Source organism: Maylandia zebra, linkage group LG17, assembly GCF_041146795.1.
Source record: "Maylandia zebra isolate NMK-2024a linkage group LG17, Mzebra_GT3a, whole genome shotgun sequence".
In the NCBI taxonomy this organism is placed as follows: domain Eukaryota; kingdom Metazoa; phylum Chordata; class Actinopteri; order Cichliformes; family Cichlidae; genus Maylandia; species Maylandia zebra.
Genome location: NC_135183.1, coordinates 19,863,906 through 19,973,140, shown reverse-complemented (window position 1 = coordinate 19,973,140; position 109,235 = coordinate 19,863,906). Strand labels below are relative to the sequence as shown.

General features: G+C 41.8%; 2 protein-coding genes, 1 long non-coding RNA gene and 1 other non-coding gene across 12 annotated transcripts; 1 reads left to right on the top strand and 3 right to left on the bottom strand.

Annotated features, from left to right (window-relative positions):
* Positions 1-6,537: 6,537 nt before the first annotated feature.
* On the bottom strand, positions 6,538-30,900 carry cand1 (cullin-associated and neddylation-dissociated 1). 2 transcript variants are annotated; one of them, XM_076875438.1, is made up of 26 exons: positions 30,570-30,900; positions 20,108-20,183; positions 19,938-20,005; positions 19,699-19,853; positions 19,391-19,514; positions 19,220-19,307; positions 18,966-19,134; positions 18,774-18,879; positions 18,557-18,702; positions 18,227-18,378; positions 18,000-18,140; positions 17,417-17,573; positions 15,608-15,816; positions 15,352-15,520; positions 15,181-15,270; positions 14,894-15,047; positions 14,570-14,807; positions 14,303-14,491; positions 14,031-14,174; positions 13,636-13,771; positions 13,381-13,557; positions 13,192-13,287; positions 11,837-12,006; positions 11,592-11,756; positions 11,241-11,348; positions 6,538-7,824 (listed from the first exon to the last, which is right to left on the bottom strand). In XM_076875438.1, exons 1-26 carry the CDS (start codon positions 30,635-30,637, stop codon positions 7,600-7,602), a joined length of 3,720 nt encoding a protein of 1,239 aa, XP_076731553.1. In that variant the 5' UTR covers positions 30,638-30,900; the 3' UTR covers positions 6,538-7,599. The 2 variants fall into 2 exon arrangements, with proteins under 2 accessions (XP_076731553.1, XP_004566518.1); XM_004566461.4 differs by having other exon boundaries at positions 17,432-17,573; positions 30,570-30,899.
* A 2,670-nt stretch (positions 30,901-33,570) lies between these two features.
* Positions 33,571-35,520, bottom strand: LOC143413152 (uncharacterized). The gene is made up of 4 exons (XR_013093744.1): positions 35,383-35,520; positions 34,570-34,690; positions 33,991-34,101; positions 33,571-33,846 (listed from the first exon to the last, which is right to left on the bottom strand). It is a non-coding gene; the product is annotated as an uncharacterized LOC143413152 (long non-coding RNA).
* trnav-uac (transfer RNA valine (anticodon UAC)) lies at positions 35,422-35,494 on the bottom strand. The gene has a single exon. It is a non-coding gene; the product is annotated as a tRNA-Val (tRNA).
* Positions 35,521-42,454: 6,934 nt separating the features above from the next.
* Positions 42,455-109,034, top strand: grip1 (glutamate receptor interacting protein 1). 8 transcript variants are annotated; one of them, XM_076876178.1, is made up of 26 exons: positions 42,456-42,996; positions 85,018-85,098; positions 87,851-87,986; positions 88,591-88,736; positions 88,826-88,909; positions 88,981-89,056; positions 89,147-89,292; positions 91,690-91,837; positions 92,194-92,363; positions 92,689-92,826; positions 92,910-93,059; positions 93,312-93,498; positions 93,809-93,954; positions 95,499-95,579; positions 96,027-96,096; positions 96,814-96,959; positions 98,207-98,351; positions 99,194-99,333; positions 100,559-100,762; positions 100,842-100,995; positions 101,562-101,600; positions 101,880-101,991; positions 105,804-105,914; positions 106,007-106,123; positions 106,213-106,359; positions 106,448-109,034. In XM_076876178.1, exons 1-26 carry the CDS (start codon positions 42,942-42,944, stop codon positions 106,754-106,756), a joined length of 3,438 nt encoding a protein of 1,145 aa, XP_076732293.1. In that variant the 5' UTR covers positions 42,456-42,941; the 3' UTR covers positions 106,757-109,034. The 8 variants fall into 8 exon arrangements, with proteins under 8 accessions (XP_076732295.1, XP_076732293.1, XP_014264783.1 ...); XM_014409297.4 differs by lacking the exon at positions 42,456-42,996 and adding an exon at positions 63,280-63,740; XM_076876181.1 differs by lacking the exon at positions 42,456-42,996 and adding an exon at positions 77,213-77,458.
* The last annotated feature ends 201 nt before the right edge of the window (positions 109,035-109,235 follow it).

Sequence of the window (109,235 nt, the reverse complement as noted above, 5' to 3'; positions counted from 1 at the left end):
ATATAAAGTGCCTTGAGGCGACTGCTGTTGTGATTTGGTGCTATATAAATAAAATTGAATTGAAATTAAATGATTATTGTTTTTTTTACCAAATATGTTGACATGCGTTTCATGGATGCTTTGTGTGCTTTCCAGCAGCACACTGAAAATGGTGCATGTTCGAAAGAACATATTTATTGACGTGAGTAGTAGAATTTGACAGGATCTATATCACTCTAAACATGGCATAAAACGATAGTTGAAACTACACTGATGTCACAGACTACAAATCTGTTCTCCACTCTTGAATTGGGGCTACATGCTGATGCTCTGTGCTGATTCTGCATAATAAAAGGAGGGTTTGTATGAATTTACAATCTTTAATGTAAAAGCAGCTGTCTTATCAGTTTACTTCATGTTGAGGTGTATGGAGTGGTAGTGTGATTTTCCACTTTCTTTGTTGAATTGTGCTGCTTTAAGTGCTTAATGATCTGGTCAGCTGCTTCTATGTGGTTAAGAGACTGAAAATACACAATGCATGTTTCTTCTTTCTCCTCACAAGTTGTTCTTTACTTTGGAAAATTCTGATCTATTGAGCCTTTGATTGAAGATTGATAACTAAAATTAAGTTGCTTTTAAATTTACTGCTTTTATTTATTGAAATAAGGTTTGCAAATGTGAAAAGAGCTGACTACATTTGAAAGTGGTATATTCCATTAATATTAACTGTAAGGTGCTATACGCATGACATTATGACTGGGGGCTGAGCCCCTCTAAAACTCTGAACCTACATTCACCTCTGTCCTTTACAATTCAAACGATATGGAAATAGCATCAAATCTGGAAACTAATATTAATAATACCCACCATAAATAACAATAGTAAAGTTTGTAGTTGGCATATTAAAAAGTTAAATTATTATTATGCCTCTATTAAACAATCTTCTTCCTGTTTAATCTATAAATTAATGATGAAAAAGGGACATTTAGATACCCTTAAGTCAAAATGGAGACTTTTATATGTCATCTTTTTCTAACCACGAATAACATTTTGTGTTTTTTTTTTTATGAGTATGTCTCTATAGAACAACCTGCTGATATTCCTGAGCACACTACTGATATTTCAAACAGTTTTTGGCTGTAATATGACAACATTAATCAAAATTTCCATCAATTTAAAACTAAAGAAATTCATTTGGACTTCCCTTTGCTTTGACACAACAATCACCCCAATACCAACACATTGCTCCTCCCCCCGTGCTGCATCATCGTTGATGACTGAGCCGGATTACATTTGTGTGTGAAGAACTCTACATATTGCACCAGAGCTTTCAGGCTACTAAACACACACACACACACACATTGAGGAAGTGTGTGTCAGTGAAAGGGAAGCTGTTTGGGTGGAGGGCAACTCTATTCTTGGTGACTCCTTCCTGTTTGGGTGTGGCTTCACAGTACTGTATCTATGATTGTAGTAAACACAGTGTGTGTGTGTGTGTGTGTGTGTGTGTGTGTGTGCGTGCCTGCGTGTGTTACTCATGTTGTGTGGCAATACAGCAAATCTGACTATGCATCATAAAAAGTCGCCTTAAGGTGAATCATTCAGGTGATGTTTTGGTCTAAGTCCTGGAATGAAATGATGGAAACATGAGTGTGTGTGTGTGTTGAGGCGTACTTCCAACACGCTCTGACACGTTTTGCTGTTCATGCCAGTAACACACACACACCCCCTAATACACAGTTTGCTCTGTAATTTGTTTGTTCTTTCACTGGTGACCTTTGACCTTTGATTTATTATTATTATTTTTATATAGGATTACTGTCACACCTGCTCCACTCAACACTACTGAGCCAGCAGAGCATTTTCTCCCTCAGACTGATTTAACCTCACTGCCGTTCCAAATGAAACTGTATGATAAAACATTGATATGTCATCCAATTAAGCCTGATACATAAATTTGTATTCTTCTAACTCTAAATTATGAAGAGCGTTTATTGTGAGTTCTTGTAGTTGAGCTTTGTGTGCAAATGTCAGGAGGAAATATCCACCCAGATTTGTGAAGCTGACAACAAGAGCCTTTAGGCTCATTTTTAATGACATTATCTGACCGATAATATGGCTGCTGTGTAGTTAATTGTACCACCAGGGTAACTCATCATGCAGACCTTAGCTGCTTCAAAGCAGGTGATGTTCAAGACAAGAGATCAACAGGTGTAAACACACCACCAACTGACCAATCAGATCTTTGGGAAACAGGCTCCTCATTCTTGGAAGATCCCTTGGACCTCAGGGAAAGGCTCAGGAATAGAAACTAATTTCTGATGAGCACCAATAATAATATTAATACATGTACGAATAATTATCCTGCTTTGTTGGTCAGTCATCAAACACACAAACGTGCTGCAGAACAACTTCATGCTAGCTAATATTCTTTTTGTCTCCAAATAAGCAAAGTTAAAGAAGCAAACTGAGGTTAAATTTTTATGTTTTTATGAAATATGCTGTTTTTAATTTTGTCATTTTGATTTGTGAGTCTGCTGTGCTGCTTTTGTATGCATTTCCTGTCTCCTCTGTTCCTATTAATAGTTTTCTTTTAGGAAGTTTTTTCTGACTTGGAGCTGTTTTACTTCTCGGCTCATTGGTGCTGAGGCGGGGGTCTGTCTGAGCAGAATAAATTACTAAACTTCAAAGGGTAAAAATCATCAGCATGTCAATGATCAGCCAGGCTAAAACACACACACACACACACACACACACACACACACACACGCACACACACACACATACAAATACAAACTCATCAATTCAGCTGCTGCTAGGAGACCAGCTGAACCAGCGTCATCCTGTTTGTTTGCCTGCTAATGAATTTCTGCCTCATTTCAGTAGCCAATCAGAGTGCGGCCCTCTGATTCTCACCTTTGGATCTGTGATGACATCAGCACGCCGGGTAAACAGGTGAGACCCAACAACCCTGCTGCTGACAATGAAGCTAAACTGACCCCAGCATGGACTCCTGTTTGTAATGGTTCATTCACTCGGGTCTTGGGGATTTTTTTTGCCTTTCCTGTCCGGGAGTGTACCAATCAGAGTTGTTGTCTGAAGGCCAAAAAAATGCCCAGCAGATTTATTTTCCCAAGTGGACCATTGCAGCTTTTGCTATGATAGTCCACTTCATTCATTCATATTTTATTAGATTTTTATTGGGATGATTTGGGAAGAAACGTTGCAGAGTAAGTTCAAAGGAGAGGGAGAGAAAAAGTGAGAAGAATAGGGATATATAGAGAGAAAAAACACTGAAAATCTGCTTAAACACCTGCTGAAAATCCTCCCAAAAACAACACAGGAGGGAAAACACAGCAACAACCAACATAAGTAGTAACAGTAAATAATAAATATTAAATGGAGCATACAGGACTAATAATACATGATATGTTTAGAGGCAGCAGCAGACAAGATAGTGTGCGTCTATGCTTACCCATTTGTACACCTGTGTGTGCAAGCACCTTATTCATAAGGTTTCTCCATTTAAGTATCTAACAGTGTTTATGGGGAGGTACAGCCCTGCCCCATGGGGCCATGGCGACAAGCCTGCTGCACCTAAGCAGCGGGCCGAGGGACCCAAGACCCATGAGCCCCCAACTGAGGCAAAGTACCCCTTTCATGTTGCAAGTTCCCCCACTGACCCCCATAGGCACCCCCATTCCTTGAAATTCACCAAGGTCAGGGGGCCCAGGCCGGGGCCCACAACAGCAGCATCACCAAGTCCCACAGAGCGCTGACCCCACCCCAGGGGAAAAACTACACCCACCCCAACATTGAGTCAACTCTCAGACTACATAAGACAATAGACACCAAGGTTGAGTTCATCCTCCACCTCTACTGGATCCCCCAATCTGCAGAGTGGACTCCACAAGAGCAGAGATCACATGCAAAAGATAATAACAACCTCGCCACCAGCTGAATAGGCCTCCAGTTCCACCGGTGCACCGAAGGCCCCCATGCCAGGGCCAGGGCCCCGTGCATGCACCAACCCACAACCCCAGTGACACACCAAACCAGGAACCAAGCCCCCCAGGGCCACCAAGAACGCCAGCCCAGAGGTGGTGCACCCCCAGGACGCCAAGTCCCCAAGCCCGGCCCCACCCAGGAGTAGCGTGGCCTTTAACCTACGTCCGCTAGCACAGACGCTCCTCCGGCCCTGCCATACGCAGTCGCCAGAGAATCACTACCCAAGAGCCACCAGAGCCTCATCCAGGTCAGGAACACAGCTCTCATGTCCAGCCCCCAAAGAAACCCACCCCTAGGGAACCCCCAGATGCAGTTCATGAGGATAGTCTTCTTAGCAAAGCATTAGGCAGTGAGAGCCATCTGGACTGTATTCATCTAAGTTGCCCAATAAGCAAACTGAAGGGGAGGGTGGAATGTTACATTTCAGACACTTTGAGAAGTCTCACATATCCAGCACCAAAACCTCTGAACTGGGGGACAGAACATGGGTGTAACTGTCAGGTGTATTCCCTTGACAATGTGAGCATTTCTAATCAATGTAAAGGTTTTTAAACATATGTGAGACCAGATGTTTTGGTCTGAGCTGGCTGATAGATCCCTCTCCCATTAGGTAGGAAGGGAGATTGATCCATCTACTTGGAGGGTGCCCCGCATATTTTAGTAATTTTGGGGTTTTCAGATTAAGGAATTGTACCACACTTGGTGGTGTTTGTCATTTGACTTGCGTAGGCTTAACTTTCTTTTTTACTATAGATTAAATTTGTTGATATTCTAACTATCTATTCTTAAGCCCATATCGTATAACTAATCTGTTAAACATAATAAAGTATGTTCCTTCAAATATATGTTTCAAGTATTTAATTCCTTTACAACTCCAATCTGGGAAGTTAATCATATTATTGTTCTGTAGTATGTCAGGATCTACGTTTCCACGGGAAGACTCAGTCATTTTTAGAAACTCCAACCATGCTGTCAGAGAAGAGCTGATGTTGATGCTTTTGAAGCATACATGTTTCATGTTTGTGCTAATGAATGGCAGGTCCAAAGTCTCTATATTATTGCATAGTGCCTGTTCTGTCTAGCCAGGGCTCGTCTAAGACAGTATTTTTTTTTTTTTAGGCAGATCTAGGCTGACCATAAAACTAAACTAAACAGAGCTAAGACTCCTGTTTGTAACTGTTCATTCAATTAGGTCTTGGGTTTATATTGTGACCTGAACTCTGGCTCCCTCTGCTGCTAAAAACTACACTAACTAAACTGAAAACACTCATGGCGGTCTTCTCATAACTTCAGTTATGTACAGATATTTTGATAAATCCCTACAAACAGTCCAAATCCAGGTCCGCATTTCTGAACATTTTACGATTCAAGCAGTTACAGTCAACCGCCACAAGTTTGAAAATAAAAAAAAAAACAACAAAAAAAACTCAGAGTGAACTGAAAGTTTTAAAGAGGTCATCATGTTTTTAGGGGGGTATACATCGAATACACACTGATTTTAATGTTATGTTGTGTGTCAATTGTTAATTTGACATTTTAATTTAAACTGCTGCAAATACACACTTTGGTTATATTTTTGACTTTAGTCAGTTTTCAGTCTTTTTTGTGGAGAGTGAAATATTCAAGGATTTGATGGCAGTGACAGAGATCACAGCATTGTAGCTTCCAAGATGGAAAAATTATGTCAATGTAGAAGTGCTGTAAACTGAAGACTACCAGATGGCGACAGCTGCAAAAAGTCTGGGAAAATGACTTTCTGGCTGGACCTCTTTGAACACTCAGTTTATGAGATGCTTGCTTTGGGTAAATTCTTGTCACATAGTACTCTACACCAGCCTTTTCTTATCACATCCAATTTCCTAGAACCAAGATGGTGATGGCAGAAATGCTTCAGAAGTTCAGAGATGAGCAGGTGATGTCACGATAGCTACAACCCCAGTGTACCGTTTGTACTCAGGACTGAAGCTGAGGGGGTATCTGTAACGAATGATTTCACAATAAAACTGTACCAAAGGTAGATTGTAATAGAGGGTCTGGGTAGATCAGCTTAAAGAGCCAGAAATAATTCACTTTATGCAAAGTCTGTTTGGAGACCCACACATGGATCCTAAGAAGCCGCTGATAATCTAATAGAACTCTTATCAAACCAGATCAGCTAGTGTTAATTTTCAGCATATTAGACATGCGTATTGTGTTGGGTTTCCAGATGAGCTGAAAGAAGGTGGAGTAAGACTTAACTTTACTGTTGTTGAGGGTTCATGTCATTTGGCACAGCTTGTAAGTTAACTGAATTTCTGGATGCAGTCTGGCTGTGGAGGTGTGGCCAGTCAATGTCTTTGCTGAGCTGTTTGTGGCCTGGAAACTAGAACTTTGTTATTGTTCTCTATTCATTTCATGAGCTGTGTGTTTAATAAGCATCTAATCAAACAAAATTTATTACAAAATACTGATTATTGCTTTTCAGAAATAATCGAACCATCAGGAAAATCAGCATCTCTAAAATGTAGCAACGCATAACACAGAAAAACAAAACCCAGTCAAAACGTGAAGGCAGGCAGAAATGGACCTTTTTATTTTTCCTCGGGCGATTAACAACAGTGGATTGTCCTGACCAGACCAGAATGAACCGGAATGAACTAGACTGGACCCAGTTTAACCGGATTAAACCAATGAAACCAGTAAGACAGTAAAAATCAACCCCATGCTGACTGGACTAAACCAGCAGAAATGAGTTTGAGGCAGCCAGACTGTGGACAACCAGCAGAACACTGTTACTTTGTTTTTTACACTGCAATACCACGGCAACAGCCACTATGGTCCAATCAGGTCTGGTCAGATGAGGCCTGATCCAATAATCCCTCCTCTTTCCACTCTCACTTCCTTCCTAAGAGGGGTCAATGGTGGATCTACTGAATCAGGAGGAAACAAAGATGCTGATTGGTCCACACACAGTAAAATCCCGCCCGCTGCTCATCTCCCCATAGCCTCCTATTGGTTGCCTACATCAATCAAAAAAGGAAGAAAGAAAAAAAAAAAAAACCCAGAGCGAGCCCTTCTCCCATTGGTCACCACAGCTTAGGCGGAAAAGGCTGTTTCCCCCCCGCCCTTCCATTGGTCAGTTTCGATAACATGCCAACTGTCAGTCACTCAGCAGCGGCGAATCAGGTTGCAGTACAGTACCTGTGGAACTTTCAGGAATTACAAAAAAGAAAAGAGAAAAAAAACAAGAGAAGAATGAGGATGAACAAGGAGATCAACCAGTTAGATGACCTCGCTAGAAAAACAAAGAGGAAGTGGGAGGAGCTTCCAAGCCTTGTATGTAATTTTTTGTTTTTGTCCTATTTCTCCGTGTGTGAGCCGTCCATCCGTCCGTCCACTTCCTTTCTCTTCCAACAGCTGATTCAGTGCAATGCATCATGGAACGATCGATCGCTAGGAGAGGGTGTGTCACTACAATTGTGTGTGTGTGTGTGTGTGTGTGTGTGTGTGTGTGTGTGTGTGTGTGTGTGTGTTTGCGTCCTGTTGTCATGGAAACATGCTGCAGGGTTAGCGCTCCAGCAGCGGGTGGTGCCGTGTTGCATCGTGGGAACTTCTTTTTGTCCATGGGGTTTTTTAACTGGTATCCATGGACTCCATGTTGGCAGAGCTGGAGTCTCTCTGGATGGAGTCGAAGATAGCCGCCAGCTCCTGGTTAGATGAGATCTGAGACTGAAACTCTGACATCAGCGGTGACTTCTCGGCCTCGGGGATGGTGAGCAGTGCGACAACGGCTCGCATCGCAGACCGCTTCAGCTCGTCCTGCTTCTCGAACTCCTGCTTCACTGAGTTCGCCTTTACCTACAGAGACAGTGGAGACCGTTAAAAAAAAAACAAAAAAACAACTAGGCAATCATAACTCCAGGGACATCAGTTAGTAAAATGCAACAGCACTCTGATGCCTCCTATAAATGAGTCGTCAAAACACAAAAGTCAGTCATGGTGTTCCTCAGGGTTCTGTGCTGGAGCTAATACTTTTTCCATTTTACAGTCATGGTCAGAGGTTTATACACACTCAACATGGGCATAAATCTCAGGGTAATTTTAGGCTTTTTGTTATTTTTTTTTAACTGTTCTTTTTGGGTGGAAGTATTGTATATCTTTGCATACACTTTTAATAAGTTTAAAAACAAGAATTGGGAGCACATGTTTGGATACATTTTGGATTTTTTTTCCTCATCCACACAGGGCCAAAACTAAATATACAAATACACCTCACTAACATTTGGTTAAATATACTTTAGCCAGATGCTTTTGGTAGACATCAACAAAGCATCTGGCATACTTCTGGATGGATATTTGACCACTCTTCTTGGTAGACTCAGTAGAGGTCATTTAAACTGGTTTTGACGACACAGACTAGACAAATTTTCAAAAGGTTTGAGAGATCAAGGTTTCGGTAAGGCCATTCCATAACCAGTTTTGAAGTGTTTGGGATCATTGCTGTGCTGAAACACCCAAGTATATCCAAGGTTCAACCATCTAGCTGTTGATCTGAGATAAATTTGAAAAATTTTAAAGCAGTTCTCCTCCATCATTACTCCATCCACTTTGTACAAAACAACAGCCAACTGCATGATGCTACCAATGTTCTATGTTTACTACAAACATACCTTGTTACTGAGGCCAAACAGCTCAATCTTTGTCTTCTCTAACCATAAAGCTTTTCTGCAGATGTCATTCTGTTCATACCAAGTTGACTGAATGTGTTGATTCTAGAGCAGGGAATTCTTTCTCAGTGTTCTAAAAGTGACCTCACTGTGGACAGCGATGGAGGTATTCCGGCAGTTTTTCCAATTCATGGCAGGCATGCCAGGCTCAAGCTTTGGTGGCTCGTGTCGTTCTTTGAACATCCAAACCAATTTCTTCTCATCTGAGGGTGATAGTGTGGGTCATCTTCCAGATGTTGGCAAAGTGGCAACAAATCTGAATAACTTGTAGTTACATACAGTTTTGTTAGAACTGATGAACTTAGAAATTGATGATGTTTAGAAATGGCCTCAGACCTTTCTGACTTTTCTAAATCTATAACTCTGCTTCATGGATCACAGAGTTACTTGGACTTTCCCACTGATCTGAGTATCATGAATCCAGTGCTGTCAAACAAATCATTTTTATGCTGGCAGTTATAGTCAATCATCATCACGCATGAGACGTGAAAACATCATAGAACCTTCAACACCATTTACAAAAAGATTTCAGTGAGATATATATATATATTTTTTTTTTTAGAGATGGACTAATCCGATATTACGTATCGGTCCGATACTGACATAAATTACTGGATCGGATATCGGAGAGAAATAAAAAAAAAAAAAAAAAAAAAAAAAATGTAATCCGATCCATTAAATATCAAAAAAGCACCTCACAAAACTTGCGACATGGCGTAACTCAGCTCATAACCTTAGCACTTTGGAGCAGTGTGCTCACGTGATAGAGTGGCTGTGTGTATTTGTAGCCTTGCTACCAAACCAGCATTTCATCTCCGAGGAAGTTATCCCAGAGAGAAGTAAAGCAAGTGTGTAAGTTCATCTCTGAATGTCTGTAAAGCATTCCCACGTTAAGCTTAACAACCGATATATGGAGCGAGTGCCTCTTCTTGTAGCCACTTTAATCATGAAACTGCTTAATGATCAGCTGATCGGCTTTTCTGTTGCGAGTCCGTCTCTCTTCTTTGTTTTTGGCCCACTTTGCACCAGAAAGAGGAAACCAGCGGCTGAACAACAGCAGCACGTTTAAGCTTGATCAGCTGTTGTTAGAATTTATTTAATATTACTTTCTACACCAGGATCTTCTTCTACGTAGCTGACAGCTGGTAACTGTGCAGGGGCGGATCTAGCAAAGTTTAGCCAGGGGGGCCGATAGGGCATGAACAGGGAAAGGAGGGCACAAAGACATACTTTTCTTTCTTATTCTCATTTAAAATGTCTACCTTTTAATAAATAATTGTCTGAATCTTACACCCAAAGTTTTAATCTTATGTAAAATATATAGAAGTCCATTACTGTATATAGTAACTATTAAGTCTAATATACCCTAGTAAGCTATAGTACTTTTTCCTTTGGGAAGGTACCATCTGTGCAGTCTGCAATTCTGTTGAAGAAAGATGTTGAATCTATTTAATTATTTTTGAAAATTGGTGAAAATTTAAATTAATTTCTGTGCATTTTTTTTTCCACACTGCATCAAATTAAAGTTGATTACGTCGATTCAGCATCATGAGGTGGAGGGTGGTTCCCTTTTTTTTTTTTTTTTTGCTGGAAGTTTGCAACCCTATTAGTTAGGTTGCTTAATATTTATGACGATGCTCAGTGGATCTGCGTTTGACTACTCCGCCCAGGCTGCACTGTCGAGCGCAGATCCACTGAGCGCAGCGCAAGCTAGTAAGACAGAAGCTAAGCTCGTTGCAACATGGGAAATTGAACCTCCCCCACCCTCATTCAGATCTGGCCTTTGGATCTATTTTGGTTTTCATGTGAAGCATAACCCTGAAGGTAAGCGCGTCATGGACAAAAGTAAACCAGTATGTTGCATGTGCCACGCAATGCTCAATTACATTGGTGGGAACTAGTGCGTTAGCGCAGTTAGCTCGTTAACGTGTTGGCCGTCCAGCCCCACGCACGGGGCGATCCGCGGTAACTCGTTAACGGAGATTTGCCGTGTTGTGGCGTTAACGTCATTTCAACGAGATTAACGCTGACAGCACTAGTGGGAACACAACGAATATGGCTGCACATTTACGCCGACATCATCCTAGTGCAAAGACAAGTGGAAGCAGACAAAAACAACAAGCATGCATGCTACAAACTTTACCAGTCATTTAGACAGCCGTTAGCACATGATTCTCCTTATGGGGACCTGATATGTTTAATATGCTGCTGAGAATATAGCCCAGAAGAAGCGTATAGTATAGCTTTTATTTTGGAAAGAGCCATTTCTCTGTAATAAACTCTCTTTTCCAAAGATGAGTGATTTCTCGATCAGATTTATTTTTTTTATTATTTTGTTTCAGCAACATTAAATTTAAAAACTGTACTTTTGAGTTAAAATATATATTTATAATTTTAATAAATGACAAATTAAAAAGCATGAACATTTTTGGCCTCCAGGAACACCATGAGGAATCTTGGGGGTTATTTTTAACCAGGAAAAATCCTTAAAAGTCCACAATAAACAAATATGTTGGACACATTGGATCGAAACTGGTTTAAAAATACCTTTGTGGTACAGGTGGCCCTCAGTGGCTCCACTAGTCTGTCCAGTCTTTGAAGAACAGCACTGGGACACAGAGATGACAGTCTAGCCAGCATCAGGAAGGTCAGCATCTGCAAACACAGCAGCAGCTTCAGTATCTATGATTCAAATACCTTATGGTGTTTAAACATCATGATCTCAGATATACACAAATGACTCCTGGTTTTTCACTGGACCATAAATGAAGCCAGCCACTCATATTTGAGTTTTAATGGAAGGATTAAACCTGAATTTAATGAAAATGCTAAAGGTTAAAATACACTTATGGTTTGTAACTCCGTCCTCAGGATCCAGGCCCTGGGGCTCAGACACACCTTGATGTCGTAGTGGTCCTTCAGACCGTCCTCCACGTGGTTGAGGAAGGTGAAGATGTCGAGTCGGTCCAGGCAGCTGTCCAGCAGAGTGTACATACACTCGAACGCAGCCTTCCTAAGGTCCAGCCCATCATCCACCGTGTGTTTGAAGGGTCCCATCTCCACCTGCAGAGTAGTAGGACAGTAGTCAGACGCATGAACTTGCCCACTCCCAGCAATCGATTCCCCGCTGCAGGTGTCCTCACCTCTCGGATCAGCTCCTTCCGGACTTTGGTCTCGTTGTACAGCTGCGGTAGAACCGAGTCTAGCAGCTCGCGGATCAGACTGGGTTTATTGTGGGCGGCGGAGTTGAACGTTACCAAGGCAACACGCCGCACATTCAAGTCTGGATCCTCCAGCGTCTTCAGGAAATCACCTGAGGACAAAAACAGCCAATCAGAGGACAGACAGAGGGGGAAACTTTCATTTCTCACCAGAGTGTGACAAACTCTGACTTTAATGATAAAAACATCAACTTCAGACATTTTATAGTGTTTAATTAAGAAAATAAGGTCTTCTTGTCACATTTAGAGTTTACATAAAGAAGGAGAAAAAGCCCTGCATCTATAGCCTTTCACAGCTGATCAAATTTTTCTATCATAACTTGTGTTTATTACAACTGAATGGGCGTTTTTACCACAATATTACTAAATATGTGTTAATCAGCAAATTAAAACAAGAACCAAAAGCTGCCACCCCGAGAATAAAACAAAGACGAGAAGTCTGATAGATCATTTTCTAGTTTCACACACTGCTGAAAATTGTGTCTCCTGATTCTGCTCGCATCATCAGAGCGCCACCTTCACCTCGTCCAGCTGTGAGTATAGTGACTGTGATGACAATCAGCGTCTCCAAGTCTGAGATTAAAGATGGGTGGGGCGATTTCCACCCAGAGCGTCAACCTGAAGTATCTCATGTTCACAAGTGATGGAAAGCCAGCAGTAATGCTAGCATTTGTGGTTTTTCGAGTTTTCATTTAATCACAGACCCTTGCCTGTCACCGAAACAATGAAAACATGGATATGAGCAGCAGAAAAAAAATTCATCCCCTGTTCTTGCCAACCAATGTTTTGACGACACAGACTAGACAAAAATATCTGCAACTGCCACAGCTACCCCTCAGCCTCCTAGTAAACAGACCTCTGGCATCAATTGCAAAATCACATTGTTCTGAAGTTATCGAATTCACAAGACTTTCAGAAAACGTGAGCCCTGACCTTGACCTTTAGGTCGAGGTCACCGGGATTCAAACTCGTCTGAGATTTTTAGCTGCTCCTGCTCACATTCACAAACTTCTATGTCCACACCGCCCAAACGAAACAACAACAACATGAAGCTTGTGGGTCCCGAGTTAAACGTTCCTGAATTTCAAGCAGACCAGAGACAGCAAATGACACCGCTGACTGTCATACGACAAGACAGTTGGTCAGGCAACACTAACCCATCACAGAGAAAAACAAGAAGAGGAGCTCTGGGACAACAGTGTAAACAAAAACCAAAACCAAAAGAACCCAAAAGGGACCAAAGAAAGATAAATCATTTGGATTTGTGTGTGGGTTACCTATGCAGTTCTTCAGCAGTGGGTCAATGGGCTGCGGCTGGTCAGAGATGGTAAACTTCACAGCCGTTACCACAGAACTCCTGGCGTAAGACGAACCTGGAAACGTGCAGAAATCAATAAATCAGTGTTGATATTGATCAGCCTCATCGCCAGCAACGACCCATCTGATTGGCTAACCATATGGGTCACCTGAGAGCAGGTATCCTTTGAGGCGGGGCAGCAACGTCTCGGGGTCGATCAGCGTCAGTTTGCCCAAACACTCGGCTACCACGTTCCTGGTTCCCTCCTCCTGACACTCGCAGTGTTTGAGCAGCAGTGACCAAACAGACTCCACGTAGGGCTTCAGCCCGGAGACGGATGCCGAGCCTGCAAACAAACAAACAATGTTAAAACCAAACACACGCACACACACACACACAGGAAATGTGATGTGTTTTTCCTCACTGATGATCTCTTTGAGCGAGTGAAGCAGCAGGTACTGCCTCTTGGAGGAGGAGATCTCCTGCAGGACGAAGGGCAGGTACTCTGGCAGGTTCCCCACTGCTATGCTGCCCAACGCGTACGAGGCCGCCGATTTCACCTGCGACACAGAGAGCAGGTGGCTTAATCTCCACCGAAACAACAGCACAGGTGAACAACCGCAGGAAAGCTCATTGCTTCCTTTGAACACATCACGTCAAAGATTAGCATCTTTTCCATCATCTTTATTTAGTCAGTAAAATCCTTCTTAAAATTTTTTTATGGAACTTTTTCATTTTATTCAGATAGAACAGTGCAGGAAGGGCAGCAGAGCTGGGGGATGTCACATCTGGATTCAGAGTGTAGACAGGTGTACTTACCTCTTCACTGGAGGAGGAGAAAGCATCCAGGATGACAGTCTTGAGCTCTGGTTGGCCGCTGAGGTCCACGTGGTGTCCAACCTCACCCAATGAGAGCAAAGCGAGGAGCCTGATGGAGTCTGTGGAACGGCTGTTCTTCACATCCTGTGAGGAACACAAGGTCTCTGAATCTCGTGGCTCTTACTGTTCGCTGTTCATCGGAAGGCAGTGAAAACCTTTAAAAACAGCTCAATTAACCTGCAGAGAGGTGAACGCTGCTCACTCTGACTCACCTGGATGAACTGTCCCACCACAGCGGGCCCCTCAGTGGGACAGGCTCTGGTCAGAGCAGCGACGCACTTGGCAATGGAGCAGTATGCTTGTTTGTGCGGCAGGGCGGCGCTCTGGGAGTAAACGGGGCCAGTGAGCATCCTAAGCAGGTCCATGTAGCCCAGGCCGGGAGTGTCGGTGGCCACGAGCGCCTAAGCGGGAAGTCACATGGTTAATATGCATATTCACGCCCACCATACACGCCGAAGGGTAAGCGGAGCTGGAAGTACCTGGTAGAAGTCGAGCATAGCAGAAAGCGCGCCTCCTTGCAGCAGCGGGGATCGAACCAGCGCAATAAGCTGCTGGAGGATGTTCCCTCCGCTCAGCTGACCCAGTGAGGATGGGTGAGTCACTGCCAACGTGGACAGGAAGCTCAGCGCCATCTGAGACACGTGCATGTCGCTCTCAGAGATCAGAGGAGGCAGCTCGGCCAGGACAGCATCTACCATGACCGGAGTCACCGCAGAGCTGAAGCACAGGATGAGAGGGTGAGGGTGGTGGACAGGGTGGAGCTGAGGTTTGGTGGGTGGGGCTTACTGGTGTGTGTGTGTTACCTGTAGTTTCTGAGCAGGATGTCCAGAGCGGCCAGCGTGCAGAGCTTCAGGGCACGCTGGTTCTTCCGGAGGAAGGAGGCGAGGATAGGAACGGCGTCGGGAAGAACGGGCCTCAGGTCGATTTTCAGTGGTGAGCCGGCAATCAGCGTCAGAGCTGTGTGCACACACACACATCAAACACTAACAGCTCCAGCCCGGTGAACAATATCCAACACTTCATTTTGATATGGAAGCAGAAAAGAGACAAGCTTCCTTTGAGACACAACTGGTGTGTGGGCGGGGCTTACCTTTCACCGTTGTCAGCCTTGTGATCTCATTCTTGAGGCGTTCTAAGAAGATCAGCAGCGTTCCCGGAAGCTCAGCAGGCAGATGGTCACCTGTACCAGAAAAAAGGAAGACATTAAACCGAGGAAAGCTCTGTGACATCACATCATGTGACTGGGAAGTGTGTGCATTACCTAGGTTACAGATGATCTGCCCCATACAGGAAATGGCTCGCTCTTTCACCTCCTGGTCAATGTCGGCGGCCTTCAGGCGCTTGATGGTGCAGGTGAACAGGTCGTTAATGTAAGGGGAGGGATCGAAGCTGTCGCTGGCTTCTGATTGGCTGTCCAGTGGTCGGATAACCTGGTGGAGACACAGAACAGGATGGAGGATAAAAATCAGCTATGACATTAGAAACAGAAAGGAGGAGGTTGTGAGTTTGACTCCCACCTTTACAAGCTGTTGAGTAACGAGCAGAGCCTCAGAGGTGATCTTGTAAAAGGGGTCTCCCACGCATGACACCACGGGCGGGACAAGGGCAGGGACATGGGCATGGAAGGCGTGAGCGGGGTGTGTGACCATGATGACGTGGAGGCAGGCTAGAGCGTCGATCTTCAGGTTTGAGCTGCTCGACTTGTCGTTCAGAGAGAAAATGATACCTGCAGCGCGCACACGTGCACACGCGCGCGCGCACACACACACACACACACACACACACACACACACACACACACACACACACACACAATTACCTCACTGCTATCAAGACACACAGCTCCAAAGCGCTCCAAAGAGTAATCCCAGCAAAAACAGAAACATCAAACATTCCAAGAGCCTATACAAAACGTTTTGGAGCCGTAACCTAACCCCAGCAGAAAAGCCAGCCATTCTGACATCTGACTAAGATGCTGTTTTGTGGGTGTGTTCCTGAGTCCTCCCTGAAATCTGCACGACTGGGCCACAGAATTATGTAAAGAACTACAAAAATACTGGTGAAAAATATTTGTATCTGTGTATAGTGACTGTATTGGAGTGGAGTGGACCATCACCTCACTACCTGGATTTTGGACTACCTCACCGACCGACCACAGTATGTGAGGACTCAGGGCTGTGTGTCGGACAGGGTCGTCTGCAGTACGGGGGCCCCACAGGGAACGGTTCTGGCTCCGTTCCTCTTCACCATCTACACTGCAGACTTCTCCCACAATTCCACCCAGTGCTTCCTGCAGAAGTTCTCTGATGACTCTGCAATAGTCGGCCTCATCACTGATGGGGACGACAAGGAGTACAGAGGACTGACTCAAGACTTTGTGGACTGGTGCCAGCTGAACTACCTCCAGATCAACGCCAGTAAAACCAAGGAGCTGGTGGTAGACTTCCGCAGGCACAAGCATTCTCCACTGCAACCACTGAACATCCAGGGTATGGACATTGAGGCTGTGGACAGCTACAGGTACCTTGGTGTTCATCTGAACAACAGACTGGACTGGACTCATAACTCAGACGCCCTCTACAGGAAAGGGCAGAGCAGGCTGTACCTGCTGCGGAGACTCAGGTCGTTTGGGGTGGAGGGCCCACTCCTGAAGACCTTCTATGACTCTGTGGTGGCTTCTGCTATCTTTTATGGTGTGGTCTGCTGGGGCGGCAGCATCTCTGCTGGGGACAGGAAGAGACTGAACAGGGTGATCCGAAGGGCCAGCTCTGTTCTAGGATGCCCTCTGGACCCAGTGGAGGTGGTGAGTGACAGGAGAATGGCGGCTAAGCTGTCATCCCTGTTGGACAACGTCTCCCACCCCATGCAGCAGACTGTGACAGCACTGAGCAGCTCCTTCAGTGGGAGACTGCGGCACCCACGGTGTGGGACGGAGAGATTTCGCAGGTCTTTCCTCCCCACTGCTGTCAGACTCCATAATAAAGACTTTAACTGAACAAACACACACATCCACACATGTGCAATAACACTAAGTGCAATAATCCTTTCTGGCATCGTTGTATTTTTACTCAGTTGTATATAGCATTCGTATTCTATTTTTATCTTATTGTATATTTTTATTCTATTTTATTCTACTGTATATAGTATATTATTTTATTCTATTCTGTACAGCTGTGTACTGTATTTATTCTTATTGTATTCTAATTTTTGCCTCATAACTTTTGCACTGTCCACTTCCTGCTGTGACAAAACAAATTTCCCACGTGTGGGACTAATAAAGGTTATCTTATCTTATCTTATTCTATCATATCTAGATTATTCTTGACCTGCGGCAGCGTCACCTGGTATGAGGACCGGGATGTGCTGAGTCAGGGCGCCCGGGAGGACATTCACCAGCTCGGTCAGCATGTTGAAGCAGCACTGACGGGTTTTCACGCTTTTCTCCTTTAGCTGTTTGTGCAGAGCTTTCACAATCATGGGGACCTGTGGAGGGCGACAGATGTTACCAGAGAATCACAGGAGACCACCGCAGGTACTTCCTGCTGCTTGCGGTCAGCCTTGCAGGATGCTGAGGGTTTCCTGTCGCCGTGAGAACCAAAGATATGCTCCTAAAAGCTGTGCAGCACTGACATCTACTGTAGGAAATCTGAACTACAGCCAGAGACCAGTGAGAAACTGTGCTGAGAGAAAACTTTACACCCATTTCTCATATAGAGTGAGCACTGATTGGTTGCAAGGAGGTGATAACTTTTATCTCCTGTATCTAAATAACCTACTCCTTAACTTAATCTAATATCTCATACTTTATACATCTCTAATATCTCTTTATTTCATTAATTAAAAAAAAAAATTCTGCTTCTGCGTGGCGAGCATAAAGAGAAAAGAGCTCTGTCCACAGCAGGAGCATACCTGGCTCTGCAGCATCGTCAGCGGCGTGTCTCCTTGCTCCATGGCGTCTGGATCAGCCAACCAGCTCTGAGCTGGTCTGGTCTGTTTGAGCAGCGACAAGTAGGCGTGGAAAACATCCGCCTTTACATTCTCCTCCCTCTCCTGCACGCGCATACACACAGAGGCAGGTCAGACATAAAGGTCATCGTTACACATCTCAGAGATAGAAGCCGATCGAACGACGCTACCTTGAAGCGACAGACGAGCGCAGGAGACACGGTGCGGTAGAATTCCGGGAGCATCTCATGACGAGTCGAGACGACAGCATCTAAACACTTCGCCGCCGCCCTTCGAACCTTCCAACTCATGTCGTCATCATCACTGTACTCATCGTCGCTGCCTGGAAAGGAAATGAAGAGATGGCGTCACCGATTAATGTTCAAACGCTTAATTTGGATGTAAATGAGTGGGCAGTGTCATGTGATTTCAAAGCACCAATCAGCTGAGCCTTTAACAGTTTAACATAAACTGGAGGTGTCTTACTTCAGCAGCGATAGCCAGAGACAGGGTTTCAGTACCTTGATAGTCTTCGTCGTTCTGCTCAGCATCCATGGCGTTGTCATCCTCATCTTCATCATCAAAGTTGTAGTTGGGGTCGTAGGTCAGGTAGCGCAGGCAGATGGAGATGACGGTGGGGACGTGTGGGTAAACTTCTTTGGGACACCTGGAAAGAATAAAAGCAGTGAGCACACGAGGCACCGCCGCCACAGATTCTTCGGTCTGAGACGGTTTTACCTCCTGACGAAGGACTCGAAGGCCTGGATGCAGTACTCTCTGAGCTCGTCATCGTCCACGTTACAGAACTTCACCACTAGAGGGATGATCTTCTCCAGGTACTCACCTGTTAAAGAGAGACCAGAGGTCAGAGGTCAGGGAGGATTCATCTCTAAATCAGAGACATGACTGTGTGGAGGCCGGGCGTCTCACCGATCCTGTGTCCAGCCTGTCTGCTGATGGCGGCCGTGCACTGGATGTATGTCCTGGTGGTCGACATGTTGTCATTCCTCCCCAGCTCGGCGAGGAGGTGCTCGATCAGGTCGATGAATACCAGATTTCCGCAGGACATAACCAGGTGGCCCAGAGCCATGATGGTCCTCTGAAACACCCAAAGCACAACAGGTAAGGACACAAACAGCTTCCTGAAAGCTCAAAAACACAAAAGTCAAAGCGGTTGGACAGACCTTTCTGACGGCCAGCCGGGGGGAGGTGAGCTGAGGCAGAAGGCAGCTGAGGATGGAGGGGTGGAAATTCACCAGCAGACCCCCCTGTCTGCAAACAAAGACACGGAGAAGAACTCAAAACTTCACCCATCCCCACCAGCGCCATCCATCGGCGACCGCCTAACTACGTACCTGCAGAGCATGTCGGCCATGATGTCAAGTGCCTCCAGCTGCACAGATACGTCTTCCTGTTTGGCGATAGCGCTCGTCAAACGACCCGTTATCTTCTTACAGACGCTGGCCGCTAAAGCCGAGCCTGAGATGGAGGCAGGAGGAGAAAAGATGAATCTTCACATTTTCACAGCAAAACCATCTGAAGATTCATGAAATCACTGGATGCTGAAAATTTTCACATTTTACAGATCAAAACTCGCTCGCTCAGAAGTGATACTGAATGAAATATGTGCTGTTATGAGATCAGTACTAGTCAAATATTTTACCACTGGAGGCCGGCGGTAGCTCTCCAATGACTGTTTTGAGTCCAATGGAGGAAATATCTCTGAGCTGCTCTTTGTCTGAAAGCATGTTGGTGCACAGAGTGTCCACGATCGTCTCCACCTGGTACTCCTTCACCTTACTGACCAGAGGGCCCAGGCTGAAACAAACACACCCACAGTCACACACATGGACACGATCAAACAGGAAATAGGAAATTAAAACTTAAAATCAAATAAATTACCATTTGACAGCCAAGTTCTGAACTTCTCCATTCTTGTCTTCCAACAGTTTGAGAATCATCCTCACCACCTGTTCATCAGTGTCAACCAAAAGTTCAATAAATTATCAATAAATTATAATCATTCATTAGACAGACACCAGGTGAAGCAGTGCGAGGTCATACACACGGACCTTCCTCTCGCTGTCGTCGTCCAGCTTGATCGAGTCTTTCTGAAGCTCCGTCATCAGGTCGTTAGTTGCCATAAATCTGGAAAATAGCAAACAAACAAATGAATAAAGCGAGTCGAAGTGTGCGGTGATTAAATGCACAGATGGGCGAGTCATTAGTACAACATCTGCTTCAGACAGAGCTGAAGTCTTAGCTTTCCTCCTGAAAATCTCAGAAAAAAGAATTGATTTTAATTTGAGTTTTTAAAGCTTGGAGTAAAACATCCAACAGGAGGCGCTGAAGAGACCAGGAAATGGAAAGTACTAAAAGGGAAAAGGACATGACAAAACGGGCAACAAAGAAGGACTTATTTGTTCTGCTAGAAGATCAGATCATGAACTCTGAAAAAAATTGCATATTTAAGACTCATCAGTCCATGTTCTTCCCAAAGTGTTTTCACGTCAGTTTATTCTCCAGCTGTCCTAATGAAACGGTTCATTTTTACACCAAAACCCCGTTAGGTCGAGCTCATTACAGCAGGATTTCAAACAAGCAAGTAGACGATATAAAATAAAAATAAAAAAAAACCTCGCTCCTCTCACACTGAGAGGATCAGTAGAGGATTCAGCAGCTGGTGTCTTTTTTTTTGTTTGTGTGTCAGAGCAGTGAAACGACCCCCTGCACGTTTCTCACCAAACTCTCGGACTTCCCGTCTGTGACGTCATCCAACACGACCGGTTTGGCAGTGGGTCACTGATGTCACACTGACCTCCACAACCTGAAGTCTGACTGCTGTTGGGTGTCAGGATGAAGCCCTCGGACCTGACGCTGGTGCAGGACAGTTGAGAGATCAACCTTCAGAGTATTTAAGTTTTAGTCTTTTAGCTCCTCAAATGTGCATCAGCCAAAGTCCTGAGTGCTTCATTCAGACATGCCGACCTCTGCTAAAAGAGCTTTTATAAAAACCAACGAAGCAAACTGAAAATAAATGAAATTATGTAAGACCCTCTCTTTTGTCTGAGCTGCGTCTCTCTAAAGCGAGCTTGGTAAAAATAATCTGGAGGATGACAAACGAGCCGTTTTAGGACACTTTTATTAACTTCTTTAAATGGATCGTTTTTGCTGCAGATCCAAATCCTTTAATGCAGAATCAAAGGTGCTGTCAGTCCACCGAGGTTCACATATATAGAGCCCAATACAGAGGATTGAAGCTGCCAACATCAGAGAGAAAGAAATGTATAAACTGCGTTTTTCTTTGTACTAATGCACATATTTAATACATGTTTTATTTTGTTTATTTTACCTAATAAGCCAAGTACTAAATTCTCAGAGAAAGTCAGATAATATGCAAAAATAAAGGCATAAAATGTAATGAATTAAAAGCATATATATAAAATTAAAGAAACCCTGAGATGTACAGGGCAAAATGTAAAAAAATATTCAAAATATGTACCATCAGTAAATAAATTTTAATAAAAGAGGCAATAAACCTATTATAAATATACACAGTGATGTCAAAAAATATATTATTGACAAAATAATGAATTCAAATTTCACAAATTACGCTGAATTTATTATTGGCATTAATAAAGAAAAATGTGACAAAGTATAATGAATAAAATCCACATTTAATTTACTCTCGGATTTCTTTACTTTGTCATTAATTTAAAAAAATAGAATTGCTTATTTAACTAACAATGAATAACTTAAGGAATTTTTAAAAATTGAGTAAATAAAGATCAATAAAACTATGGAATAGAATCTACCAACTGTGGGCATTCATTCATTTATAAATTGAAATCTTCGCCATTTCATTCATAACCAGTTAATTATAAATCTAATCATTGTCTGCTTTTTTGTGCATTTAATTCTGCATTCTTTCCCACCTTAAAAATGTTTCATTATATCTTTTTAATACATTTACTTTCTTTTTAATTATGAAAATAAGGAGTGGGTCATTCATAGAGTATCAGTGTGCAAACTTTAGCATTAAAACAGAAAAATAAGTCTAACAATTATTATATTAATGAATAAATCTGAGAAATAAACAATAAACACATTTTAAAATGTAATGAAAAATTAAATACCATTAAATGTTATATTTACATGAATGTATTTTATAGATTATGCCTATGTTTATCTTCCATATAACAGTACTGGGGCACTGAATATTAGTATATTCTTTTTGGCATTCTGTGAATTTTATTTCATTTTTGGGCAATTTCAGACATCTGCACCAAGCACCTCATGCTCCATACGTTTATAAAATAACTAATATGTAGTTCCTGTCTCACAGAAGCCGTGTGGAAACGCTCAGATCAGGCCTAAAAGTGGGTCAATTTTTACCCAACAGGAGGCAAAACTGACAGCTTTTCATGATATCGAGGATTCCTAGTTCTGAGAGGGCGGCCGAAGCTGATTATCTGTGCTGCCAGCTTGTGATCGTCCCCGAGCAGCTGACACAAAGAGGGCCAGGCTGCTCTGAATTTCAAGCTAAATATGAGCTTCTTTTTACTGGTCAAAGAGTCAAGCCACTCTGTACCTCTTTATGCAACATTCCTCACAAACACATCAACATGGCTCAAAGTACGACCACCACAAAAAACCAACACAATCAAGCAAAAACATACCGAGGGAAATAAAGACCGCACAGATAAAACTAAAGTAGTATTTATGTTTAAAATTATCTTAGTATTCTAATTTTGCTAGGATCCTTTTTTTTTTATTTTCTGCCACGTACTTCTTTCTCCAGTGGCAAAGTTTTACGTTAACAGGCATCAGACTGCTCTTGGAAGTGAAGCCCCGCCCAACTGATGCTTATGAATGTCGTTCAATGGTGGCTTAAAGGGCGAGGAGCTAAAACAGCTCATTTTAGACCAAGGATGGCTGAACATGAGTTAAATGTGGCTTATTTTGAACTATGAATCATGCAAAGCTGCGCTTGCACAGTCTAAGAACAAAAACGTGGAGACCTGGGATCGACAACTCTTTTCTTTCCTGTTCCTGAACAGCTGATCAGTTACTTCAATCAGCTCTCAATATGTTTACCCTGAGTTAATGAAAGAAAGCCATCATCAATGGAGCGCCAACACTATAATTCACCATGGTAACAGGTAACTAAAGAGCAGATGAGCAGGGCTATGAAGACGTTTTAGTGCTGACCGTGATATTCAAACAGGAGGGAAGAAGAGAGTGATTTTAATCAGCTCTGTTCACTCTGTCATCATCACTGACTGAATGAAACTTGATAACCGCACTTTAACTTATAGATGACGCAGTAATCCTAATTTGATTAGACTTTTAAATCTAATTATCCATTTAAAATGTTGTTTGGCATCATTTAATCACTGAATCTCAATCGATGAACACACGTAATGAGTTTACAATCAGACTGTGTGCAGCTGCTTCCAAAAACTCACTTTTAAATTTTAAATAAATTTAGTTCAGTTTCATCTTTGCATCTCCAAAATTCCAGTCGTGGCAGATGTTTTTCCATCAGTGTGATCAGTTACAACACAGATTAGTTTGATTTAACCACTGTTTCTCAGTAACGTACAGTAAACGTTAGTACTGACAGTCTGACGGCTGTGTTACTGCCCACAGTCTCGGAGGCAGAAAGATGAGACTACAGTTTATTCTGAGCTGATTATAAATCAGTGATGTAGTCGCAGAATCTGCCCTCATATATTGACGATTGACTGACCTTAAAAGCGCTTGTGTAAAGTAAAAACACACTTAACACCTAAACTGGGATTTCAGTGTGTGTAAAATTGTCTGTAGATGGATTCATTCCAATCTTCGGCGGCGACTTCATGAATGAGGAAATGAAACTGAGTGTCAGTCAGCTGGTTCAGGTGCAGTAAGAAGGGAGGAGCCAGAGAACAGTTTTAGTTCACAGAGTCTGTTACCATGGTAACTGGCACAGAGTTTAAGTTTACTGTGAACCAGAAAACCCAGTTTCCCCCTGAGCTCAGGATTAACAAACTCCTGGCGCAGGGCCTGATGACGTTCTTCTTCCTGTCAAATCAGTTTATAAGCTCAGTTTTGAACGCTCCAACATAAATAAATCATTGCATATTTGTGTTCGTCTGGCGCTAACGGACCTCCTGTCAGACGCTTCATCTGCCTTCACTATTTGCTAGACGATATCAGCTGCAGATGATCAATATAAACTGTGTCACTTCAGTCTGCCTGTTAATAAACTCATTAATCTGAAGCCTCAGTTCAGGCTGCGACTGCAGCATTTCAATTTCACCTGCTGATTATACTGAAGATGAATCGATTAAACATTATGAAAAACAGCAACAGAAAACAGCAAGAAGGCCTTTTGTGAACTCCCCTTTGTTTTTCAGATACTGTCATTTATATATGTAGGTTTTATCCCCGAGTTTCTGTGGTTAAAACCCCTATGGTGGGGTGGGGGGTGAGGGATGCAGTTGGTAATCAGTTAAAAAGCAGCAACTGCTTTTTATGTCATCCTGAAAATGACAAAGAGGAAGAACAGGTTGACCAAGAGTTTCCCTTGTTGGCTTCACAAAGAGCATGCTCCGTCACCATCATCTCAGCTTACACCAGGGCTCGCAAAATTTCAAAGTCCCTGGTAGCCCTTCGGGCAGGGACTCTTCAGTTTTTGGTAGCCCAAATAAATTTAAGTAGCCCGAATAAAAAAAGAGCAATTTTTTGATTGATGTTTTGTTTCCATTACAATATTATAATGTATAATATTGTAACAAAAACAAAACATTAATCAAAAAACTGTTGAAACACAAATTATAACATTGTCTAAAAATTACAACTCAATCAACTCAAATACTTGGTTCTAATTGAACAGAAATTTCTATGAACTTGTAAGAGCTGTGTAGGACATGAATCAGTCTGTGTCAGATCCTGAATTTGAAATTTCCACTGAAGTCACGGGTAAGAGGCAAATGGAACCAAGATCGAGGCCATTTGCTTTTTGAAGTTTGCAAAGACTGCTAAATTGTGCCAGTGGTAGTTCACTCTTTGCAACATAGTACGCTGTTCTAAACAGATTTTTCAGGTTTCTTTTTAGTATGTTATTTGCAATTGGTGTTTGTTCTGGGAAAGATATTGCAGACTGAGCAATAATGCATTTCTTGCATTTGTCATGGGTTCTAATGGGGGCCTTTCTTAAAATGACTGGTCCCAGTAACAAAGGCGCTTGTCGACTCAGAAATCGAGGGAAAACCAACAACACACCCGGCAGAACATTATGTTATTTACACGGGTGCACATAAGTGGTCCGCATGTGCGCATTCACTGTCAAAATAAAAGACGCGCACCAGATAAGAAGTTGCAACGCGCGTTTGCGTCCATATAAAAAGCACTGTTTTTGTCCGCTAGAGTGGGATTTTCACGGCACATTCCGCACCACATCTCTGTGCGTTCATCATTTGTTTGAAGCCAGCTCACCTCCTGCAACCACTTTTCCGAGAATACGCGCTTCTTTTGTGGTTCGGACTCCTTCTGACATTTCTTTGGAGGTGGAGGAACATCACAGTAATTGCTTAAAGGAGCTTCTTCGACATCTTTAAGAGTTCTAAACAAATGTCTGTCCTCCTGAAAATCTTATGTACGCAAACACGCGTTGCAACTTCTTATCTTGTGCGCGTTTTTTATTTTGACAGCGAATGCGCACCTGCGGACCACTTATGTGCAGCCCTGGTTATTTAGCTTGTCATATTGCAGCCACAGAAATTATTTTGTCCATGAAACCATAAAGCTGCACTTTCTTTTTGACTTATAGTCTGATTTGTCATAACTTTTCCGTTTTGCGGTAAGCTTTTCTTTGGCTGTCACTTCTTCACCCTGACCTGTCTTATTTGGCTCAGCAGAACTAAAATATATATCCTGCTGCTTTTACACACGTACTCACATAACTCAGCGATTCTCTGCGCGATCAACCTCTCATATGTTTAAGCTGCGGGAGATTTCACTTGTCATGTTTGCGTAGTAAGCTAACGATTGATAAGACGATGTCAGAGGAATTGGTGCACAAATTATCATCACTCACAGATCAGTGCTGTCGCTCTCTATACACAGTTCGTGCGATTGCAAAGTGAAAGCAAAAAACAAGCGCAAATTCAAACGCGATTTCAATATGTCACATATTGACAGTGGCTCATCGATGCCAATGACATAATTACCCAGCAATAAACAACCTCTACAACTAGTTTCTTTCTCCATAGCGACTTTATGGAGAGTGATGGAGTTTCTATACAGCTGGGTGGGTGCTATGATGGTACCAATAGTGAACTTTATTTAATTCATAAGGTTAATTATTAGAGTTGCCAACCGTCCCGGAATCGTCTCGTATTCAGAGAAAATATTACGCGTTTCGTATTGAGGTGAAAAGGAACACAGTTTGTCCGGTACTTCAGCTACAATGAAAAAGACACAAAGCTGGAGTTTTTCTGTGTCTTTATGCTGCACAGCTGTTTCTTCTTCTCTCATTCTCGCCCCCTGGTTGTTATATCAATCATGAAACTGATCAATGATCAGCTTTTCTCTCTTGTTTATCGCCCACTTTGCACCAGAAAAAGGAAACCAGTGGAGGTCGCGCTAAACAACAGCAGCACGTTTAAGCTTGATCAGCTGTTGTTAGAATTTATTTGATATTAATTTCTAGTATCAGCTGATGTTTGCTGGAGCCACAGCTGTAAAAGCTGCTGGTCATGATGTTGGTTTGGACATGTGGTGAGAGGGAAACATGAAGATGAAACCAGGAGATGTCCTTACTGAATCATCAGAGCTGAACAGGTGATGGAGAAACAGGTTTACCTTTTAGGTGACATGAATGAGTTGAAGTAGAGCTGGGCGATAGAACGATAATGATATGTATCACGATATAACTTTTACTCGATAGAGAAATTAAGCTATCGCGATAGACCTCGCCGCTCTTGTCCTCAAAAAAAAAAAAAAGTCAGCCAATCCAAATTAAGTAGCGCAGAGCTGAACCAATCACAGCCGCAGCGTCACGTCGCGTGACTTGTTACGTACAGCACAAGTGCCAAGCCGCACGTGTGTTTGTTTGGGAAGCAGCCAGCGGGTAATGGAGCCAGCGGGTAATGGAGGAAATGAGTGTGCCGACTAGAAAAATCAACCGAGCGTGACCGAAGAGAAAACAGATGATGGTTCCAATGCCGGAGAGATTGTCAAACGGAAGAGCCATAGAAGTTCTGTAGTGTGAAGGTATTTCGGCTATTTCAAGTCTGACAAAAAACAGAGTAGCTTGCACTGTAAATTGTGCCGAAAGCAAGTGTGGAAATACAATAAACTGGTGCATGCGTCACACTGTGCGCCACGTTATTGTTTCGGTGAAATGAATTTCTACAATACTGTTACTGTTAATTCTACTCTGCAGTGTTTAAATGCTTACATATACACACAGTTACTGTCCCTCCACACATACGACTCGGTTCTGCTTCTATGCCCCAGCTTTGTTTACTTTTTCCCACCGAGGCTTCTAGACTTCTGATTGGCCAACATTTCGGTACGGTTAGGAATCTAGCGCCACCTGCTGCTTTGGCATGTTCATAGCAGCGTTTTCCTTCATTTCTGCCTTTATGTGTGGACGGGATTATTTTTTAAAACGGAAACGGAAAATCTCCGTTTTCAAAAATACCCGTGTACGCGTGGACGTAGCCTCAGTCTCTGACTGGAAGCGCTAATTCGTCATTCGGCTTTTGTCAGACTAAAGTAACTGTTAAAACTGTTTGAAAAGCTCAGCTATACAACAAGGAGAGATTGAGAATTTCCTTTTAGTTCTCAGTTTATTTGATATTGACAAAAGTTAGTTTTGTCTGTTCTTCTGTAAAACAAACTAAGATTTATTTTTAGAATCAATATTTTGTTTCTAAGTGGAATTGACAATTTAGTCTGTTTTGTTTGTTCTATTTTGAAACTTAAACGCTTTAGCGGCTGCCTTTTGTGTAGTTTGCAATATTTGCCTTTATTTATCTGAAAAAGTCTCATGTTCCTTAAGTACATCTACCCTGTTGAACTTATTATGGGAAATAAATATTTAAATAAAAACAAGCTGCTGATTATTTCACATTTTACTTGTGAGCAACGGCACATTTAAATCTTACAAATATAGTTATTTGGCTTATATCGTGATAGATATCGTTATCGCCTGAAATGAAAAAAACATATCGTGATATGAAAAAATCTCATATCGCCCAACTCTAAGTTGAAGCAAAGTTATGAGCTGTTTCTGAGAAACAAATAACACCAGGATCCTTTTCTAAGCAGCTGACAGCTGGTAACTGTGCAGGGGCAGGTCTAGCAAAGTTTTGCCAGGGGGCTAGGTAGGGCATTAACAGGGGAAGGGGGGCACCAAGAAATATTTTTCTTTGTTATGTCATTTAAAAACTTTGAATACATAATTATCTGAATCTTACAACAAAAGTGGTCATCTGACTAAATGTATAGAAATCCATTATCTTTCATAGTAATTTTTTTCAGGGTCCCATCATAATTTCTTCTCATGTTCCTTAAGTACATATACAGAAATAAGTACTGTATATGATGCCAGTATTTTCCAACATTTTCTAGATACTGTACTAGTACTTTGTGTAAAATACCATCAAAAAGTCAATTAAGCTTTATTCTTTCTCACCTGTCTCTCTGTCTCCTTTCACTTTTTAAAGGTTGTCATGTTAGAAAAAATATCTTGCCCTGCCATGCTGTTTATTGATGTGGTAAATGAATAGTTTATGAAAATATCTCTAAATCTGTCATTTATTATTTTTAATATTCAGTAATGGTCATGTCTCACCTCTAGTCTTCTCTGTCTTAATTTCAGGTTTCCACCACGTGTTGTAGATAGTTCAGGAGGTTAACTCAACCAAGCAGTCTTTGGGTTTCTGTACTGTTTAGAATGCCAGCATAGGGAGGATGGTGTATATGTATCAATCTAATAAACTTTAAGTTCATTAGATTGATACATATATGCCAACAAGATAGTGTATATCACTGTGACAACAGCGTTTGTTTTCATTCAAAGGCTTTATGGTTTTTCCTATAATACCTGGTGGGCGAACCCTTTTGTCTCTGTAAATGTAGTGATTAGGAGCAATTTTGTTCTCTTGTGCTGGCCCTTCTGGGCTTTTGGTGCCGGGCTGATATTTTGTCCCAGTCCAGCCCTGTTTAAATCCCATTAAATTCAATTAAGGGTTAAAGTGTGCATTATTGGCTTCTATTACAGTAGCTGTCTGAACTAGACCTCTGGATTGGAGCGTTTGTGCATTTTTTTAAAACATTTTTAATGAAATTATTTGACTAATAATATGGCTGTTGTGTAGTTAATCATACTAACAGACTATCCAAGAAGTCTGAGCCCCAGTTTAGGTTAAAGACGAACCTAAATCGAAGATTTAATTTGGATTTTAATTAGCAGGTATGCTGACCCTGTACAGTGTACTGATGCAGCTTCCATGTTTCTGAATATGGTCTCTTCTTACTCCAACAAAAACAAAAACTCAGTCCAGTAGCCAAAAGGTGCTGCCACTCTAGCTGCAACTATCTTTTAAATACACTATGTATAGTGCTGGTTGCTGCCCCACAGCAGGCTTCTAAAAGCTGACCCCTCAGGAGGACAGTAGTATTTCATATTCTACTCTTGACTTAGTTCAATATCAAAGAAAGCAGCTTCCCAGAAGCTCTGTTACCTACTGTTCAAACTGTCTGAAACAAGCCAGGTTTGTGTGAAACCAGACATTTTCTGACTAACAGAAATTGTTCCTATTTGTTTCCTATCTGAAACAAGCCACTTACTGTCTAAAAACAACTACCTTCTGTCTGAAACAAGTCGTTTGTCTACTTTCCTTCCAGAAAGTAGCCAATTTTCTGTATGAAACAAGCTGTTTTGATGGAGCTACAGCAGCTTATTTCAGGGAGGATGAACTGCAAGGCTGTACCGAGGCCCAGTGAGAGACAAAGCTGGCTTATTTTGAACTGTGACTCACGCAAAGCTGCTCTGACGAGAGTTTTAAAACAAATCAACCACAGAAATGGGATCAGAATAAGACACCTTTAACGCTGACAGAGTCTATGTGAGTGCAAGGCTAAAGCTCCGACCTTCTCCGTCTGTTTACCGGCGTCACCACACCCCCGTTAGCTGGAGCGACACTTTGACGTTAAACCCGCCCGTTTCCCGGGAGAAATCCCACTAGCGGGGGGCTACCTTCACATTTGAATCTACATCACAGAGCGCCGTCACTCATGCTAAGCCAGCCTGCGAATTGACAGAAGTTGGTGCTAGCCCGCTAGCCTGCAGGCTAGCTGCTAATGCTAGCAGCTAACCGCGGGTATGACGATGATCAGACAGGTGGCATGCTAGCTGTTAGCCTGAGAGCGGCAGGCCCGCCGCAGCAAAGCGCCGCTTTCAGTGCGAAATAACAACACTCCGATGCGATAAACAACAACTGACGGTCAGATCCCTCCACCCGGGCGTTGTTTTACCTGAAATCCTTGTCGCTGGAGGTCATTTTCTCCAGCAGGTTGGAGATGTGGTACGAGGCGCTCGCCATGTTGGTGCCGTTAGCCTCCTACTAGCAGAGTGCGCTCGGTGAGGATGTTCCGGCTGCGGGCTCTGGTGTCTCTGGCTGGCTGTGTGACCGCCCTGCTCGGATGATTTCGGGGGTAGAGAGTGTGTTTCTGTTCTTCTTCCACTTCTTCCACCTTTCTCTTCAGCTACAGCGACTGTCGCATCCCGGGGCTACCAGTTTGGTGTGTTTGAATGGAGCTCCCGTTCTCTCCGCAGAGGGGCGGGGTTAGCGGCGCTGGACGATGTGGGGTCGAAGGTCACAGTTTGACCAATTTTTCTGTCAGTTTGTCTTTCTAAACCCTCATAAAAGGTCATTTTACCCCAAGTAAAATGAAAATCTGCATAAAACACTCACCCGAGTCCAAAGTGTGAATTAAAACGATTCACTGAAAGTCTTTAAATCATAAATTCGACATTTTATCTTTTTTTCCTTCTTTTTCCTTTTTTTTTTGACTGGGGTCAAAAAGAATCAGATTAAGAGGTTTTATTATCACGTGGACAGTAAAATTAAGTAGTGATACATAAAATATAGTTTAAAAAATAGTTAAATAGAGGCCAGCTTAAAAAACAGTGAGGCAGTAATAGAATGATAGCAGCAAGAGTGAATGGGAGAGGTTCACAAGATGTTAGTGTGACCTTCTCTGATTGATGGTTTGGACATGTGGAGAGGAGGGATAGTTGCTGTATTAGATAAAGGATGTTGAAGATGGAGCTGCCAGGCAGGAGGAACAGGCAAGAAGATGTCAGCTTAAAAAAAAACGGACTTGGAGAGATAAGATTAATGATTGCACTGAGGAGGTGACAGTCAGTCATCAGGGATAATGTCCAGTGTTGATAGGAAGGCAACTTTTAATTTCTCTTGGAGATACTTCCTGTCCTGAACAGAGGGGCTTCGATGCCACCCCGTGACTGAACTGATGATGATGCATTCAACTGCACATCTGTAGAAACTGTTGACGATTTTGGTCCACCAATCTGTAAAGATCTGGGAACTGAGGAGAACACTTTTGGAACTTTTGGGAGAGCAATATTGTCCCATGGACCAGATGTTGCACTAAAACCTGCGTATACCTTTTAGCATTGGTGATGTATTTCCAAATGTGAAAGCTGCTAATTCCATTGACAGTAATACACCCCAATACGATCAGAAATGCAGGCTTTGAACTGAGCGCTGATAACGAGCTTGGTGGCCCCTCTTCCATTTAGCATCTGTGTTTTCCAAAAAGAATTTAAAACTCTGATTTGTCTGACCTCAGCCTGAAGATCACAGGCAACCAATATTGCGCACAGAGATTCCTCCAGAATCTTTCAGTTATTTAGCGTAGATGATGAGAAATTCAAAGTTAAATTTGATTTATAAGATTTGTTTTTCCATTTTAATGAAGCCTTAGGGAAGATTAAAAAAAAAGATAAAGATACTAAATGATTATTTAAAACACAGCCTCAGTCATTGAACTCATACATCAGAAATAAAAGACACAAAGGATAAAATGATTTTTTTTATCTTCTAATTCTAACTTTCTGCATAAAAGTTAAACAGAATCACATATGAAATTTAAAAACAAAACAAAAAACGTCCCCCATCAGGACATAAAAGTTGCCTCCTTCAGTCATTCTGCTCTGCCCTATATATTTAAGATGTAATTTCACACTCGATTCCATGAAATCCTCTCACGGCCCCTCAGATTTACCCACTGTCGCTGCAGAGGGACTCAAAACTGCAGGCTGCAAACATCTGGACTAAACTGTGTTCTTGAATCCAGCAGTTTTACAAGCAGTGTTCAATGCTGTGATTCACCTGCAGCAGGTGTTTTTATTCAGAGCCTCAGTGAGAGCTCCGCCCTTTAACAGGATCTGTAAACTGTGTGTGTGTGCCTGTGTGTGTTTACAGCTATTTTGAGCATATTATCCTCTGCTCAGAAATGAATCACCACTCACACACACACAGTAATTTTATACATGCGGGAGACGCACTCAGGATATTCAGGATGCTGTTTTTGTTGCTTGAATGCATTCAGTATGCAATTCAGTCTCTCTCTGTGTGTGTGTGTGTGTGTGTGTGTGTGTGTGTGTGTGTGTGTGTGTAATGCTGATGTTGTGAGGACATGACTGTTTTCAGAGGTGTACTGTAGGATCCTCTAGGGACTAAAACAACGAGTCTCACTGTGTAAATATGAACATTAAAATGAAATCTGGATTTTATTTGATGTTAAAAGTCATCTGCGTGAAATTCAGGAATTAATATAAAATAAAATATTGCTCTTAGTAAATGGTGACTGTATTTTATCCTCGGACTCTGCTAGGGCAGCTTTGCATGATTCACATTCATCTTCTGTCTTAAAAAGGCAGTTTTAGCCCCTCCCCCTCAGCCTGAGATTAGGAATAGCTGCTCTTGGTGATGTCATAAAAGTAAATGAAGAGAAAAACTCCTTGAAGTTGAGTGCTTAGCACAGTTAGAACATTTTTAATCAGATCAGAAACATGTACATCCTGAACTGAAGAAAAAATTCACAGCTGTATTACACGGACTGAGCTCCATGTGAGCTGCTTAACTGTGTGAATCTACAGGACAGTTCAAAATGCATGAACAATGTAGAACAAATGTGGAGGGATGCATCAAGTGTATAATCTTTGCTAAACCAAACCTATGGGTAAAGGAGAATGAAATTTCCATAGTGCATCAGTCGGAGCCCATATTACCAATAACTACCTCAATGCTGTTGGTCAGCAGGTGCTGGTGGAAACTGTGATAAAGGAAAGAGAAGAAGAGGAGAGGGATAGGCATATTAGGAGGCAGTGGGAGAGAAAGAAAGGCAGAAGAAGAAAGACTTCTCAGTTTGTAAGAGATGTTCTGATTGAATCTCTGTTCTGAGTGAAATGAGCAGGGTTATTTCCACTTCTTCTTTTTTGGGGGGATAATTTTATTTTTTTATTCTTTCCACTTTTAACAGACAAACAAAATGTGAGGTCGGACATGTTGGCAGAGAAGCAAATGCAGCTCACACAAAGACCCAAATTTGAGTTGTGCACGTCACTGATTTCCACACATAATTATCTTTTCTTTGAAGGATTCAGGATACGTTGCTCGCTTACGTTTAGGTTGCCACTTCTTTTAAGGCTCTGTTTTCTTGGTTACCATGGTGATGTGTTCCCACTTTGTCTGGACAACTGCAGACAGGGAATAGTTTCCTGCTGAAATACATTAGAAACATTACAAATTCATGCGGATTTTCACTATAACAGGCTCATCACCAGCTGCATCCATGAACACAAACAAATACATGGCTTTTGCACAAAATGACAACAAAAGAAGGAAAGTGAGTCAGTGTAACACACTCTGAAATTATGGAAACATGAGGCTGGGGGCGTGTTCATGTCTGCCTTCGGAAGAACCAGCCTCAGCTTCAGCTTGTCCTTGCTTCGGGTGCAGCTGGAGCTTCTCCAGGCCTGATTTTCAGGTTCAGGTTGGAGTCCGAGAGAAGGAAAAGGACATGCTTGGCATTAGTGAGGGGTCCTCACAGAGGCGGGAGCAGAGTGGTGTGTGTGATGAGTCACAGATCAGTTGAGTGGGATGTTTACAAACCCCCAGGCGCTCTCTCTTTCTGTTGACACATAATGCAGCCTCTGACATATGCACGCTGTGATTCCAGCGTGTGTGTGCGTGTTTGCATACGAGTGTGTTAAAGCATTGACAGCGTTTGACAGTAATCTATGAAATGAGGCTACAGCTGCTTCCTCAAGTACTCACAGTCTTCTTCTGAAATCTCTGAGGAAATAATGATGATGCACTTTTTTTTATTTCTCTAACTCGACGGAGACGCAATGAAGACGATCATTAATCCATTCACACTTTCAGACTCATCAGCTTATCATCAGCCTTGGCTTGATGAAGATGAAAAATCCTCGCAGGCTCACCTGAGTTCATCACTGTGTTCATGTCCTGCATGTTAATGAAGCTCCCAAGCTCAGGGTCCGACAGATGAAGCTCAGGCTGAAGCACCAAGAGCTGCAGTTTTGGTTTTGGTTTCCCCATAAACTGTAAATAAAAGATGACATTAGCCACATGGACTCCCCACTCTAATTAACTTGTCAAAATAGTCCTTATACTGAATGAAGCCCCTCAGTCTATCCTCTCCTGTTTCTTTAAGAGCCTCCCTCCCTAAAAGTCCACTTTAGTCTGATTGATGAATTCCTGGAAGCTACTAGAAGGGCCACACCAAGGCTTTGAGACTGTATATAAAAGATGGGGATTTGGTGCATGAGTTCCAGTTTAGTGATGGTTTGATTTAAACCCCCCACTTCCTGTCACCTGTGGTTGATCCACCCATAGTCTCTGAGTGTCGTTCACCTCCTCTGATAGCTGTGAGACTTTGAGTTTGGACACAAAATTATACTAAAAGAGTTCACTGATGTTTGCCTGTTTTATTGCTGTTTGTCCTCCTGGATACAAACCAAACTGCAGCAGCTCTGGGTTTAGTGGAATTTCTTTTGGGATATGTTCCTCTTATCGCTCTAACCTCATCCATGTACGTCTGCAATATTTAACTTTCCCAAGTTCCACATGTTCGTAGCACCTGGTTAGTCTGAAAAACAGCTCCAGCCAATCCTCTACTTAGACTCAGTTTTCAAATAATCATATACATTTAAATTACTATATAAACTCTCTGATGAAAAGGAGACCATGTTTTTGTCTTTAAAAAAAAAAAGTTGTCAAAATTCATTATCCACCTCTGATCTAAGACATTCTTGGCATCAAAGCTGGATTTGTGGTTCCACTGAGGATTGAACCCAGGACCGTCTGCGTGTAAAGCAGATGTGATGACCGCTACACCACAGAACCACCTAGCCACACCAGGCTTAGCTCACATTCACTGCCCCAAATCAATAACGGTGACTAATTCAAATCTAAACCCCCTTTAAGTTGACATGGTAACTCATGAATTACTTCATTAGCAAAGATTACAAAACATCCAAACTCCATCAACTGCCTGAAAAGAAGATCTGAAGATGGAAATCTCCACCCAACTGCAAGCAAGCCCCTGCTGAATCAAAACCCACACTGTCCCACCAAGTACCCTGCTTTAATGTGTGCTTGACTCTAAGTCACACCACAGTTTACTAAATGAACCTCATGCTGCACTGACTTAAAACTGGCGACAAACAAAGTCTGAAGTTCTATATAGCCCATTTCCATTAGTACCTACTCGGATAAGCTTGATGTGACTCAACGTTTCTCTTGTTGCCAGATTTCAGCATTGGCAGAATTGATTTTCAAGGAGTCGCTTTCATGACTCATTCAGTCTGTTGATGTCACATTTTCAGATCACCTCAGATTACTTGGAACCCCGGGTGAGCAGGTACTTAAAAAGGTACCTGTTGCCAGGTACTACAACCTAATGAAAAACCTTTAAACCCTATTGAGCTGTCACAAGACAATTCAAGTAGATGCTAATCAAAAAGGGCTAATAAATGTCTTCTTTGCAGCCAGAGAAGTCACCCCCTGCTGGTCACTGGAAACAATGCAGCTCTGTTCTGAGAGCCAGTGAGTTGCAAAAATTTTGAACTTTTTGGCTCTTGAGGTTTTTTAAAACCCATCTTAGGTTTTTTTGGTGGTTAAGGTTCAGGTTAACACATTTATCTGTGATATAAAGCAATGAATTTCCCAGGCAGCAGTCCCTTTAATGGAGAGCAACATTTAGCCAAAACATGAAAACCGCTCAACCAGATGACCTCAAATTTGGCACAGAGCTCCCTGAAGCCCCCGGCAACACATGAGCCGAGTCTGAAGAATGAGCATGCACTGATTTCAGTAATTATGAATTACATGTTTAGACTGGAAGATCATCAAACTTATATATGAACTAAGTGTGAAGGACTAGGCCAGGCTCCATCTGCTGCTGCTGGGGATCATGTGAGATGGTCCAAAGCTACCGGGCATAGACTTAAATGGACCTGGTGGTGAGATCAGCTGTTTTTGAGGTCAGGAGTTCACTGGATGTATTTTATGATGTCCTGGGAGTCCTTACAGGCTGAAAATGGAGAGTCTGAACATATTTGAAGACACACTGACTGAGTGCAGATGACTCTGTGAGGAGATAAACAATGTTCACCATAAATACTGCTGATAGTTTGTGAGTGCAGGTTTGGTGTGAGAGCTGTAAAGCTGCAGGATTCTCTCTGATGGGACCACACGAGTCCCGCCCGCTCTCTTCATATCGAGGTCAGTCTCTGCTTTTTGTCTTGTAGCCTGCAGAGACTCATTCTTCCGCTTCACTGCTGCTTTTCCTCCTGTCCCTCCTCCTCCTCCCTCTCTGTGCCAATCCACGGGGATGAAAGATGGCCGCTCGTCACATTGAAGGCTGTCAGTTAATCGCTGCACTTGTCAGACAGGCTGCCGTTGTTTTGACATACAGGGGATTTTTCTTTTCTTTTTTTACTCCTTCCTGTCAGAGTCCACTGCAGATGTAGTCCCACCTGTCTCTGTGTTTAAACTGTTATTTCTGACAAGAGGAGAAAAACATCTTCAGATAAAGTACTCTCAGCTTTAACCACAGCTGCAGATATTGTTCCACTGACCTGCTTGTTGAGCATAAATAATCCACACAGCAACATGTTAATGACTGAATGCTTAAAAACATAAAAACAAATTTTAATCATGAAAAAACTCATAAAAGAGTGTCTTTCGTCCCGTCTCTCTCCCCTCACCCCGAACTGGTCACAGCAGGTGGCCGCACCTCCCTGAGCCTGGTTTTGCTGAAGGTTTCTTCCTGCTTAAAGGGAGTTCTTCTTTCTCACTGTCGCCAAGTGCTTGGTCATTGGGAGCTGACTCATTGATGGGTGTTCTCTGTATTATTATAGGGTCTTTATCATACAATATAAAGCACCTTGAGGTTAGCGTTCTTGTGATTAGGCACTTCTTCCTACTTCTTTTTTAAACATGTGAGGTTATTTATTGTAATTATGAATATGTTTTTTTTGTTTGTGGTTTTGTCTTTTTTGTTGTTTTATTTTAAAAATATTCAGAATAAAGGCATAATAATAATAATTTGCATATTCTAACTTGCGGGATCAACAGAACCTCTTTCCAGTCATGTTAATGCAGTTATAGCTTTAACAGTGTGGGAGAAAGGAGGTGATTTTTGTCCAGTGAGTCAGAATCAGATCAAACATCCAGAGCATCGGTGTTTGTTTCTGTTAATCTGATGTTAGACTCCTGCAGTTCATCTAAACTATGATGTCCTGTGATGCTCAGAGTTGGTTACTGACAAAGAAATGAGATGTTGGCTTCAGATTGTGACACTTGGAGTTGGTGTGAAATGGATTCGGTTGCAGTTTCCAACACAGCTTACATGTTGTTTTTAATGTGGATCACCATCATGTTGATGTCTCGGTACTCATGAAGCTATGAGGGATTAAACACCAAATTTCAATGCACTCTTCTGCCCTCTGAGGGCCTGTAACTCAGAAGATGTTCATAGTGTGAAGGTAAAGTTTGTCAAACCCTTTCAGAGAGGAGATAAGTTGACCCACAGAAGCACCAGAGATCATGTCATAACCTGTTCAGGCAGGATAAAGATGGGTTCATGGGTCCTACAGAGATTCATCTTTAAATCCAGACATTTTAAAAAGTAGAACTGGGTATGTGTATCATTTTGATCTGGACTTTGAGATCTGCACAGTTTTCAAAAATGAGTTCTTCCATGTCATGTTTATGTAGTCATTTTGTTCATTTTCAGTGGGACAGGGCAATCGCACCCCTCAGTTACACACTGAAATGATCATGGCCTGTAATGTTCTGATTGGTGTTTGTGGACTCATATTAATTTCCTCCAAGTTTTTCTTCTGTTCAGTCGCATATGTACTAATTTGTGTACATGCACACAAAAATATTATTCTCTGTGTTTAGAGGGTATAAAACTCAGAGCAAATAATCACTCAGAAAGATAATTACATGCAATTTATATTAATTTTAATAGCTTTGAGTTAAATGAATTATTAAGTATAATAAAAAAAACAACTTTAGTACGTTTCTAGAAACATTACAGTTTGGATTAAAACACCCCCTTTTTCTTTTAATGCTCCCGTCTCTCGGTCGCCATGGTGACATGACTCTCTCACTTCATTAACATGACGTCACCTACACCACGTTCTCCTTTCCTTTAAACTTTTAGTGGAATAGCCCTTTAATCCTCAGCTGGGAGGCGATGGGGTGAATTCCTCAGAGGCGAGTCGGGACAGGAACCAGATTTCAAATATCTTCGAGCAGCCATTATCTGTGTGTGGCTTCCTGTTAATACATCTGCAGGTTCACTGCTGCCCACATCTGTGTGCTTTATCACTTCATTTTAGAGCTGAAGCTGGAAATCAAACACAGGGGTCATATTTATTTTATACCCTATGTAATAAAATTACTGCAGGAGGTTGGAAATGCTTTAAAAAGATCCCACTGCTAGGACTGAGGCAGAAACCATCCCAAACATGTCTTGATATCAGGAGGAGTCACTCCCAGCAGTGCTCGGTGTACATTTATTTTAAGTTGTTTGGGAGTCAAAGGTCAGAAGTCTACACAAATCCAGAGAGGCAAATACAAAAAAAAAAAAAACAGCTGGGCATTTCATTTCAAGTCTGCTGATAACAAGAAGCTTTTCCCGGATAATCATTCCAAATGTTTTAGTAAAAGTATAATGAAATATCTTTTATATGAAGTTTAAAAAATTCATTCTTCATTCATTCATTTTTATTTTATTTTATTTCGTTTTATTTTATTTTTTGACTTTGTGCTGTTCTGCATTTTGGTCTGTTGTTTGCAGATGTGCTATAAACTTAAAAATACACTGACTAGATCAGTCCGTTTTTTCACACTTGGCTGTCAGCCCTTGTGCTTATTTTTGACCCACATGGCCCACAAAACACCAGAACTGTATGTTAATACATCAATTTTACATTTCTGTAGTGAGAATTAATTTCTCAATATTCGCAGATCTTTGTAATACCGCCCTGTAAACATCTCCTGGTCAACGTTCCCTCTAAGCTGTGCATGTGCGCAATTGCGCACTGACAACATGTACAACCACTGGAGATGTGAGCAGGACAGAAGGAACAATTGACGGAAAAGTGTGGACTTTATACCAGTTTATAAATTGTGTTGATAGGCCACATAAAACCAGAGTTATGATAAAAATATTTGCAATGTTTGGTTTTCTTCCTGAATACTATCGTTGTTTATATTTACTGCGGGAAGAAACGGTAAAAACGGCGTTTTATAATGAAAACGCTCGAAAGCACTCTTCGCCTGTGAGCAAAAACAACGCCCAAAACCCCCACCCTTTCCTATTGGTCGAAAAATGTACCATGTTGACCAATCAAAAAATGATATGGCAACATGGCATTTAGATGTTTAGGAAGGGGGGATGTTTTAGGAGTGATGGCGGTGTTTTGAGATGTGAGACATTTGTGATGTTTAGTGCAAATCCTGTGTAGTTAGTGTGTAGTGTAGCCACTAGTTTTGTTGTGTGTGTCAGAACAATGAGGCGACTGCTGAATGTTACAGGTGTTACAGGAGTGATACATCTCCTGTTGTCAGGCCTGCAGGTATCAGACTGTTCTCCTTCATCTCATAGTGGAGAGAAATTATTTTTGGGAGTTGCACAAATAATTTGTGTGGCATCAAATTTGATGCAGAACAGCTGATTGTTCTGTAAATAGTTTGAAATGTTTGTTTAAAAAAACGCCTTGGCTGCATTTTTAGGTAAACAGCTGCAAAAATCTCAGTTACTTTTTTGAAGAAGTAACTATATAATTAATTGCCCAACATTGGTCATTATATACTGTATATACAGACAGAGAGTTACAGGACTCTCTCCCAGACCACAGACTCATACTCATAATACAAGTCAGAGCTTTATAAAAATCAGAAAAGAAAAAAAAAAGGAAAGTTGTGTTTTCGAAATTGGAGTTCAAGTTATTTTTACTTCCAATAGTGTTAACATACTACACAGGTCATGAACAACATTTTTTTTTTTTAATTTTCATTGTAAGTGGGCTAAAGCAGTTAATTAAAAGTAGTCTAACATAAATGTAAATGCTGTAATTTGATTATTTTAATAAACCATGTAACTTGGATGGATTTGATGCTGGCGTGACCACAGTGACCATGTCTGCTGTTGCTCACAGTGGTCCACGGGATCGCTCAGGGAGTTTGTGTGTTCGCTCAGACACATGAAAAATTAGAGGGAACATTGCTCCTGGCAACAAGAGGTTGAGACAGAATTGGATAAATATCAACAGCTTATTTTAAAAATCACATAATGATTTATGTTTATGGACACCATGAAATTCAGCCTAAACCATTATTTTCATAGTTATATTAAAACATATATATAACATATATACGTATTACAGAGTGCTTCACAACAAAGAAGCAAAACATTAATTAATGCATTAGTTACCCAAAAGCAATGGCAAATGTGTATAAATTGTTCAGCATTATTGGGGCCCTCACAGATATACGATAACATGTGCAATAATGATCCTCCATACAATCAAAGACGCTGGCTTTGAAATTTGGGCTTCGATTGCATTGCTTAAATAAACAAAACCCTTCCTGGAATAACTGTGGTCTGGAAGGACATAGTGTTCATGATCTCAAAGAAGCTCAGATTCAGTCCTCAGAATATTTTCACTCTTCGAGTCCAGAGGAGCATTTCTGGGTCCTCTTTACAGAAAAAAAAACCTCAACAATTCTTTCATGGATTCAAAAGTCTTATCTGTTCTTGCCAAATTACTTGTTACTATATGTGTATCTATAAATAACTACTGCAGTGTTCTGGGTAACAAACTAAAAAAAAAAATCTCTTTGTCATTCTTTTGTTTCTCGTTGTTGCCGTTTTGCATGATTTTATGCTTTTTTAAATTTCCAGTAGAGGTATTTTTTTGAATATTTTTGTGTCCCTCTGGAGCCACTGTGGTCATATTGTATATTTCAGTGTTCTTGTTATTATTTGTTGTCGGTTTGTTTCTCTCTATGCTTGTTTTTTTTCTTTCCCTCTGTAATAGTTGTCATTTTTTCACTTTAACTTACATTTTTCCCTCTTTGTTCTAATTCTGCATCAGCATTGGTGTTATGACAGCCCAGGGGTCCAGGCCCATTCACAAAGGTCACTGTGCCCCCTCAGCTGAATTCTGCTGACATACTTTTACAACTATAAGTAAGAGTAAGACACACAACTTGGCAATGAAAATACCAAATACCAAGATCACCATCAAATTATTATTAGAATATATATTTTTGTGATGACTTTTCACTACTTGTGGCTTTTGTTGGTGTTGTATCGACTTGTAGCTCTTTTGCCTGTTTTTCTTTTGTTTGCTTGTTTTTTCATCTTGTCATCATTTTGTCCATTGTTGCTGTTTTTCACCTCTTTGTGTACAGAATATGGTCTCTGGACCATGTCCTGCTGGTTCTGGTTCAGTAGTTCCTCCACGCCTCTGCCTCTATGGATCTTCATCACTGTACAGGCTGACTGGCTGCTGGAGGAGGATGTCTGGCTCACAGTCTTATTGATTTCTTTCTGTCTCTTTACAGATTCTCTCTCTATCTCTGCTCTGAATGAATGAAGACAGTAGAACGGTGCGCCACTAGCAACGTTTCTGTAGGAACTAAACTATGAACCAGATACATTTGTCATTAGAACCTTCAGTGGAACCTGGATACATTTGTAACAGTTTTTAGAACCTTTGGTGGAACCTGGATACATTTGTAACAGTCTTTAGGACTCTCAGTGGAACCTGGATACATTTCTAACAGTCTTTAGGACTCTCAGTGGAACCTGGATACATTTCTAACAGTCTTCAGAAACCTCTGTAACATCAAAGCGTCAGTGCCTCGCGGGCTCCTTCACGGTCATCACGTCACCCACTCTCTTTCTTTTGACCATCTCTGTAAACGTCGCTCTCCCGCTCCCGTGAGACCACAGCGAGGCTCGCGGGGTAGAGTTACAGATGGGGGGAGGGGGTAGAGAGACATAGACAAAGAGGAGGAGTGGGGAGAGAGAGAGAGAGAGAGAGAGAGAGAGAGGGAGGCTCGCGTGCCTGTGTGAGGTTGAAAAGAGGGAGAGGTAGAGAGAGGTAGGCTCGTGCAGGGGGAGGTGGATCCCTGTGTAGTGGAGCAGCTTAAGCTAAAGCTAACTAGCCATGTTGCTGTCGCCGCTGCTGTTGCTCCTTCCGTTGCTGGTGGTGTGTGTCTGCTAGCGGCCGCCCTGGACTCCCTATCCGCCCTGAGGTGCATCATGCCCGGCTGGAAGAAAAACATCCCGGCCTGCCTCCAACCGGACCAGGAGGGAGGTACGATCAAACCGGCGACTAGTGTGTGTATGTGTACACTAATTATCGCTCGTGCAATCTCTTGTGCAGCGTGGTTTGGCGCCGCTGGTGGAGCTCGCGCAGACGGTTGGTGTCTTTAAATTAGTGAAACTTGGTAACTGATACCCAGTGAGTGAGTGAGTGAGAGCGGCGCACGCGCGTGTACGCACGCATGCATGCATGCGCGCGAGAGTGTGTGTGTTGTCTCCTGTTAATCTGACGCAGCGGCTGAGGTTACAGCGACGTTACGGTGATTTTTACGTTGATCAGCCGGTGACCGGTTACTAGCAGTGGGGCTGCTAACGGGCTAACAGGCGGGTAAACCGAGCGGGATAAACGGCTGGTCAAGCGAAGGTCTGCCCTTGTATGAGTGTGTGCGCGCGGGCGGTGTTACAGTGAAATGTGTGACCTCAGTTTAGTTGGATGAATGTGGAAATGGAGGGCTTGACTACATGATGACAGGTGAGCCGTTTAAATGCCTGGCATACAGACCGGTGCTCGGTAAAATCGGTGACTAAGGCTTTCTGACAGCAGCCTGTAATGTCTCCATAACACCCCCTCCATAACGCCACACATGGCTGAATGCTGTAGGGTGTTAAACCCACAGTGAGTGTGTGCATTTGGATGTTTTGTGGTGTTTGTTAAAGGGAACCATTTATGCCTTTTGCATCATTCACGTTCAGAGTAAGCTTTAATAATCTAATTCTGTGCCTCCATGTCCAAAATAAGCTGTTTTATCGCCACTCTGCTCTCTCTCTATAAGACCCTTCTCCCTTTCATCCAGTTGGCCAGCCTCTGGAAGCTTGTTGATGGGCAGCTCTGAGTTCTTGTGAGCTGCAGTGACAGCTCGAAAAAGCAATTTATTAGTCAGTTAGGATGTATGTAGGAAGTGTGTTCTTTAGGCGATGTGTTTTGTGCATGCTGGTCAAGACTCTTCTGACCCAAAACGACCAAGCTTTGTTTTGTCTTCGTACTCAAAGCCCAATAAATAGCAAGACTGGGCCATCTTCACTGTCCTTATCGGCACAGGTCCTCCTAAATACAGTATAAACATGGATGCAACTTTCTTTTCAGACCCCACCAGGGGGCGACACTCCTGGTTGCAAAAAGTCTGACATTTGAATAGAAGTCTATGGGAAAATTACCCTACTACTAACTGAATCCATGACTCCAGTTTTAGTTAAAACAAGGTCATTTTGCGGGATGAGTTACTGCCAAAAGTGGAGGATTTTGAGTACCTCGGGTGGTGTCTGTAGTGATGTGGATGCTGTACCTGTCCGTTGTGGATAATCTGAGTGTAAAAGCAAAGTTCAGTCTACGTTCCTACCCTCACCTCTGGTCCTTGAGGTCTGAGTATTGACCGAACGAATGAGATCAAAGATACAAGGGGTAAAAATGAACTTTCTACAAAGGGTGGCTGGGATCTCCCTTAGACTTAAGGGTGAGAAGTTCAGTCATTTGGGAGGAGCACCGAGTTAAGCCGCTACTGCTCCACAGGTGAGGTGGTTCAGGCATGTCCTCCTGGTAGGATACCACAGGGGTAGACCCAAGACACGTTAGAAAGACTCATCTCTCAGCTGGTGTGGAAATGCTTTGGTGTTCTCTGGATGAGCTGGAGGAGGTGGAGGAGTAGAATGCTGCACCGTGACCCAGCCTTGAATAAGCAGTAGAAAATGGATGAAGTTAGTTCTGTAAATTCTGGTCACTCTAAGTGGTAGAAAGCAGGATAAGTATGTTCACTGGACTTGTGATTGATTTTACGTTGCACACGTTCATTTCCATTTCAAAAAGCAAGGTACAATTATTTATTACTATGAACAAACAACTGCTCATTCTTTACTGTGAGAACAGGCCGACTGGCTCAAGAAAAGAACTTCATAGTGAGGTTTGCTTCACGGGTGAACTTGGAGCTGTGATTGGTGGACATACTTTTTTTTTTTTTTTTTTAATGGCTCTGCACGATCAAGCCATTGGTGATATGGAACCCTGTTCATGTGTTGGGAAATAATCTAGCAGCTTTGTTTCATGTGTGGGCTGGGAAAAGCATTAGAGAAGAGTCATGTCCCCACAGTCAGCTAGGGTCTTGAACTTTAATCCCGTCTACATTTAAAATGATTCAATCTAGCTAGTGGACAGTTGTTGTCTTTTGGATGCCACATCATCTCTTTCTTCAACCTCAGTGGATAGTTTGACCTTCTTGGTAGAGTTAATAAGGGGAATAAAAAAATATCAGTCAGATTATTTGGCAAAGCCTACCACCTATTATTCTATTTTTCAGTGAGCGAACTGTTTGGGTAAAAAGATAAAAAAAAAAAGCTTGTTCCAAGTATCGTGAATGTGGAGACATTGCTTGTTATCGTAGTCTTTGGTAGGATAAATTCAAATATCTTTGGGGTTTCATTTACTAAACAATCATTTGTAAATGAAAGTTAGTGTCAAAGGTTTTGTTTTTGTTTTTTTGTTTTTTTTTTAACCATACTGTGCTCTTCTGTGGTCTTGAAAGCCACAAACCAAAGCACTGTGTAGAATGTATGTGGATACTTTTCACTCTTCAGCAAGTAGGTGAACTCCTGTTTATCTGGGCATTTCTAAATTGGATTGAACATTTTGTCATATTGATTATAACGTAATTGGTTTTAAATATAATCCAGTATTTATTAGAAATGATCATTAGCTCTCTTTTGTTGTACATAAAACTTGAGTCTATACAGAGGCATCCTGTCATGACAATAAGCTGAAGTTTAATGAACCTGATTTTAAGAAGATTTTGATTGACCACATGGCCAAGCTAGAATAGAAACAAACATGTCAACACTCACCTAAGGTGTACTCACAGTAGGTTTTCCTCCTTTTATACTCTGTGTCAGATTCAGCAAACCATTTTAGCTCACTTTATAAAAACTATTCATGACCACTGCCACACATTCTCCACTTTACTTAAGAGGTGTGTTTTTATTCACATTATTCCTGAAGAGACCTGAACAGACAGCTAAGTGTTTAACATTATCCAGATTTGTGGGTCATGAATGTAAGAGTTAACCTTTAACTGCTCCCAATAGGATCCCAGCTCTGTAGTGAACCTTTATGGGCACTAAGAAGACCTACATGAATACCAATGGGTGGTGCAACAAACTGAAGATGCAATAATTCCTCTGTTGCCAACAATTTTGTCTCTTCATTATAAATTTGGCAGATGAGCACCCAAATTCTGGGCAGCTGTTTAAGGTCTAACTTCCCCACAAAGGATGAATAAAGTTTATTGAACTGCTAAATTCTGAAAATAGTGAAGCCTGCGATTTGAGTGGGTACCAATTAATCTCCTTCATAAATGAAACTATGAAATGTAAACATATCCTAATTGGAAGGGGTCGTGTCTTCACGTCTTACTTATCCACCCACAGCGTGCTGATTGACCTCTTATAAAATCTTTGCCTTTTTATTATTAATTACTTGGTTATAACAACGAATGATAATCCCAGGAGCATCTTTTCTTTTAGTTTTCTGTCAAAATCCAATTTTTCATTCTGAATTTGTTCACATTTATGTATTTCATTCATTTATTCTCATTTATAAAATAATTTTATTCTCGCATTGTAAAAACTTCTTGTTTTTCCGACTGCAAAAAGTACTATATTAATATCGCTTGCTTATTGACTCATATTTGAGGCTTATTTATGATCATCCTTCAATTTCTTTCCAGACGGCCTAGACCAAAATAAAAGTTTAATTTATTTTAAATAAATCCCAAACATTTGCTGATTTTCAGAAAGAGAAATGTGAAACTATAACACTTTCTCTTTTTTATGTAACTGCAAATTAAACATTGTTGAGTGTCATCAGCATATAAGTGGTACCGTATTTTCACGACCATAAAGCGCACTTAAAAGTCTTAGATTTTCTTCAAAAAGTGCGGCGCGCCCTATAGCGCGGTGCGCCCTATGTGTTGTAAGTAGAGAACACCATGAGAACGTTAAAGGGTGAAGTGTGGGCGTTGATCGTATATACCGGGACAATCGCACATACCTGTATAAAAGAACAGGTATGTGCATTATGCAGGACATCGTTGTTTTAACAACCCTGAAAATGGCAAAGAGACACGCTTACGAAGCACAGTTTAAACTGAAGGCCATCAGCTACGCGGAGGAACATGGAAATCGAGCAGCGGCGAGAGAATTTAAGATTAACGAATCGATGGTTCGCAAATGGAGGAAGCTGGAAAACAAGCTTCGGCAGGTCAAGAAAACGCAGCTGAGTTTCCGCGGACATAAGGCGAGGTGGCCTGAGTTGGAGGAAAGACTCGAGCGGTGGATCATCGAGCAAAGAGCGAGCGGGAGAAGCGTTTCGACGGTCACCATTCGGCTAAAAGCAGTTTCACTAGCTGAAGAGATGAACATTGAACATTTCCAAGGAGGTCCGTCTTGGTGCTTTCGTTTTATGAAACGGTGCCATTTTTCCATCCGGACCAGGACTACGGTAGCGCAGCAACTTCCAGCGGATTATAAGGAAAAGCTGGCCATTTTCCGCTCCTACTGCAGCAAACACATCGGCGACAAAAACATCCAGCCCAGCCACATCACAAACATGGACGAGGTCCCGCTCACTTTTGACATCTCGGTGAGTCACACTGTGGAGAAGAAGGGGACCAGCACGGTAGCGATAAGCACAACGGGGTATGAAAAGTCTTCTTTTACTGTTGTGCTTGGCTGCCATGCTAATGGACAGAAACTGCCGCCTATGGTGATTTTTAAGCGAAAGACTTTGCCTAAAGAGAAGTTTCCAGCAGAAATCATCATTAAGGCAAATGAAAAGGGCTGGATGGATGAGGAAATGATGAAAGACTGGCTGAGGGAGGTGTATGTAAGGAGACCAGGTGGTTTTTTCCACGCAGTTTCACTAAGAGTGGAAGGCAGCGCCGGGCGAGTTACGCCACAATTTGCCAATGGATTGTAGATGCTTGGGCTAACATGTCTGCTGGCACTGTTGTTCAAGCTTTCGCAAAAGCCGGCATCGTTTCCGAGGAGCCGCACGGCACGGAAAGTGACTCTGACAGTGAAGACAGTGAACCTGGCATGTTTGATGGAGATTTAGCGCAGCTGTTCAATTCAGACACAGAGGATGAGGACTTCGATGGGTTTGATTGATGATAAAAATGTGAGTACCAAACTTTGTTTTGCTCCTGCTTTATTTTTAAATACGCACACTTGTATGCTTGTGTGTTGTTGATGATGACGATTACCGGCAATAGAAATGTGAGTAAGGTACCGAATTCAGGTTTGCTCCCGCTTTATTTTTAAATACGCATACGGTACTTGTATGCGCCCTATGGTCCAGTGCGCCTTATGTGTGTTAAATACAGTAAGGGCACACATAACTGAGACTGCGCCTTTTAGCACAGTGCGTCTTATGGTCGTGAAAATACGGTACTAATGGAAAACGTCTCAGTAATCTGTCCCGAGTGTATCAGATATAAAATTAATAACGGTAGCCCCAGAATTGTGCCCTGGGGAACACCACGAGGATTTGAACCAGTAAGTGCTTCAAAAAGTAAGTGCCTTGAAAGTAAAAGGGCCCTTAAGTTGTCTGGCATGAATTCAGTAGCTATATAAATAAAATGTGATTTATTGATATATTTGACTAATTTCTTATGCACTTCCCCAAACAAAACAAATAAACAACCCCCCCCCCCCCCCAAAAAAAAATAAAATAAAATAAACAAACAGTGTCCCATGTTTCAGACTCTTTTGATTTAAAAAAATAGTAAACTCTGTATTTGGATTTTCCATTGCTTCTTGTTAAAAAAAATCAAAACCAATGTTTTCACAGTGTCCTTACAATTTACAGACAAAACAATGAACAAAAGCATCATTAAACAAACTAACTGATAATGAACCCAATAATTATTCCTAGCTTTGGATGAGTATAAGTGACTGAAAAAGCCTCTACAATCTGAGCAGTTTGAGCCTCAGAGCCATTTTCCAAACACGTTACGGTGCTGCTTTGGTGTTGTGTTGTAAACCTGTGTGTGGGGCTCCTGGAGAGATAATAATATAATCGTGTGTGTGCGCGTGTGTGTACAGCTTCCAGCTAAACTGGTCATAGTCCTTCACAGCGGGATGCTGGGGAAAAAAGAACAAAACACCAAAATGTTAAACGCTAAGACCCAAACACAACAGGACAAAAAAAATATCACGCAGCTGAAAGCAGCAGAATAAATATAGACAACGGGTAAATAATACATAGACAGACCATGACGGAAACACGGTGTACTACTATACTTACATGTTTATCGCTACTGCTTCATGTCACTACTCATCTCAAAGGGATTTGACTCAAAGAAAATGAGAAATTAAATCTAAACACAGGAGTCAGGAGTAACGCAGGAGCCCCGTGAGATAAAATGATGAAAAACTGAGCAGAATTTTGGGTTAATTAGTTAAATTTTCCCATGAGTTTTTTTCTTAACTGAGCAGGGAAACCCAGAGTTAAATAAAAATAAATCTTATGTTCTCATGTTCAAGAAATTTAGGCAGTGATTAGATGTGACAACAGCTGATTTGTAGGTAGAAAGACAGAAAAACAAGAACATAAGTGAGCAAATTAACAGCTTAAATTACTGATATTTAATTTAAAATACTCTAAGAAATCACCCAAACTCCAAGCGTAATCCCTGATCCTAAGTAAAATATGTGATCTTGTTCTCATAAAAAGTGTTTCATCAAGTCTCCAGAATTTAGGCATTTTCATACACTACCCCATTTTCAGAGGTCCAGAAGTAATTGTAAAACCAAATATAATTTTCATTTTAGTAATTGTTTTCGATACTTTGATAATAATCCTTTGCAGTGAATGACTGTCTGAAGTCGAGTATCCATGGACGTCGTCAAATGAAAAACCTTCTCCCTCGAGATTCTCAGAAACTGTCAGTCCATTATTTTGATTAAAATTGTTTTTTCATTTTCTTCCATTTTTTTCCTAATACTGCAGTTTGATCTGCTGCCATTAGACCTGTCTGTGTTTCTGATTGGTCACTTCTGGCAGCATTGTCTCTTTCAAGCTGGATTGGGAAACCTTAGGGATGAAGCCAGAGAGGGAAATCATATCCTGGCTATGTTGAACTTGCATCGTGGGACAGAGCCCCGGAGAAGAGGTGGAAAGTCGATAGATGGATAGTTATGTCAACATCTCTTAGACCTCTAATTGCTGTCATGAATCCATTGATATCACATTCTTTCAGTGTCTCTTACAGATTTGTAGTTTCATTTATATTGAGGTGTAATTTTCTTTAAGCTCATGTTTTGTTAGTATTTAACATGTGAGGGCTCAGATATGTTTAAAGTTCAGTGTTTTACTTTAGAATTTGGTGCAAAGTGACATCTGAAGCACTGGAAATTAATGATGAGACTATTACACTCGCTGCCTTGTACAAGTTTGACGTGATCATGATGACGCCTTTCCCTTTTTTTTTTTCCTTTCTTTTTTTTTTTTTAAGCGCACCTGGTGCCATTAGAAGCAGCTGTATTAGCTGTTAGACCTTCCTGATTAAAATGTGGTGGATCTAAAGGAAGCTATCCCAGGATTATTTTTTATGAAAATGTGGCGATTTTCAGGGAAGTTCTGCAGAATCTTTCTCTGTGATTTCTAAGCGGCTTTCTGCTCGTCTGTTCCTGTAATCTTGCAAAGTTTCAAATCCCTGCCAGAGACCTCGGGGGAATATTTAACCCCAGCTTCCCTCTGTAAGGTTAATCCCATCCGAATGGGGCTTTAGCTCGTGTGTGCGTGCGCTCTGTTAACTTTTATGAGGTGAAAAGGCTCTTCAGACTGTTTTTATGTCTCCTCTTTCACGTTTAACTGTGGTGGATTTAGTAAATGATTATTTCCTGGCTTCACTGACGAAGCTGAGGCCAGCCTGTGGAGGAGAACACGGATGCTGCAGGCAGCTTTTTGCAGCATGCAAGCGGTGACAGCGTCAGGTGCGTGACCCCGATTTCTTACCTGGCAGGTCCAGAAGGGTCCAGCACCTGTGCGCCTGCAGGCCGCTCTGAAAGTCTGATCCGTGGCCAGATTTGATGTGCTGCTCAACAGGAGCATCTACCTCACAGATGTCCTCATAAACACAGAGTCCAGACTACAGCCGCCGGCATACAGACAGTGATTTATGGAGGACAGTTGCTCCCAAAATTAATATAAATAAATAAATGTCTCTGATTTATGTGCCATGAAATCTAGAACCAAACAAAAAAATCATTGTGGGAATAGATTTATTTATATTAGATGTAATAAATTAACAAATGAATTTATTATATTTTAATAAAAGTTTAGATTTTATTTATTTAATCTATATATTATAGATTTTCTTTAAATTTCTTTTATTTCGTTTTTATGTTGTTGTGTTTTTTCCTTAAACATTTAATTGTATTTATGTGTTTTGGCAATTACGGCCCTCCATAGACTTACAGCTGCAGTTGTTAAACCAGTCTTAAGTAAATGAGATAATTATTCCAGGTATTCCAAATACAGGCTGGAAAATGCAGTTTGTGTAGTTGTTTATTTACTGAGATCTTTTGGTGAAAAATGACCCAAACAGTCAACCGTCTTCTCAATTTGGATCACAGATGAGTCATCGAAGATTAAATTGTATTTTTGTTTGAAAAGATCTTTGGTGACTATGATAAAGTGATTGTAAAGTCAGGGATGTGTCATAACATGGAAACATTAAATACATTTTGTGGCTGTTTCAGTGAAGTGCAGTCAGACTGTGTCGTCAATTTTTAGCTTCCCTTTTGGCGCTGAAGGTCATGTGACACGAGTGGAGCAGCAGCTGAACGGCTGTCAGATCGACTTGTTTCTTTAAAAATATTAAACGGGTTTTAAAGTGTTTCTTTCCCTAAAAAGACGAGAAAATCTTTGAGAAGTCACACATAGAAGGGCGTTATGATTAGGCTGCGTGTGTGTGTGTGTGTGTGTGTGTGTGTGTGTGTGTGTCTGTGCAAGTGCGCGATAAAGAGTGTGTGTCACAGCATGACATCATCCCACTGTTTTAAGCTTTTCAGCTAAGAAGCAGAGAAAATGGCTTTAACACAAGTACACACACACTGAAACACACACACTGTCGCAAAATCGTTTTCTATACTGCGACAGACTCTCACACAGTAAAATACACACTGTGTCCTTTAAGAGGTGCTGATGTCAGAACTCTGCTCATCTTTGTCCTCAGGATTACTGAAGCAGACCTGAATCTGTGTGTGTGTTTGTACTTGACACCAGTATTATGAGGACATATTGCCTGGCTCCTCAAATAGAAGATGTGCTTCTGTATGTGTGCGTGTTTGTGTTTACATCCATATTTCTCAGCTTAATGTATTATTCGTATCGTCTCTCACAGATTTTACCAAGACACACAGACACACACACACCACGACTCTGTTGAACAAACTGCTGACTCTGTGTGTGTCATCTCCTGACTTTTTCATCCATTTAAATGTGTGTGAGTGTGTATGTTGTTAAGGTGTGTGCAAATATTGTGTAATCGTCTACATGACCAAAAGTAAGTGGACCTGCGGGGATTTTAAAGCCAAATGTTGAACTTGGCTGACGGGATTTTCTTACAAACGAACACAGAAATGTTGAGGTCACTAAGAGTCTTATGTGTTAAATAAAAGTAGGTGATTTATTCTGTTGTTGCCTGTTTGTAATATACATGAGCAGCCTCTCACCCACCTGGAACAAAAGTTTAGGGTTGACTAAGCCGTATCTTGGACCCAGGACGTTCTGGAGCACATTACAGAGAAGAAGAGCATGTTTAGATTGAGACCTGGATTCAGGTCTTTAATTCACATTATGGATACACGGGAATTATGTTTTTGTGTTCAAGTGTACACTGGCGCCTCGTTCTTGGGTTTTCCTTTAAGTCCTCTTTAATTTGGCCCTTCACCCGGGACCAGTTTAGCTTGGGAAGCCCTACCAGAGTAAGTTGCTTGCGACACCATAGATTGCCCACAATCAACCTCTCTGAGGCAGCAATTTCAGAATTCATATTACTGGTCAATATTTGTTCCTACCATCACCTGTGGCCTTGAGCTGTGGGTACTAACTGAATGAAATCAAAGGTCTGGTGGGAGTGAAGTTCCCATAAAGGGTGTCTAGGCTCCACCTCAGAGTAAAGTCTTTGGTCCTCTTGGTCAAAAGGAACCATGATCCAGATCAGAAAAAGCAGTAGATGATTAGCTTTAGATTTAGACCTGTTAGATCTATAGTCAACAGAAAATTGTATTTTAAAAAAAGAAAACATTTCACTTCAACCAAATTTAGACATATGGAAGAACTCTTTAAAGGTTAACGACTGGCTGACTGTTTTCTGGATGGTTGCTCAGAAAAGTTCTGTGTATGCATTAACCCATATTAACACTTGCTGACAGTTCACTTCTGTAATCTCCAGACCTATGTGGCCTATTTCTTTGATATTTCATCATAAATGAAGTAGGTCAAAGCTCCAGAGTTGCATTTGAAAGTTGAGGCTGTGCAGCCAAAACACACATTCAAAGAGTCTCTCAGTGCAAGTCAGAAATACCCTCATTAAGGTCATTGGAGACGTACCAGAAAAACAAATCCAAATCAAGGGTTTGGTATATTTTTGGTGAAAGGATAAACTATTGCCATCAACAAAACAAAAAAAGCTGCAGGGGATGACCACAGAATTCTTTCCATGATTAACAAAACCTTCTTCAGAACACAGAGCCAAATGTAGAGCATTGACCAGGAAGTAGATGATTTATTATTAAGACTTTACAGCAGACAGTAGGGTTTGGCACAAGGTGATTGGAGGTCCACAGAAAGCTGCCATAGGGGATGATCTTTGGGTCCTTTCAATGCTAAAAAAGGAACCCCCATCAGAACATCCAGCAGCGCAGAACGCAATACCCAAGCCTAAAAGTGATCACAGAAGTCGGCTGTGAGGGAGGTTTTCAGGATTGTTGCAATGGTAAAAAGGGTTCCCCTCAAGGTGCAAACCAGAGATCAGTCTCCAAAACATTAATGTGAAATGAAACTTTATGACTGACGCGCACGCACGCACGCACGCACGCACTCACACAAACAAACAAAAGAACAATTCAAGAGTGCTTTTCTTTGGAAAACCAGCATCTGCATCTAGTAAGAGGAAACAAGTATGGAGAAGGAGGCAGTGTAGGCATGTGTATAGACTGCCAATGTGCTGTTTATTGATTCTGGAAAATTCAGTAATGGCTGACTCAATCACTTGACCTCCAACCATCGAGCTGCATTTAACAGCCGAACATGAAATCAGAGAATTAGCAGCAAGGAAGCTTTAAAAACGTTTAATTTGTGGACACCAGAAGGAAAGAGACTCATGATGAGAATCTGCTTTACTGCCCTTCATCTGTTATATCCTGACACTCACAATCCCACACACACACACACTCGCACATATACTGAGCCTTGGGCAGCATCCAGGTGGACAGCCGAGCTTCTGGCATCGCATACACTCACTCATTTTCTACTTGAATAAGCCCAGCATGGACACACTAACAAACACGCTTACTAATACACACACACTCATATGTGTTGTGTCTTAGGGTGTCTCTGATGGTCCAGCAGTCAGTCTGACACTGAAACCTGCAGAGACGGGGAGAGAGGAGAGTATTTCCACTGCTTTCTCTGATCTGTTTTATCCATTATTGTGCATGTGTGTGTGTTTGCCAGCTGCAGCTGCCCGATTACTGTCTTTGTCCCTCTTTCTCTCTAAGGTTCAGCATTAGAAAATAAAACATTAGCACTCCTGTGCAGGCTGTCCTCGGCCCGCCTTAAACCCACACCACATTCAGATTAACCATCATACAGAAACCAGCCACAGCCCCACAGTCGACATAGTGTCAGATTACTGTGAAATGTAGTCACATACTGAGGCCATCTTTGTTTGTTCACCATATTCTACCTTCAGGAAGCGGTTGCTGCTGAGTTTTTTATTTGTGAGACATTTTTCTAATTAGCTCTGTTCTGATAATAATGCAGTTAAATTAATTAATAAAAGACTTTCTCTATGTTCACCAGTTTTTTAAACTAGCTCAGCGCATCTCCCAGCCAGTTTCAACTTGGGCTCCATGGTTACATCATGAGTAAAAGCCTATCAGTGCTGAGCCCAGAGAAGTACACCCGCTATCTTCAGTAAGGTAGTGGAGCTGAGGTTTGTAGGTAACGAAGCCGCTAAACATCACAGTTTCATTTCATTGGTGACAGGCATGCAGAACTTCCCTGTTAAACTTGTATACATATACATATTTGGTTAATGCTATGCTAAAGCTAACAGGCTCACATCAAGGTGGCAGAAACTTTAACTGTTCTGCTTCACCATGTGAATGTGTGTGTTTAGCAGACACTCCTGCAAACATTAACAAGAAGCTCTCGGCACAAATAACCATAAAGGGTCGCAGCGGCTAAGGCTGCTACAACAGCAAAAGGGCAATGCTATGCTAGCAGATAAGTGACAAACTACTTGAAAACCAGAGCAGCAGATGCTTTAATACCAGGAAATAAAAGTACTGAAACTGTTAATGATGAAGAAAAGATTAGCAGAAGTGAAACGTTCTCTCTGTAAGCAGAGGAGAGTCATTGGAGTCTGATGAAGTCACTTCTGTTGTTCATATTCAGGTTAATGATGCCATGTGCAGACTGATCTTTGTGTCTCTGCATCATTTCTGTTTAAAATAATTTATTTCTAATTCATGATTTCAGGACTTCATCCTGAAAAACTGTTTTAGTTTGAATATATTCTGACTGCATTCAAATAATTAATATTTTTTTATAATTTCATATCTAAACACCAAAACGGTGGCACAGTTGTTTTAATGATGAATTCAAAAATCCTTATTGTATACAACTCTGAAAATAATACATTTATATTTTTATATATATATATTTATCAGCAGCAATACATTCAAAACCATTGTGATTATTAAAACAACTTCCAGTGATTTGTTTGCTCTCAGATTTCAGGGTGGCACAACCATAAAGGTGCGACTTTTATTATGAATTAAAAATGCCATATTTCATTTTCCAGGCTGGCTGAAAATAGCCAGCTCTTTAAATATGAATAGAAATAGATAACTCTCATGTAGGCTGCTACACTTTCCATGTCAGGTTGTAAAAGCGGTGTAAAACTAGGAAAATGCTAACTCACAATAAAAATCTTTATTTCATTTCAAACCTACATGTTTGCTTTTGGTGTTAATCCAGGTGTTCAAATAAAAGCCTGTTTAAACTGAAAGCAATTAAAGTGGTGCAGCTGGAAGAAATGTCCCTTAATTAAACAACATTTTTTAATTGCAAGTCTAAAACTAACTTTTAGATTTCTGAAATGCCCAATCACTGTGTGATGGATTGCGATCCCCTCTGGATCAATAACACGAGTTTCTGTTGACTGAACCTCTTTGTTGCTCTGAGATGAATCTGTGTGGCTCCTGACAGCTGTTACCCAGCTGCTTTTTTTTTTTTTTTTTTCCTCTGGTCTGTGTTCAGGTTAGGCCGACCCTTCGGGGAATGAATGAAAGTCAATGCGTCATGTGTTTGTGTCCATTAGGAATCAGGGTCAGTCACTCAGCAGTCCATTAAGGCTCTCTTTTGTTCTGCTGGTTTCTGGGTCTCTACGTCTCTGCTGTCCTCCCTCCGGCTTTATCAATCGCTGTCTGCACGTCTGCCCAGCTAAATCATAGGTATTTTTGGCAGGATTTGGACGTCTAAAGCGTCTGACACTTTCTGTCTTCTCCTCAGACTTGTCTTTTAAAAGCTGCAGCTTCTCTGAGTGACCACCAGGGGGAGGTAGGGTATAAAGTCTTTCTCAGAGAGGAGCGTGGAGAAAAGGATTTCATACACACGCACACGCAGGCAGGCAGCCAATCAGGTTGCAGAGCAGCAGAATCCTGACAGCGATATGCAAATGAAGCCTCACTTGTCATTTTTAGCAGCAGCAGCATCACTCTCCCTTTCCGTCTCTCTCTTTTTGTCACCTGTGTCAGTAAATGTGACTCGACCATCTGCCCCGCTGGCACCTGGAGGGCCGTTAAAGCCCCAGGCATGTCTGACAGGTGAGGGAGGCGGAGCCAGTCTAATTTTAGGGCCCGCTGATGTGGGGGTTTTTTTGGTTTTTTTTTTTTCTTCCCTCACATTTAATGGCAGCTCTTGTGTTGTGAGAGCAGCTCATGCGAGAAACTTTAAAAACACTGTCTGAACGACCGTACTGTAGTCCAGGTCTTGCAGGCAGAGACGCAGCTGTATTCACCATGAACTCACTAATCAAACATTAGGAAAAAGGTGAAAAACGACCAGCATGACATCCTGTGTTAGTTTAGAGCAGAGCTTCCCAAGGTGTGGGGCCCGCCCGCTAGGTGGGGCGCAGAGCCATTGCAGGGGGGGCGCGGTATGAAAAGGGTAAAAAAAAAAAACAACAACGCTTGGACACTGCTAGCACGGGCGGCCACACTAACGCAAAGCAAGAGATGAAGCATCGCTGAATATGTTTCCAAACCAACTTCATTCTAAGCCAAAGACTAGAAAATATGGTGAAGCATGTCAGGGAGGCACACTGTCGTGAGTTCTCAGAATCAGCTCCTTGAGCACAAGAAATGACAAAATAACAGAACGCAAGTATGGCGAAGCTCGCGGCTCTCCAACGGGAGATTGAGAGACCACTGTTGGACTGTAGAACTGCTTTGAAATTCATATGAGCTGTTTGCACTAAAGTAAAAACCACCATCACTTATGCGGACACCCCTTCGGCGCCAGCTGCGGTCTCAAGGCTGGAGCCGAACAAAATCTCCCTGATAACGACTGTGTTTAGTCTGTTCCTTCCCATTCTATGCAAGGCCACCTGGATTGGCTGGAAGACTGTTTACTTAGCCTGGCAGGGCGAAGGACACTGTCTCAGCTGAACTCTGGACACGCACACACATATACACTGATATGCACACACTCATCCCCCGTCGCTTTCCAAACGCCTTTGACGCTTATTCCTTCCGACGCTGACGGTGGATCAAGGAGACCTGCGCACAGGCTGTCTCTCACCCTTTACCCACCCCTGTTGCTTGTCATGTGTTTCTTTGGTGTATTAAGAGTTTTTTCATGTGCTATGTGCAGAGGTGTTTTTTGCTGTTCTCAAACTGATCTCCCTGTTGGAGCTCAGTCTGGGGGGAGTTATTTTTGTTTCTCCTTATCTTTCCTCCTGTGGTGCATTTTTCCATTGTTATACCTCTCTGACCTGTCTTCCCCATGTGATGTTTTGTGTAATGTATGTATGGTCGGAGGGTAAGATGGCACCGCCATTGCGTGCAATAGGTCGGCAGCCTTATGAAATTTCCCCTTGTGGGACTAATAAAGGTATATCAAATTCCCTTTGGCTTCACCTGCACAAGTGCCAAGGTGAAGCCTGCAGAATTGCTTTTCCCTCCAGGAGCAGCGCTGGGCTGTTCAAATCACAGACAAACAGTATCCCACATTATGATTTTTAGTTCACAAACACTTCTTGTAATGACTAACTACTCCTGACATTTTGGAGATATTAGCTCTTTATACAGTAAAGTTACAGTGGGATACAAATAACATCAGGCTGATCCTGCCACGATTTGTTCCCTCGGTTCAAATCACGGAAAAACGGTTTCCCACAGTTTTTAAACCCATTTTACACAGAGAGGCATTTTTTTGAAAAATGTATTGATAGCTATGTTGAATATTATTACACAGGAAAACGTCTCATTGAAATAAGTGTAATCTTCCTAATCAGCTAGTTTTCTGCTAGCAACGAGCGAGTGCTGCAACCTTTAAACATCTCCTGCACTAGACAACGACATGCTGAGTTAAACCCGGCAGAGAGGCCCTTACAGACAGGTTTGCATCTATAACATTTAGCAGACCTGAGCTGCAACTGATTCAGTTTTAGAGTCGCTGTGAGATCAGAAATTCTTAGAAATGAAAGCAGATCCAGCTGCTCGGTTCACGCGTGGTCTGCAGTTGTGTTCTGAAGCTTTAAGTCATGTGCCTTAGATTTGTGTTTCTTATACTGTAAAAGGAAAATAAATCACGTGCACAGTCTAAGACGTGACGCTGTTTGGAGATGGTTGCAGCAGATTCTCCTTCCGGGTGTAAACGTCACTTTCAGAGTGGAACAAAAAAAAAACAAAACCTTGACTCCACATGACTTCATTCTCACCTGGATGAAAGCAGAGTGTTGATTTTATTCTGCCAACAGCTTCAAAATGTGTTTATCAGATGACAAAAGGTGTCAGTGCAGCAGGATCCACAAAATCTGAAGCTTCTCCTTCACTCCCGCTGCTGATCCAGTAATCAATGCATTTACTATGAGTGTGTGTGTGTGTGTGTGTGTGTGTGTGTGCTGTCATTTTTCCATCAGAAGTTTTGTGCCTGTCAGGCTTCAGCGCAGCGTGGGAAACATGAGCTTCCAGGACATGACAGGGGTCAAAGGTCAGCACTCACAGCTCAGAGACAGGGCTTTCTGACTGTCACTGAACACCCTGGCGACCAGCTGTCAGTCACTGTGTGTCAGAGGTCAAAAGTCACATTGGAGAGGGGCTGAGTGTGATGGCCACACAGAGAGGAAAGGTCCAGATTTACCTGCCTGGACCAGTTCACCTGTGTCTAAACTCATCTCTGGTGATATTCTGGGTTTTCCCTCTCTTTCTGTAGAAATCTCATGCCGCCGCGAGCCGTCATACTCTTGGCTTAAGAACAGTCCCAGAGCCTGACGGCCGAATTTTGGCGTGAAGTCCGTCCCCACTCTGATCGTTTTCGGGACCCTCAAACACTCAGTAACTTGGTTAATCTCCTCCTTATGTGCATGATTAAAATACCCTCTGATCACAATCTGCTGCCCCCCTCCCGTTTGTCATTTCCTGAGCCAACAGGGCCGACTGGGACCCAGTTGGACGAGCGGCAAGCTCCCCTCCAATCCACCGTTTGGCAAATGGATTAAAAAAAAGGAATTTAAACTGTAGAAATATTTTATTATGATTTCACAGCAGTCTGTCCTTCGCTGTGTGCTGCCTTCAGCAGATTTTCTGACGCTGAATCACATTTACTCAAATACTTGAGGGTTGTACTCGAGCGTGTAGCTGTTAAAAACCAAAAATAGCAACATCTGTAAAGCTGCTTTTAAAACTAGGCCAGATTCTTTACATTATTGATAAATGTTGCGATGATTTCCCCCAATAAACATCAATATAGTTTGGTCTATATAAACAAACTTTATGCTTTTATTTTATTTTTTTGTACTGATTATTTTTTCCCTATAGCTTTTATTGTGTTATTTTTTTAGACATATATCATTAGATATTTAGATTTGCTTTGACTTAATTGTGATACTTGTTGACAACCAAACACAAACAAATCTAACTAACAGTAACAGTAATAATCGTGCTCAGCGTGGATCTTTTCATACCTCCGTCCTTGTGATCAGTTATCATGTCGTGACCGTCGCTCAGAGTTTTACGCAAAAACAACAAAAGCTGTCGTTCTCGTCCACGTCAACATATTCAAGAAAGAAACGACACATTGTGCTAAATGTTTGACCCGAGCAGATCATGAAGTCCAATGGGACGTGTTCCAGCGTTTCTATGTTGTAGATTATATTTTATTTTTCCTGGCATGAAAAATCAGAACATTAGTTTTCACAGATGTTTATTTTTGGGTTGAAGATTTTGGTTGAAGATGCGCCCGCTGAGATCAATTCCAGTTCACAAGATTTCCTGCAGTTTGGAGTAGGACCATAGGCAGTGTGTAAGTCTGCCAGGATTTATTTAGCCTTATTTTTTTTAAAATATTCTTTTTCCAGTTTTGGTTATTTATTTATTTTTATTTTAAAAACATGTGTTTAATTTTCACTTGTCATTATTACACTTCTATTTTTATTTTGTTATTATTTTCTGTTTTTATTTTTTTTTACTGTATTTTGTGTAACGTATCTTATTTATTAATATAGTCATATTTTATGCTTTTAAATAATGCCAAATATTATTACCTTTTTTTTGCACACTTTATTCATCATTGCTGAAAGTATAATTTTTCAGTAATTTATTATTTATTTTATTTTATGTTTCATTTTGTCAGTGTTTTTGTATATAATTTTTGATCGTGATCATGTTTTAATTTTCTTTTTGCTTCTTCTCTTTATTTGTCATTGTGATTTAATCATTTTTATTAATCAATAAATAAGGCAGAGTAAAATGACGGCGTATATCATATGATGAATTCTAAACATCTGTCAGCAGCGTAACTCCGATCAGCAAAAGATAAAAAATGATTATTGCATAAATATAAAATAAATGGAGATGAGGGTAAAAGCAAAAGTTTGCTATTTTATTTATTTTATTCTTTAATAAAAAATCTCTCAGAAGTTGTCAGCAGCTGGATATAATCATGAAGGTGTTTCAGGATCTTTAGTGCCCGTGTTATTGTGAAGCCTTGTACTCAGGTACCAGAGGATGCTGCCATCATGCAGCAGGCTTACCTCAGCAGATCGCATCCACTGACTCAGAGTGGAAGCTGTTTTCAGCGTTGTTTAGTCCTTGCTTTAGCACAAGTGTCTCCATTTATTATCCTGACCAGACCCTTTTGATGCAGGAAGCGTGAGGTCTGGACTTCAGGTCTCTGTGGAGGTTGTGTAGACTCTGGGTGGCCGACCAAGAACACCTGCAGGGATTATACACTGGTCAGGTGTTCAAAACACTGAAGATGAATAACACTGATTATCCTGTTACAGTCGGGCTTTTCACGGTGTAACATATATGAGGCAGCGATGGAGTGATCAGTTCTTTGTGTGATGCAAGCAGGAAAAGTATAAGAGCTTGAAACCAAAAGTTTATTATGATTGTGTAACACAATTATTCACTAACCTGACAAACATCCTGCAAGTTTACAGTATATATACAATATGATCTATTTACAAGTTCTTTCTTTGTGCTGTAAATGTAGTTTAAATGGGGAAAAAATACAGTCTTAGCTGTAATGCCTGAGATGTGACCCAAAAGTCACAAACTGATATCGAGGTGGGTTACAGTAGAGGTTGTCAGGGCCAGATGTTCCTTGAATATCACCTAATGTGTGTTTGAATGTGTACTGGCAGCTGTTTTTGAGTTGATACTGGATGAGGCCCAAAAGTCACGAACTGAGCTTTACATGGGTTACAGCAAAGGCTGGATGAGCCAGATGTGATCCAGATGTCGATTATGTAAAAGGTTGGATGAGCCAGATGTTCCTCAAATGCCACTAAACATATAAATTGTACTTGGAGCTGTCTATGAGTTGATGCCAGAGGTGGCTCAAAAGTCACAAGACAGTATGGTTGTGACGTACAGCGAGAGTTGTTCGGGCCAGATGTTGCCCAGATGTCACAAGCTAGGCTTTGGACTGCAACTCCAACGGTTGTCAAGAACTAGATGAGGCAAAAAGTAAGGAGCTGGGATTTATGTCGGTTACGGCAGAGGTTAACGGGGCCAGATGTGGCCTAAAAGGTCAGTAATCATGTAAGGTGGACCTGTGGCTGTCCCTGAGTTGATGTTGTCAGCCAGATGTGCTCCAAGGATGACTGCAGATGTTGTTCACTTGTTTCTGAGGTAAATGGAACCTGAGAGCTCTTTGTTGATGTTTATCCGGGTTTCACGTCTTTTGTCTGTGGTTTGTGTCTTCATTTGTTTCCTGAATCGAGTGTAAAACTACACCAGTGCTCTCCCAAACCCAAACAGGACCTTGATATTGATACCAGGAGGATAATCCTGGTTTTCAGTTCCTGAAATCTGGTTTTATCTCAGTTTTCCACCAGTTACCTGCACGTTTCCACCCCTCTCCTCTCTCCTCCTCTTGGTACACTTACAGAAGACTCTGAGGAATTCACTCACCGGCTCCCCTCCCCCCACACTGGAATGAAGTGTATGAATGAGGAAGAAGAGGAGGAGAGGAAGGGAAATGTGAAGACAGGAAGAGAAAGAAGAGGAAGGATTGAAGGAAGGAAGGAAATAGAGGGACAAGATAACGAAGGAAGGAAGGATCTAATGAAGGAAAGGAAGTGCAGGACGAAGGGCTGAGATGGAGGAGTGGTGTGTTAGAGGGCGAGAGCAGCAAGCGAGCAAAGTGTGTGTGTGTGTGTGTGTGTGTGTGTGTGTGTGTGTGTGTGTGTGTGTGTGTGTGTGTTTGTGAGCTGCGAGCTCTGTGATTGGCTGAACCCGGCTAGATGCACCAACAGCCGAAAGAAGACGGGAACAGAGGAGAGGGAGGCTGCAGATAGAGGAGAGAATACAAAGAGCGAGCGAGTGAGGGAGTGTGTGAGGGAGTGTGTGTGTGTGTGCTACATGTGCGCTAATGCGTGTGTGTGTGTGTGTGTGTGATATCCAGAGGTGTGTGTGTGTGTGTGTGCGCAGCAGAAAGAGGAGGCGAGGAGGAGGAAACCTGATCTCACTCTCTCTATCTCTCTGTGTGGAATAAACGCTTAGCCCTCACCGTTATTGGCCTTGCTGTTAGCTTGCAGCGTAGCCCGGCCCAGTTTGGACCCAGTGTGATTGTGGTGGAGGTGGTGGGGATGGAGCGGTTCCTGGCCCTGCTACGTCTGCTGAGCAGGAGGAGGCGAGGGAGGAGGTACCGGGCGGATGATGATTACCAGGAAGGCTACGAAGACGTTTACTACTACACCAGCAAGTACAACACACACCTACTGAGTGAGTGAGTCCCATAAAGAAACAATGGAGAAAGGGAGAGAGGCTTTGTTTTATTGTCCTACTGTAGAGCGAGTGAGGTAGAGAGATGATGCAGAGAGAGAGAGAGGGGCTTATCAACAGATTATGGCACTCAAAGTGGCCTAGATTGTGTTGGTGTGCGCTGTTTTAAATGTATTGTGGGGACTCGAGTGTGTTTACTTTAGTGCTCTGTGGGGACCTCCTCAAGGGGACAAAATTGCTGTAATTTCAGGGACGATGATATTACAGGTAGCTCGACTCCTCAAAAGTAAAAGAAATCCAATGAGTGTGTGTGATGTCTTTTAATTTTTGTGTTTTAAGGGGGAAATATATGCACTAATTTTTCTGTAATGTGGAGTCCCAACTTCCTTCAGGGGACAAACGTAAATCCTCTGAAGCGATGGAAATACAACTCCATGGGTGTGTGCTATTTTAATTTGTTTCCTGGGACACTGGCTTGTGGGTACTTTCTTGCACTCCACCTCCCCCGTAAGGTGAGGGAGCAGATGTCAGGGTGAAGACTTTCAGGGTTGGCTCGAGACCTTTAAAGTGGTGGAAATATTTAGAGTGTGAAGTCTTGTATTTATGGGTTACGTGGAAGCACATGCGGACAAAAAGCGAGTCCTATATATAGTAATGATATAATGGGGGGGGGGGCTGTAGGTGTGTCTTATTGTAATTGGTTTGACGTATTTGTGTTTGCTCTTCTTACACTGTAGGGACTTGACTTCCTTATGGGAACAAAAAATGAGTCTAAATAAAGAGTGAGCCCTATGAAGGGAAAACCACCGTAATCGAGAAAATTTCAGGTTGAAGGCTTGGAATGGTAAATGGTAAATGGCCTGCATTTGTATAGCGCTTTTCTAGTCCATAGGACCCCAAAGCGCTTTACACTACATTCAGTCATCCACCCATTCACACACACATTCACACACTGGCAATGGCAAGCTACATTGTAGCCACAGCTGCCCTGGGGCGCACTGACAGAGGCGAGGCTGCCGGACACAGGCGCCACCGGGCCCTCTGACCAGAGGAACTTAGAGCTAGTCCAATTTGAGGGAACTAAAATGAGTTCCCAAGAGGAGATGAAGACTTTGAAGTTTGAATTAAACTCGATGTCCTCATGGAGACAAAGCTCGAGTCCCTGTAAGATGAAGGAACAAATTTCAGGGTTAGCAGTGTGTGTGTGTGTGTGTGTGTGTGTGTGTGCGTGTGTGTGTGTGTGTATGTTTTTGCTTTTTTTTTACTGTGAAGACTCACCTTGGTTCAGTGTAGAAGTTTGAGTCCTCTTAAAGGTGATGGAGTAAAGTTCAGGGTGAAGACTTTGAGGTTAGTCCTGTGAAGGGATGGAAATACTGCTCTTCTCACTGTGTGTGTGTGTGTGTGTGTGTGTGTGTGTGTGTGTGTGTGTGTGTGTGTGTGTTTTTAAGGTCTTGTATTATAGATGAAGGTCGTTAGTGAAGCTGCTCAGTTACAGTACACACACGCTCACTCAGGTATTCAGATGACATGAACCAGGTGGTTTGTGGGTAATAACAGGGCAGGATGTTTACTGCAGGAAGGAATGTGAACAATGTGGGAAAGCGCACACTAATTCCAGGTTTGACGTCTTGTGTTGTTCTAGTCTGCACGCTTCAGTCCTTCTTTGGGGCCCTGCGGTAGTTTCTACTCCTTTTTTGTTCCATGTTCTTGACTGAACCTACGAAACTTTTGCTCCAAATATGACCAGTTGGGATTTCCTCCCCCATCAGGAGCAGATCGTGATACACTAAGTCGTGAATAATGTGTTTAGCTCTAGGCGCTCACACTTCCACTTTAATTATCTGATCTTTAACCCTTTACAGCCGATCGGAGCGGGCACGCTCTGTTTTGCGTAACTATTTTTAAATCCCGGTAGCTCTGCAACCAAGTAAGCTAGCGCAATAATTTTTTTTGCATATGAAACTGGAGGAGTTGTACTTACATCTTATGCCATCAGCTTGTCCTCGGTCACAGTTTCCTTCCACATATAGCTTTGCAAAAACTGCATAAAAATCACTTGCAGCAACAAAAACATGATATTCCAGAAACACGCTTCGCCGATCCATCAGCTGTTTGTAACACTTCCTACGTCCATCAGCGCGAACTATCACATGACCGCATGACCTGCCCGAAACCGGAAGTGACGTCATTTTGCGGAAATGTAGTTTTTTACGATCGGGGCCTTATGAGCTTGTGTTTTACTTGTTATGTGTTTTAAAAAGTTATGTTTGACTTTATGACTTTCTGTGTCGTTTCTGGGATGCTTAGGACTCATATTGCACTGCTGGAAATAGTTTATTTTGATGCATATGCTGTTATTTTGCAAATTTGCACTATAATATTTATTTTCGTTTTTCCTGCAGTGTATAAAAATTGGTGTATTTCAAAAATAAAACTATGAAGACACTCAAAATAAATTTCCTGTGGTGGGAAACTAGTTTGTAACTTTTTTGTATTTACAGTTTTGAGGGATAAGCCTCTTAAATTTCTCTAACTAGAAATATATGTTAAAAAAACAAAAACGATTTTCAATTTTTTTGTAGTTTATTGCACTTTTTTGCAATTTATGTAATTACTATGCACCTAATGCAGATATATTATTAAAGTTTGGGCTATAATGGTTGTATTGATGTATAGCAACTTGAAATGCTCCCAAAAATGGCTCCACAGCATGTAAAAATATAATATAAGCTCTGGCGAACTTGGTTCTATGGTAGGTCTTAAAGGGTTAATTACATTTAGATATAATTTGTCTTCTTGTGACCCATATCTGGGGGTTCCTTTTACACTTATTTTATGCTCGGCCACTTTTATAGAGCATCAGCAACAACAACAAAGCTAATGCTGGTGGATCTACTGAGATCGACTAGTTAAGCACACTCCAGACTCTTCCTCTGTGTTTGTGGATAAATGAAGCCTGTTTCTGACGTTGCTGGTGTTCTTCTAGACGTCTTATTAGCAGCCATATAAGCTGCTTTAGCCTTCCTACAGCTGTTGTGCATCTGCAAGTTGCTTTGCAACCCATCTCCTCCATTTCATGCTGTTTATGACTGAATGAATACATATTGTGACAGACAGTTTGATTTTTGATTTGTTAAACTGTAAGTTTGGTGTGTTTACAGTCTGGTGGTGGAGATGCAGGTTTGTTTTTAGCCCCACAGGTGTGGACCTGGATCATATGAAATGGTTTCTTCTCCTTCTTTGTTCTTCTGTGAACTTTGTCTTAGGCTTGAGTGATCTCCATAGTGTTATCGTGGGATCACGCTATCCTCCCTCCCTGATGCACACCGAGAAAGTAAAGCAAGAAGAGAAAGTAATGTAAGCTGTCCCAGCTGAAGAGCCTCGTTCGCCTATCGATTAATGATTCAGTCAGTAGTAATTAGTGAGCTGAAGTGGATGGACATCAGTTGAGCAGATAAAGTGTTATTAAGTCATAACATCTGCCTGCCTTTTGTCTTCTTCATAGCTCCACTAACTCGTCCAGTCCGCTTTGTAATTGTGTAAAACGTGTCACCAGTCTCTCCTCCACTCATCATCGAGCTCTCCACACAAACAGCCGAGTCTTTCACCGGCAAATGAAGTTTAACGAGCGTCGCTGCACACGAGCAGCGTTCACGTCACCTGCAGACAGAAATAAGACAGCTGAACTCGATGGAAGTGTTGGTCACTTAGCGAGGCTGATTCACTTCAATACGAATCTCTTAATGATGATGATGTAACTTTGACACGCCAGCGAAGGCGTGTCAAACTTATTTTAGTTCATGGGCTACAAAGAGCCCAATTTGATCTAAAGTGGGTCTGGCCAGCATTCTGTAATAAGCAGTGAATCTGTTCTTCTCTTTTGGTTTTTAAAAAAAACTTTACTGCAATTCTCTCACCCACTTGGCCCCCTGCATTAATGCAAAAATAAGCTAACAACCACCTATATCAGTAAATTATCACTGATCAGTCTGATCATCATCGGTGCTCGAGGTTATCCATCAATATAACTCTGATATATGCAACAGATGGACGTAGCTTCCAGGAGTGAAGATTGAAGCCAATACTGAGGTGTCTTAAATGATGTTCTTTCTGATATCCAGCAGGGGGCGCCTCCTCTGGTTTAAAAACATGTCTTCGAGAAAATAACCCGCTTCCTAAATTTGTCTGCAAACACCTTCCTGATCGTTTTATGTTCTCAGCCGCTATTTTAAGGTGATGATGTTCATGTTGCAAATTTAGTTTCACGTTACAGAAAGAGCAGGTGATAAAGCAGGAGGAGTTTAAGTTTTAGGGCAGGAGGAGTGTGGTCAGACCCTTGTCGGGTAATGATCTGCTGTGAATTTCAGTTTATTTTGGTCTCGTCTTGACTCTATTCTGGTCTCTGATTGTGATTCTGTTTGTTCTGATGCCCTTTGATGTGTTTTTAAAGCACATTCTGAAGTTTTTCTTCTTTATTTTTAACTCTGATGAGACGATGGGAGCTGAGCTAGGAGTTAACAAAGGAACCAGTCAGGTAGTGATAAATTGAAGCTTACTGTGCTCTAGTTTATTTTTTCACCTTCACAGTCCTCCTGATGGCTTTTTTTTTTTTTTTTTTCAAAATCAAGATAATGTTTTCTGAAATGCTTTCAAGTGAAATCCACCCTCAGAAACTTCTTTGTGTCCACATGCTTCTAGGAAAGTGTGTTTCTGACACGTTCCTCTCAGAAAACTGTCAGCTGAGCTAAAATGAAAAAACTGCCTATGTTTTTAGTTGAACTCTGGTTCACGCCTCACCCATCTCCATCTGTCTCCCTGCAGAGAAAACTCAAGCAGGACTTGAACTTGCCATCTACTAAACCATTTACACCTATTAAGAAGTGTTTGCGGGCGGCGAGCAGATGACGCGAGCGGCACTTTGGTGTCTCAGAAGTTTCTGAATGAACTCGAGGAACACATTTGGACCGATTCTCTGCACAGATTAAACAAAAATAAATCCACACACCTTCTGGAGCCTTTGTGGAATCTTATGGGTGTAAATTTAATTATTTAATAATTAAGAGCAACATATTTGAGTGTTTGGATGCTAATAGCTGACACTGAACTTATTATTCCTGTGTGAAAATAAACCATTTGTGTGTGTAGTGCAGAACTGCCAGGAGGCATTTCTCAAAGCTACCAGCTAGCTGTGTGTGTGTGTGTGTGTGTGTGTGTGTGTGTGTGTGTGTGTGTGATCCTGTCTAGCTATCTTTGTGAGGACCGAAATCTGCATTCTACTATACTTGTGAGAACTAACAGTCACTATTGAGGACACACAACCCAGTCCTCACAAATTTGAAGGCATTTAAAGGTGTTTTTGAGGCTCAAAATGTGGTTTTTGTGTTTTTGTGTCAGGGTTATGGTTAGATTTAGGGTAAGGGTTAAGGTTCGGCATTCATTTTTAATGGTTAGGGTAAGGGGCTATGGAAAGCATTATATCAATGAAGGTCCTCACTAAGATAGCTGAATGGGGTTGTGTGTGTGTGTGTGTGTGTGTGTGTGTGTGTTTATCACAGCATGTGATTGTATATGAAAGCACTTTAAGGTTGGTTGACTGGCACGCACACACACACACACACACACACACACACACACACACACACACACACACACACACACACACACACACACACACACACACACACTCTTTCTCCTCCTCTCCTCACTCCTTGTTTAGGGTGATTTTCGTCCCGTATTTCCTCTTTGATTCAATCTGGTTTGACCTTGTTAACCTGGTTTATTGGACCGAGCATCTTAAAGAGTTCATGAATAAAACATTCACACAAAGATGACATCAGTTGTTTCTGGTCCTGGTCTGTAATGCTCACTTCGGCGTCTGCGTTTAGCCTCAGGAGGTAGAGCAGGTTGTCCGGTGAAGCCTCCATGCAGTCCTTTAAAGTCGAGTCCATTTAACCGTGTCTGAAACGCTCCCTCCTAGAATTCACCTTAAAGCACGACAGAAAATCAGCAAAGAGGGAGAAAACATTGTTACCTGCACCAAGGGAGCGCTGTGACCGGATTGGTTTGTCTCTTTGTTACCAAAATTATAAACCATTGAGATAAACGGCTGCACTTTATTTTTTTTTAAGTTGTTGTGAGGGATGTTTGTTTTTATTTTCTTTATCATTTGTAAATATTATACAGTCTCATGTCAGTTTCTGCTGATTTGAGTATTTTACGATGTATTGATTTGTGTTTCTGGACACAGATCTAATTTATTTGAACTCAAATGTTTCACACACCAGTCTCATAGTCTCATATCTATTGATTCATCCAAGAGCAGAAAATAACTATTTTCTACTTGTAAAATGGCAAAATTGGAGGCTGGAAACTGAAAACTAGAAGATAGAAATTAGAAGCTCAAGGTTGGAACTTTTGCAGACTAGATGCTAAAAGCTAGAGGCTAGATGCTACCTGGATGCTATAAGCTGGAAGCTGGAAACTGTGTGCCTGAGTTTAGAAGTTGGAGGTTAGAGGCCACAAACTGGATCGTTAGATTGTTAATATATATATAATATTAATATGAAACTACTAGTTTGGATGTATGTATTAAAAACTACACAGTTAAGTCCTGAAAAATATGATGGTTTGAGTTAAAAGATAACTTATTTTCTTGGTTAACAGTGTGATGGGTCCTTTGATGAGTCTTGAATGTTTGTTGCATACATGCTGTGAAAAACAATCACTGTGCTGACTGTGACTGTGCTAAAAAAAATGTAACAGTTCTATCCTCGTGAAAATGAAGAAATACAAACTTTTATTTCCCGTTTCATGATTTTTGTAAGTAAGAAATCAAATACCTGAACCGAGCTGTGGAGGAAAGACTTTTTGTAATTATGCTCTACAAAGCTAAACTAAAACTTTCACCCCCAGGGGCAGCATTTTGCCATTTTTTTTTCTTTTGCCACATCACTATTTCCTCAGGTGGATTCTATTGTAAATAAGACTATACTCTCAATGCCTGTTTGGCTCATGGCACCATCCTATGGTGCGAGTCGGTATTACGGGAAAGGGTGCCCCAGATTGAGTTCAAATGCTGCAGATATCCTTTCGACACAAGACACAGATGTTTTGGATATAAATGGCAAATGGCCTGTATTTATATAGCGCTTTACTAGTCCCTTAGGACCCCAAGGCGCTTTACATATCCAGTCATCCACCCATTCACACACACATTCACACACTGGTGATGGCAAGCTACATTGTAGCCACAGCCACCCTGGGGCGCACTGACAGAGGCGAGGCTGCCGGACACTGGCGCCACCAGGCCCTCTGACCACCACCAGTAGGCAACGGGTGAAGTGTCTTGCCCAAGGACACAACGACCGAGACTGTCCAAGCCGGGGCTCGAACCGGCAACCTTCCGATTACAAGGCGAACTCCCAACTCTTGAGCCACGATCGCCCCTATAGAGTCATAGAAGTTGTTTCAGCACACCGTTGATCATTAATTGAAGAAGTTTTTAAGTATTTTAACTCACTGATTTACCGTTACTGCCATTACAGAGTTGGAGGATTGTTTTGTGTTAAACTTTGGTGACTGGTTAAAATGTATTTTCATGATTTTCCCGAAGCGTGTGTAGGATGGATGTAGTTCTTTGGTGTTTGTCTTCTGGTGTTCTTTGAAAAAGGAAAAGATTAAGACACCCTAAAGGATAAACCATCACATAGCATATAATAAAATCATTTTTTGTTGCAGAACAAAATGGACCTGAACAAAAAAATCCTTATTTTGACATGAGAGAACGGGATGTGCAAAAACCTAAAATCATTATCCTGCACCACTCAAAACATGGGAAATGAACTGGGGGATCATTAAACCTAACATCAACCAAACTCATGTGGAATAGGTGACCAGTCAAAACTAATTATTGCATATGAAAGGTCTTCTTTTTGCCTATATTCGATACCAGGCTCATCTTTTAGCTTTGATTCCTGTTGAGTCATAAAAACAATCTCATATAATCATTTTGTAAAAACATAAGCAGAAACAATGAGCTGATTCTGGAATGGTTCAGGTGGGAGGAATGACCTGAAGCTGTCCTTTAACCTCAATGTGTGGTTATATCTCTCCACTGTTTGTTTCATCACTTCACTTAATCACTTATATTAATAAATAAATACGAGAATATTGAGTATTTTTAGCCTTGTATTGCCAGTTTTGAGGGGCACAGGTTAAAAGTGTTGGTCTGCAGCCTCAGGCCACACCTCTAACTCACCTGTCCCTCTCGGGCTTGCCCGCCGCCCGGCCGCCATCTCCTCTCCGTGTGCTCGCTGATCTCATTACATGCTGAAACATTACGATGCATAAATTTGCACCTTAATGAAGTGACTGTAACACGGTGAAGAGTTCACAGCAGTTCTGTGCTGTGTGAGGCTTGTTGACACAGAAATATTTGCTAATTAAAGCTTTAAATAAGGCCCTCATTAGCATAACTGGTCCTGTGTTCAACATGATGGAGATTAAAGAGGAAAACGGGCTGCAGGAGGGAAGGCTGGCCCTCGAATAGTAATTTTGTTTCTCTTTTTTCATCGACTCTTGCTTCGGATTTTTCTGATGAAGTGGTGAAACCGTCCTCCTGTGTTCCCGGCTGCCGTTAGCTCTGCCATCACGCCCACATGCTCTCATGTGTGACTGCGTTAGATCCTCTCGACTCTGCCGGCCCACGTTTCCTTCTTTTTTCCATTTGCTCAGATTGAATCCGTGGTGGTTCGGAGGCGGCGTGCTTTTCGCCGCTGGATTATCTTTGCAGCCAATGAACACGCTTGACCAGAGAGGCGGAAAGTAGAGCAGAAATCCACCTTAATTAATCTGCAGGCCTCTCGGGACTCACAGCACTTTCTCCACATTATTTGGATTTGATGTTTAATTAGTTCTTTTAAATTAAAGAACAACGACTTCCTCCTTTTCTTTACTCTTCAGAGTCCTCAGAGTGTTTCCAGTTTATTAGGTACACGTATCTCAAACTAATGCGATAAATCCTGCTTTCCTTAAACTTCAATTCTCAGCTTTTGTTGGAGCTGCTGCTGACTTTTGTCTTTCTAATATTGTACTTCCTAGCTTTCTAATAATTTGAATTTTACTTTGTTAGAACATTTCTGTTACAGTGTCACAGATGGGCAGAACTGACTGCATATGATTACTTAACCAATGGTTAATGTGGTTACTGGGTAACTGTTAATAGTTAAACAGCTAACAGTAACATGAGCTTAATCAAAGCTAACATTTATAAGTGTTCAATATTTTATGTTGTTCAAACAGGATCTTTAATGACCTCCTGAAACTCTTTCTAAAGTGTTGATCAGTTTTTTAAACTCCTGTTCACATAATCACCTGCTAGTGAGGGGAGGAGCTCTGTGTGTTTAGCTGCTGGTGAGGGGAGGAGCTCTGTGTGTGTTTAGCTGCTGGTGAGGGGAGGAGCTCTGTGTGTGTTTAGCTGCTGGTGAGGGGAGGAGCTTTGTATGTGTTCAGCTGCTAGTGAGCTGAGCACAGACATACTTAGCTCCTCCTCACTGTTATTGAGAGGAGGCGTATATGTGTGCTCAGCTACTAGTGAAGGGAGGGACTGTGTGTTCAGCTGCTAGGGAAGAGGGGAGCTTGTCTGTGCAGTTGCTAGTGAAGGGAAGGGCTGTGTACCTGCGTGTTTGCAGCAGTTCTTGGTTGATATCGATACGGTTATGAATAAGTGTCTTATCTGATGGATACTGCCAGAAGGTTTTAGTATCATTTAGTAATGGAGTATACATTTTTGTGTGTGTAGAGCGACTTTCATTTAAACGTCCCTTCACAGATTGGTGTTTTTGAGACTAACGCTTGAGTGCTTTGCTGTAGAAGAAAAATAAAAGCTGACTTCATTGTAGAAACATTTAATTCTTTGCTATCTGCTAGTATGCACATCCTCTTGTTCTGCTTGACGTAGTTAACCATTTCTTCTCCAAACCTACCTTCAGTTGTCAAGTCAAGTCAGTAGAGCTGCTTTCCAGCTGTTACAATGCATCTTCTCTACTGAGATGAAAAAGATTAATTTCAAATGATAGTAAGTAAGGAGCAGTAAGTGGGAACAAGGCGTGTTTCAATTTTGTCCTGACTACTTTGAATAACCTTCAATAAGTGGAAATTCAGCATTGATATCTGCTTGAAGGGTCTGACAGCAAGTGTGGCGGCGGCAGTGACAGTTCATCCCATCTGTTCTTCACACACACGTGAACCCGTCAGTCTGACTGCGACCGTTAGCGCTAATTAAAGGTTTGCACATCCGTCCTCTCCTCCCCCCTCCCCCACCCACCTCTGTAACGGCATCATTAGCACTCTGAGTGTTTTTGTGAGTGTGTGGGGGCATGTGACGATGGCACAGTGACTCAAACTCATGTTTAACACACACAGACACAGACACACACACACAGACACACACACACTACATGTCAGGGTTTATTCTCTGATTTGGTTGTTTTGAAATGCTGCCGGCTGTGATGATAACCTGTAGTTGTGTGTGTGTGTGTGTGTGTGTGTGTGTGTGTGTGTGTGTGTGTGTGTGTGTGTGTGTGTGTGTGTGTGTGTGTGTGTGTGTCTGTTTGTGCGTGTGAGCCGGTGTGAACACTTCTTTCATCTCTCAAAAATCAGTCTTTGTGCAGCTCGGGTCGCTCGCTCTCTCCCCTCAATTATTCATCAGCTTGTTTCCATGGTAACAGCTGCAGCCATTCTTGTGTGTGTGTGTGTGTGTGTGTGTGTGTGTGTGTGTTGACATGAGCAGGACGGGCTTCAACACTTCATTATTCTGTGTTTTATCAGTGATGTGGGGCTGTAAACAGGACGTTCTGCTTGTAAAGTTTATATTGAATGTTTTTGTGTTTTAAATCAAAGAACCTGTGTGTGTGTGTGTGTGTGTGTGTGTGTGTGTGTGTGTGTGTCATTCATTCAGTGTGATTCTGACACAGAAAACAACAGAAACAAGACCACATAAAACCAGAACTTGAGCTTATGATCTCACTGTGGGTCGATAAGACTTTTAGATCATGTTTTGTTACCATAATGACTAATGTAAAGCTTCAAAACATGTGCTACAGCCAACATAACGAGGGTGATGCTGACAGGAGAACCGGCGTTTCTTGTTGATCTCAGTTTCCTGACAAGTTAAAAACTTCTACAGAGGAAAGACGATGGCGTAAAAAACCCTCCAAACTAAGGACCATTTCACCTTCCTTCTTCTTCATCCTCATTTATGCCCGTTTATGCCCTTATTTTGTTCCTTTTTTCACTGTATTATTTCCCTCCCCGATTCCCTTTTTCCCATTTTGTTTTTTTTCCTTCTCTGTTTTTTGGATTTATTTCATCCCTAGTGTTCTCCCATTTCCTGTCTATTTTCTTTCTTCTTTCTCACTCTTATGCTTCCTTCCTTTTTTCTCACCTTTCATCCTTGCTTTTTCTCCCTTCCTCCCCCCCCCCCCCCCCCCCCCTTATTAGTGTTCTGTCCCTTTTTCTTTTCACTCACGTCCTTTCTGTTTTTTTCCTCAGTACTAAAACACATCACAGAGGGTCTCCACTCGTCCTGTGGCTGTTGTGATTCTTCTTTTTTTCTTTTTTTTTCTGTGTTTCAGGAGTTTGTCTGTTATAAAAAGCTAAATAAATTCATGTTGCAGTTCTTGCTGTTGTGCTGCTGCAGTGTCTCCAGCAGGAGGCGGCAGAGATCAGCAGCAGCATGCCTCATTGTAAATAACATGAACAAAAATGTCCTGATATAATAACTGTGCGTGTCTCTTTCTCACTCTCTCTCTCTCTCTCTCTCTCTCTCACACTCACACTCACACACACACACACACACACACACACACACACACACACACACTGACCCGCCTTCACTGCAGTTATGGTAACATCACTGTTAATACCTTTAATACTCGCACACTGACACTAATCCAGAATAATCTGCATCTGAAACACTGACCTACATGTCTGACCACTTCACTACCTGCTACTGGACACGCCCCCCAGGAGCTGACCAATCATATCATGTAAATCAGACCAGCTGCGTATGCTGAGTGGTAAGGGAAGGCTCTGAAGTACCTTTACAGCTCCCCGTTGAGCGATTTTAAAAGGTTTATCTTCGTCACCTCGCTCCTCCTGCAGACAAATCTGTTGCTGTTTGACTCTTGAAAACTGCGGCGGTGGCCGGAGGGCTGCAGACTCAGATTCCTCTGATTAAATTTTCAGTTTTAAGGGTTTAAACTCCGGTTTACACATCACAAGCTGATGTCCACAGAAACACTTTAAGGCCCAGTGTTTTTCCTTTGCCTTGCACTTCATGCTTCCTTCTTTCACTCACCATTTTGCTTTCCTTATTTCCTGCCTTTTTATTTATATCTTCACTTTCCCATTTCCTTCTTCATTCCGTTCCTTCTTAGTTCTTCATTATTTGTTTCCTTTCACACTTCCTTTCGTTTGCTTCCTTCTGTTATGTTTCAGTTCCTTGCTTTTCTTTTTTCCTTCTCCACTTTCTCATTTCCTTCCCTCCTGTTTTGCTGACCTCCAACCTTGCTGTTCTTTATCAATTTCAGTCCCTCTTTCCTTTTCTTACTTTAATTTCGTTCCCTTTGCTTTTTGTTTCCTTATTCTGTCTCCTTCTATCCTTTATTGCATCCTTCCTTATTTCATTTTATCTTCTTTTCATTTATTTCCATCTCCTTTATTGTTTCTTTCCTTCCTTGTTTCTTTTTCCCTTCTTTCTTTAATGTTCTTGCTTTCCTTTCATCACATCCCTTCCATTATTCCTTGTCTCCTTCAATTCTTCCCTTTTCTTCTTCCTACCTTTCTTCCCTTATTTTTCAGTCCTTTCCTCCATCCTTCCACTTTTCTCCTTCAATATGTCCTCCCTTTCTTCTCTCATTTTCTCTCTCTCTGTAATCCTTTTTCATCTCCATCCATCCATCCGCTTCTCCTTTTCAGGGTCGCGGGGGGCGCTGGAGCCTATCCCAGCTGTCATAGGGCGAGAGGCGGGGTACACCCTGGACAGGTCGCCAGTCTGTCGCAGGGCCAACACACAGGGACAGACAACCATTCACACTCACATGCACACCTAGTGGCAATTTGGATTATCCAATTAACCTTTTTCTTATTTCTTTGCTTTTTTCCTTCTGTTCTTTTATGTTTGTTCCTCCATTTTTAATTTTAATAATTTTCTTCAGGTCCCTTTTTCCATCTTCCATTTGTCTCCTTATCACAGTCGCACATCAGAATCCTTTTTATCTATCCTTCCTTCCCTCCAGCTGCACAAACACACATTACAAACCAGCACAGAGATATGGCAGCCTCTTTCCTCCCCTCCTCCTCCCGCTCCTCTTCATCCTCCCATCTGCGCAGACTCTTCCTCCACCCTCCCCCTCCCTGATTTTATGGAGGCGCTTCACATCTGCAGCACACTCTCTCTCTCTCTCCCTCCCTCCCACCCTCTCTCTCGAGCCTCAGGAAGCGCCTCGATGATGGTTTCTGTTTGAGGAGGAGGTCGTCGGTCATTCGGTCGTTTGCAGACGAGAGAGCGAGCAAGAGGATTGGGAGGTGTAGGGTTTTTTTTGGTGGCTGCACGTCTTCTGCATGGCGCTGGGGGGGAGGTGGCGCTCGGCTCGGCTTCACCATGATCGCCGTGTCGTTTAAATGTCGCTGCCAGATCCTGCGCAGGGTGAACAAAGGTAGAGAGACACAGAGGAACACTGGGAGGAAGAGAGAGAGAGAGAGAGAGGATGTGTGTGTGATGGAGGAGAATTTCATGTGCAACATACATGCAGGAGTGGTCGAGAGACGTTTGCTGTAAACTGCTGACATTGAAAAGAGAGAGAGTGGCTTGTATATGACCAACGCCGGCTGTAAGTGTGTGTGTGTGTCTGTGTGTGTGTGTGTGTGTGGTGATGTAAATGATCTCCTGATGGATTCATTCAGTCGATGGCTGCAGGTTGCTGTGGGGCGAGAGACCCCTAGAGAGAGTGAGTGAGCGAGCGCGCGAGCATGGGGTCCTGTTTTCATGAATGTAATATTCATGGTTTGTATTAACAGGGAAGAGAAAGCAGGGCAGGCAGAGCCTGAGAGAGCGATCAGGATTATGAAATTCCTTCAGTTTGAAGCTTCAGGTGTCCAGCGTCTAACTTTATTCATCAATTTAGGCTGATCAATTAAATTTCATGACTCATTTGAGCATTTAAAAAAAAAAAAATTATATCTATCTTTCCTCCATGCACAGTCCCTCAATCGTATTTGAAAAGTTAAGCTTTTGCCTTTTCTGTCTTGTGTTACCTACCAGCAGGCGGCACAAGTCGCCGCTGTGGCGGTCCTCGATGTCCTGAAAGCCTGTCCTCCCTTGGTGAGATGAATTCGGTGTCTGCCGCTGTAGACCACAGCTGGTGATGGTGGTTCTACATGGCCACTCTAACCAGAAACTGCAGCAGGTGGAGAGCTGGTTAACATGTTACTCAGCTGAACAAGGACTGCGTCACCAGCTGCAGTCTAAGACAGCTGATCTGGAGTTTGTTCTCTGGATTACTGAATATAGAAACAGCTGTTTTTAATTTCTCATCCCTGAACCATCTAGTTTTCCTTATTAAGTTAAGCTCAGTTGTTGTCCTGTCATGTTTCCCTTCTAGCTGGCTGTACATTGCTGTTGTGGCGGTCTCAGTCTGAGACAGTTGACCTGTAACTCATCTACAGAATGGCATTAGGAGAATGTTGCTCTGCTATTTTTATTTTCCCTCGTTGGAAGAAAAAGTTGCTGCCCTTTCCGTCTTGTGGTTTGCTGTTGACTAGCTGTACGTTGCTGTTGTGGCGGTCTTCAATGTTCAGAAACTTCAGTCAAACTCTTTCTCCATTCTTGAACCACTAACTGTTTAACCAGCTGCAGTCCAAGATGGTGGAAGCCTTGTTTATATTTCTTAGTGGACCTGACAGCTGAGCAGTCATTCCTGTTACACTTCTTTCAAGTTTATTTTAAGTCCATTGCCTGTAGTGCATTATAGTTAACATTTTTAGAGCTCAAAAAAGAGGCTAACATGTGTACAGTCACATGGACCCTTGTGGTCACCGTCTAATAATCAAATTTACGTACTCAGACCTGAGCGGGCTTGTGAACATTTAACCTTGAGTTTGTTCATGAGAGGAGGTTTCTTGTCCCCTTGTTGAATAGACTCCAACTCCAGCATCTTGGACTGTGAGGTAGGTGGATGCTCCAGTCAGACAAGTTGGATTTGTGCTGCTACAGTAAACTCAGTCTCTCATCCTGCATTCCAGTACACTCCAACTCCAAATGCAGCTATAAGCAGTATTTCCTGTTTCTACTCTGGTGATCTGGTCCAGGCTAAATTAGATTCAAAGTAGAAAATGCAGCAGGTGGAAAACTGGTTACCATCTCCATCTGTGGTTCTAGACAATAGAGGTTAAGTCCGTCCATGGGACGAGAGACTGACTGTAGACGCCTCTGATTACTGCTCCATTTGTCATCCTTGGACCATCTTTCACTTTTATTTTTAGTTTATTTTCTGCTGGCCCTAGTGTTGAAAACGCACTAGTGTTGCCCACCAACAGGCTGTACAGGGCCTCGATTTCTTCAACTTCCTCTCCAGAGGGTCTCTATCTCATGATTAAACAAGCTGTATCTGCTCTGTCTCCACGTGCACCTGGTGACAGTAGCTTGTTCCACTTTCAAAAGTTGGTCTAAGCAAAACCTGCAGGAGGTTCATGTGCTGCTGGGCACAAACACAAATTCATTGTAAATCTGTAGGAAATGCTGGATATCATGTGGATGAAGGTGAGAATACCAGATGAAAGTGTGGTTTATTTCTGCAGCAGCTCTGTTTGCCTTAAAACCTCTAAATTATTTGATGATACACTCACCAAACCTGTTGTTGGATCCACGCTAGTCTGTTATCTGACAGAACTCCTCACACTCTGATTCCATCTTTAGGTGGGCTGGATACTTAGTGATACTATTATACCCAGCATAACAACAGTATCAGTACTGAGATTCTGGGCTGTATATATAAAAATGGTGTAGTGATGAGGTAGTAAAGCAAATCTGCATTCTTTCTAATTGCCACCAGTGGTGAATGCTTTGGTTCTGATATGAAGTCTGATCGTATTGACGTCTATGAGAAAATCAACCTTTTCCTGGCTTCATTTACAACCTCAGTAAATGCTTTTTTGATCAGTTTATGGTTTCATTCAGTAATTTCAGGTCATATTTAACACAACATGAAGTCCAGTTTCTAAATTATGTGGCGCTCCATCACTTCATAAACAGGTGAAATAAACTGTGAGGTTCACATATTTGAAGCTTTTAAATTGGTGACAAAGGACAAAAAGCTGCTTTAGTCGCTGACGTCCACATCTTGAGGAAGGAGTTCAGAGAAATTCAGCAGCCACTGTTTGGCCTCCACTTGAAAGCCAGGAAAGTTTGACTCTTCTTGGATTGCATGAGTAGTTTGTTCAGTTTGTTGGCACCAGAAGACATGAAGGAAACCTGGCTGGTCTCAGAGTGTTATCTTCACACAGCTGGGTTTGGCTCTGGAGTCCACCCAGCCTCTTTGATTTTTCTTAATTATGGAAATAAGAAGAAACACTTGAACATGCGGAGCCCTGTCCTCAACTGGAAGCCAGTTAATCTGGAAGAGCTGAAATCCTCCTTTTCCAGTAAATTAGACGAGGCTTCGATGACACCTCCTGCGCTGAGATAATCATACAGACAAAGAAAGTTTTACCCCTGCTGTGTTCAAAGTCTTCACAGCTCTGGTTTTCCTTTGATAGTTCTGCTGTTTGTATTTGTTTCTTTGGGAGATTTGACTTCTGTTCAAGGTCTGCTGAAAGTTTGAGTGTTTGGAGAAATCTTTGAATGTGTTGTGAGGAGCGTTATAAATATAATTAAAAACTGAGCTCCAGCTCTCAGTGGATATTAATTATACAAGTGAAAACACAGTTCAGCTTGTGGCTGTAAAACCTTAGATGTTAGCTTTGGGAGGTTTTGTAAATGAATGTAAGTGGAAGAGGTTTATTTTAAAAATCCATGAGCTTGGCTGAACATCCATGTTTTTCAGGTTTTTAAATATCAAAGTAGAGAGCCAACATGTGAATTATCTGAATAAATAAACATCTGCTCAATTGTACAGAGAATTACAGCAGTGATTAAATTTGTTGGTGCGTAAAAGTTAAATAATTAGTAAAAATGCCATTAAAACATTTTGGTTCATTTAGCGGTGCCAGCTCATTTGCACATTAAAAGATGTTTAAAAACGTAAAATATAAAACACTTTGCACAGTCAGTACTGACAATTAACCCAAACGTGTGCATAAACCTTTAATTAAAAGTAAAACAACGTCTGTGCTCGGGAGGTAGGAAGTTTAAAAACTTGTACAAAAACAAATACATAATAATTTATGCTTAGGAAATTTAACAGTTAATCTCAGCAAAAGGTTTCCTACTAGTTTGATAATTGTTTCCTCTTTAGAGATGTGTCAATAAATGTTTTATCTTCTGAAAATGATTAACAAAAAATAATAAAAGTCAAGACTAACAGATTATGCAAGAGAATAGTCTGAATTGTATTAATAAACAATATGTAAATCTAGTAAAAGGTATTATATACATAAACCTCATATACTCTCATATTATTGTTGATATTTTTATATATGGATATTTACCATTGCTAATGCATCGTCACTTATTGTTTTATTTATTTAGTTTTGTAACTCAAATTTTTAGAAATCTTTTCATTTCCATCAAAGTATCTAAAACACATTGAACATATTTACAGTCTGGGTAATTGGAGAAAAAAAATATTTAAAATATTATTTTAAAAATAATAAATTAAATGATAATAGATGAATACAATTTTTAAGTACTAGTGTTTGGACAGTGGTTCCAAAAACTTAGTGGAGGCAGAAAATGGAAAAGAGCACCTGCCTTTATATTCTGTCAGTTTCATATTCCATGTCAGACCACACTTCCTTAGTCTTTGCCACCACTGATTCAAAGGATGTATTTATAGAAAACTGATGCTGATTGAGCTTCCTGAGACAGATTTAAAAAGGATGATAATACGTTTTCTTTATTACTTACGATAACTGCTGTGCTTTTCATGCAGCTCCTCAGCTGTAAATATCTCCATGATTCACTTTCTGCTAAACCCCTTGAATTCTTGAAAGGACTTAAACACATTTGCTTTATATAGATCTCCCAGTTTTCTAATACAATACATTTCTCACCCGTAGGTGGCATTTATTTTTAACATTTTCTTTTTTTTATTGTTGATTTTTCAGTTTTATTGCTGTCATTTTAGTTACCTTTAATATTGTTACTTACCTAAGTAGCATGATGTACAGTTTTGTTTTGCTGTTTACTGCACATCCTAGCTGTTTATGATTTTTATTACATATAATAATCATAGATATATAAAAAAAAAAAATTTGCAGACGTTTGTGTATAAGACATGTATATTTTTGTGCGTTTTTCTTAGTTTTCTTGCATTTATTATTGTTACTCTTGAGCCCTTTCATTTATAAATTTTTACTGTTACCTGTCTTGCCTGTAGGTGGCGTTGTGTGTAATTTGCATTTCTATTGCAGCTGCTTAGTGATTCCTTATTGTCTGTTAGTGGTGAGGGCATTTTTGCAGACACATTTGACTGGTTGCATTTGTCTTGCCTGTAAGATGTGTTTATTATTATCAATATTGTTGTTGTTGTTGCTATCATGGAGTCTTTTTTTTTTATATGTACCATTTCACAGCTACTCGTATTTTTCTTCCCTGATTGGACTCAAATGCTGGTTTCAGATGCTTGATATTTAAAGATGATGCGTGACCTCGTTTAAAGAACTGCAGCTCAGTAATAGGAGCTAAGATTGTGTGCATGTGTGTCACAGAAGATACTGCAGCGTGTAGAATGTAGTATTATCCAGTATATGTGTGTATATGTAGATTGCACTGTAGATGGAGACAGAAAAAATGAGCTGCTGCTGCTGCTGTCCTACATCTGGAGGAGGAGGCTGCTTAGCTTTCATCTTCAGTTTGTTATGGTGTGTGTGTGTGTGTGTGTGTGTGTGTGTGTGTGTGTGTGTGTGTGTGTGTGTGTGTATTACTCATGTTGTGGGGACCTAATTCTGTTTGCATGCTCATTTTGTGGGGACTCGACTTTCTTTTTGGGAACAAAAGGAAGTTCCCGAGTGAGATTTTACCATAAAGACTTTGTATGAGGTTTGGGGTTCACGGTAGGTTATATTCAGGTTATATTCAGGAGGTGAATGTAACGTAATGGCCTCGCTGTGTTTCTGAGCTCAGCTGCTGGAACCAAACAGAATAGATCCGGAGCAGATTAGAATAAATTAGAATGACATAAAATAGAGCCAAACGCAGAACTAAAATAGAACAACACCACACTAAAGAGGAATAAAAAGGAGACAAAACTGAAGATTAGCATTTAATTAATAATAGAAGTATTCACTTCACAGGCAATATGCGTATCTTCCCGAGTTTTCCCCTCTTTCGGGTGGATCGTCAGATTTAATAAGAGGGTTTGATCAAATGCTGTTCAAGCCTGTACCTGGTGTCAGGTGCAGTAGATGATAGGAGAGTCTCACCTGTTGTAAACTGGGAATAAACAGTCAAACCACTCCATCCAGATATATCTACATGACATCATGCTTTTAGCGTGATGACATCACCGGCGGGATCTCCCGGTGGGCTGCTGAGATTGGTGCAGACTTAGCTGGACCACCTCTGCTCTCCACAGGGATTGGTCGCTGTGCTGATGAGGTAACCGCTCTCTGGCTGTGGCTTCTTTATTCATGAGTTGACAGACTGCTCAGCAGCTGTTCAGGCTGAGAGCAAGACACACCAGTGGTCAGGAGAAATCTCCTTCAGAGCTTTGCTGGACGATGATGATGAGTAAAAGAACCTGAAGGCGAGCATACTAACGTGTTCGCTGTTTAGCTCATCCCTGATATGTTTTTCTGTGGTGGAAGCTCTGCACTGTCTGATGATGATGGTGAGTACAGATGCATTATGGGAGCCTGGTGTGGGGATACTGTCTGAGGTAATCTGTGTCAGAACTCAGCAGGTTTAATTTTAGAGTTTCACAACTAGTTAAAGGAAGCTTGGTTAAGCTTCTAAACATAATGGATAATGAAAAATAGTTAAAGGATGAACAGTTTGACTTTTGAAACCAGTTGGATGAATTGGTGGAGCATTTGAACCTGCTGAAGGAACCAATGAATTTTTATATATTGGAAACGGCCACTGGTTGTATATTTGTATAGTTTAAATTAAATTGTTGGATTAACTTTTGAAATCTCCTGTTGTCTCCAAAACCAGTTGATTGAACTGGAGCTTGCTAAAGGAAGCAGTCAAGGAAAACCAGTTTGCCATTTTAGTCTGGATCCATGTAGAGGACGTAGTAAAGCCTCTTAAACACTTTAGGACCAGGAACTGAACCGTCTCCATTTCAATTAAAGGAACTAGTTGCTTTTTGAATGTAGGGGCAGTGAAAGCATTTAAAAACAGTGATGAGAACTGGTAGAACCTCAGAACCAGTTTGTGGGACAATTGTGGAATATATCCAGTTAGATGTACCGCCAGGTACACTGTTGATAAACTGGATATAGTTTAGAATCACTTTGAAGGACCAAAACTTTGGAAACGCGTCATGATTTTTTGTGAGGTATATGTCCAGCTAGAGGTGGTTCTACGGGTTTAAAAACAAGTCAGAAAAACCGGGCTGGTTAGTAGGTTTGAATTGGTAAGGGTCGCTTAGAGGAAAAATCTGAGCTTGGAGACCAGTTGAAGAAATTGGTTTATGTTTATACCCAATTACAGACACTAGTGGAGTCTCCAAACCAATCAAACAGACCATGTTGATGAGATGGTAGAGGTCAGATACCAATATTGAGGAAGGTCTGTAACCATTCTGTCAAAAAATCCCAACTATTTAACCAGTTTTTAGGAAAGGCTTTAAAACTAGTCAAAGGACCCGATTGATCCAGTTAGATCTGGTTAGAAACAAGTTAGAGTAAATGGTTAAGGTCTGGTACCTTCTACAAGAGGAAATGGAGATTTGGACTCAGTGCAAGGTGATGATGGGGGTTTATATGCCATCAGAGCCACTGTGTCCAAACTATTGAAAAGAACCTGCCTTATGAGGCGTTACTTCTAGCTACTGGAACCAGTTAAAGTCTGGATCCAGTCTGTAATATTCTTGCATGTCTCCTTGTGTTCCAGATGAAGGGCCGTACACGAAACACTCCGCCGGGTCGCGACCTCCAGATGGAGCGCTGGCCATCAGGAGGCAGAGTATACCAGGTAACAAACATTTTTATAATCAAAGTGTCTGAATCCACCAGCTGAGCTCATTAACACAGCTGAAAATAGAGCACGCTCAGAAACAGCTGATGTTTCCCATTTTGTGACCTGAAGAGGAAGATGCTTGCAGTCGCAGTTTATCTCCTCCCACCTGGAGCTGGTGTCCTACTTGTGATGTCTTTGTGCTACAATCAAAAATTCTGTGAGAATAAAAATTGCATCACTGATTTGGAGAGCCGTCAGACTGACGTCAGAGACAGCCTAGGGATGATATCGTAGACGTCAGAACTTCAGTTTTAGGTCTTTCCTCAGCTCTTAGTATAAGTGGGTGCCTTTGCTAGATTAGAAAGACTTTGAGGGACATAAGTGTACTGTGATTGGTCAAATGTATCAGTGCAGCATTGGTAACCGCCCTTAAAAATGAAACTAACCAATATTAGCTGATAAGCTTAGCACCCTCTTCTTCAAATATGGTCATTTCTTACTCCAAAAACACCAGAGCTCTAATACTGAAGCTTGAAAACACGGATTGTAGAAACGAGTGGGTGACATCGTAGAGGCTAAATCATCATATACAGTCTGGATTTCCTAGCCCAGATACCCCTGATGTTAAACTCTTTAACAAAGCTCTGTTCCTTTGAGGGAAACTTTGTGCTGCTTCCTTCAGCGTAAAGCTAACTTTAAACTAGAGCTGGGCGATAGAACGATAACGATATGTATCGCGATATAACTTTTACTCGATAGAGAAATTAAGCTATCGCGATAGACCTCGCCGCTCTTGTCCTCTTAAAAAAAAAAAAAAAAAAAAAAAAAAAAGGGTCAGCCAATCCAAATCAAGTAGCGCAGAGCCGAACCAATCACAGCCGCAGCGTCACGTCGCGTGACTTGTTACGTACAGCACAAGTGCCACGCCGCACGTGTGTTTGTTTGGGAAGCAGCCAGCGGGTAATGGAGCCAGCGCATAATGGAGGAAATGAGTGTGCTGACTAGAAAAATCAACCGAGCGTGACCGAAGAGAAAACAGATGATGGTTCCAATGCCGGAGAGATTGTCGAACGGAAGAGCCATAGAAGTTCCGTAGTGTGAAGGTATTTCGGCTATTTCAAGTCTGACAAAAAACAGAGTAGCGCGCACTGTAAATTGTTCCGAAAGCAAGTCTGGAAATACAATAAACTGGTGCATGCGTCACACTGTGCGCCACGTTATTGTTTCGGTGAAATGAATTTCTACAATACTGTTACTGTTAATTCTACTCTCTGCAGTGTTTAAATGCTTACATATACACACAGTTACTGTCCCTCCACACATACGACTCGGTTCTGCTTCTATGCCCCAGCTTTGTTTACTTTTTCCCACCGAGGCTTCTAGACTTCTGATTGGCCAACATTTCGGTACGGTTAGGAATCTAGCGCCACCTGCTGCTTTGGCATGTTCATAGCAGCGTTTTCCTTCATTTCTGCCTTTATGTGTGGACGGGATTATTTTTTAAAACGAAAACGGAAAGTCTCCGTTTTCAAAAATACCCGTGTACGTGTGGACGTAGCCTCAGTCTCTGACTGGAAGCGCTAATTCGTCATTCGGCTTTTGTCAGACTAAAGTAACTGTTAAAACTGTTTGAAAAGCTCAGCTATACAACAAGGAGAGATTGAGAATTTCCTTTTAGTTCTCAGTTTATTTGATATTGACAAAAGTTAGTTTTGTCTGTTCTTCTGTAAAACAAACTAAGATTTATTTTTAGAATTAATATTTTGTTTCTAAGTGGAATTGACAATTTAGTAGTCTGTTTCGTTTGTTCTATTTTGAAACTTAAACGCTTTAGCGGCTGCCTTTTGTGTAGTTTGCAATATTTGCCTTTATTTATCTGAAAAAGTCTCATGTTCCTTAAGTACATCTACCCTGTTGAACTTATTATGGGAAATAAATATTTAAATAAAAACAAGCTGCTGATTATTTCACATTTTACTTGTGAGCAACGGCACATTTAAATCTTACAAATATAGTTATTTGGCTCATATCGTGATAGATATCGTTATCGCCTGAAATGAAAAAAACATATCGTGATATGAAAAAATCTCATATCGCCCAGCTCTACTTTAAACCCCCCCCCCCCGCGCTGCTGACACCAGCGCCGCTGCAGGAAACTTGTTCATCTTGTTTTTTTTATCAGAGATTTGAGGGTTTTCTATTTCCGAGTGTGAGTCAGCTGTGCCGTTTTCGAAAAGTTGAAAAGGGCGCTGCTGCTTTTTTTGTAAAGCCTCTTTGGAGGAGGAAGATGAGTGAAGAGGAGACGATGATGGTCACTGCCAAAGACTGATCGTCTTAATCCTGCCTGTATGAAAGAGGATGAACCTGATTTCAGTTTCATTACCTTATAACTGGTCACAGCCCATCGTAGCAGGTCTGATCTGAAATTCTCTCTCTCTCTCTCTCTCTCTCTCTCTCTCTCTCTCTCTCTCTCTCTCTCTCTCTCTCTCTCTCTCTCTCTCTCTCTCTCTCTCTGTCTCTCTCTGTGTGTGTTAAATATTTCATCTGTTTGATGAAATATAGATGGATGACAGAACAGAGGATGACTTCATTTCTCCTTTTATCCAGATTATTATTTATTTTTTCCATGCTTAAATAAAGAGAGTAGAAGCTATGCAGTCAAGAAGAAGAAAAAGCAAATAGGAATAATTTTTACTGGAAGAAGAAAAGAAAAAAATCCTTAATGGCGAGGAAGAGCATTCAGTTCATCCCATGTCCCTTTTTGCAGATGAGTTTCGGGGATGCACGGTGGTGGAGTTGATGAAGAAGGAGGGGACGACGCTCGGGCTGACAGTTTCAGGAGGAATCGACAAAGATGGGAAGCCTCGAGTTTCAAACCTGCGGCAGGGAGGCATCGCGGCCCGGTAATGTCTTCTACATCTGGTCTTTGTGTTTTTAGGACTTGAGCCAAAAAACAAAGAATCGCCATTGAGACTAACTTTGGAGTTGTGCCAGGTATTTTCAGTTGTTTAAAGGGATGAGCAATCTGATATAAGATATTAAAAAGACAAAACGTGTTCTACATCACTTTGTACTTAGTGAAAACCTATAGATTACATGAATATTCCACATAGTGGGCTCCAGGGGTGGCTGTAGCCTGTAGCTCAGGTGGTAGAGTGGGTCATCTACTGATTGGAAGGTTGGTGGTTCGATCCCTGGCTTCCCAGCAACCTCCAGCAACCCCTCTTTAACCAGCCTGATAATATATATTTTTCTCAGCCGTTACCCTCTAGGCATAGGTGACTGGGCTGCAGCAGGAGCCTGCAATGTACGATCAACTACCAGCTACAAAGCGACAATGAGCAAAAATGACACAGAACACTTTGGGTGACTGATTAATGGATATTGGTGCAGCAGTGGCAGTTATTAATGTTTAGCAGCATCCTTTCTGGAACAGCCTCTTCTTAAACGAACTCATTAAGGTTTGATTAAGTAAAATTAAAGCTGATGTTTTGGCTGTTTGCTCAGGAGTGACCAGCTGAACGTGGGCGACTATATCAGGTCTGTCAACGGCATCAACCTGGCCAAGTTCAGACACGATGAGATCATCAGTCTGCTGAAGAACGTGGGTGAACGGGTCGTCTTGGAGGTCGAGTACGAGCTGCCGCCTGTCTGTAAGTTCTGCCAGCAGAAGACGTGTACACTCAGCTGCACCCGGCCGGCTGCAATGTTGACGTGTTGTTGATGTTCTGGTGTGTTGCAGCGGTGCAGGGGTCAGGGGTCATGTTTAAGAATGTGGAAGTCACGCTTCACAAAGAAGGAAACAGCTTTGGTTTCGTCATCAGAGGTGAGGCGAGTTCTGTTTGTGTGTTTAGAATAAATCAAAATAAACATGGTGATGTGACCGCGTGTTTGCAGGTGGAGCCCATGAAGACAGGAACAAGTCCCGTCCCATCGTCATTACAACCATCCGGCCAGGCGGCCCAGCAGACCGGTACGTGGCCTCTGACCTGTCTGTCTGATTTTTGTCCCTTGGGAGCCTTTGTACAGACTAAAAACTGTTCTCTTTCTCTTTTACCTGCAGGGAAGGAACCATCAAGCCAGGTGATCGGTTGTTAAGCATTGATGGGATTCGTCTCCATGGCAGCACACTTTCAGAGGCCATGAGCATCCTGAAGCAGTGTGGACAGGAGGCCACGCTGCTGATTGAGTATGACGTCTCCGTGATGGGTCAGTCATCAGTGTCCCCTCCCAGCAGAGCTTAAAGCGTTAATCAGTTAACATCAGAACTGTGCAGGAAAAGGAGAAGGTTGTGGGGATTCAAGCTGAAATCTTGCTTGTACTGGTTTTGACATTTATTGTTATTAAATTTGAAATTACATTTAATGGAAAGTTTGGGTAGAGGTAGGTTGCCAGGGGGCTTACAGATGAGAAACGATGCCAAACAGTGTGCCAGGACTGCAGCTGAGCTCGAATTTGTGTCCATCCTGATATGTGGATATTAGATACAATTTTGAGATGTTCATTGAATGACAAAAGCAATTTAAAGAAGTAAGTTTGTGTTCTGCAGAACTCATTAATGTTTTTCTGTAAGTAGAAAAATAATAAGAGAGTAGACCATAAGTACACTGAACAAAAATATAAACACAACACTTTTGTTTTTGCTCCCATTCCCCATGGGATGGACGTAGAGACCTAAAATTCATTCCAGATACACAATATAACCATCCCTCCCAAACAGTGGTCACAAATCAGTCCAAATGTGTGGTAGTGGGCACATCTGCTATATTGAGATAATCCATCCCACCTCACAGGTGTGCCACATCAGGATGCTGATCTGACATCATGAGTAGTGCACAGGTGTACCTCAGACTGCCCACAACAAAAGGCCACCCTGGAATGTGCAGTTTTGTCTCACAGCAAAATGCCACAGATGCCACAAGCAATGAGGGAGCGTGCAATTGGCATGCTGACAGCAGGAATGTCAACCAGATCTGTCGCCCGTGCATTGAATGTTCATTTCTCAACCATAAGCCGTCTCCACAGGCGTTTCAGAGAATATGGCAGCACATCCAACCGGCCTCACAACCGCAGACCTCGTGTAACCACGCCAGCCCAGGACCTCCACATCCAGCAGGTTCACCTCCAAGATCGTCTGAGACCAGCCACCCAGACAGCTGCTGGAACAATTGGTTTGCACAACCAAACAATTTCTGCACAAACTGTCAGAAACCGTCTCAGGGACGCTCAACTGCATGCCCGTCGTCCTCATCGGGGTCTTGACCTGACTCCAGCTCGTCGCCGTAACAGACTTGTGTGGGCAAATGCTCACATTCGATGGCGTCTGGCACGTTGGAGAGGTGTGCGCTTCACGGATGAATCATGGTTCACATTGTTCAGGGCAGATGGCAGCTGAGAATGTCCCAGTTCTTGCATGGCCAGCATACTCACCGGACATGTCACCCATTGAGCATGTTCGGGATGTGCTTGACCGGCGTATACGACAGCGTGTACCAGTTCCCACGAATATCCAACAACCTCGCACAGCCATTGAAGTGGAGTGGACCAACATTCCACAGGCCACAATTGACAATCTGATAGACTCCATGCGACGATGTGTTGCACTGCATGAGGCAAATGGTGGTCACACCAGATACTGACCGGTTCTGGGTCCCCAGACCCCCAATAGCGCAAAAAACTGCACATTCCAGGGTGGCCTTTTGTTGTGGGCAGTCTGAGGTACACCTGTGCACTACTCATGATGTCAGATCAGCATCCTGATGTGGCACACCTGTGAGGTGGGATGGATTATCTCAATATAGCAGATGTGCCCACTACCACACATTTGGACTGATTTGTGACCACTGTTTGGGAGGGCTGGTTATATTGTGTATCTGGAATGAATTTTAGGTCTCTACGTCCATCCCATGGGGAATGGGAGCAGTAACAAAGGTGTTGCGTTTATATTTTTGTTGAGTGTATGTCCCAGGAAACCAGTCAGTTTAAATGAACTGTATCAATTCTGCCAAGATGATTGGTCAAACGTTTAGCCCGAATTATGGCAGAAACATGGTTTTTTTTAGGGGCACTGTGGAGTAGAGAAAATCCAAAATAAATTCAAACTTGTGCAGCTAATTTTATTTATTTATTTATTTATTTTTTATGTAATTAAAGATGTATGCTGCACAATCATTTAACCCTGGAAAAAGAACAGTTACTAATAGATACTGGAATTTCCATAACACTCATGCACATGATTAAGTCGATATAGACTTTTGATCCCAACTGTATTATGTGAAGTCCTGTTCTTGGTTAACGTTAACATTAGGAAACAGTGCATGAGAAGTATTATTTTGTATTTATTATCTGAAACCCAAAATGTGATTTTTGGTTAAAATAAAAGATCATTTGTACTTTGTACTGTGTAGAGTAAAATTCTAAAAATTTACCAACATGTAAAGAAGAGTATCATCTGAATTATAAAGATTTCAGATGATTAGTTTATTTGGAACTTTTACATAAAATTAAACAGGACCCAGGATGGAACCCTGATGAACACCGTTTGGACCGTTTGTAAATTACACGATGTAAAAACTGTAAAAACTTTGTCTGTTTTCCCTCCTTCAGACTCTGTTGCCACGGCATCAGGGCCGCTGCTGGTTGAAGTTGCCAAGGCGGCAGGGTCTAGCCTGGGTGTGGCCCTGTCCACCTCCATGTTCTGCAACAAGCAGGTCATCATCATCGACAAGGTCAAACCAGCCAGTATAGCAGACAGGTATCTAACCTCTGACCCTGATGCTGTTTTACTGTTTTAACTGCATTGTTTTATTATTATTATTTATTGATTTCACGTATTGAGCATCGTTCCAGCTGCTTTCATTTTGCCTAAAGTGGAATTTCAGCTTATTAACTAATATTACCACCGTTTTCTTATCTTATTATTTGATTCTATGTAAATTTGGTTATTTTAACCACCTTGTCATCTTTCAGCTTCATTCAGTCACACTTTAACTTCAGTATTTGTGCAGAAACTGAAATATTTTGTTGCACTTTTAACTGCAGAAATTTAACTTATGAGTTTTGTCCAAGTTCAGGTTTAAATTCTCTGTTTATTTTTGTGTTTTTGTGTAGGTGTGGTGCTCTTCATGCAGGAGATCATATCCTGTCCGTTGATGGGAAGTCGATGGAGTTTTGTTCCCTGGCTGAAGCCACTCAGCTGCTTTCTGCTTCCTGTCAGACCGTCCGCTTGGAGATCCTGCCACAACACCAGACCCGACCAGCCCTGAACGCACCACAGCACGGTATAAACGTACACACATCACATCCGACAAGGCCCTGAATGCACCACAGACCAGTATAGAGACACACACACACACACACACACACACACACACACACACACACACACACACACACACACACACTCAAGAGGCCCTATAAAAGATTATGTGAAGAGAGGAGTAATCTTTTATAAAGCCGTGAAAGACACACACCTGTGTATGCATGACAGTTCCTCATCTGGCTTCCCAGTGAGGTATCTCGATGCTGTGATCCAAGCACCTGCCTCACCTTTGACCTTTCCTCTTGTCTTAACCTAAACACCCTCCTCTGTGTGTGTCTGTGCAGTCAAGGTGCAGCGTAGTCCCCGCCCCCTCCCCTGGGAGACCGGAGGCTCTGCCCCTATCCTCCCCCCCTACCACTACAACACGTACCACCCTGACCAATCAGGCGCCAGATCGCACAACCGCCATACAAACAATCCTCGTACGTGCACCTCTCTCACTCTCTCTCATGTTTTCTGTTGAGAGAGAGAGACCTTTCCTCATCAGCCCTCTCTCTTTCTGCAGCGCTCAGCCACTCCTTCTCTCCAGGCTCCATGTCGGCCTATAGCCTCTCCTCCCTCAACATGAGCACCCTGCCCAGGAACATGTATCCCACAAGTCCACGGGGCACACTGATGAGGAGGAAGGGCAAGAAAAAGGACTTTAAGAGCTCCTGTGAGTCTGTCTCCAAATCCAACAAATCTTATTATTTTATTAGCTGGTTTTAGACATGAATTCATAACATGACCAATAATGACCAACAAAATGTAAAAAAAACATTACAAACCCTTAAACCATGGCATTTTAATATGAGCTTGCACCCTCTAACAGCGTATGTATGACAGAAAACAAGGACAGGACTGAGGTGCTGTCACAGGACGGGAGGAAAATGAGACTAAAAAATAGAATAATCTTTGTTTCTGTCAGTGTCCCTGGCGTCCAGCACTGTGGGTCTGGCCGGTCAGGTAGTCCACACGGAAACCACCGAGGTGACGCTGCTTGGCGACGGCATCATGGGGTTTGGCCTGCAACTGCAGGGAGGAGTGTTCGCCACGGAAACGCTGTCATCCCCGCCACTTATTGCCTACATCGACCCCGACAGCCCCGCTGAGAGGTAAACACACTGACACAGCTATGATGGCTTTAAAAAAAATTTGAGAAAAAATTCTTTTGCCCTTGCTTCTCAGATTTGAACTTTCCCCCCCAATTTTCAGTTTTTTTTGTGAAATTTGGAAATATTTAATATTTTGTCTTTATTGATAATCATGGTAACATATATATAATTTTTATTTTCTATATCGCAGCTTTGCATTTTATGTTTGCAGCACCAGTTCAAAATGCCATTACCTCATGTCCTTCTGTACAGACTCTACAGTATTGTAAGGAGAGCTCCAGTGATCAGATATTTGTGTATATATGTGTAGGTGTGGCATCCTGCAGATCGGTGACAGGATCTTATCCATAAACGGCGTTCCAACCGAAGATTCGACCCTTGAAGAAACCAATCAGCTTCTCAGAGACTCGTCCATCACTGCTCAGCTCACACTGGAAATTGAGTTCGATGTAGCTGGTAAAAAAAAAAATCATTTTATCAGAATTGTGTTTTCATGCTTCTGATCAGCACTGAAAACTGTGCTTGTTGATGAATGTCTGTCTGCTGGGCAAAGACATCTGTTTTCTGTGTCGTCGTGTTTTGGCTGACTGACTGCCAGTCTGTGTTTGGTTCTGCTTCTCTGTAATTTGTCAGACTCTTTGTGGATGTAACGTACTCCAGCTGGTGTAAATAACCACCTACGCCTGAGTTTAATAGAACGACACAACAAGCTGTCAGTAGTGACTCACAGGCATATTGTATGATTTGTAGCTGCAGGACGGTTAACTGTATGAGATGTCATTTACAGGACAGTCAGAGTCACTATTTAACCAAAAGAAGAATATAGACCGTGGATGTTATTTCCCAGAGAAACATAAGGCTGAGAAAATTTTCCTCACTTCCTGAAAGCATCATAACTGAAGTCAGTCCAAGGGGACATCTTCCAAAACCTGCAAGGAGCCAAATACTACAATCATTTATTTTACAAATCTCTATAATGTCATCATCTATGCTGATTGATTTTATGGAAAGTGAGTAATAGATAATCTTTACACAGGATAATTCAACAAGAACAGATCAATTTAGCTTTTTTTAATAATTAGAAGATCATCTGGATTTTCAGTTTTAACATGAGTTCTTAACAGTGCTTTGGATATTCGGAATAAAGGGACCAAGCAGTGGATGTATGTTTATGAACATGCTCATAGCCAGTTATAAACAAAGGCTTATGTAAAAGATTAACTCCCAGTTTATTTTGTGATGTCCAGTCTACTGTACCGAATGGTAGCGAAGAAGCGATATAGCTGTGCGTCATCTAATAATGGTGAAGTTAAATGTTACGTCACCTACTGTCAGCATCTACGGCCAGTGTGAATCTGTAGCAGTCTTTTTTTGTCTCTATCAGTCAGTGTTGATATTAACAATTAATAATCTCAATACTTCACTTAATAAATTAATAAAATGTACAAATGGACAGCACAAAAGACTTCCTGAACATTCTTAACATAATAGCTACAAAACAGACAGATGTCATCACAAATGGTGCATTAAAGATTTTTGACTTGCAGGAAAGATTTTTATGTATGATCACCTCTAAGTTTTGAACTTTGATCTTCTATAAACATTTGAGAGCATGATGTGTCCTCTAAGTTATGTAGAATCAGGTTTAATACATGGACAGCTAACATATACGTCGTACCTATGAGCTCACTTTGTGATTAATCATTGACTGTTATTGAAATTGTTTTCCACATGTCTGCTGAGGTCTCTGAGTAAAAAATATTTCTATTTCTTCCTGTATTTATAACCGTTAAACCAAGTGTGAGTAAGATTGAGACCCTGGTTCTCATCAAGCCAGGCAGGACTGTATACAGAGCGTATGATTAAAGCCTCGAACAGAAGCTTAATCACCTGATTCTGACTGAGAAGATGTTGAGCAGAAAGCCTTTATTCCTCTTCTGATGTATTTCACAGTAAATTAAACATTTCTCCTGCTGAAATGTCTCCATCTTTCTGCACAGAGTCAGTCATCCCCAGTTCAGGGACGTTCCACGTAAAGCTCCCAAAGAAACCAGGAGTGGAACTGGGAATCACCATCAGCTGTAAGTAAAGAGAAACGACTACGCAAACACGTACACTAATGTGAGGTCGCTACTGTGGATGGTTTAGATGGACTTTATTAGTAACACAGCTCTGTGTTAATTATTGATTAAGAAAGAGTGCCAATGCCAAAACAAGCAACTAGAATATTATAAAAGTCTTTTTATTGTCAGTGACAGTAGTTTTATTTTTTATTAAATGATTTAATTTGGTGTTTCATCATGTTTACACATCGGGGAAATTAAATTTTCATTCTGAAAGACAGATTTCATCAGACCAGATCCAGCCCGACCTCCTCTTGGGTGTCACTTCAATATTACATTTCCTGCTTTGATTTTACTTTTCCCCTTTAACATTTAATCGTTACTTCTGGTTGTAGTGGTGTAAACAGGTTTAATTATTTACAGTTTTCTGTTTCATCTTCAACTCGTCTCTTTGTGTGTCTGCAGCTCCGTCCAACAGGAAACCAGGTGATCCTTTGATCATCTCGGACATCAAAAAAGGCAGCGTCGCACACAGGTGACACAAACTATGGCTAAACTAACTCTAATCCAGCCTTAAACCTAACCGAGGCTGAACTCTACACACAGTATGTGAGGCTAAAATAAAACAGTGTCAGCTGTGTTAAACCTCAGACTGCCGCCTGTACGTGTTTGGTTAATTAGGCTAACGGTCCAGGCCTGTGCATGTCGTGGTTTGTAGGTCATGTGTTTTGGACTGTGAAGCAGAATATGAGCTAAAGGGCTTCTGCTGGCAGGTAGCATCTGTTTACTCTGCAGGACTTTTAGAAACAGGAAGCAGAGGACTAGTTATAGACCTTCATACGGAAAAGAAAGTGCCGGCAGTTTTACAAGATTTTGGACCAATTTCAGAGGATATCTTCCAGCTTCGATGTCCTTTACAAACTAAAAAAGAACTGATATTAGGTAAAATGATTGGGATTAATTTTCCCAAAATGTAAACAAATAAAGCCTAAAAAATTGGTTTAAGTTGTACCTCGTGGTTTAAACCCAAAGCAATATCTTCACTCCTATTTCATGTACAAGTTAACATATCTTCATGTAAAATTTGTAAGGTTATATTTCATATGTTGAAGAACTGATATTAATGCAAAATTCCATCCTGTCCATAAAGCAGATGCACTGCAGTCATGATTATGATAATATGACATAATAACGATCTCAGCTGACTTCTTTATTAAACTTGTTCCTCTAATTTACCTGAATGTGTTTTCAGGACGGGGACGTTGGAGCTGGGAGACAAGCTGCTGGCCATTGATAACATCCGTGTGGAGAACTGCTCCATGGAGGAAGCTGTTCAGATCCTCCAGCAGTGTGAGGAGCTCGTCAAACTGAAGATCCGCAAAGATGAAGACAACTCTGGTATCGCTTTTAAGTCTATTCCCAAAAGCAAGAGGCCGAGTGATAAACCAGCTTTCAGGGATGCCCACAGTATCATTAATCCTCCTTAAAAAGAACCTCTAGAGTCGTTCCGTGGTGACCTACTTGCCAACTTTAATAAGCTGTGGGACCTTTCCAAATTCTCCTCAAAAGATCATATTTAAAGAGCTTTAGCAACACCAACAGTCACACCTAAATCCTTTTGAATAAGTGAAAAGACAGTGGTACTTAAAAGCATGTAGGAGCCAAACTGGTGCTCATAAAATCTTCACTAATCTTCTGACAATCCTGAGATCTTTAGCATCTTTATGACAGTTTTATTGTACTTTAGAGAGTCCTGATGGGGTCCTAAACTCTCTAGATCAATAGCTGATTTGAAATCATTTGTCTTGTATCATTTTAAGTTAAACTTAAAACCTCTTTAAACATGAAATCTAATCGTAACTTGATCACAACCTGACTGTCAGGAGTCTTCGAGGACTAGAAACTAATCCATTATTCTTGAAATCTTCTTCCAAAAAATGAATGTTCTCAAAAACATTTAGGATCTTGTTGGTGATCTTCAGGATGGCCAAATTCTTTCAAACCTTATCAGTGACTCTAAGGGACCAGCACAATCTTAAGTATCTTCAACACCAACTAGAACATCCCTGAATCCTTCAGGACCCCATTCATATTTTCTAAATCGACTCGATCGTCCATAAGGACGAACAGAAATTTACTAAGGTACTACTAGAACTACTACTACTAGATGTAGAGCCGGATCGTCAACCGTCCTAAAGGACGACTGGAAAGCAAACTGTTTGCTTGAAATCTGCCATCAACTCCTCAAGGACTCTCAAGTGTCTTACCAGGGTGGCTCTTCTTTTCAAAACTAACTCAAACATTGCTGAATACTTTGACCTTGATTGAGGATTTCACTAAACTTATGGCAGACCCTGGACCTTGATAACCTTTAGAACATTTTAATGGCGATATAGATCCCAGTCAAGGTTTTCTAAATGTCCTCAGCCGCTCTTAAGGGTACACAGGGCCCTTAAGTCCCTGAAAACCTACTCAAGGTTTAAAGGAGGTGTCTAATGCTACTTTCAGGACAAACGTTGCACTTCTGGCTTAGTTTTAGCGTGTTTTAGTCTGTGTCACCACATCATCCCTTCCCATGCCATCTTCTCCTGATCATCTGTTCACCACTGACCTTATGTGGAATCAATCTTTATTGAATGTTCCAGATGAACAGGAGGTGTCTGGCAGCATCATTTACACAGTGGAGCTTCAACGCTATGGTGGTCCGCTGGGAATCACCATCTCAGGCACCGAGGAGCCCTTCGACCCCATCATCATCTCCTCTCTGAGCAAGGGGGGGCTGGCAGAGAGGTGCACGCACATGAACTCTAATTACATTACATAAAAAATTAATTACAGGTCACACCTGTAGAAAACATGTCAAGGTTGTGGATTATTTAATCACTTAATCAGCACATCTAGTTTTCTGTTCTTTTCAGCTATTTGGAGGATCGCATTTATTCACTATAAAGTACCATAAATAGATGTTTATTATTATTATTATTATTATCATTAGTGCAGGCTCTATTGTCTTTAGTAGTTCCCTGCAGGTGTTATGTATGATTCTGGATTAGTATTAATTCCATTCTGTGCTTAATACGGCATTTTATTTACAGAAACTCAGACACTAAGAAGCTTAGAACCAGGGTTGTTTGTGTAAACGCCATCTTTATGTCAAAGGTCGTAAACAGAGGAAATGCTAAAGCTGGCTGCCTAAATCTGAGGGATTATGTTTAATGATGTATAAAATAAGAAATACAGTATCAGCGCAGGCCATCTAAATGGTCTCACTATAAAAAAATTAAGGAAATTTTAAATAAGAAAAGATTTTTCATCTTTCTAAAAATAACATCAGTGACTGGAGGAATGAAATATGGAGTGAAACCGTGACAGACATGATAAGCTTAGGATGCCAGATGAAGTGGAGAGTGTCGCCCTCTGCTGTTTAAAAATAATTATTTTCCTCATCATCAATTGGGTTTTCACCTCTTTCCTACAGAAATGATTCTCATTTCTATTTTGTGTATAAGTATATTTGTGTTTCCCTGAGACTGTTAACTCAGTTCCAGTCTTCTTTAAAGTCTTGTCAAGTATGATTTTTGAGTTGCTGAACCCTGAGTGTATATTTCTGTGTGTTTTGGTGTTGTTTACAGGACTGGTGCGATCCATGTAGGCGACCGTATTCTTGCGATCAACAGCAGCAGCCTGAAGGGGAAACCTCTGAGTGAAGCCATCAGTCTGCTGCAGCAGGCGGGCGAGACGGTCACGTTGAAGATCAAGAAGCAGGGAGAACGTACGTAGACGCTTTTTTCACACCATAAACACCGTTCATAATCACAAGCATCAACAGCAAATGCAAAACACAAGGAAATGAGATTCACATCAAGAGCCAGGCTTGTGTAGTGTGTCTCATACAGCTTACTTAACCAGTAACAATCACTCAGTAGCCTTTATAAACTATTAATAAAGCAGAATAATTCACGACCAACTGTTTCACCAGCTTTGGACATTTAATTGTAACAAATATGTCCTGATATAAGAGCAAAATAATAACTTATAAGTTTTGTTCTTGCACACAAGCAGCCCACAGACTGTTTTCTAGTCCTGATCTTACAGCAGCTGTGTGGGAGTTTTCATTTTAAACAGAAAGAAAAGTAAAAGCTTTTTGATCGTGCAGTTACCTGTACCAAACTGCCAAGCCTTCTGCTGTGAAACCGGCTGCACATGAAAAGGAAACCTCCTTTTACAGCTCCATGGCTTTAAGATGGCCTCAGAGAGACACATTGTGCAGTGGCTGAATGCATCGTTCCACTTCAGCGACTTTCTGAAGCCTCTGTTCCCCCTCTGTGACTCAAATGATTCAAACATCAAAATATCAGCACCAGTTATGATCTTTGAAAAAAAGAAACTGACAACCCAGTCTCCCTCCTCGGCATCAACTTTCCTTTTTATTGCTTTGTGTTTTATCCAGCTTGAAGTTGTGGCGGTGGTTTGGATGTTAAATCGAACAGTCAGACTTTAAGCTTTAATTCAGGCTGTTTGACAAAGTTAAACATTAACTGTTCAAGAATTAGAACCATTTTTATAAACAGTCCTCCACAGAGCACATGTTGAATATAATTTACCGTAATTTAAAGATTTCATTAGGGAAGTTTTATAACCTGCACTTTTATGCCATCGCTGCTGTTAACACCTCATGGAGAGGTTTGAATGATGGTCGTTATTTGTACAGGTCATTAAGTGGCTCCATAGTTTGGTGGTGCAAACTAGCACCCAACAAGCGAAAAGTCCCCTTTTCAGTCCCTTCTTTTCTGTCTGGAAGGGAATAAAGCTCCCGAATCAAAGATGCAGAGCTACCCATAACACTGTGGCGACCCCTTGCGGTAGGGGAAGAGTTGAACGTACAGCTCATTAAAGGGACGGGACACAGTGTCACTTCCAGTGGAGTTACAGATTTACACATTTATATTCACGAACGCACATTGGTGGTTTGACAAACGTACTCCGTCTGTCTGCAGTGTCAAGCCCAAAGTCTTGCGTGATTGGTTCGGGTCTGGGGCCAGGAGTGGGGCCTAACCTGGAGAACCAGGATGGGGAGGAGGAGCCTGTTGTCATGGTTGCACCTCCGACAAGCCAGAGAGCATTCAGCACACTGCCGTCCGTGGACAGCGCTGTGGAGTCCTGGGATGGATCCAACATGGACAGCAGCTTCACCACCCCAGGTAGGGACCGACCTCTGACCTCTGCTGACCTCATTAATGCCTCAGTAATGAAACACTTCTCCTTTGCTGGTGTGTGTAGCTCCTACTTTTCAGTCGTCACTGTACAGTTTCCACGAGTGGCGCAGCGCCAAGACAAGCAACAGCCAATCATCATCTTCCACTCGCCAGAGAGCCAATCCACTGTCGGATCTGGGTCTGAATGACGATGATTGGGACCGGCCACCTCTCGGAGGGTGAGAGACTGAGTGAACGGCACAGTGAAAAACATAAAAGCTTGAGTAAAGAAAACTGTAATAACCTTTGTTATATAACAGACAGTATTCAACTGTTCCAGGTTTAATCAAGCTGTTTTCAGGGCTTAAAGTACTTTGATCAACACAATTATTCAAAACTGTTACAGAGGAGGGAGAAGGATTAATATGCTTTTCATACTAGTTTTGAGCAGCCACTTACTCAGAATGCAATTTTTCAAGTTTTCTCCCATGAATTATCAGATACAGATGAAATACTGAGGGTACAGATACTCGATCCTCCTCCTCTACATCACAAACTGGCGCAGTTCACTGAAACTATGACACTGATGCTCAAACTGTGTGATAAGATCAGTCTAAACAAACTCAGCTTGCCTAGTATGTGTATACCCTTAAACCCAGAAGCACATCAGAAGAGAGGCCTGAAGATGGATGTGCACGGATACATTTTGCAGCATATCTTTTGTAGCTGTTAGCATTCCTCATCCAGAACAATGGAGTATGTAGCACTGAGCTAACAGCAATAACAGTAGTGTGTCTTTCTGCAGAGGCTGTAATCTGCCCAGCGGTCTAATCTCTGACAGCAGGTACCACAGTGACCTTTGACCTTTAACCCTTCACACACAGTCTTCTGTGACACCCAGTAACCTCCAGCAGATACCCTCACTTGGTGACCTTTAACCCCCGGCACACCGATATCAATACCTGGTGGATGTGTATGTCATCACTGCCCATGCCCCCTCCTGTTAAAAAAACACTCTCCAGCATGACCACTAGCTTCCTGTGTGTGTGTGTGTGTGTGTGTGTGTGTGTGTGTGTGTGTACCCATCATGCTGACTGGTTGACCTGTTACCTTTCCCTCTCAGGTTTAATGTGGGACATGATGGGACAGAACCAGACCAGGAGGAGAACTTCTGGTCTCAGGCTCTGGAGGACTTGGAGACCTGTGGACAGAGCGGCATCCTCAGAGAGCTGGAGGTGAGGAACGCCACGAAATCTACTATAGTGAGAAGTGTTAGCAGTAGAAGAAGTATTTACAGTAAGAGTTGAGTATTAGCAGGAGTAAGGCTTCTGAAATTTTTATTCAGCAAATGAAGAATTCTCAGATGCTAATGCCTTTCTGCATCGCCCTCTGGTGTATGGATACCAGCACCTACACTGTGAAGTTTGATAGGCTGGCTTTTCTCAAAGAAGATATAGAAAAAATGTTGAAAAGATGATGGATCAAGGCTAATTTTTTAACCTTCTGGAGTTGAGTTTATTTGGTTTTTGATTTTACTTTCAATAAAATCTCACATGTATGTCTTTACAGTTATTTTCCATTTTGACATACTGTATTAACACAATTGACCTAAAATCACACACACAAAAAAAATCAGAGTTGCAACAGTTAGACTTTATTAGTGTGAAAACCACAAACATTGAAATGCAAATATAAATTGTAAATTTCAAATTGTACAAATGTGGTAGTTATTTACATTAAATTCCTGTCTACCATAAGACAAGGGGGCACATCACAGGCCTGACACCTTGAAGGTGTAGAAACTCCTCCTGTGGATCACCAGGAGACAGCGTTTACGCTGCAGTCTGCCATTGGTGGATTGTTGACTGGCATCTGTGACATTCAGTAGTCGTCTCAATGTTATGACACACAAAACAAAAAAAAAACTACCCTACACACTAAGAACTAGTGGTGCAACGGATCACGGCTGATCCGTTATCTGAACCAATCCCACTCCACGGTTCGGCACGCACGTGATCCGAAGATTCAAAAAAGTATGTGTATGGTGCGCGTGGTCAGTCTGTTAAGCAATAGTTATGGTCAGCGAAAGCGGTCCAAGTGGAGGAGCAGAGGAGTTTGCGGCATTTAAGCAGCCCTTTGCTGCCCAGTCCAACCGGGCTAAAGCTATTACAAAAGCTACTGGGGTGTTTAGCTGCAGACGGGAGGCCGTATTCCGTTGTGCAAAACAAGGGGTTTAAACTGTGATGAACGTGCTTGAGCCACGCTATGATATCCCGTTGCGCGTCCACTTCAGTGACAAGATCGTACCCAGGCATGTATGAGCAGGAAAAGTTTAAAGTTATGGCTGAACTGTCCCAGGCATCTTCTGTTGCCCAACTACAAATGGGTCGACCTCCAGGGCAACGGAAAGCTACATGACCGTGACCGCTCATTATATCACAGCGGAGTGGTAGATACAAAGCCCTGTACTGCCCTATATTGCACCTTAATTTGTTTTTATATAATTCCGTGGAATGAGTCTTGAGTTGAATGTTTTTAATAGGCAAAAAATACTTAAATAAGTTAATAAGTAAATGTTAACATTTTTTTTTTTTTTGCTGATCCGAAAATTGATCTGATCCAAACCGTGAGATTTTTGATCCGTTGCACCACTACTAAGAACACAGTCCAAACACACTAAGTGTCATAAATCTCTCTGATAGAACTGTCACTGTCCTTAGAAAATCCCATTTTTATAGCTTCTTCCTGCACTAAATATGAGGACAGTTTTGAGGAAGTATGGCATAAAATATTTATCATAACTGCGGTTTTACTTTGCTGATTAACACAATTTAAAAACTGGTTTGTAGGTTGAAGTCCACAATTTCAACACAATTTGAAAAAGACGCTCAACATAAGTGAACTTTTTACAGTCTTCATTAAGCATTTTTTAAAAACAGATAAACTTTTTGTGACCCATACACCACACTGTCACAAGTACTTAACATTTGGACAGCAAGCCAGATCAAGTCTCCCCACTTGGCTTTGGAGAAGTTACAGTATAGACCTTCTGTAATAAACAGTTGTAGCATTCCTGTGCCCAATACACTGCACTGTTACAGGATGACATTGATATTTTGATCTGAACAGCAACACAGGCTGGAAGTCTGTAATGAGCTCAACTATAATGCTCTTCTTATCCACAGAAACACTTAAAAACCACATCACACATCCACAAGAATGAAGACAAACCAAATATAGCTGAAATATTGATCACTTTAATTATTGAACTGGACAAAAACTGTTAACACAAATAATCATGTAGTGATGTGAACACTGATGAGAGGCTTATTGTTCAGCCCTGAGGACTGACAGTCAAAGTTTAGTCATATTTGTCCAATTCATGCTGAAAGAACTACATGTTTATACCTTCTCTGGCACACAGAAGTAAAAAAGAGACTCCTTCTCTTCCAGGAGTCTGGAAAGGAGACACACCTCCTCACTCTGGTATTCCCCATCCTCCCTCCCCTGTACTAACTCCTCCTGTCCTCCTCTTCTTCTGTCTCCTCTAACTGGACCTCCAGCGTTGTCAAACATCTGACATGTTTGCTGGTTTTGAATGTGACTCTAACTGCATTCTAACAGCAGACCATGGTGACGTCATTGTGACATCTTAGTGACATCACCCAGCTTCCAAACACAGTCACATGGCAGAGTCATGTTGTTGCACCAGGCATGGCAGTTTGAGCAAGGCATGCTTGGAGAGCTTGCGCAAGGCCTCATGGGTAGTTTTTTTTTTTTTTTTTTTTTTGCCAGTCATGAAGCAGATCTGTCAGTCATGCATGCGTTTGATGAGTTCTTGATTCTGATTGGCTGAAGTGGGCATCGGTTGGGAAGTTTAGCCATTAAAAAAAAAAGGGTGTGATGTGGAAAATAAGCACAATCATCAAACATTGACAGTCAGAGAGTTGAAATCCTCTGGGTGAGCTCAAAAGTAGAATCTATCTGTAGAGGTCTGTACTACGAAGCAGGATTTATGATTAGACAGCTAACTTCAGGTTGAATGCTGAGCTTTCAGAGTTCATGTCTTATTAGATTATGTCGGCTATGCTTGAGATAAGAGACCTGCATGTACAAAGCCTTAGTCTACTGATCAATCAGTATTGATTCTTAGAAGATCCCTCACACCTTGATGACTAGTATGTAGTTTTTATTTCCCTGACCAGTAAGAAAAATGGAAAACTGCCGTTTTAAAGCAATTTTATTTTCCTATAAGCCTTAAATAGAGTAATATACACTTACCAGACACTTTATTAGGTATACATGTTCAGCTGCTTGTTAAAGCAATTAGCTAATCACCCAATCATGTAGAAATGACATGGTGCATTTCTACATGTCATCAAGATGACATTAAGAAGTTCCAACTTGGACTTCGAAGAATTAAGATAGTTCTGCAACCAGGTAATAGCAAGGTTTACCTAAAAAAAAGAAAAAAAATGTGGCTGGTGTGTGTTTATTATAGAGAGATCATCAGCTCCTGATAGGTGTTGTCAAACTTACTGCTAGGTTAGAAAATTCCAGTTAATAAATATTAAAATGAAATCTAAAAGCACTGGAAAACATAATGACACACTGGGAATATAAAGAGTGTATGCCAAAAAACTCCCCCAAACAGTTTACTGTATAGACCTGAATGGTACCAATAACCACCTTCGTGTGGCTGCTTGCTGATATCAGAGTAAGCAAAGCCAGATTTTCTTTGTTATGTTGAACCTGCTTCATATTACAGGCCATTAAACTGTACAAAACAAGAGATCCTGTCAGTAAATATGAGTTAAAACAGTCAATGGTGACAACAGTTGAGCCTGCTCAAAAACAGCAGCAGATCCTAGGAATGGAAATTCAGAAACATCAGTAGAGGCACAGTAAATAATAGTGATGTATGATTAGAAAGAGGTCCTTTCCTGCCACCTGGGTTCAAAGGCAGCAATCTTTAATTACCATGTTTGCTATTTATCCGGTTCTGATTGGATGTTTGCGCTTGCTGTTCTCTGATTGACTCTCATAGGCTACCATCATGTCAGGCTCCACCCTCAGTCTAAACCATGATCCCACCCCTCTGCGGAGCACACTGGGACGACAGGCGAGTTTCCAGGAGCGCAGCAACTCCAGACCACAAGTACATGCCGCTGACCTTTAACCTCTCTCTGTGATATGTGTTATTTTGTGAAATATTGATTTTGAAGACAACTTTCTTGTGATTGTTCTCAGGTGACTCCTCGATCCAACACCTTGCCCTCTGACCCTCAGCGCCGAGCCTTCGCCATGAGGAAGATGAGACAGGAAGTAAATGACATCCTAAACCAGAACCCTGTGGAACTTCACAAGGTAATGTTTGGCCTGTGTTTGCTCTCTTTAGGGAGTTTCACAAACCCTGTGATCCTTATTAACTGACAGGTGTGTTTTTGTACTCATAGCTCACTCTGGAGAAGGCGACAGACCTGGAGGATTTTGGTTTCAGCGTTTCTGATGGATTGCTGGACCGCGGCGTCTATGTTAATAACATCCGACCCGGAGGCCCAGCGGAACGGGGTGGTCTCAAAGCCTATGACCGAATACTACAGGTACAAAAATATACCAGTTTCACTAATCTCTCCACAGCCTTCAACTCTTCATTTCTTGGTTTAAATTAAGATTTCTTTTTTCTTACAGATTAACCATGTGCGGACCAGGGACTTTGACTGCTGCCTTGTAGTTCCCCTGATTGCAGAGTCTCCAAACCGCTTGGAGCTTGTAATCAGCCGAAACCCTTCATCCTCTTCCTCCTCTACCCTGATGGCCAATCACACCGATGGCACAACCAACAGCAGCCACCCCTCTCAGCCAGTTGGCAGTGACCTGGGATCCTCAGAGCTCTCTGTTGGCCAGGGAGAGGACAGTGGTCCAATTAAGTGGAGCCAACCAGGAGATGGCTTTGGGACAGGGATTGGGATGGGGCAGGTTACAAACAATTCCTTATAGCAGACAAAAATTATGTCACACTGGATTCAACCACACCAGACTGGAGAGATCGTGAGGAAAAAGGGGACAACAAAGTTGAATCAAACTGATTTAAAACTGGTTTAAACTGGTTCGGAGTAGACCGCCCATGGTGCTACACACACCCTCTGGATGACCTTTGACTACTATAGTTTGACCCTTGAACTGCTAAAGCAGCCTGAAAGCACAGTGATGGACTGGAGCAACTCCACACCTTTTAACCTGAACCAGTTCTGTATACTGGTATTACTAGTGTCACTGGAACCAGAATTCTAATGATCCTATTATAGCCACAACTGGGGCTACTGGCCTACCTGGTCTAAGATTAATAGTTATTGGTCCTTCTAGCCCAGAGCCAGTGCTACTGGTTCTACTGAAGCCACAACTACAGCCAATAGTCTTAACGGTCTACAAGCCGAGAAATATATCCCTATGAAGTCAGTGCCGCAGCCAATGGTCTTACTCTTTTAAGATTGATGGTTACTGGTTCTAGAAGCCTAGAATTCTAGGTTGAAGACACATGGGTTCTGGAATTATGGTTCCAGGTTCCACCAAAGTCCTACTAAACAAGCACCTGAGCCAATAGTCTTAGCATACCAAGACACACAGGTACTGGTCTTAGTGGGATCAGGACAATGGCTATTGTTTCTAGTGAAACCAGAGGCTAATCTAGTTGTCTTACTGGTCAAAGCATGGTTCATGTTTGTGGTCTCACTGGCCAAGGAACTATGGATACTGTGCCATTGCCATGGCCAGTGCTTGGGGAAGTCCATCCTGGATCCTGGGCCTACTAGAACCAGATTTGTGGCATTTGGCCGAGATCCACAGCAGCACAAAGACTGATGGGACACTAGTCCAGATACCGAAACCTGCTGATGGGCATAACAGTTGCCAAGGAGACTAGGGATGCTCTGATCAGTGTCTACATCTGATGATATTACTGAACATATACTGATTACTAAATCCTTATGCTTGTGTATAAGAAATCCTTATGAAAGTCTTCTATTTGATATTTAACCAGCTGAAATAACTGGTCCTCAGTACACTAAAAATTAGATTGTTCAGAATGCAGAAGACGGTAAGTCTGAATTTACTGAAGGTGTAACTTTTCCAAGTAGTTATGCTTGACATTGGAAGGTTGATGGAAAGGTAGTTTTAGGCACTGCCCCACATAGAATTAAAGAAAGAAGCTTTCGAACAAGAAGGTACAGATCCCACAAGAAACCGGTATCAGAAGGTTGGTTTAAGAGATGAGAATAAAAATGGTTCTGGTTAACTGCAGGTTTTGAAGAAAGGGTATAAGTGGAAATGACGATAGAAAGAGAGTTCGAGCTCAAAAATGGTTGGATTCATAAGGTTGGATTCATAAGGTTATGATGAGATGTACCTCCTTAAAATAAATGCTCAACATGACATGGAAACCTGAAGAGATATCCAAATTAAACAGTACAAAAGGAAAGACCTCCTTAGCTAGTTCGTCTGGCAACCCAGAGATAAAATTCAGACACTAAGGCTCACTAGTTTGGTTTAAATAGTTGGCAGAGGTTGACAGACAGCTTTGAGGGGTTTTAACATTGTTGCATTCTTATTTACCATTCTATTGGAAAAATAATAACTAGCACTTAGTCAAGTTCGATTATGCACTTTACTGAACTAAAACTGTACAAGGTTTGGCTTGTACTTTGGCTCCACTGTTGAACGGCTGCTATATTTTATGTAACCTGCTCTCTATCACTTTAATTTCCTAAATTCTCCATAAATTACAACTGACAGTTCTAATATTTTATGACGCCATTCACAAAATTTACATTATTACTAACCATTGCCGCTATACAGATGAATAATATGAGAAAAGTTAGCATTTGAGCAGAGATGTTGGTCTCTGGATGAACACTGTTTTAAAGTTTTAAACCAGAGCTGGACATTGAAACATGATACTTGTAGGAGCCATTCTTGGGTTAATACCTTATGTGGTCGCTAGAGGTCACCTTTTGCTGTTTTGATCATGTCTACAATACTGGTTTTTACTGAGCAGGAAAACCTGCAGCTGCATATATATTTATGTTTGTTGCGCCTCAGCTTGAAGCTAGTGAAAAGACAAAGATAAGGTGCTTTCGGACCAGAGAAATTTTTATTGGTCTTGTTAAACAAGCCTTTGTTAGTTTTTTTAGATACACATGATATGCACGATTGGAGAACCGCTAGCCATCACCAAAGTTCTAAAAGAAATTCGAGTATGGTTAGAAAGGAATACTAAAAATTTGACAGAACACAACTCAAAACATTTCAACACATAAATCACTGTGGTAAAGAGTTTAGGTTAAAATTTGCAGAAGGTAATTGCAAAAAAGTACATTTAAAAAGCCTGCATAAAAATGGGTGTAACATCAGCTGAGTATATAAAACTCTCAGTGATTAAAAAATGGAGCAAAGCACAGAGAAATAATTTTACCTTGGCTCT

Excerpts from the sequence above, each read along its gene's own strand:
- cand1 (XM_076875438.1), bottom strand. The coding sequence starts at position 30,637 with ATGGCGAGCGCCTCGTACCACATCTCCAACCTGCTGGAGAAAATGACC. Across the intron at positions 15,817-17,416 it reads ACCAGGTGACGCTGCCGCAG|GTATCATTTTCTCTCTGAAC; the intron begins GTCAAGAATAAT and ends TGCGCGCTGCAG. Across the intron at positions 7,825-11,240 it reads GGGCCACCTGTACCACAAAG|GTAAAGGCGAACTCAGTGAA; the intron begins GTATTTTTAAAC and ends CTGTCTCTGTAG.
- grip1 (XM_014409297.4), top strand. The coding sequence starts at position 63,605 with ATGGAGCGGTTCCTGGCCCTGCTACGTCTGCTGAGCAGGAGGAGGCGA. Across the intron at positions 100,996-101,561 it reads GACCGGCCACCTCTCGGAGG|AGGCTGTAATCTGCCCAGCG; the intron begins GTGAGAGACTGA and ends GTCTTTCTGCAG. Across the intron at positions 101,992-105,803 it reads GCATCCTCAGAGAGCTGGAG|GCTACCATCATGTCAGGCTC; the intron begins GTGAGGAACGCC and ends TGACTCTCATAG.